Source organism: Solanum stenotomum, chromosome 5 (genome assembly GCF_019186545.1).
Source record: "Solanum stenotomum isolate F172 chromosome 5, ASM1918654v1, whole genome shotgun sequence".
In the NCBI taxonomy this organism is placed as follows: Eukaryota; Viridiplantae; Streptophyta; class Magnoliopsida; order Solanales; family Solanaceae; genus Solanum; species Solanum stenotomum.
In genome coordinates, this window is record NC_064286.1 from 63,289,092 (window position 1) to 63,416,254 (window position 127,163).

The 127,163-nt window shown below is 34.2% G+C and overlaps 9 protein-coding genes, 1 long non-coding RNA gene and 3 pseudogenes across 15 annotated transcripts in view; 5 read left to right on the forward strand and 8 right to left on the reverse strand.

Moving 5' to 3' along the window:
- Positions 1-36,298, reverse strand: part of LOC125863612 (DELLA protein GAI-like) — a 46,035-nt gene extending 9,737 nt beyond the window's left edge. The window contains exon 1 of one of the 3 annotated variants that reach the window (XR_007446207.1): positions 34,709-36,298. Coding sequence is in view for 1 of the 3 variants with exons in the window: in XM_049543661.1 (XP_049399618.1) it covers positions 34,764-36,290 (1,527 nt within the window). In the remaining 2 variants the exon portion in view is untranslated. Of the gene's footprint in view, positions 1-34,638 lie in introns of all 3 variants that reach the window. The other 2 variants (XR_007446208.1, XM_049543661.1) reach the window with 2 other exon arrangements.
- LOC125863616 (uncharacterized) overlaps positions 1-37,370 on the forward strand; it is a 44,757-nt gene extending 7,387 nt beyond the window's left edge. Inside the window, exon 2 of the long non-coding RNA XR_007446209.1 lies at positions 37,267-37,370. This is a non-coding gene — a long non-coding RNA (uncharacterized LOC125863616). The remainder of the gene's footprint in view (positions 1-37,266) is intronic.
- On the reverse strand, positions 10,710-12,430 carry LOC125863614 (DELLA protein GAI-like; annotated as a pseudogene).
- Positions 14,403-16,041, reverse strand: LOC125863613 (DELLA protein GAI-like; annotated as a pseudogene).
- Positions 37,232-45,893, reverse strand: LOC125863615 (uncharacterized). Of its 2 annotated transcripts, XM_049543663.1 has the most exons (4): positions 45,388-45,892; positions 39,671-39,737; positions 39,296-39,556; positions 37,232-37,825 (listed from the first exon to the last, which is right to left on the reverse strand). In XM_049543663.1, the coding sequence occupies exons 2-4, from the start codon at positions 39,710-39,712 to the stop codon at positions 37,394-37,396; spliced, it is 735 nt and encodes a 244-aa protein (XP_049399620.1). In that variant the 5' UTR covers positions 39,713-39,737; positions 45,388-45,892; the 3' UTR covers positions 37,232-37,393. The 2 variants fall into 2 exon arrangements, with proteins under 2 accessions (XP_049399620.1, XP_049399619.1); XM_049543662.1 differs by having other exon boundaries at positions 39,296-39,737; positions 45,388-45,893.
- Positions 45,894-48,025: 2,132 nt separating this feature from the next.
- Positions 48,026-52,808, forward strand: LOC125865682 (ras-related protein RABE1c-like). Of its 2 annotated transcripts, XM_049545887.1 has the most exons (9): positions 48,026-48,198; positions 48,271-48,390; positions 49,675-49,747; positions 50,110-50,210; positions 51,530-51,595; positions 51,921-52,018; positions 52,128-52,190; positions 52,270-52,362; positions 52,596-52,808. In XM_049545887.1, the coding sequence occupies exons 2-9, from the start codon at positions 48,318-48,320 to the stop codon at positions 52,677-52,679; spliced, it is 651 nt and encodes a 216-aa protein (XP_049401844.1). In that variant the 5' UTR covers positions 48,026-48,198; positions 48,271-48,317; the 3' UTR covers positions 52,680-52,808. The 2 variants fall into 2 exon arrangements, with proteins under 2 accessions (XP_049401844.1, XP_049401845.1); XM_049545888.1 differs by lacking the exon at positions 48,026-48,198 and having other exon boundaries at positions 48,270-48,390.
- A 595-nt stretch (positions 52,809-53,403) lies between these two features.
- Positions 53,404-61,005, reverse strand: LOC125863617 (kinesin-like protein KIN-5B). Its single transcript, XM_049543664.1, has 24 exons — positions 60,889-61,005; positions 60,536-60,739; positions 59,464-59,593; positions 59,198-59,353; positions 58,771-59,108; positions 58,559-58,697; positions 58,033-58,130; positions 57,801-57,957; positions 57,645-57,714; positions 57,465-57,541; positions 57,046-57,099; positions 56,869-56,949; positions 56,675-56,786; positions 56,494-56,580; positions 56,007-56,182; positions 55,748-55,909; positions 55,566-55,673; positions 55,300-55,458; positions 55,127-55,210; positions 54,847-55,052; positions 54,390-54,491; positions 54,201-54,310; positions 53,962-54,113; positions 53,404-53,825 (listed from the first exon to the last, which is right to left on the reverse strand). The coding sequence occupies exons 2-24, from the start codon at positions 60,712-60,714 to the stop codon at positions 53,619-53,621; spliced, it is 3,144 nt and encodes a 1,047-aa protein (XP_049399621.1). The 5' UTR covers positions 60,715-60,739; positions 60,889-61,005; the 3' UTR covers positions 53,404-53,618.
- Positions 61,006-63,631: 2,626 nt separating this feature from the next.
- Positions 63,632-66,215, reverse strand: LOC125863623 (60S ribosomal protein L23a-like). The gene is made up of 3 exons (XM_049543671.1): positions 66,121-66,215; positions 64,353-64,716; positions 63,632-63,830 (listed from the first exon to the last, which is right to left on the reverse strand). The coding sequence occupies exons 1-3, from the start codon at positions 66,134-66,136 to the stop codon at positions 63,746-63,748; spliced, it is 465 nt and encodes a 154-aa protein (XP_049399628.1). The 5' UTR covers positions 66,137-66,215; the 3' UTR covers positions 63,632-63,745.
- A 4,393-nt stretch (positions 66,216-70,608) lies between these two features.
- On the forward strand, positions 70,609-83,932 carry LOC125863620 (phosphatidylinositol 4-phosphate 5-kinase 9-like). The gene is made up of 15 exons (XM_049543666.1): positions 70,609-70,766; positions 71,718-73,077; positions 75,057-75,224; positions 75,661-75,826; positions 76,354-76,464; positions 77,447-77,634; positions 78,996-79,153; positions 80,326-80,488; positions 81,180-81,238; positions 82,195-82,407; positions 82,758-82,826; positions 82,985-83,050; positions 83,187-83,308; positions 83,581-83,709; positions 83,798-83,932. The coding sequence occupies exons 2-15, from the start codon at positions 71,831-71,833 to the stop codon at positions 83,909-83,911; spliced, it is 2,973 nt and encodes a 990-aa protein (XP_049399623.1). The 5' UTR covers positions 70,609-70,766; positions 71,718-71,830; the 3' UTR covers positions 83,912-83,932.
- Positions 83,933-84,120: 188 nt separating this feature from the next.
- Positions 84,121-86,415, reverse strand: LOC125863622 (transcription factor MYB1-like). Of its 2 annotated transcripts, none has more exons than XM_049543670.1 (4): positions 86,299-86,415; positions 85,452-85,594; positions 85,141-85,270; positions 84,121-84,649 (listed from the first exon to the last, which is right to left on the reverse strand). In XM_049543670.1, the coding sequence occupies exons 2-4, from the start codon at positions 85,579-85,581 to the stop codon at positions 84,163-84,165; spliced, it is 747 nt and encodes a 248-aa protein (XP_049399627.1). In that variant the 5' UTR covers positions 85,582-85,594; positions 86,299-86,415; the 3' UTR covers positions 84,121-84,162. The 2 variants fall into 2 exon arrangements, with proteins under 2 accessions (XP_049399627.1, XP_049399625.1); XM_049543668.1 differs by lacking the exon at positions 86,299-86,415 and adding an exon at positions 85,757-85,866.
- Positions 86,416-91,843: 5,428 nt separating this feature from the next.
- Positions 91,844-93,702, reverse strand: LOC125863621 (transcription factor MYB1-like). The gene is made up of 4 exons (XM_049543667.1): positions 93,647-93,702; positions 93,169-93,312; positions 92,625-92,754; positions 91,844-92,476 (listed from the first exon to the last, which is right to left on the reverse strand). The coding sequence occupies exons 2-4, from the start codon at positions 93,290-93,292 to the stop codon at positions 91,933-91,935; spliced, it is 798 nt and encodes a 265-aa protein (XP_049399624.1). The 5' UTR covers positions 93,293-93,312; positions 93,647-93,702; the 3' UTR covers positions 91,844-91,932.
- Positions 93,703-97,854: 4,152 nt separating this feature from the next.
- On the forward strand, positions 97,855-98,382 carry LOC125864257 (uncharacterized). The gene has a single exon (XM_049544162.1). It carries the CDS (start codon positions 97,855-97,857, stop codon positions 98,380-98,382), a length of 528 nt encoding a protein of 175 aa, XP_049400119.1.
- A 149-nt stretch (positions 98,383-98,531) lies between these two features.
- On the forward strand, positions 98,532-101,411 carry LOC125864259 (uncharacterized; annotated as a pseudogene).
- Positions 101,412-127,163: the final 25,752 nt, after the last annotated feature.

Here is a 127,163-nt window from a genome sequence, read left to right on the forward strand (position 1 = left end):
CCCCCCCAAGAATTTCTGCCTTAATTTCATCTACAAATACCTCCCTCTCCCGCATTGCTAAGGGGATTTCCGATTTTTTCGATTGGGAAATTTTGAGTCAAGGAAAGGGATACTATACAGTGAACACATAAGTTTCTTTGAAGCCTAAAAATAGACACCAAAATCAACAGGTATTCTAAAGAGCGTCTCGTTTCCAGCTTCTTCTTCCGAACACTACCCCCGCCGCCCGTTGGAATTCTGTAAGTCGCTGGTGGTGGAACAGAACGCTCCAAGTTCGTCCTGTCCTAGTTCGCTGCCCGGAAAAGGTAATGCCCCCTTTATATAATGTTCTCCTCGTCTCCTCGTATGTTTCTAAGTAGCACTTTGATGTTTGAAAGCCTCTGTATTGTGGCTATTAGTTGTTATTTGTTGTTGGGTTGATGACGTTCTTAGCATGTTGTATGTACTCTCATTCGTTTCCGTAAGTTAGTCCTAATATCGGGTCAAAACTTTAGAGACTCATTGGTGTTTTCTCCGCTACTCTATTCGAGTTTGTTTTTCTTGTTGTGTTCCCTTTCTTGATTGTCATTGAGATTGTGTTATTTCATATATATTGTCATCAAGCCTCTAGTGTGCTGCTTTAGTTCGTTACTGTCAATATTGTTATTCGCATAGGTCTACGGTTTCAAGTCTAGCCTATGTGGTGAATCATATGTGGTGTAAATGGTATTTGACCCGTCAACTTAACTTTCTCCATCTCTCGGTCTTTCTAGTATATGCTGCTTTGAATGAAGTGTTTGAGCTATTGTCATGTTTTCTCTTTGCCCATTATTCTGATATAAGTTTGCAGTAAAATTCATAAAAATGTGAATTTTTGTAGCCTTTTGTTTTGAGTTTTCTTTTGCTCCAGTTCATGCCCTCTTCCAAAATTGATGCTCATGTTAATTTGTTCAAATTTTCAAGTTTTAGTAATGGTTAAGTTTGGAAGTTAGTGTCATCTTCTATAATGGGTGAATCATGTTGGCTTTAGAGGTCCAGTTTGGTAAGATGTTAATTTAGTTTTAGTTTTAAATATGATCAGGATCTAAGTTGAATTAAGCATGAATTATATATTGAGATTCCAATACTTTGCTTATCCTCTTTGTTATTTAAAGATTTGTTTGCCTTTCTCTGTGAAAAATGCTAAAAATATGGATTTTGTGTAAGCATTAATTGTTGACTTAGGATATTGGTGCGGTGGTAATCTTGAGTTTCTTTTTTTTTCTTTTTCCTTTCTCCTTTTTTCTTTTTTCTTCTTTTTCTTGACTAGTATTGGTTCTTATATGTTATCTTTTGGTGCATGTAATCTCTGTGAATGAGTCCTATGGACTTTAGCTTCTATCCCGCATCGCTCTCAGGCCATATCGGCCCAAAAATCATTCTTCGAGTCAGCCAGCCATTGAAAATCGACGCACAGGTCCCGAAGCCTGAAAGAATATGCAGCATATCAAAAAATGTGAAAAGATTGGACCAAAGGCCCACTCTTAATTCCAAAAGTTGTATTTTGTTATTTTTGGGCCTAAGCCCTTGTTTTTTACTTATTATTATCTTGTTAGAATTTAGGACAGGTGGCAAGAATCGGGCCTTTTGGCCCAAAATGAAATTAGGTCCAAGTGCTGGCCCAGGCGGACAGAAAATCAGATTTGGGCTCAAATCTCCCTCTCTCCTTATTATATATTTCATGTTAATTTTATTGTTAGTACATGCTTATTTGCTAATTAATTTTAAGGTTCTTAACTCAAAATTCCCCAAAGAACACCCATTTTGAGTTAGTTAATTTAACATAACTAAGTATGCTTGTCTTTCCAAATTAATTTCTAAAAAAATTAGAAGCTTTTCTCTACTTGGACATTTAGATAATATATTCCCTTTTCCTTTTTAAATGATTTTAAGTTATAAAATTCGTTCATTTGGTAACTAGTCAAGCATGCTTATTGTTAGCCAAATATTTTAATTGTCGGATAACCGCAAGTTAGCGGACATTTCGGGTGCTTTCAAATTCTTCTCGAAATGCTAATATGAACCCTGAACCCCTTTTTAATATTTTCAATCGGTTTGTTGTTTTTAATCTTTTGAAAATTAGTTTTCTTGATTTTTCTTTAAAAATTAAGTGGTGACTCTAAAATCAGTCTAAAGTATTATTTTTTAAATAAAACAATACACGCAAACTTGACTAATTAAGAACTATAAAACATAAGCTTATGAATCAGTTCTTCAATTCTTGTTTCCTTGTGTTGGCTGCACTTCGTAATTAGAAATCACTCAAATATGACCTCCTTTTATTTGATTGTATTCTGATTGTAACTCTCTGTTTAAGTGCACAAGTTTCGTTGGAAGATTCTTGCTCTATTTATAGACTANGTGAATTTTTGTAGCCTTTTGTTTTGAGTTTTCTTTTGCTCCAGTTCATGCCCTCTTCCAAAATTGATGCTCATGTTAATTTGTTCAAATTTTCAAGTTTTAGTAATGGTTAAGTTTGGAAGTTAGTGTCATCTTCTATAATGGGTGAATCATGTTGGCTTTAGAGGTCCAGTTTGGTAAGATGTTAATTTAGTTTTAGTTTTAAATATGATCAGGATCTAAGTTGAATTAAGCATGAATTATATATTGAGATTCCAATACTTTGCTTATCCTCTTTGTTATTTAAAGATTTGTTTGCCTTTCTCTGTGAAAAATGCTAAAAATATGGATTTTGTGTAAGCATTAATTGTTGACTTAGGATATTGGTGCGGTGGTAATCTTGAGTTTCTTTTTTTGTTCTTTTTCTTTTTTTCTTTTTTCTTCTTTTTCTTGACTAGTATTGGTTCTTATATGTTATCTTTTGGTGCATGTAATCTCTCCGAATGAGTCCTATGGACTTTAGCTTCTATCCCGCATCGCTCTCAAGCCATATCAGCCCAAAAATCATTCTTCAAGTCAGCCAGCCATTGAAAATCAACGTACAGCTTCCGGAGCCTGAAATAATATGCAGCATATCAAAAAATGTGAAAAGATTGGGCCAAAGACCCACTCTTAATTCCAAAAGTTGTATTTTGTTATTTTTGGGCCTAAGCCCTTGTTATTTTACTGATTATTGTCTTGTTAGAATTTAGGACAGGTGGCAAAAATCGGGCCTTTTGGCTCAAAATGAAATTAGGTCCAAGTGCTGGCCCAGGCGGACAGAAAACCAGATTTGAGCCCAAATCTCCCTCTCTCCTTATTATATATTTTGTGTTAATTTTATTGTTAGTACATGCTTATTTGCTAATTAATTTTAAGGTTCTTAACTCCTAATTCCCCAAAGAACACCCATTTTGAGTTAGTTCATTTAACATAACTAAGTATACTTGTCTTTCCAAATTAATTTCTAAAAAAATTAGAAGCTTTTCTCTACTTGGACAATAATATATTCCCTTTTCCTTTTTAAATGATTTTAAGTTATAAAATTCGTTCATTCGGTAACTAGTTAAGCATGTTTATTGTTAGCCAAATATTTTAATTGTCGGATAACCGCAAGTTAGCGGACATTTCAGGTGCTTTCAAATTCTTTCCGAAATGCTAATATGAACCCCGAACCCCCTTTTAATATTTTCAATCGATTTGCTGTTTTTAATCTTTTGAAAATTAGTTTTCTTGATTTTTCTTTAAAAATTAAGTGGCGACTCTAAAATCAGTCTAAACTATTATTTTTTAAATAAAACAATACACGCAAACTTGACCAATTAAGAATTATAAAACATAAGCCTATGAATCAGTTCTTCAATTCTTGTTTCCTTGTGTTGGCTGCACTTCGTAATCAGAAATCACTCAAATATGACCTCCTTCTATTTGATTGTATTCTGATTGTAACTCTCTGTTTAAGTGCGCAAGTTTCGTTGGAAGCTTCTTGCTCTATTTATAGACTAAGTAGACCAAGAATCATTTTCCTACTTCAACTATGTTTCTTTATCCGTGTGGAATTTGGAAATTCTTGTAAATTAATTTTATGCACGCTTCCTCTTCCTTGAAGGAATTCTTTTTATGAAAGGAAACTTTTTTGCACTGGTTTCTTGTAGAAAAAGCAACCCTTCCATTGCTTTATAGCTTCTAATTCGCGTGGTTGACGTTCTCCTTATCCTAGTGGATTCAGTTTGAAAGGAACATTTTGGCGCAATCGGTTCCTTTCAGTTGTTCCTTTATTTGTCAATTATCAAAATCTTTCTCGATCTAACAAATTCCCCCTTTTTGATAATGACAAACCATTGCTTCTTGTGTGAATATATCAATTTATGTTATATGTCAGTTTCTTAAAACTCAATACACAAAGCAAACACATTAGATGATCAAGTTAGACCAATTGGGTTATAAATATTACACAAGTATACACTTCCCCCTTTTGACATCATAAAACACTGTGAAGGCATACACCACACTCAGAGAAGCAAATTCGATACTTATGGCCACTGGGCTATCACCTACGCAAACACTTAAAAATCAAGAACTCAGTTAGTTATAGCAAAGCATTTGCACAAACATATGAGATAGACATGAACCTGAAACTCAAATTCAACATAGCATTAATAAAAAAGCATATACACCACAAATGTAATCAAAATTAAAGATAGAATCAAGCACTTGTGATGAGAAAAAAAATTGAGAAGTCAAAGGCTAGAGTGGCTAAGTAATAGCAAAATATTGGGCATGAGAGGGTAAATAAAAGTTCTTTTTCAGCAACACAGAAAACAACTTTTGGATTAACAAAATTAGTAGTCTGCTCAATTTCAAAGGTAGCCTTGGTCTATGCAAGCTCAGCCTTGAGCTTTGTGTTTTATTTTTCTTTAGCAGGCCTACATGTTCAAGATTATAGTTCATATGCAGCTGGTCCATGACATTCTGGTGAGTGACACATATGACTTCAATTTCAACTTATTTTTTCCCATTTTGTATCATTTTTAAGGAACTGGTTCAATCAATCCTGTACCCTCCGGAGAAACAATAGTTCACTCATCTCTAACCCTCAAAATCAGTAATCACCTAGCCTAAGAGTACTGTCCACTTCCCAAAATTCAAAGCTCTAATTTCAATATAGTCATCTTTAATTTCATTTGAGTTAGTAAGAGGAACAAATTTGCCTAAGAGTACTATCTGCTTCCCAAAGTTCACGACTCTAATTTCAATAGAGTCATCTTTAATTTCAATTGAGTCAGTAAGAAGAACAAATTTTGTTCAGCATCATTTGTAGAGGAACATGTTCTCTCAATATGTTCCTTAGACGTGGTACTATCAAGTGCAACACCAACTATAATAATTGTTTTATATCAACCCTAAATCCCAGTTAATATGGATCCCAATAGAAGAACTAAGTTCGATAGAGGGGTCCCCCATTGATTCCCCCTCACTAGATGCACCCGAGTTGAGCCTAACAACTGAACTTTGTTCAACTGTAGGGTCCCCAAAATATTCCCCCTCACATGGTACATCCTTCAAAACTTCCTCAGTAATTTTAGACACACCATATACAGATTCCCCCTAAAAACCAACACTACCTAATTTCTACACTACAACTTCTATTTTATAAGGCACAAAAGTAGAAGTATCATCCACCGAAGTCATCTCAATCATAACATTAGATAGACTATCACACTTAGAATCTCCAAGAATATCATTAAGAACCATAAATTGAAATTAATCAAGCATGAACATGTTTTTTTTTTTAAGAACACTTTATTCCACAACTTTAGAAAAAGAGGATTTCTTGGATAAGATGTTTATGAAAGAGAAGGGTGTGAGTTGTAGACACACACTATGATAAGACTTTAAATGGCCTTTTAATAAGATATTTGTTTAGTGGTATTTAAAGTCCTTTGAGATGAAGAGTTTCCTTTTAGACAACACTGAAAATAGACATGAATATATCTTTTGGGACAAGTGGCAGGAACAGGTTCAAGTGCATTGATTCTATATTTATTCATGAACAATTGTAGTATACATACCTTAGATCGCTGGATAATGCTGAATATTGCTCCAATTTTACTAAGTCTCTCTCCTGTGACAGTTGCAAATACAATGTTATAGTGCATGAGTGACTTGACTTTAAAAGTAGTATAGAGACATACAACTTAATGTACAAGATTGAGCATAAAATTCAAGATTAGAGGGCAGTATGCGCAATGTTCATTAGCCATTGACGGATACTCATGTGATCTTAATCATCGATCCAAGTTTCATATTGTTCCTTTTTAAAGTGTTATCCTAAGTTGATCATCCTTCTAGATTGATGGACTCGTAGTTTACACACTCTGATCTGATCATCTGAGTGCGCCTCATATGGCTTTTCATGTTCCTAATTATTAGATACTACATAGGTTGGACCTGTTTCTTTCACATGTTTCTTCATAATTGATTTAAAGACCATTGATAGCTCATCATGATCCTGCAGGCTTGTTTATCTTATTACAAAGTTGTAATATACTGAATGGATTTTGGTTCATTCCTTCAACATGATGCCTTCTTTCAATTTGTGTTCTTTAATCTTTTTCCCATTTTTTCAATTTTTTTTTATTACTGTCAAAGCTATTATTCCATCCTTTTCTTTTGCAAGTGGGAGAAATTTCTTCTTGTTTCAATCATGCGTCTGGAGCAACATGTGTTCATTGGTGAATGTTGCCTACTTCCTCTCACTTTTCCTAAAAATTCAAAGGTTAGATTTAGGAACCCATACTAGCTTGGGTCCTTTGTATTGATAAAAAGGATGAATGAGATCTCTATTAATCCATATTGGTGAAACACTTTAAGATTTTTTCTTTTGCCCCAACCTGTTCCTTTGATGTGATTCCTTTCCTTTAACAGGGTTGGTTTTTCTATTTGAGATAACTTTGAAGTTCTTATTCATGTGAGTTATAACTATTGGGTAGGTACCCCTTGAGTGACCAATACTACCATAATGTGTGCACAAATAAGAAGTTTTCTTAGGAACTTCTTTAACAAAACCTATTCCAGATTTAGTGTTATGTGTTCTATTATTGAGCTGAGTCACAATCATTGAGGATTGAGTCCATTTGTTTGCCCTCTCAAGCTCATACTTAGTTCTAGCCAGGTCAAGATTTATTCTTCTAGATTTTTCCCTTTCAGAAAATAGTTCATCTTTTAACCTCTTTAGATCTTGGTCACATCTGATTTGGTCACCACTATTTTTTCCTTTCATATTCCCATTAACACTTTGTTTCAAAATTTCAAATTTGAGAGCCTAAGTGCAGGAATCAAGTTGTTGTACTTGTTCCTTTAGGAATTGATTTTCTTTCTTAAGATCAGAGTTAATTTTTTCAAGATCAATATATTCAAATTTTAAACTGGTCAAGGAAGCCAATAACTGATCTTTGTTTTCATCCAACTCCTGAACATTATCTATAAGAGTTAAAATAAGGGAAGATAATTTTTTCTTTGAAAAACATTTTAGTTTATTTTTAAGGACAAGAAGATTTACCTCTCTTTTCTTAGTGTCTGATTCAGAGTCTAGTTCAGAGTCCTCCATGGCCATTAAAGCCATATCTTTTGCATCATCTTCATTTGAGTTGTCTGAACTTGTTCCCCAAGTAGTATACATAGCGTTTCCAGATTCATTTTCTTTGCTTGGGGGCAGTTTTTTCTCATAATTTCCACCTTTCTTGAAGAGTTTTTTGAGGTTTTTGCTGATCATGGTTATTTCCTCATCATCCAGATCAGATTCATCACTCTCAGTTGCTTTGAAAGAGAAAATCACATCTTTGTTTCTTCCATTCATTTTTGTTTCATCAATATTCATCTCGTAAGTCTTTAGATTCCCTACAAGTTCATCTGAACTCATGGTTGTCAAATCCTTTGATTCTCTAATTGCAGTAACATTGATCTCCCATGACTTAGGTAGAGTCCTTAACACTTTATCAACAAGTTCCTCAGTAGTGTATATCTTTCCCAAAGACACCAGTTCATTCATAATAGTAGTGAATCTAGTAATCATATCTTGAAGTGATTCACCATTCTCCATCTTAAATGTTTCATATTCAGTGCATACTCTAGCAATTCTAAATTTTCTTACTTGGGGAGTTCCTTCAAGTGCATTGACTATTGTGTCCCAAATTTGTTTCGTTGTAGTACAACTAGAGATGCAATTGAACTCGTCAGGTCCAAGTCCACATACAAGGATGCACTTAGCTTTAGCTTTCTTTGCGAGCATTTTATAATCTGCTTCTCCATATTGAGCCTTGGGCTTTGGAATGACTTTCCATACATCATCCTTCATCATAGGAATAAGAGGACCATCAGTTACTCTCATCCATAATTCATAGTCATTGGCTTGTAAAAAATCCTTCATTCTCGCCTTCCACCATGCGTAGTAATGTCCATTGAATAATGGCAGTATGTTGATGTGTTGACCTTCACTGTGTCCAAGAGGATGTGCAGAATTCATAGTGATCTTATCTTTGAGTTATTAGACTCTACAAATATAACATGCTTTGATACCAATTATTGGAATACCGACCCACAAATTTGCCTAAGGAACAAGAATATTCTGTTTGTTCCTTTGCAGATTACATCAGTTACGTTATGTAAAACAAATAAAGTAATGACACAATATTTTATCGCGGAAAACCCCGACTCATAAAGGGTAAAAAACCACGACCTACACCTCTGTAGGATTTAACTCTACTTCATTAAATTTTGAGCCTCAACAAAAGATTACAAACCTATGTAACCTAAGGAATTATAAACTCTAATTCCTAGACACCAACAACCAACTAGATCGTCGACCCCCACTTCAAGTTATGAATTCAAATTACAACTCTTGCAATCCTAGGAACTAGCTCTAATTCCTAACCTCCAACACAAACCCCCAAAGGTTTATGTTCCCAAGTCTTTAAGTCTCCCCAACTTGAAGACTTTATTCCTACTCCAGTTTATACTTCACTGGATCTAGAAAGAATTAAAGATACAACTCAATAAAAACTCAATACACGCAAACTTGACTAATTAAGAACTATAAAACATAAGCCTATGAATCAGTTCTTCAATTCTTGTTTTCTTGCGTTGGCTGCACTTCATAATCAGAAATCACTCAAATATGAACTCCCTCTATTTGATTGAATTCTGATTGTAACTCTCTGTTTAAGTGCGCAAGTTTCGTTGGAAGATTCTTGCTCTATTTATAGACTAAGTAGACCAAGAATCCTTCCTACTTCAACTATGTTTCCTTATCCGTGTGGAATTTGGAAATTCTTGTAAACTAATTTTATGCACGCTTCCTCTTCCTTGAAGGAATTCTTTTTATGAAAGGAAACCTTTTTGCACTGGTTTCTTGTCGAAAAAGCAACCCCTCCACCGCTTTATAACTTCTAATTCGCGTGGTTGACGTTCTCCTTATCCTAGCGGATTCGGTCTCAAAGGAACATGTCGGCGCAACCGGTTCCTTTCATCTGTTCCTCTATTTGTCAATTATCAAAATCTTTCTCGATCTAACAGGTATATTTCAAATATTAGTTGATAACAATAGAATTACTAATACAAATGCAATTACTATCCCTGAGAAAATTCACAAACAACTCGAAAATAAGATTTAACTGAAAATGATTAAATGATCAATACAGTACTAAAAGAAGACACAAATAGCTTCAACTTTGTTGATAAAATCAAATCATCATTTGGCTATTCATCATTTGAGATTTTTAGAGATTAATTCAGAGAGATTATTGATAAGTAGAACAGAGTTTTTGGAAATCCTGCAAGTTGTTATTATATCAATTTTGCATTCATATTTTGTGAAACTGTTGTAGAAGGTAGGAGGTTTAAGCTCTACCTTCTTTGTTTAAAGTAACACAACACTTTCAAAGCTGACACACTTGCGAAATAGTATCATATGCTCTTCGTGTGACGTACCGATAGGTTGTATGAAAACAACGTCTCTTGGTTGTTGTGTAAAGAAATCCCAAAATCGATCTTTACATGCACTCAGACACCCACAAACTTTGTCCGAGTGCCAACTGCCAAGGGTGGTTATACTCTCCCATTCGTTTTTACTTGTGGGCATTCCACGTCTCTTAAGAAAACCTTCTTGGTCCTTGAGTTGTTGAGGGATTTAGTCAAATGTGACTAGTGATCCCTGAGACCTTCAGCTTAAATACTCTGGAAAGATAACTATGACTAACATCCAGCTTTTATCTCCTAGTTTTTCCTTTGGGAATAACAATTAGTACTTTTATTTTTGAAGCCTAGAGAAAGTTTTGACAATTAAAAACAGAAAGGTATAGCAGATAACATGAGTAATCTAAGACAAATGTTAAATAGAGAAAATAGCATTGCAGCACGGACAATTATAAGTTCTGATACTATAAAAGGAGGAACATGTAGGTGCTACCCTCAACAACAACAATAAATCTAGTGTGGTCCCATAAGCAGGGTCTGGAGATGGTAGAGTGTATGCAAATCTTACCCCTATCTCGTGGAGGTGGAGAGACTATTGCCAAAAGACTGTGTTTTGCGTTATTAAATTTAATGACTACTGCAGAGATCCTCTTAATAACTCGAAGAAAAAGAACCATCTTATTATTAATTTGGACTGTCTGATACAGTTGATACTATACCCGTGAATAGTAAAAGAAGAGTAACAACAGTACGTACACTCTTGTGTTAGTTAACATATAAAACTAAGTAATGGATGATGCAGGACAGCTGCAAGGCAACCTCAGCCATTGACAGACTCCCTAGACTTGACTACATAGCCGCCAAGCAGAGGTGGCTATGAGAGGGAGACTATGCCAGCTCAATATAAGAGACCCATCTTTCACTTCTACTAATATCCCTCTGCATTTGGGAATGAGGCCAATAACATGGCTGCCTGTTTGTAAGCATTTAAAGTCAGGGGAACCAGGTTGAACCCTGCAGAGTTGATCCTCACTTGCCATTGACCCAGAGTCTCATGTCTCACAATTCTCTTAGTCCCTTCGCAAGCCACCAAATTATAGATCTCTAACACCATTAGATCTAGGCACTGCTTTGCCATGACCATGTCTAGAGTGTTAGGATTAATCGATTCTGACTTCTCCAGAAAATCAAACATTGTTGAATAGTAATGCCATGCTTCGATAATCCTGCTACTAAAGACACTCCCATTGTGATTCACTTCTCGTTCAGTGATGGTCACAATCGTGGGCTCTATCTGTTTTATTAAATCCATCACTTTCTCAATTGCTCCTGGAATGGAAAACAGAGGTTGAAGCTCGAAAACAGAGTTCACAGCCACTGCTTCCTCATTACTGGGTCTAATATTCAACATTGATGCTTCAAGATCAGCTAAAGTATAGGCCAGGAATCCACAGAATTCAAATTCTATACCAATTGACTCTGCAAATTGGGCTATCTTAAAACCAACTTCCTGTAAGGGATCGTTACCATCATCAGACTTAGGTTGGCCACTAATTCCTGAGAACCGAAAAGCTGGTGGACCGCCAGGACGCAAAGCGAGAGCCTGCAGAAGTGCTAGCCATTGCAATCCTTGATTCAAGCTGAAATCAATGACATGTACTCTTTTGGAATCGGAGAAGGCCTCCAAAATGGATTGATTGGCTGTGAAGTGAGCGAGTTTGGTTAAGGGGAAACTCTCGTTGAAGCTCATATGCAAGAGTTGGTCCGTGGAATAGGATGATTCAGCAATATCTTGTGGAATCAATCTGTGAATCTTCAAATAAAAAGCTTCTGCAAAATAAAAAACTTCTTATTTGACTGTTTAGTACATCCGCTAGAGTTAAGTTGTTCTCTTCGATCGCCTCGGCAAAAACCAGCATCGGATTGAGAAGCCTAACGCTAGTCTCTTCGTTCACTATCCGACTAGTATCCGGCGGTAAACCACCACGAGATTCAGATCCACAGCAAGTTTTGTTGCAAAGTGCCCTGAAATCAACATTAAATATCCTAACCCCTTGCTGATCATCAATTTGCTTATAATTATTAAACCAACTGGAAGATGCACTTGATGATACAATCATTGAATCACCGCCACCACCAGTGGATATCTGCTGCTGGCGGTCATCTACACCTGTAGAAGAGGACGAATTAGTAATATTGTTATCTGAGATCAAAATGTGAGTCCACCCTGAAATATCAGAAGAAGCGTAGATGATTGCATTTGTATTAGAAACAAAGGAATCTTCATCTTCCATGGACATCTCTCTTGAACTCATCTTCTTTTTTTTTTTATTGATACATTGATGGAGTTACCTTGCTTCTTTTCTAAAATAAGTGAAGTTTTGAGTCAACTTTATTTTTTTATTTATTTTGGTCATTTCGGAGAGATTTCCCTTTCATTTCATACGCGTAAAGAACAACACTCAACTTTGTACTCACTCCATCCAATTTTTATTGGTTTATTATTTCAAAAATACATCTAAATGTTTATTTTCGCAGATCACTTTTAATATATTAAGAAAAATTCATTTTTATTTAATGTTTTATTCTTAATTAGTACTCCAAATCATTTTTTAACAGCTACTCCCTCCGTTTTAAAAAGATTGGTCTGGTTTGACTTGGCACGAAGTTTAAGAAATTAAAGAAGACTTTTGAATCTTGTGGTCCTAAATTAAAGTTATGTCAAATGTACAAAATTGTCCTTAATCTTGTGGTCTTAAACATGCCACGTGGAAAGCAAAAAGTAAAATGTTACCAAAAAAGAAAAGAGGTCATTTTTTTGAAACTAACTAAAATGGAAAGGAGGTCATTCTTTGTGAAACGGAGGGAGTATAATATAAAATATCAATTAATATAAATATTACAATGAAAATACTTACTGAAGACATGAAAAGTGAACGGAATGAGTATTTATTCATCACCTCTAGTCAGTATAAGCCAAGCAAGCTTGCAGGAGACGAAGTGTTAGCTCGGAATCTTTGAGATTTCAGCAACAATCTGATAAATGCATCTCAAAATATTATTGATAAGTAGAAGAGAGTCATTGGAAATCCAGCAAGTTGTTATTACTACAATTTTGCATTTATATGTTGTGATTAACTGTTGTAGAAACTAGAGGTTTAAGCAGTTACGAAATAGTATCATATGCTCTTCGTTTGACATATACCGATATGTTGTATGAAAACAACATTACTTGGTTGTTGTGTAAAGAAATCCCAAAATCGATCTTGACATGCACTCAGACACACACAAACTTTGTTTGGGTACCAAGGCAGTTATACTCTCTCATTCGCTTTTACTCGTCATTTTACTTTCCATATTTATTAAGAAACAAAAATAAAAATTAATATGAGTATTTGGGAACTACTTATGTTTTGTTATTGGAATAATTCAAAGTTGGAGTAAAAAACTAAATTTGTTTAAATTTTGATATTTATTTTTAGTCTAAATAATATAGGAATAAGTTTTCTAATCCTACTTAAATCAAGTCTGAGAGATACTATGAGCTATTTGAAAAGGATACCTTAAGTTTGGTAATAGGAGCCAGGAGTATGTGCTACTTCACGAGAATTCAGCAGGATGAAAGTCTCACTAAAATGCTTGACATAGCCACATAGGTGTCATTTGCATTGACAATATTATTTGCTAATATTCATACTAATTTATGAGAACGTGTGTTGCATGTTTATCTCAAAATACTTAATATAATGTTTGTTTGTAAATGATAAATTTTAAATTGGTTATATATTAGTTGACTTTCTTTGTGCTATAAAAAAAAATCAGAACATACAAAAGAAAAAGTAACGTACAGCTTGTAAGTTGAGGTTAAAACATACTCGAACTTATATAAATATATATGTATATAATAAAGTATTGATCTCATAAAATTAACTATTTATGCATGAAAAATAAAACTTAAAATGATACATATATTGAATACCGTTGTGATCAACCCAAATGTCTAAAGTGATCCTATGAATTTTATTTCGATTCAAACATGAATATTTAAAAATAAAAAAGTAAAAAAATAATTTGTGAAAAGTTGAGGGGTATATCAGACCCTTTTCCCAATTTTTTATAACAACAAGATTGTAAGTTTTGGAAATTCTCTCAATGAATCAATGTTTCAATAATTACAGTTGTACACAGAAAACTTCCGTCATGTTTGCCTATCAATTGCCTACACTATGGCCTCAGCTAGAACTGTGACAGGAACTTATACGCAACTCAATTATTCCACTAAATATCTAAAAGATAGCGGTAGACAAGAGTTAACCCTTCAATGCCAAGTTATACGCGCAATTGACATATCAAATTTGCAAATGTAACTTCAAACTAAGGAGCTTTCATCTTGGAAAAGCAGTAGCATGACTCTTGAATAAGCACCAAGAGTCATGAAACTAAAGGGTCTTTCACTCCAAAATATGTGGATTACATTCTTATTGACAAGTGACAACATTGCTAGGTGTTAGCAAAAAGAAGATTTTTTAACATTAGTCAAAGAAAGAAAATTGTTTTCTCTGAAATTTATCCAATGAGTTCTCTCATTGACCGACTCTCTAGACTTGGCTACATAGCCGCCAAACAGAGGTGGTGATGAGCGGCCGATTATGCCAATTCATCTTAAAACAATCAACTTCAACGTGCAATCTATATCCCTCTAAATTTAAGAACATGCCCAGTAACGTGCATAACTATGTTAACGTAAATGAACGCAGGGGAACCAGATTAAACCCTGCAGAGTTAAGCCTCACTCGCCATTGACGCAGCGTCTCATGTCTCACAACTCGCTTAGTCCCTTCGCAAGCCACCAAATTATAGATCTCCCGCCAAAGGTACTGCTCCATCATCTCCAAGTTTAAAAAATCGTTGGTCGGAGTCGACTTTGAGTTCTCCAGCGCGTCGAACATTGTTGAATAAAAAAGCAATGCTTCCTTAATCCTGTTCATAAAGTCACTCCCATTGTGATTCGCTACTTGTTCGGCGATGGTCACAATCTTCGGTTGTATTTGTTTTATTAAATCCAACACTTTCTCAATTTCTCCTGGAGTGGAAAACAGAGGGTGAAGCTCATAAACAGAGTTAACAGCCACTGCTTCCACATTACTGGGTCTAATATTCAACATTGATGCTTCAAGATCAGCTAAAGTATGGACCATGAATCCACGAAATTCAAATTCTACACCAATTGATTCTGCAAATTGGGCGAGCTTAAAACCAATTTCTTGTAAGGGATCGGTACTGTCATTAGGCTGTGGTTTGCCACTAATTCCCGAGAGTCGAAAAGTTGGTGAACCGCCTGGACGCAAAGCGAGAGCCTGCAAAAGTGCTGGCCATTGCCAACCTTGATTCAAGCTGAAATCAATGACATGTACTCTCTTGGAATCAGCGAAGGCGTTCAAAATGGATTGATTGGCTGAGAAGTAAGAAAATTCGAGTAAGGGGAAATTCTCGTAGGAGCTCATATGCAAGAGTTGGTCCATGGAATGGGATAATTCAGCAATATCTTGTGGAATAAATCTGTGAATCTTATGATGCAAAGCCTCTGCAAAATAAGTCGCCACTTTCTTCATTGCTCCTCCAATTTGTGAAACTGTAAGTCTTCTTATGTCACTGATTAGTACATCCGCTAGACTTAGGTTATCCTCTTGGATCGCCTCGGCACAAGCCATCAACGTATTGACAAGCCTAACACTAGTCTCTTCGTTCACTGTCCGACCAGTATCCGGCAATAAACCACAAGTGTTGTTGCAAAGTGCTCTGAAATCAACATTAAATATCCTAATCTCGTGCTGATCATCAATTTGCTTATTATTATTAAACCAGCTGGAAGATGCACCTGATGATACAATCATCGAATCATCACCACCACCACCACCACCAGCCGTCGATATCTGCTGCTGGCGATCGTCTACACTGGTAGAAGATGACGAATTGGGAATATTGTTATCTGAGATCAAACTCTGAGTCCAGCCTGAAATATCAGAAGAAGCGTAGATGATTGCATTTGTATTAGAAACAAAGGAATCTTCATCTTCCATAATTGTATCCATGGACATCTCTCCTGAACTCATCTTTCTTCTTCTTCTTTTTTGTTGATAAATTGCTGGAGTTATTACCTTCCAGCTTCCCTATAATGAGTGAAGTCGTGAAATAGTCAACCATTTTTTTTATCTATTCTTTTCTTTTTGGGCGTTCGGAGAGATTTCGCTTTCATTTCATACGCGTAAAGAACAACACTCAACTTGCAAATGGAGCCCGGAACTAGATGCTGCTTGTGAGGTATGAAAAGAGATCGTATTTAATTTTGCAGCCGTGGTCGTTTTGAATAAGTAAAAAGGGGACCGTAATCCAGGTAATGGACAGGTCCCATTTGGACATGAATATTCCTTTATTTAAAAGAAGGTTTGGTCATATATATTGAATTGTTTTTAAAATAGTACTTAATAGTTGAAGAAGAGTTATAAATTTCAAAAAGTGATTTTAACTAGTTTTCAAGTGAAATTTTTTCCTTCCACCCACAAAAATATCTACTCTATTTATTTTCAGATTAAATGCATATTTATACACAATTTTATTTTTTTAAAACTTCTTTTCAAATATTATATTCTACTTTCAATCTGAAACCGCCAACTAAAATTGTGAGGAAATTTCGATTGAATTTCCAGAGACATTTCTGACAACATAGATGAAGACTTGATTCGAGAAATGTTGGACATTAATTCTACACCGCGTCATTTTCTTGGCAATTACCCATTGAGTCAACTCTTTTTTTTTTCTACCAATCAAGCCTTGATTTGATGGTTACTAAAATAAAAGATAAATTCCACTGGTGGTTATTCAATTTTTTCTTTATAATATAAAATTAACTAAGTAAAATTATTCGCGCTTCGTGCGGAAATTTAACATCATGGAATTTATAAAATAATATTTAAAACCTATCAGTCACTAAAACTAAAATACTATATTATCTTACATACAAGATTACGTAGCAATAAATATCAATAATGTAAAGGAAATTGAAAATTATTACATCTTATCATTTATCCTTAATAACATAAACATAAATTAATGACTGTAAAAATACATACTAGGATCTGTAAATAAGCAATAGTGTCAGTGAGCCACTCAACAGGAGCAAAGTACATAAATATTTAATTGTGAAGAAGAAGAAGAAGGGGTTCAGAATTTTCGTGTTTTAAAATGAGTGGAATTCCCTCTATTTATAGACAACAAGGGGTAGTGTGAACAAATGTGTATTGTGTCTTATCGGAAATGTTACAACTATTTGGAAAAGTTGCAATCCTTCGGAAAAGTCATAACCTTTCATAAAAGTCCCAACTTTTCATAAAAGTCACAACTTTTCATAGAAGTCACAACTTTTCATAAAAGTCACAATTCTTCATTAAAGTCACAACTTTTTATTAAAGTCGCAACTCTTCATTAAATGTCACAATCTTCGGTTGTATTTGTTTTATTAAATCCAACACCTCCTCAAATGCTCCTAGAATGGAAAACAAACGGTGAAGCTCAAAAATAGAGTTCACGGCCACTGCTTCCACATTACTGGGTCTAATATTCAACCTTGGTGCTTCAAGATCAACTAAAACACTGACCACGAATCCACGGAATTCAAATTCTACACCAATTGACTCCGCAAGTTGGACGAGCTTCTAACCAACTTCCTGTAAGGCATCGGTACTGTCATCAGGCTGAGAGTTGCCACCAATTCCTGTGAGCCGAAAAGCTGGTAAACCGCCAGGACAGAAAGTGAGAGCCTGCAAAAGTGCCGGTCATTTGTCACGATCCGATTTCTCAAGTCATGATGGCACCTACTATAACCCACCAGTAGGTAAGTCAACCCGTAACCCGGAACAACAAGTAATGGGTCTGAGGGTAGAAACTAAACAAGAGTAGGCAAATAACAATATAAACAGGCGGAAGCAAACCAAAAACATATATACAAATAAAGATCCCTCCCAGAACCTGGAAGTCACTAGTACAGAGCTACTAACAAAATGAGTACAAGTCCCAAAAGTGGACAACAGAGACTGGACTGTCTCAAAAGGAAAAAGACAAGTCTATATATACAGATGGAGACTGAAATAGTACAAAACGTCGTGTGCTCACCCCAGTCTCCGGATCAGACTGCTCCAAGCTCGATCAACGTTGGCTACTAGTGCCCGGACCTGCATCATGAAACAGATGCAGAGCGTAGCATGAGTACCAAAACAACAGGTGCCCAGTAGGCATCATAGGCCGACTGAACTTGAAAAGTAAAGGCACTATGAAAAGAAGGAATACGCAAATCGAGGTCAAGAACAAAAATCTAACTAACAAAGAAATGCACACGAGTGTACAAAGAACTAACCAAAGTAATCTATAAGCTAACTACACCTAACTGGGCCCCCATAAGCCCAGAAGGTACACTTGTGCGCAAGTTAAATAAAAACCCGAACGGACCCCCACAAGCCCGACGAGTACACAAAATAACTATAACTAAAGAGAATTGCATATACGAACCCAAGAACGAAGAACATCGAACCAGAACCTCAACCCTAATTAGTAGAATCTGACAGTACGGAGGCCAGACCTCGAACCGGATGCTCACAAGAAATACCCAAGTAACCAATCACAAGTAACAAGTATAAGAGGCCGGAACTCTAACCGGATGCTCTATATAAGTATTTGGGCAATAGAGGCCGGAACTCTAACCGGATGCTCTATAAAGGTGTCACTGTAGCTGCTGAAAGAGTCCCAATCGATCTATTCTCATAAATGTCTGTGGATTCGTCCACACCTAGCCGATCAATGAAAGTCCGTGGAACCGAATCGAAAATCAAATTCAAATCGCGAAGCAGAACTAGTGTCGCCGACGTAACTCTTGAAGATGTAACATCGGGGAAATAAGGATAACTATCATCGGAGAAAACGTATCGCCTAGCTAAGGCCCAAACTATCAGGCTCAAGTCTGCTACACCAGTCTACAGGGATCTAAGTCGGCCGAGCGGCGTCGAGGTAAAACTAAGGCCTAATGGATCCGAATCATGTATTTCTAAGGCAAGCCCTAGTCAAACCTAAACTAAGGCCCAAATGCTTCAACAAATAGTCATCGAGCATACAAGTACTCCACATAGTAAAGAGGGACAATTAATAACACAAAGCATGCTCACAGTTACCCGATAATTCCCGAAATAGGCCGAAAACATGATTTCTAAACACCTATGCATGATTCAATCACTACCAACCCAAATCCCAACTAATCAACATGCATTCACACTCTCAAGCTCAATCTAAGAGAGGAAACCGTAGCCTACCTGTAAGCTGATCACACGCGTTCCAAAATCACTTCTCCGGAGCTTTCTCTTTCCGGACGTCCTTGAAACGCTGCCCTGCAGAAACTGGAGGTCTACAGTGAAATGCGACAACACCATGACGTTCTCCTCGAAAAACCACTCAAGATAGCCTCAAAAATCACTGAAATCGGACCTAGAATGGCTGAGAAAACAAGTCTCAAAATCTTCCAAAATCAAGCTCACAAAAAGGTCGTGGCAGCAGGTGTTTTACGAAAATTACCTCAAACGGAGACTCCAAATCACTATCCGAGATCACCAACGCGTTTTCCTCAAAAAATCTCACAAAATTGCCTTTTGAATCGCCCAAATCGGTTGAGAGATGAGAGAGTTATGAGGGTTTGAAGTTTGGAAATATGTTGCTGTTTTTCTGCATTTATTGCAGAAAATCTGCAATAATTTCCAAAACTTAAAACTCCGATGGGGTGCTCCGATCTCGTTCGGAACCCCGTGCATGCAAACAAGACATGCAACCATACCAAATTCGACATTTCAGACTCAACGGCGCAGTCAAAATTTCCATCAGAGGTCATCTCGATAAAAAGTGGGTCCCACTTCCAAAAGTCATTTTAAGTCAAAACTCACAAAAGGGCTCGGAAAGATATCGAAAACCTCTAGACACAAAAGAAGGGTCAATCTAGACCAAAATCGACATTCTGGAGCTAACCACACTGACGGAATTCTCATCCGAGCGCGTTTACTCAGAATGTTGACCAAAGTCAAACTTAGGCTTAAACTTAAAGTTAAAACGCCTAATCGCACCGACTTACACTGAAAACCTCGAGAGTCATGTCGACCATGCTACTAGCCTAAAATGACCCTTTTGGAGCTGATGAAATCGTCAGAATTGGGTTCCGATGTCATCTTATTGAACTTTTGATCGAAAATGATCGATCAAGGTTCATAAGCTCCAAAACTCAAAAACTCGCACCAAGACCAAACGAATGACCAGGTGACCAAACTGTCAATCCCAACAAGTCATAAATGACTTGGGGTCGCTATAGGAACGCTCTAANAAGGCCTTCAAAATGGATTGATTGGCATTTGGCAGTGAAGTGAGCGAATTTGAGTAAGGGGCAACTCTCGTAGAATCTCATTTGCAAGAGTTGGTCCATGGAATAGGATGATTCAACAATATCTTGTGGAATCAATCTGTGAATCTTATGATACAAAGCTCCTGCAAAATAAGCGGCCACTTCTTTCATTGCTCCTCCAATTTGTGAAACGGTAAGTCTTCCTATTTGACTGATAAGTACATCCACCAGACTTAAGCTGTTCTTTTGGATCGGCCCAGCACAAGCCATCAAGGTATTGACAAGCCGAACGCTAGTCTCTTCATTCAGTATCGGGCAATAAACCACCATATAATTCAGATCCACCGCAAGTGTTATCGCAAAGTGCTCTGAAATCAACATTAAATATCCCAATCTATTGGTGATCATCAATTTGTTTATTATTATTAAACCAGCTGGAAGATGCACTTGATGATACAATCATCGAATCATCACCACCACCACCAGCAGTGGATATCTGCTGCTGGCGGTCGTCTACACTGGTAGAAGAGGACAAATTAGGAATATTGTTATCTGAGATCAAACTGTGAGTCCAGCTTGAGATATCTGAAGCAGCGTGCGTAGATGATTGCATCTGTATTAGAAACAAAGGATTCTTCTGTAAGAATTATTATTAATTATTTCTTATTTATGGTCCAAGTTTATTTGTAACCTAAGTAATACCATGAATAATATTTAATAAGGAATAGATCTATAAATTGGTTACTTGATGGGCGTACCAAATTAAGTCATAATCTCTGTAAATTGGTCCTCCTTCCACCCGGTTATCACATAAAGTTAGGGCAAGGAAGTAGAAACCAATTTACGACTAATGCTTTCGCTTTTCTCTGATGTGTTCCGCATTAGGTATGTGCACCTAACGATCTCTATGTAAGATTATCGTGTTCAAGATGTTGTGCCGTAATTTAACTAACCTTTAGAAAAATCACTTTTTTGAAATGTTCCAAGTATAAAATAATTTGAGAAAAATACTTAGAAAAGAGTCGCCACTTAATTTTTTAAAGAAATTAAGAAAACTTATAATTTTCAGAGATTTAAACAGAAAAAATCATTTGAAAATACCAAAGAGGGTTCGGGGTTCAATTTACACTTCGACAAGGGTTTAAGCATTCCAAGTGTCCACTAACATGCGGTTGACCTACGACTTGAATATATTTGACTATTTTTTAGAAAAAATAATGATTTAACATAAAAAAATAATAACTTATAATATATTTGATTAAGAAAATAATTAAATAAATGATGCATTTTATTTCGTTTTATTTTTTAGAGAAAGGGATCCAAAATGATACATTTGACTCGAAATACAAGTGATTAAAATTTTAATAAAATTAGATTAATTAGAATTTATTTGACTTATTTTTTTTATTTTTTTTTAATAATAGTTTAAACCAAATTGGTTTGAACATTGAAACTATTTAAAATTAATTGAGGAATAAAAGTTTTGACTAACCTTTTGAGAAAATGACCAAGTATGTATTTTTTTTTTAATTGATTGAAAAAGTTGACTAACATTTTCCAAGTTTATTTGAGAAAAATACCTTAACTTGAAAACAATTTTAAAAATGAGTAAATGTGATTAAGTTAAAAGCACTAGAGAACATATTTGATTTATTTTTTTTTAAGAACAAAAGGTTTAACTTAATTAAAGATAAAAAATTTGATCGGCTACTTGATAAATAAAATAGATGAATAAAATAAAATAAAAAGATGTATTAAAAACAAACCAACACAAAGAAGTAACTCATCTTTTGGGGAATCTAATTAAGTTAATTAATAATTTTAAGGTTAGAGTTAACAAGCAACAACAATCAATAATCACAATTATATATAATTTAAGAGATCAAGAAAAAAAAAGGATTTGGGCCTGCTGCAACTGATTTGGGCTTCAACCCTATTTTTTACCCTTGAAATCCTGTGTATACACCATGTGTATACTGCTGTATACGGGCCTCCTCTTTAGCGCCTCCAACCTATGTTTTCGTTTCTGGCCACATGTTTGCTGCACCGAACTGGTATATCAGTGTATACTGTTGTATACAACATGTATACAGACCATTTTCAGCTTTTCGATAACCTATTTCAGCTGCTCTTTTATTGCAAATATAAGGATACCTCGAATGACTCAAGGATATGCAAGGGGGGAGTCCCAAAGAACTCATTGTGTGAGTTATAACCCAACAAAAAAAAAAGATGAATCAGTATTTGAATAATGTGGAAATGTGTTGAATGAACATTCATTTAAGCTTATACTACTTTAATAAGTATAATAAACCAAGTTTATAATGTAACAACACGTACCAATGCTCTTAGTAAAGAAAGATACAAAATATGGGAACTTTAAGGCATGGAATGAGAAAAATAATAATAATAATAATAATAATAATAATAATATCCATGCTGCTCTCTTAACAGGGACGTAACTATTAGCATACATGTATGAGAAATCTAGACTTTGATATCTTCCAAATCAAAGAAAACAAAACAAACAAAAAAGAAGGGAGGGAAAAGGGACCAAGTTCAAACTAACAAAGAAGATAAACCTAAGTGGGGATTAAAAATACTCCTAACTGTCACTTGCAGGTAGTAATAAACATATGATACATACGCTAATAATCACGACTAAAATTCACACATTTACAATGACTCTTCATACAAATCAGTAACAACAAACAAATTGCTAAAATTGGGAGTAGGTCCATGAATATAGCACGTAGACACAGTCATATTGTCAAATCCAAAGTAAACTTAGACGCATAGTATTCGGTACTAATGACTCACATAAATCCTATAGTCCGCGCAATGATTATCTCGCTTTCAAGTAAAATATATTAAAAGAAGTGGAACTTGTTACATTCTTTTACAACCAATGACACAAACTATAGAGATAAACATGATGTGATTTAAACATGAGTTGATGAATCAAAACTTTTATCAAAATCTAATTAAAACAGCCCACTTTTTAGCCGAAGTAAACCGTTGCCGCATAAGAAACTAGCGTCATTACGCAAGGAATCATACACCCAATACTCATGAGAAGTTGTGGCCTTATATTCTATCAAAGCAAGCGACTAATGACAGAAAAATAAATTACATATGAAGAGTAGCGAAATAGTGATTGAGACCATGATATTTAGGAGTCCTCTTAATAATTTTAGCAGCCAAACAAGACAGAAAATAGATACTAAGCTTGACACATTTCAAGAGCTCAAATTTTACCCACAAGAAGAGATTTCAGAACACTTAGAGAGATTGGAGATCTGAACAAGTCAATATGCTGAGGCAGTTTGAAAAGAGGAAATAGACAGCAAACTGGGAAGAGAACAAGAACAAGATAGGTTGAAATGTGAAAACAAGATAAAATCCTACACTTTACATTAACTCGGCTTCCAATAATTAACAGTTTTTTTAAAAAAATAATTAAAAAAAAACTTCAAGCAGAGTATCAATACGAAAATAGATACAAAAGGGGCTCAAACGACCTGTAAACAAGATGAAGGAAGCAAAACATGACTCGCATCATTCAAAAAGGAAGACGAGAAATAATGATGGGGTGTTACTTTGAAAAGCTTAAACCAAAACTAGAGCACATGAAACTTATGTAAGAATTTAAGATTTGAACGAATACGAGCAGCGTTGAGTAGATTAGCAAGAACATCACTACACTACTGATAAGAACCCTATTAAAACTAGCTAGGCCATTGGTTGGCATAAAAACAAATTCCTCATCCGAACAGCGGCAGCCAAACAGAAATAAAGATTTCACTATCTCGCAGATATTAAGTAGGGATAAACGAGATGAAGAAGTTACCTTTCCGTGAGCAGCGAGACTACGACAAACGAGCTGAGAACAACGACTCTTCTACTATGAAATCTAAATACGAACACTAAGCTAAGAAAATCCTAGCGTCGATCTTCTCGGAACTTAGAATCAGAAAGCAAGATGTAAGATTCTTAAGTTTAAAATGTCTATTGCTCAAACCAAGCTCAAAACCGTCGTCCTCATCCTTGGAGCATGGAGAACTATTTATAGGGAAAAATTGAGCGATTTAGGGGGGAAATCCGTTGGGAAATTCAAACAAAAATTTCAATTTCTTCTGCTATTTTCGAAGCAAGCAAAGGGGATGGGAAAAAGCTGAATTCCACAAAAAAGGGGAAAAAGGGGACGTGAGGGCGGCTGATGTCGACGCCTTCACAGTGGCGTCTTTTCCCGGGTTTGCCGGACTGATGCGTATGGAGGAAGAAGATGTACGGGGATCGTTTGGGTCGGGTCGGGTCGGGTCGGGTCGGGTCGGGTCGCGTGAAGAAGACGAGTATAGGGTCGTAGGGTATGACTCTTGGTGTTGTTGTGTATTATTATTGAAGTGAACTGGTATTTGGATGGGTCTTTTGGAATTGCCGAGTTGGTGGGCTGGGAATTTACGAATTGGGTTGAAAAGTGACCCAATTTTTGGTCTTTTGAATGGATTGAAGAAAAGGGTGGGATTTGGCTAAAAATGTAATAGAAATTAATTAACAATTTGGCCAATCAAATTAAAGAGGTAACTCAAAAGAATTAATTTTAGAATATTCGGCTAGAAATCAAATAGGACGACTTAATATAATTAATTTACAAACTTCTTAATCTTAATAAAATAAAATGATTAACTTAATTATAAACTAACTACTTCAATTACAAAACTAATTAACTCGAAATTATAACCTATAACTTAAAGTAAATTAATAAAATATTTAACTAAATGTAAAATCTTTTGTGATGATTTTCAAATATTTATAAAATAACGTCATTGCAAAAATTTACATATTTATTATTAAAAAATAATAAAATTACTTTAAAAATAACTTGAAAGTGTTTTGAATTTCATAAAACTCATTAATTCAAAATTATAACCATTCCTAATATTAAAAATATAAAATCTTTTTTGAGATGATTTTCGAATAATCATAAAATATACTAATTATATACATAATTATGTAAAACACATGTATCATCAAAAAATTATGAAACGTGACCAAACTATTTAAAAATCTTGCAAACTATATTATTATTTTTTGGAGATTTTATAAAACTAATTATTTTAAATCATTTGAAATTGGAGAAACTCAAAATGATTAATTTATATTGTGGATGGTCAAAATTAGGTGTCAACACAAGATTTTGATATTATATATTAAAGTATTTAATCTTACATGTGGCATCCGAGCCTGGATTGTTTGAACTGATAATCTTAATGAATATGTTAGTTAGTGACAATTTATGACACATGACAGGCAAAGGATAGAGAGAGTTGATTCTGTCTCTTAATCTATGAAATAGATTTTGTGTGACCTCTTCTTTTCACGATTGAAAATTACTTATGTTAGTATACCCCTCAAAATCCTCTGTTTCAACTGGTTGAAGGTTTACTTTAACATAGAATGCGAGTCCTAATAAGGTTGTTCATTGGGGTGTCTGTTACCTAGTTTGCTTAGTAAATTGCAACTCAAGTGTCAATAACTTCTAACTAATGATTGTGGTGCTTAAGATTAACTGTCCATCAATTATTGGTTGATGATTAAATTTTTTTAAAAAGCTTAAAGAATTTATTTTTTTTGTAACGATTCGCATCAGCTATTTGCAGTATTGTTACAAGCTAATATTTTATTCATCGCACGGAAAACACTTTAAGTTTAATGAAAAAATAAATAAATAAATAAATTCTTGTAAGTTTAATTTGTCCAGTCAAATTATGTTTAAACTTATAATTGGATTTAGTTTTTTTAGTAGAGTAATTTTGTGCTTGACCATTTAAAGTGTTTGGACTCTTAAGTTAACAAATTCTGAAAAATCTTAATCATCTCATAATGTAATAATTATGTTTTGTTTTAGATTGTGCAATAAATTAAAGTGGTCGTTATACTAAGCAATAAATAATATGTGTATATTTAGTGCAATATAGTTTGTTAGTCACCAAAGTGGCCAAACTAGAGAAATTAACGTCTACACATATAATATTTATGATCACTTGACATATATGGATTAGTACAATTCATAATTTATTGGCATATTCAGTATTCCAAGAGAGACTGAGTCTGCTTTTTCAACGTGATATATGTATTATGTTTCTATAGTTTATTAGTCACCAAAGTGGCCAAACTAAAATGTATAAAATTATTCACATGCACAAATTTTTATGATATTATGTATGCATTTGTATTTCTATAGTTTGTTAGTCACCAAAGTGGTCAAACTAGATAAATTAACGTCTACACATATCATATTTATGATCACTTGATGTATGTATTATGTTTCTATAGTTTGTTAGTCACAAAGTGGCCAAACTAAAATGTATAAAATTATTCACATGCACAAAATTTTATGATATTATGTGTACATTTGTATTTATATAGTTTGTTAGTTACCAAAGTGGCCAAACTAGTATGGTTAAGAGAAATATGCATTCATAAAATTGCCATTTATCTATGAAAATTAATTAAATGCCTATATTAAAAAATAAATAGATAAATTGACTTTCACTATTGCTAGAAATTAAGAATTTACCCAAAGGTGAATCTATCATTCTACGAATATTAAAAATTATGAGGTAAATTAATCTTTTTAGTCAAACATATATTGTATATCCAAAGATGTCGTATATATTTGATTAAAAATATTAAATTACCTATTAAAGATAAAAATTAGCATTTAAATTATGATAATGCGTCGTATTATCTACCCAAAGGAGAATTACGATATATTTTTATCGCTTTACTGAATTCATATTATTTTCTAATTTGTGAGCATGTATATATTTATTTGCAGTTATTCCTCTTCATTCACATGCTTTGTCAGTTACTGTGTTCAATGGATTGAACTTCTCTGAAAGGCATGAACAAGTCTAGTTCCACTTAGGTGTGATGGATCTTAACTTGGCTCTACTGAATGACAAACCTACTGTCATTACTTATAAGAGCAGTGAGAATGAGAAGTTTTTCCATAAATCATGGGAGCGCTCTAACAGATTCAGTCTTATGTTCATGCGAATGATTGTTGCTAACAACATTAAGAGTATTATTCCACAAACAGAAAATGTCAGGAAATACCTGAAGTTTGTGGAATAATGCTTTCGTTTTCCTGATAAGTCTCTCGCTGGTACACTAATGGTTGAACTCACGACCATAAAGTTTGATGGGTCGCGCAGTATGCAAAATCATATCATCGAGATGTATGCAAAATCATATCATCGAGATGACCAACATTGGAGCAAGACTTTTGACTTTGGGGATGAAAGTGGATGACATATTCTTGGTTCAGTTTATTCTGAACTCATTGCCTCTTGAGTATGGATCATTCCAAATTAACTATAACACTATTAAGGATAAATGAGATGTTAGTGAATTGTCCAATATGCTTACTTAAGAGGAGTCAAGACTTAAGAAATAAGGAGGTCATTCCATTAACCTCATGGGTCAAGGAGCTGGTAAAAGACTTAACATGAAGGCCAACAAGTTTAAGAAAAAGAAAGCACCTACTAAAGTTCCACAGGATGCTCATAAGGAACTCAAGACCGATGTGTGTCGTTTCTGTAGAAAGGAAGGACACTTTCACTAAATGAAAGTTCTGCTTATTTGTGGCATAAACGTTTGGGTCATATATCCAAAGAAGATTAAAAAGATTAGTAAAGAATGAGATTCTTCTGAATCTGATTTTATTGATCTTGATATATGTTTGGATTGCATTAAAGGAAAGCAAACCAAGCATACCAAGAAAGGTGCCACAAGGAGCACTCAACTTCTTGAAATTATACACACTGATATTTGCGGACCGTTTGATGTTTCATCTTTGGAAGGAGAAAAATATTTTATCACCTTTATCGATGATTTTTCACATTATGGATTTATCTATTTGTTGAAAGAAAAGTCTCAAGCAACGGACGCTCTCTAAGTGTAAGTTAAAGAGGTTGAAAGACAATAGATAAGAAAGTGAAAATCATTAGGTCAGATAGAGGTGGTGAATATTATGGAAAATATAACGAATCAGGACAATGTCCAGGTCCATTTGTAAAAATCCTTGAAGGAGTATTCGAACATTTATGTATATGGTTAGGAGTATGATGAGTAATTCTTCATTACCCAACTCATTGTGGATGTATGCTCTTAAAACCGTTGTATATTTATTGAACATGATTCCTAGTAAGGCAGTTTCAAAGACCTATTTTGAACTGTGGACGGGAAGGAAGCCTAGTTTAAGACACCTGCATGTTTGGGGTTGTCAAGCGGAAGCTAGAATTTATAATCCAAATGAAAAGAAATTAGATACTCGAACGGTAAGTGGTTACTTTATTGGTTATCCAGAGAAATCTAAAGGGGATAGGTTTTACTGTTCAAATCATAGTTCGAATTGTTGAAACTAGTAATGCAAAAATTCATTGAGAATAGTGAAGTTAGTAGGAGTGTTGAACGACAAATTGTGGAAATTAATGAGGTAAGGATAAATATTCCATTGCCTTTGAATGTACCTATTTCCACACCAATAACAAATGTTGAAGAACATTTTAATAATGTTGAACAACATTTGGGTGAAACATTTCAAAAAAGAACTAACTCACAAGTATCAGACGCAAATAAACCACAAACAGTGCCATTAAGAATATCTCAAAGAGAAGCAAACAAAAATTGGCCATTTCAGATGATTATGTGATTTATTTACAAGAGTCAGATTTTGACATTGGAATTAATAAAGATCCGATTTCATTTTCACAAGCCATAGAAAGCACTGAGTTTGATAAATGGATTGATGTCATGAATGAAGAGTTAAAATCCATGAAATACAACAAAGTCTGGGATCTTATTCAATTACCAGAAAGTTCTAAAAAAAGATAGGTCTTCTAGAACAAATGTGATTCTAATGGTAATATTGAACGATATAAAGCCAGAATTGTTGCCAAAGGATACACTCATCAAAAAAGAGGCATTGATTATAAAGATACCTTTTCACCGGTCTCAAAGAAAAACTCATTAAGAATTGTTTTGACTTTGGTAGCTCATTGTGATTTAGAGTTACATCAAATGGATGTGAAAACTGTCTTTCTTAATGGAGACCTCGAGGACGATGTTTATATGGACCAACCAAAGGGTTTCGAAATTAAAGGAAAAGATCAAATGGTGTGTAAGCTAAATAAGTCAATATATGAACTCAAACAAGCTTCACAACAATGGTATATAAAATTTAATGATACCATAACATCTTTTGGATTTAAGGAGATTACCGTTGATCGGTGTATATACCAAAAGATAAGTGGGAGTAAGTTTCTAATTTTAATCCTATATATTGATGACATTTTACTTACTGCTAATGATTTAGGCACATTGCGTGAGACGAAAGACTTTCTCTCTATGAACTTTGAGATGAAAGATATGGGTGAGACATCCTATGTGATAGAAATATTATGTGATAGATCACAAAGATTATTGGTACTGTCTCAAAAGGCTATATCGAAAGAGTTCTAGAGAGATTTAACATGAACAATTGTTCAGCAAGAATAGTTCCTATTCAAAAAAATTGGATAAATTTAATCTCATGCAATACCCAAAGAATGATGTAGAACGAAAAGAAATGAAATCAATTCCTTCATCTTCTATTGTTGGAAGTTTGATGTATGTTCAAACTTGCACAAGACCGAATATTAGTTTTGCAGTCGGAATGCTAAGAAGATATCAAAGTAATCCTGGAATTGATTAATGAAAAAATTGCAAAGAAAGTTTGTGGCATGTTATGAAGCCACAATTCATGCATTATGGTTGCATAACTTTATTTCAGGACTTGGGGTTGTCGACATCATTACCAACCCGCTAAAAATTTATTGTGATAATACTGCAGCAGTATTCTTCTCCAAGAATGATAAGTACTCCAAATGTGCCAAACATATGGAATTAAAGTACTTTACTGTCAAGGAAGAAGTTCAGAAACAAAGAGTGTTACTTGAGAATATTAGAACTGATCTCATGATTGCAGATCCGTTAACAAAAGGCTTACAACTAAAGACATTAAAGAATATGTTTACTGAATGGATTTTGGTTGTACTTATGATTGATACAGTTATGATGTTTTTACACTCTGAGCTCAATTATGTGTTTCCGATATACATTAATGAATATCTTGTTTCTCATAATGGTGTACACATTATTTTTTTGAGATATTACAACATAAGTCTCTATGAGACATTATTGTGGACCGTAATGTTATATGTTTTTATAGCTTATGGACCTAGTATGATAAGTTGCTAATGTAGTAGTATATGGAAGGAAGTATGTAACTTAAAATTATGTACAACCGCCATAACTCGCACTAGTAGTTTATTATATTGTGGTGTGTATGATGGACATTATAGAAGAGATTTATTCTATGCGCAACTAATGTTTATGAAATATTAATGTTATATGGTCATTGGGCCAAGTGGGAGAATGTAAGAATTATTGTTAATTAGTATTAATTATTTCTTACTTATAGCCCAAGTTTACTTGTAACCCAAGTAATACCATGAATAATATTTAATAAGGAATAAATCTCGTCTGTACATTAGTTACTTGATGGACGTACCAAATTAAGTCATAACCTCTATAAATTAGTCCTCCCTCCACCCATTAGGGTTATCACATATTATGTACAATAACTCCATCGCTGACGATTGTAGTAACATAAAGTTAGGACAAGGAGGTAGAAATCAATTTACAACTAACGCATCCGCTTTTCTCTCTATGATGATGTGTTCCACATCAGGTATGTGCCCCTAACGATCTCTATGTAAGATTATCATGTTCAAGATCCTGACATTATGTATTAAAGTATTTAATCTTACATCTTCATCTTCCATAATTGTGTCCATGGGGATCTCTTGTGAACTCATCTTTTTCTTCTCTTTTTTTTGGGTAAATTGCCGGAGTTTCGTTCCTGCTTCCCTAAAATAATTGAGGTCATGACATAGTCATCTTTTTTAATCTTTTCTTTCTCTTTTTGGTCATTTCGGAGAGATTTTGCTGCCATGCTTGTCACATTAATTTCAGCAGTGTTGGCTGCCAAACTTGCCACAGCAACCTGTTGGCTTTCATCCTGATGATCATAGCATAAGCCTGACCAAGCGTTAGTGCAGTGGACTTCATGAGGAATTGCCTTCTCGCTTGATCATACGACTCATTAAGACCACTAAGGAAGTGAAGCAACCTCTGTTGGTTTAGGTGCTCAATATAGTCCTTCGATTTCTCACATCCACAATTTGGAGATGGCACTAACACATCATATTCATGCCATAATTCTTTCAATTTCGAAAAGTATGCAGAAATAGAGTTAGTACCTTGCCTCAATGTCGTAATTTCCTTGTGTAATTGCCAGATTCGTACACGATTAACCTTGTCAAATCTCTCCTTCAGATTCTCCCAAACGAGATATGCGTTTGAGGCATAGACAATTCCAGTAAGAATATCTTCGGACACCGTGTTCATGATCCATGAAAGGACGATTGCATTACATGATTCCCATTGCTCATGCAATTCAGCTTCGTAGGATTCCTTTGTGCACTTTCCAGTCACAAATCCAAGTTTCCTTTTGCCAAGTAAAGCAATTTGCATCGACCTGCTCCATAAACCGTAGTTTTCAAATCCAGTAAGCTTCACTTGAACTAGAACTGATCCAGGTGCATCTGATGGACCTAGATGAAGAGGATGATTGGAATCAATTTTCTCTCCTGCCATTGTTGTGCTTGAAATAGAGCTATACAAAGGTTTCAATTGAGCTGAAATGATGTGAAACTTATTGCTCTGATACCATGCTGATATCTAGACTATGATCTTAGCTCCAACAGTTTGTTAATTGCTATTTGATTCAGAGTAAGAATATGGAGAAGATACAATTCGGGAATTTATGATTTATTGATCTGAACATTCATCGCCATAAATCGTACAATATATATAGATTAGGAAATGCTAATTACCTACTCTTCCAGCTATCTTAACAGACTATAACAGCTGTGTACATAACCACTATGCTAACAACCATTAGTCTAACTAACTAACTGATTATTCCACGTGATGACACTAACTCTAATAGCATAGAAGATATTAAAGAGTCAACCGACATAACAAAGGTTGAAAAGTTTACCATTAACATGCCACGACTAACTAAGATTCTCGTTACACTGCTCAACAAATCCCTCACATCGCGATGGTGCTATCATTCACAGGATGGTAACTTATCTGAGAACCCCCTCCATCTTTACAAGCTTGCTAGTTGCTTCTTCTTGTATCTACCATTGCTCCCTCATGAGGATTTGCCATTGTTTTTCTGCTTATTATTCCCATTCTTATTCTTGCCACTCTTTTGGCTTTGTCCCTTGTTTGGCACATGTGACACTGATGTTGGAATAGGATCATACACATCTGGAGCCTATGTTACAGTCAGCTCCCTCGGTAGACTGCCTTGTGTTGTTGTCTACGTCATTAACTTCATTTGAGACAAATTAAAGAACGACATTTGTATAAATAAGATTACAGAAATGAAATTCTGTCGTGAAATTCAGGACGAGGGAGCAAATATCACAGTCAATTCATTTCATCCAGGTTAATTTGATAATGACGAATCTCATGGGACATTCAGCCTTTCTGATGATCGTACAAAATATTAGCTCGAGGAATTACTGAGCTTTAATTGGAGCACTTTTCTTCTAATTGGCAGGAGTACGTCTTAAGGGCTTTCACATGTTTACTGTGTAAGAATGTCCCTCATGTGACAACTATATTGCTCGATGGGACCCTCCAAAAATGATTTTTCACCATGCCAGATCCTCCAAAAATACATAGCCTTTGGAAGATCCTAGACAAAAGATTAGCTAGAGGAATTTCCGAGTTTTAATTGGAATATTTTTCTTCTGATTGGCAGGAATCTTAAGGGCTTTCACTTGTTTACTGTGGAAGAATGTCCCACAGGTAACAACTATATTGCTTGGACCTTCCAAATATATAGCCTTTGGAGGATCCTACACAAACCCAAGAGTACATTTCTGAAAGAGCTTGAGCAACATAGGTTGACAGTTTCTCATTATATTTGAAAGCTGAAAAATGCTGATTAATTTCAAAACTGATTTATTTCCGGAGGGCAGCTACAACTTGCTACGTCGCCCTCCATCCAAGTTTAAAGGGAGTGACTGGAAAGTACTTTTCTAGTTGCAACGAGTATAAGCCAAGCAAGCTTGCACGAGACAGAGTTTTGGCTCGGAATCTTTGGGTTTTCAGCAACAATCTGATAAATGCATTTCAAAAAGATTATTGATAAATAGAAAAGAGTCATTGGAAATCCTGAAAAATTGTTATTACTACACTTTGCATTCATTTGTTGTGAAACTGTTGTAGAAGGTAGTAGCTTTAAGCTTATCTGGTTCTGTTCCCAACTTATAGTCTATCTGTGTATGTTTCTTTATGTTAACTTACTTATGTTTTAAATCTATCTAGAATTTTAGTTTTTTGCTCTCTTTTCGTTTCTCAATTGACCTGACTGTGAAAATGCCTCTTAAATTTTAGTTGAACCTTTCCATGTGTAACAAGTAAGCTAGTTTAACATTTCACTTATGGTAGTAGTCGACAATCTTAGTCCCAAGCCTATGAATGAGGGAAGCAGATTAATGTTCTTCGTTTCGTTTCTCAATTATGGATTTATGTGTAAGAAGTCTCTTGTGCTCCTCTTTCTCTAGTACCACTGCTATATGTGAGGGGGCATCCCTTCTTCGCAAGGGATAGATATCATTGTCCTTGCGTTGTTAAGGGATTCAGCCAAATGTGACAAGTGATCCTGTAGAGAATTAATAGAAGAAAAGTATAATTGGAAAACCTTCTACTAGCCCAAGATTGTTAACTAGAATTGGAAGATTCAACTAAAGAAACAAAAGCTAAAAAGGAGAACAAGAATTTTGGTGGAAAACTTTGTTAGGAAAGAAGACTCTTGAATTGGAGAGTTTGTATTCCCCAATATATTGCAGATAACATGAGTGATCTAAGACAACTTTTATACAGAAAATAGTGTTACAAGACAGAATTATATTACGAGTTCTGAATATGACATTAAGGAGGAACATCCAGGTGCTACCCTCAACAGCAACAACAACAAATCTAGTGTAATCCCATAAGCAGGGTCTGGGGAGGGTTGAGTGTACGCAAACCTTCCTCCTATCTCGTGGAGGTAAAGAGACTGTTTTCAAAAGATTGTACCCTTCGCATTATCAAATCTAATGGATACAAATGTTATCAATTTGGACCGTCTGATACATCTAAGACGGTACCTGTAAACTGTAAAAGAAGAGCAACATATAAAACTACGTATTGGATGAAGCAGGACAACTACAAAGAAACCTCGTCAGAGTAGCAGGATTTTCCAGGACAGCTGCAGAGCAACCTCACCCATTGACTAATCCCTAGACTTGGCGACATAGCCGCACCAAGCAGATGTGGTGATGAGCGGGCGACTATGCCAACTCAACATAAGACACCCATCTTTCTCTTCTACTCTATATCCTTCTTCATTTGTGAACAAGGCCAATAACATGTTTGCGTTTCTGTACATATTTGAACCCAGGGGAACCAGGTTGAACCCTGCAGAGTTAAACCTCACTCGCCATTGACTCAACGTCTCGTGTCGCACAATTCGCTTAGTTCCTTCGCAAGCCACCAAATTATAGATCTCCCGCCCTAGGTACTGCTCCTCCATATCCAAGTCTCGATTGTTGGTCTGAGTTGACTCTGAGTTCTCCAGCACGTTGAACATTGTTGAATAGTAAAGCCATGCTTCCTTAATCCTGTTCATATAGCAACTCCCATTGTGATTCGCTTCTTGTTCGGCGATGGTCACAATCTTCGGTTGTATTTGTTTTATTAAATCCAACACTTCCTCAAATGCTCCTGGAATGGAAAACAAACGGTGAAGCTCAAAAACAGAGTTCACAGCCACTGTTTCCACATTACTGGGTCTAATATTCAACATTGGTGCTTCAAGATCAGCTAAAGTATGGACCATGAATCCACAGAATTCAAATTCTACACCAATTGATTCTGCAAATTGGGCGAGTTTAAAACCAACTTCCCGTAAGGGATCGCTACCATCATGAGACTTAGGTTGGCCACTAATTCCTGAGAGCCGAAAAGCTGGTGGACCGCCAGGACGCAAAGCGAGAGCCTGCAAAAGTGCCGGCCATTGCAAACCTTGATTCAAGCTGAAATCAATTACATGTACTCTCTTGGAATCAGCGAAGGCCTCCAAAATGGATTGATTGGCTGAGAAGTGCGCAAATTTGAGTAAGGGGCAACTCTCGTAGAAGCTCATATGCAAGAGTTGGTCCGTGGAATAGAATGATTCAACAATATCTCGTGGATTCATTCTGTGAATCTTATGATACAAAGCATCTGTAAAATAAGTCGCCACTTTCTTCATTGCTCCTCCAATTGTAAGTCTTCTTAATTGACTGTTTAGTACATCCGCTAGAGTTAAGTTGTTCTCTTGGATCGCCTCGGCACAAGCCATCAACGCATTGACAAGCCTAATGCTAGTCTCTTCGTTCACTGTCCTACCAGTATCTGGCAATAAATGGCCGCGAAATTCGGATCCACCGCTGGTGTTGCAAAGTGCTCTGAAATCAACATTAAATATCCTAATCTCTTGGTGATCATCAATTTGCTTATTATTATTAAACCAGCTGGAAGATGCACTTGATGATACAATCATCGAATCATCACCACCACCACCACCAGCAGTGGATATCTGCTGCTGGCGGTCGTCTACACTGGTAGAAGAGGACGAATTAGGAATATTGTTATCTGAGATCAAACTGTGAGTCCAGCCTGACATATCAGAAGCAGCGTAGATGATTGCATTTGTATTAGAAACAAACGAATCTTCATCTTCCATAATTGTATCCATGGACATCTCTCGTGAACTCATCTTTTTTTTTTTTTGGGTTAAATTGCTGGAGTTACCTTGGTGCTTCCTTAATATAAGTTATATTTCGCTTTCACTTCATACTAAATATCAATTAATATANCACCAGCAGTGGATATCTGCTGCTGGCGGTCGTCTACACTGGTAGAAGAGGACGAATTAGGAATATTGTTATCTGAGATCAAACTGTGAGTCCAGCCTGACATATCAGAAGCAGCGTAGATGATTGCATTTGTATTAGAAACAAAGGATTCTTCATCTTCCATAATTGTATCCATGGATATCTCTCGTGAACTCATTTTTCTTTTTTTTGTGGGCTAAATTGCTGGAATTACCTTCCTCCTTATATTATCTTTTCTTTCTCTTTTTAGTGTTTTCGGAGAGATCTAGCTTTCATTTCATACGCGTAGAGGATCGATCAAGCATTGTACTCTCTCAGCTCACCTTTGATTAGTTAATAATTATTTATTATTTACATGTAAGTGAACGGGGAGACTATTTATTTAACAAAACAATAACTCTAGTCAACAAAGGGATCGTGATCCAAAACAAAAGACAGCTCCCATTTGACATATATTGTTTTTAATTTGAAAATAACAACTGAAGACGTGTTTCAAATTTGAAAAAAAGTTATTTTGATTAGTTAGTTTTCAAGTGAACTATTTCTTCCATCCACAATTTTTTATTTATTTTCAAATATTATATTCTACTTTCTATTAGCAAACACCTACTAAAATTGCGAGGAAATTTTGACTGAATTTCCTAGGACATGTCTAACGACGTAGATAAAGATTTGATTCGAGAAATGTTGGACTTTTTTTTAAAAAAAATTCCAAATCTAACTTAAAAACTAACGAGCTTTCATCTTGAAAAAAGCAGTGGCCTGTCTCTTGAATAAGCACCAAGAGTCTTTTAATTTGTTCGAACAAACATAAAATATAACATAGAAGAAATTCAAGAGTCAACTGACATAACAAAGGTTGAAAAGTTTAGCCACGACTAACTATGATTCTCGTTTCACTGCTCAACAAAGCCCTCACACATTTATTTATTTACACTACACTCTGGTGAAATCATCAAGAGTCACTAAGATCAAAAAAGGGAGTTCAGCTGGCCTTTGCAACAGGGAAGTGCAGTTTTGTGATAGAGTTCTGAAGAAAACTTCTCCCACAAAATGGATCTGGGCTGTCAATATCAAAATCCACAACGCTAGACTGCACCTCGCTCGACGAAGGTGCGATGTTGCTATCATCCAGAGGATGGTTACTTAACTGAGAACTCTCCCCATGTTTACGAGCTTGCTTCTTGTCTCTACCCTTGTTCCCTCGTGAGGATTTGCCATTGTTTTTCTGCTTATTCTTCCCATTCTTCTTCTTGCCACTCTTATGGTTTTGTCCCTTGTTTGGGTTTGGCACATGTGACACTGATGTTGGAATAGGATCATACACATCTGGAGCCCATGTTACAGTCAGCTTCCTTGGTAGACTGCCTTGTTTCTCACGGCCACCTTTTATGGCAGATACAAGCTTCAAAGGAGTCTGTGAATAAATAAAACACAGAAGGAAAGAGAAAAAAACAGGACTGTTAACATCTGCAGTTACTTGATTGCTCAACCGTGAAACAATCGCCATTTAGAGTCGCTCTCTGTATCTGAAACAGCAGTTCTATGCTCCAGTGCTGTTTCCACTATACTGTAACTTCAGTGTATGATACAACTAGCCACATTGCTTGCAATACAAATTAAATCCAAGAAAGCCAAGATATAATGGCTTGTGGGAGTCATACTGCTGACAACCCCAAGGAGAATGCAAAGACCAGAAGCAGCATACCAGGGAAAGGTGGTCAAGAGTATAACCAAAAAAGCAAACCAATATGTGGGTATGAATGAATATTTGTGTGTATTCACTGTATCCTATTCTTTTTTAACAAGGTATATTGTACTCTATCTGTCCCAATTTATGTGGCACTTTGTCAAATAGTTTAAGTTTGACTGAGGATTTGCGCATGGAATCTTCAATTTTTTTGAAATGAAATTTATATATTTGTAAACTACGTAAAAAGTACTATAAGTCACAATAATTGATAATTCAAACTGTTTAAAAGATCTATGAAAAAATCACGGTCAAAAATAGACTTGTTTGAATCTCAAAATTCGAAAAGTGCCACATAAAATGGGATAGAGGGAGTATTTCTTTTACCAATATGTTTTTTTCTTTTCTTGATATAATACATAACCTATTCATGAAAATGGATAGCAAAATGAATCCTACACTGAATCGACCATAACCAACACATATCTCAGAAGAAACTGAAACATGGTACACAAACCATTGAAAAATCCTAACAGTAGTATTCATGATGACCTAGTACTCAATGTCGAAGTATATAAGACCGAGCAACTAAAAACCAAAAGCAAGTCATGGTTACAAACAACTCAAACCAAAAACTTAATCCAAGAAAGACAGGAAATTGTGGCTTGTGGGATTCAAATCAATAATAACCCCAAGAAGAACAGCTAAAAACCGAAAGCAACATACCACAGAAAATTGGTCAAACCAGATCCAAAGAAGGATATAAAAGGAAGGAGAGAGTGAGTTCATTCCTACGTTTCAAACAATCATTCTATATAATAATCATATGTAATACACATCCATCCCTGAAAAAGCAAAGGAAGAACCAATCCACACAGACTAACACAACAAACCTTACCATTAACTTGTTATGGGAAAAATCATACCTTACCATTAATACTTTCTTTTTTAATACTCATGTACTTCACCATCAACACTTCACAAGTAGTATTCAAGATTACCACCAACTCAACTGATAAGTAACATAAAGCAGACAACTGTTGATTGTCTTAATGAAAACAAGATATATGTATGTATTGGCCAATATATTTTCACGGATAACAAATAGGCAAAAAGATCAAGAAGTCCTCTTTCATAATATCAATACACCAAGGATAAGGAACTTGATGAACATTATTGAAGACACAGAAAACTCACTGGCAGAGATATGGAACGTGAGTAAGGCAAATCAGGAGATTTAGCATCAGCACCATGTGTCATTACTTCAGCATTCATGTCACCCTCTAGCTCCTTCCCACCAAATTCTGCAGGAGGCACGCTAATACCAGAGCATGGAAATGTTGCACATTTGATCAAGCATTTTACAGAAGCAATACCAGAGTCACTTCCATGGGAATCTTTAGTTACATCTTCCTTCACAGTCTCAACATTGCACTTATCATTTGAGTCTTCAGCATCCTGAATATTGAGATAATCAGTGAAATGGTGGCCAAGATCATTTACAGAAAGACCACCTATATTTCCAAAAGCACAATATTGCGTCCCCTTTGATGACTTGCAATGAACGCCTACATTTTCAGACGCCGACTTGTAGCTAGCAGGGCAATCGTCCATCAATTACAAAGAAAGCAGCAAAGACCTGCCAAAATATGCAAAGAAAATCTAAGCACAATAGTATCAAGAACAATCATTTGTAGAACTAATGTAGACAGCTAAAGGAACTGCATTAGCAACAAGCTATGATTTTCTCTGCAATCTACGATTAACCTTTGAACCTTTACTATTCCAGCCATCTTGCATGAGCTGAAACAGATCTAGAAAACAAGGAATCATCAAACCAATCAAATGCAGTAATTACTTCTATACAAACTGGTCTATTCAATAAAATCAGATAAGGATCTTACATGCCATTCAGATGCATCAAAAAACCAACAATCTACCCACAAGGTTTATGAAATAAGAATGATCAAACAACTTTTAAACGCACAGGTAAGAATGGGAGGAACCCAACCACCACCAGTAGCAAATCCTGCATATATCATGCGCCAGTTAACTTTTGTACAGACCATGTATATATAATAAGTCATAAGAAATCAACTAAATATCTATAAATATTTTATTGTGAAGCCAGGATGTTCCTGGGTTCAGATGAACTCATAGATTAATTGGATAAGCCCCTGGACATACCAATATACAGAATTTACATTTATGCATATTTTACATGTTTTTACACTTAGATTCGATTACTGTGCATATGGTTATGTGACTAATCTATGAGCCGTATATAATATATGAAATTGAATTCCTACTACATAAATTGCTGTCACATCCTTTAGAGACCTTCTAGATGTATATTACTTACTCCCTTCCCCGTATCTCTTTTTATATAACTTTACGTATTCAATACTAAGCACCAGCGAACCACATGACTGATTGCGATACAGTTGGATGGCTACTTTAGTTGTAAGCCCAACCACTTTAGTTATGTGATTGCTCAGAGTCTTTATTAAATTACCATTTTATTCTTGTTTGTCGGGCTGCGTTTCATTTGGATTCTTAGATGCTCCTGTTGCTCTGTGATTGGGTTTAAATTCTTTTTCATAATGTACTTAAGTATGGATTCAGTTACGGTTTGATTATTAATCTGTGCTTGTTTCGATTAATTATTATTGTTGGATTTTTCTATTTATGTTATTGAATGGTTTGGATGTAATAAATAAGGTTCACTTAATAAGGATAAAATTAAGCATCGGTTACTGATCTTGAGTTTTTGGGTGGTGATTCTTTCTTTTTTAATAACCAAGATGTCCAGGCTAGCTTGCGTGCACCTCGACTAATTTCATGAATACCTATCACATCCCACCAACAACAACTTAATCCACCAAGGCAAAAACAAAGACAAATGGAAAGAAATCACCTAGTGTCTCCTTTCTTAAAAAAAAAAAAAAACTCTTCCTCAAAAAGGAATCACCTAGTGTTTTTGTCTCCGCTAGGATTTGAACCCGAGACCTCATGGTTCTTAACCCATTTCATTGACCACTCTAATATTTCCTTTTTCTACTTTCTTTCCTATAGGTTTGTAAATCCTTTTAGATAATTGCTAATCATAGGACATTATTGTATCATATTTGACTTTCTTCTCCACTGTGTACAAAACATTACAAACGAAAAAGGAACAATTAATGATACATATATCACATTTGACAAGACACAAATAAATGAAAATGAGCAGACGTGGATGCATTTTAACAAAGAAATTCACTTATTTGGGCTAATGTGTTACAACTTCACAATTGCAGATGGATGATTGCTATGATCCAATAGATACACACACATCAAAAGTACAAACGAAAAACAATAACCTGGATACACATAAACATCAAACTATGTATGTGACTTATTTGCAGCATATTATTAATGGTATTAAATTCTCTACTGCATAAACTGCCGCCAGGACCTTTAGGACAGTCTATGAGACTTACTAGATATATATGTACTCACTCTCAGACTCCCTCTCTCGTATCTCTTTTTAAATAGCTTCACACATTCAATTCCACGCACCAGCGAACCACATGACTGATCCAGTTGGATGGCTACTTAAATGGTCAAGCCTAACCACTTAAGTCGTGTGGTGGCTCAGAATCTTTATCTAATTATCGTTTTTATTCTTGTTTGTTGGTCTACATTTCATTCGAATTCTTAGATGCTCCTTTTACTGGGTGTTTTTTTTTCTTTTTTGATGACAAGGGAAACCTGCAATCGATACCCTTTGGGTGTGCACATGGTAAAACTCCCACTCCTATGCAATAGCTCGCAAACCACACAGGAGAGGTAACCCGTACCAGGCAAGCCCAGAGTTATGAGCTCGACCCAGAAGGCAAACCCCTTGCTTTCATTGGCTAGGGATTTTAAACTTGAGACCTCCAACATAGAAGTCCCAAGCCCAAACCACAGGGCCACCCCGAAGGGTACTGTATGATTTGGTTTAACAACAACAACAACCTAATGAATGATTGGGTTTAAATCCCTTTTAATTATGTACTTAAGCACGGATACAGTTAAAGTTTGATTATTAATTTGCCTGTTGGATTAATTATTATTGATGGATGTTTATATTTATGTTACTGGATATATGGTTTGCTCGATAAGGGGAAAATTAAGCGTCAGTTATGATCTTGAGTTTATGGGTGGCAGAGGCGGATCTAGGATTTCGAGTCACTGGGTGCCAAGCAAAGGTGGACCCACATGATTTGATAGGGGTGCACCCGTTAACTTCGAAAAAAATCATATATATATATATATATATATATATATCCTGAGAAACGTATAATCAACAGTGCACCTATAAGAAGCGTAGGGATGCCCTTGTGTAGTTGGTACAAGCAAGAGGAATCACTCGCGAGAATACAATTCAAATCTAGCTAGAGCCTATTTCAGTAATTTTATTTTAAATTTAGCTTAGAGCTCATATTTGAGCCATTAGTGACCAAGCAAATACTACATTATTCGTTAATTGTAGTAAAAGTTTCGCTAACTACCTAAATTAAGATAGTATTGATGCACTGAAATCTTCAAATTTTGGAGTCGCCTCTAATGTCCAGTAGACTCAGATTAAATCAACTTTAGATTCAGAATTATTCGTCTTATGGACGGATGGGTGAGCGGGATTGGACGACGGACTGAAGGTTGAAGCTTTGCTTAATGACAGATTTTTATTGTTGAAAAGTTTAAAGGAACAACCAAGGTTTCAATGGTGAAGAGAAAAAAAAATTCTTTATGCATGTTTAATCAAATAAAAGAAAATTCAAAAATTAAATTAGTTAAAAAATAATTATTGATTAATACTTAATAATAATAATAAGTTAATAAGTAAAAAATATATATAAAAAAACAAAGGAGATTGTGCCTTGTAGTTAAAAAATAAACACTCCCTACAGTTAAAAAAAAAGAAAAAAAAAAGTTGCCTGCAAGGGTTCGATCCCGCGAACTTAGACCTGAAAATATGATCGCTTACCATTGGCACCAAAGAAGACTTTTGTTTACTGGGTGGCACATTTATTATTTATACATATAGTGTGTATAAATNAATTCTCTACTGCATAAACTGCCGCCAGGACCTTTAGGACAGTCTATGAGACTTACTAGATATATATGTACTCACTCTCAGACTCCCTCTCTCGTATCTCTTTTTAAATAGCTTCACACATTCAATTCCACGCACCAGCGAACCACATGACTGATCCAGTTGGATGGCTACTTAAATGGTCAAGCCTAACCACTTAAGTCGTGTGGTGGCTCAGAATCTTTATCTAATTATCGTTTTTATTCTTGTTTGTTGGGCTACATTTCATTTGAATTCTTAGATGCTCCTTTTACTGGGTGATTTTTTTTTTCTTTTGTGATGACAAGGAAACCTGCAATCGCTATCCTTTAGGTGCGCACATGGTAAAACCCCCGCTCCTATGCAATAGCTCGCAAACCACACATGAGAGGTAACCCGTACCAAGCAAGCCCAGAGTTATGAGCTCGACCCAGAAGGCAAATCCCTTGCTTTATTGGCTAGGGGTTTTGAACTTGAGACCTCCAACATGGAAGTCCCAAGCCCAAACCACAGGGCCACCCCGAAGGGAACTGTATGATTTAGTTTAACTACAACAACAACCCAATGAATGATTGGGTTTAAATCCCTTTTAATTATGTACTTAAGCACGGATACAGTTAAAGTTTGATTATTAATTTGCTTGTTGGATCAATTATTATTGATGGATGTTTCTATTTATGTTATTGGATATGTGGTTTGCTCGATAAGGAGAAAATTGAGCGTCAGTTATGATCTTGAGTTTATGGGTGGTGATTCTATAACCCATAATATATAATCTCTTTGTTTCAATTTGTTTGTCTTATTTTTCTTTTTAGTTTGTTTCAAAAAGAATGTCTTGAAAATTCTTTAATTCCAACTTTCCACGTAACATGTTTAAAACCACAAGATTAAAGGACACTTTGATACATTCTAAATTATCTTTAGTTTAAGACCACAACATTAAAAAGTCTTCTTTACTTAAACTTCAGGTCAAGTCAAAAGCAGACAATCAAATTGAAGCGGAGGGAGTACAATATTTTCTTTTTCTTCAATCTTTTCTATAGGTTTCTATAGGGAGTACAAGAGAACACTCACATTCAGAAACTAAAAGTGACGAAAATAAGAATGCTACGATGGATGTGTGGATATACTAGAAGAAATAAGATTAAAATGAGAATATACTAGACAAGGTGGGAGTGACTTCAGTGGAAGACAAAATGCATGAAGCGGAGTTAAGATAGTGCAGACATGTGATGAGGAGAGACACAAATACCCTAGTGCGGAGGTGTGAGAGGTTCTCTATGGATGGATTCAAGAGAGGTAGAGGTAGACCAAAGAAGTATTGGGATGAGGTGATGCAGCTCACTGAGGACATGCTCTTATATAGAAAGGTGTGGAGGTCACTGATTTGGGTAGAAGGGTAGTAGCTAGAAGTGTTTTGACTTGTTATTCATACTAGTAGTCGTAGTATTACTCTTGTTTCTTGTTCTTCGATTTTTGTTATTATATGTTGTTTCATGTAGTTTGATCATAATATTATTTTGTTGTCGTATTGTTCTGCTACTATCGGTTGTTTTTATCACTTTATGTTCTTTCCATTATTTCTATTACTTCTTTTCCTAGACTGCTTTTATCTTGAGCAGAGGATCTATTGGAAACAACCGTTCTACCTCTAAGGTAGAGGTCAGGTCTGCGTAAACTCTACACTCCCCAGACACCACTTTGTGGGACTATACTGGACATGTTGTTATTGTTTTCTATAGCTTTGTAAATCCTTTTAGATATTTGCTTATCATATAAGACATTCCAATATCACATGTCTTTCTTCTCCGCTACATACAAAACATTACAAATGAAAAAAAACAATTAACAATACATATATCGCTTTAGACAAGACAAAAATAAATGAAAATGAGGAAGACAAGGACCCTCTTTAACAAAGAAAGCCACTAATCCAGTCTATAGTGTTACAACTTCCCAACTGAAGATGGACGATTGCTATCGTCCAATAGATACACACATTCAAAATACAAACGAAAAACAATAACCAGCATACACATAAACTTCAAATCCTGGAACCACCTGTAAGCCGCCACCATAACAACAATTGAAGTGAATAGAAGATTATTCCAAACAACACTAGCCAAATTCCATGCTTTATAATAAATTAACAAATAAAAATCAAACAAAACCAATTTCAGAATATTACCTCTGCGTTTGACGATTGAAATGAACCTTGTCAGATCCTCCAAACAAAGACGCACCAAAGATCTCGAACTATACCAACAGATTTGGGTACAAATATCAGGAAATGAAACCGCAATGAGCAATTGGAAAACCGGTGATTAAAAAAAAAGAAGTAAACGTTAACTAAGACTATTAGCCCAATCAAATTTTTCCATGTTTTTCAGACGATGAAAGCACAAAAAACCATAGAAAGATGCAGCATGCGGTGGAGTGAATAGATCAAATACAGAAGGCACCGAATGCATTGCTCGATGCTCTTCAACAATAAAATCCCTAATTCAAAACCCTAGCTCAGGGATCAGCTTAGAGAAGATGAAAACCAATAATATTTTTTTTTGCGATTAGGAAAGATAAAATCAAATGATTATATCTTGGAGATTGGCATCGAAAAAGAGTGAAGAAAGTAGAAGAGCATAAATCGGACAGAAACGCCTTATCCGGCAAATAAAAAATGAGGAACCGTGCAAACAAACGCATACGGTTTGTAGATATATATATTGATATTTTTGGAAAAAGAAAATTCAGTAGAATATGGATTATTTTTTTTATAATTATGATATTTGAATCAGTTTACACGCACCTTAATGGATCGACATTCAAGATAGATGACTGATAATTATTTTGGTCTTGCCATAGAAAAATGGTATGATTTATTTAGATAATTAATGAAGATGAGCAATAGTGGGTAATATATTTATGACTACACAATCATTTGTAATGTTCCAATTTTGGTCGGAAGATGGATTTAGAAAATCCATCAATAGATATTTACTTATAAAATGATACTCCCTTCGTTTAATAATAATTGTCCATTACATTATTTTGAGATGTCTAATTAGGAATGAAAATGGGACAGGCAGTGCAGGTTGAGTTTAACCCGCTAAATTTTTAATGAGCCCCACTTCACACCGCATAACAATCTTTTTTCATTTTCAACCTGCCTCGCATAATTTTTTAAATATTTTTTTTTCTAGTTAAGTTTCATACTAAAAATATAATTCATAAAAATAAATTCATTTTTCATTAAGTTGTATTAATTTNTGGTATGATTTATTTAGATAATTAATGAAGATGAGCAATAGTGGGTAATATATTTATGACTACACAATCATTTGTAATGTTCCAATTTTGGTCGGAAGATGGATTTAGAAAATCCATCAATATGTATTTTCTTATAAAATGATACTCCTTCCCTTTAATAATAAGTGTCCACTATATTATTTTGAAATGTCTAATTAGGGATGATAATGGGGCGGTGCGGGTTGAGCTTAATCCGCTAAATTTTTAATTCGCTCCGTCTCGCATAACAATATTTTTCATTTTCAACCCGCTCCGCATAGACCCCCGCATAATTTTGTTAATATTTTCTTTTTCTAGTTAGTTTGATACTAAAAATAAAATTCATAAAAATAAATTCATTTTTCATTAAGTTGTATTAATTTAATAGGATAGTGACTTAAATTTTTATTTTTTAGAGGTCAATTGAAAAACTTGTAAGAAATGGTATTATTTTTTATTGAACCATTTCATTTACTGTCTTGAATATTTTAGTAGGTTTAAAGATATTATCTTAATAAATAATATTCTATCACTCTTATAACATGTAAAAAGTTAATACTAATAAGTTTGAATCCACATACAATCACATATACCCGCAACCCACCCATCCCGCATTAGTTTTGAAAAAAACCACTTCATGGTGGAGTGATGTTTTTATTATACTACTAGTAAGTTGTATAGTATGATAGAAATATTTTTTTAGATATAATGGTTCTTTTATTATTAGAAAGTTAAGATGTTAGATTATTTATACTTGTATAATCATGTTAGAAGTTACATTTTCTATGAGTTTATTTAATCATGTTTGTAGTTATTTCAAACTATTGATGTATTTTTATAATTTTATGTTATTATACTATATTGTAAATTAAAAATTTAAAGATCCATAGGACTTGCGCCCCACGACTCAAGGCTTACGCCTCGCCCTATACTAAGTAAAACGTCTCGCCTCACGCCCCCACACTTTGTTTGGATGATTGTTACGTGTTGTTTCATAATATATCGAATTGTATTCTATTGTGTTGTATTGTATCGTACTGTATTGTTTTAATGAATACAATGTTTGGATATGTTGTATCGTTCTCCGCCGTTACATAATGTCACACATATCATGAATGATAAACCTACAAGTAAAGAAGGTACATGATAGAGATACTATGAAAAGATAGGGTAAAAGATGAAATACAATTATTAAATAATAAATAAAGATAAAATGAGAAGAAAATATTAAGGTAACGACACGAACACACCAAATCGGTCGTTTTATAAAATGAGTCTTTTCATTGTTACCTAACGATGAATTTAAAAGATACAATACAATATAATTTAAGTAACAATTAAAACAAAAATAATATTTAAACTAATAATACTATCAATACAACATATAACAACCATCCAAATAAGGGTAAAACACTGTGTGGTTGTTTAGTTGGAATAAATTTTAGTATAACAATAAGGATTTCTATTTTTATATAATATGTATTTTTATTTAATGTTGATTGGATTATGGATATAAAATACAAGGATGGTGATTAAAATTAAGTCGTGAAAAGTCAAAGGGAAAATAAGAAAATAAGGTAAACGAAACTCAATAATGGACCAGTGCCGTGCTAGTTGCTACTGCTTAGTGCTGAGAGACTAAAATTTGATTTTTGTTTCCCCTTAAACTGTTAGATCTCCCTTGTATTTTCAACTTGTTCTCCGATCCGATCCGGTACGTATTTGTATTTATATAAATCTCTCTCTATAAATTTGATTTTTGTTCAAATTTTCAAACTTTATCTAGGGTTTGTAATTCATCATTATCCTGGATTGGTGAGAAATCAAAGCGAAATGGCTGCTCCACCTGCTAGAGCTCGTGCCGATTACGATCATCTTATCAAATTACTCTTGATCGGCGATAGCGGTAACTTTTTGTTCTCATTTTCCTTGATTAATTCAATTTTTTTGGTGGTTTTTGCATTTTAGTTGTTTTGTTAAAATGATTGATTCTACTTTCTATGAGAATTTATGCCCAGTTGCTCGCTTGCTTGCTACATCATAATTGAAATATTGTAAACTGCTAGTACAAAAATCTTTGTGATGGAAGCTAATCTAGGGAAGAAGAATTTGTGAACTTTTAAATTACTTAGTTATTGAGAGTTTATTCAAATTTTATTGATTGTCTTGCATTTGAGATGGAATGAATTGGTGTGTGGCGCGTTAGTTCATTAATTCTACTATCTATGACTTAAATACTGAGAAAAAGGTTAGTCCAAATTGTATCTGATGGAAAGCCTATCTATCGAGAAATGTAAGTAAGGACAGGGAAGAAGGGCTTCTGAACTTCAAGTTTAAAGGTAGTACAACTTTAACAACTAGGTGTATTGATATCCTTGAATTTATTGGAGATATTTAGCGAAAAATACTTCTATACTGCAGTTCTCTATGTTACATTAACTATTTACAATGTGCACACCATATTATGCCATGTGTGTGTTGTTTGTATACGAGGCACATAAGGTGTGGACTTACAAACTGATCTATGTTATTTCTTGATCCTTTCATCCATTAGTGCTCCCCTTCATGAATCAGCAACTTTTTCCTCAAGTCAAAACTCTTAAAAATAATAAGGACTCTGTCCCAAACTAAAAGATAAAAGATTACCACAAATCGATAGATAACCAGAAGATAATAGAAGTAAAGATAATCATAGTGCTATCTTTTTTTTTCCCCTTGAGCTATCATTAGCACTAGAGAGTTTTCGAATTGAAGGTGTTGGAAAATTGTTAGCATGTCAAGAATAGCTTCTTCTGTAATTCCCACTCCCTATAGCTCTTTTCTCATTTCACCAAGTAGATGACTTAGTCGACAAGAATATTGGAAAAATCTCCTCAAGCACGATAGTGCTCATTGGAACAAGTCAAGGAACCACACTGCCAGTGAACTCTAGAATACTACTGATAACTTGATAGTATATGCCCAGCAAATGAATAGCTCAATATTTCTCACCAAGCTCAATCTTCGACATCTGTTAATGCACATGGTCTTCCATTTGAAGGTTGACTGCTGAGGGTAAAGTGAGAATAGCTCAATAACTATTCTCAAATTGGTCGATTAATTGGTCTGTTGATATGATGAACATGATGTGTTTATTACTTACTTGGTCTTTCTGAATTTTATCATGTACAACATATGTTTGAATTCTCAGGTGTGGGTAAAAGTTGCCTTCTTTTACGTTTCTCGGATGGCTCCTTCACCACCAGTTTTATTACCACTATTGGGTAGTTATCCTCTCATTTCTTGACTTTCTACTGTTTTTCATTTTCATTTTTTTTGGTATTTTTCATAAACTGCTTGTATTTCAAACATAAAGAAAAATTTGGGAATGTAATAGAAGTGAAACCCCCCCCGACCCCACTTTGTGGGACTACATTGGGTATGTTGTTGTAAACTTGTAATAGAAGTGAAACTTCACAATGATATAGGATTTCTTATTGAATAGCATGAGAGAACCTCTTAAAATTAAATGTAAACTATAAAAAAGTTCAGTGGCGTGGTCTCCAGCAAGATTGAGAATCCTTAAAGGTTCTCTATTTTTTATTTTTCTGCAAGTGGTTCTAATGCAAGTAATTTTTTTTCACAGCATTGATTTCAAGATAAGGACCGTAGAACTTGACGGCAAGCGAATCAAACTGCAAATTTGGGATACTGCTGGCCAGGAGCGGTTCCGAACAATTACAACAGGTATGCATGTATGTGTTTGCTATTAATCTTTTGCCTGAAACATAGAACAAGTCAGGTATCTGTTAAGTTACTTAGACTCGGGTGCGGATCCAAAAGTCAGTTTCTTCATCACATAAATTTTAGGATTCAGGCGTATGGATTCAAGTGTGGACACGGGTGCTGAGATACGGCCAATAAATGTATATTACGATATATAAAGTATATGTCTTGATTCATGTTACCAGTTATTCTTAAAAAAAGTATGTATCTTGATTAAATAAAGGTATTGAACTAAAACTAATACATTTTAATTTCTTATAAATACCTAATATTTTGTTCATATGATATATCGTGTAATTGAAAAACATTCTCATACTTTATATAGCTCTCTTTCTCTCCCTCTCTCTCTCTTTCTCTCTCTCTCTCTATATATATATATATGACATAAACCCAAAGATCAAACCAAATTCTCAATCAATCTATACCTCTCGGTCAAAGATGTAGTCAAAGCACCCAAGGTAAGTTACCAAATCCGTTGTGGATCCCACACCCATGTCGTGTTGACATGGGCGCGACAAGGATTTTGAAGAGTTCGAGCAACATAGGTCATCTGTATGCTGCCTTTAACCTGAGCATATAACCTTACATGAATACTCAGTCTTCTCTTCTGGTAATGTAGGTTTCTGTGGTCAACTGAGAGAAACATATACCTTTTTATGACTGACATAATGCTAAAGTTGTAAAAGACAACTATCACTTATCTTGAAGTCAACTGCATTTTGCATCAAGAAGAGACCATACCTTACTACTATTCAAGAGTTGTGTTCTGATAAATATACAGAAATTCCATAAAATAATGTTTTACTTTCTGACACTTTGGTTTATCCATCATTTAGAAACTAAGCTAGAGAGAATACCAAAACGACAACAATAATTGGGGGTGTTTGCTCCACGTCTTGCAACACGACTTCGACTGTTGTGGTTGCTCCAACTCCATGGAATAGCTTGCTTATGATACTTTGAACTTTTGCAATTTCCTTTGTTTGAGTATTAAGAATGTAGGAACATAGATGAGAATTCATGAGATTCGGGGACAGGCATACTGGAATGAATATTGACCTGTTGAATTGTTCATTATTATTTATAATTATGCTAAGATTAGTGACTTGAAAGGTTATGGAGCTACTGATGCTCTTATTAGGAGATTGTTCTTAACAATGTTTGCCGGAATGCTATGCTGTCTTCTTTTGTTAATTATCTTTCCTTTCAGTCACCTATCAATTTGCTTCTTTTTAGAATTTCAACCTGTTAATATCTTTAGTACTTTGCTTCTCGTGCAGCTTACTACCGCGGAGCCATGGGTATCTTGCTGGTATATGATGTGACTGATGAGTCATCTTTTAACAGTAAGTTCCACTAGTTTATAGAGATGCTTGGAGTAGGACTTTTCAATCTGGATTTGGTGTGGTTTTTCTTGCTTTTTAGATGAATGTTTTGTCCTGTAAACCCAGGGTAGAATTAATGGTGAGGGTCTAGTCATATACTTAGATATATTTGAGCTTAGAAAGATCCTCCAACCTCTAAGTAGGCTTACCATTCTCTGAAATATATTTGTTTGTCTTGTATGATTTGTGGTATGCCTCTCTTCTTCATATTATGTGAACTTCCTTGAGACAAATTAGATTGTATTTGCATTGGTTCAACTCAAGAGTAACATTTGCTATTGTTTAGACATCAGGAATTGGATCCGAAACATTGAACAACATGCTTCTGATAATGTCAACAAAATACTTGTGGGAAACAAGGCTGATATGGATGAAAGCAAACGGGTGTTCTCTCTATCTTTCTCTATCCGTTTGTCCACCATTTATTTGCTCATATCCGTATATATCGCCTTGCTTTGCTATTGTTGTCTCACTTGGTGTAAGCCTTCTCTAGGCTGTTCCTACATCCAAAGGTCAAGCACTAGCTGATGAATATGGCATTAAATTCTTTGAGACTGTAAGTTTAACTGATTTTGAGCATTGGAGTTATTTCCCAATAGCACTCATACTTAGGTTCTAGTGATATTTTTGTGCAGAGTGCCAAAACAAATATGAATGTTGAGGAGGTTTTCTTTTCAATAGCCCGGGATATAAAGCAAAGAATTGCTGAATCTGACTCAAAGGCTGAGGTATTAGTTTCTAATTTCTAGAGTCAATCCCCTTTCCCTTTCTGGTTATTGATTAGGAAGAACATCTTTTGTAACTCACTACTGAGATTGGTGATTATAGTTAATCTGTTGTGATCTGCAAGGGCAAAATCTTTGCCCGAAGATTTTAACTCTTCTACTATTTCTCCTATCCTCTTTCTTGCCTTACACTTGTTGACTGTACGTACTGATTCATGCTTTCCTGAACGTTGCAGCCTCAGACCATCAAGATTAATCAACCCGACCAGACAGCAGGAGGTGCTCAGTCTGCCCAAAAATCAGCTTGCTGTGGTTCTTAATAGATTGGTGGAATTAAAGATAGGATTATGGAGAATACATTAAACTCTTAAGTTACCGTTGGGTGGGAGGACAAATTAATCTTTGCCATGACATACTTTGTGGAAGCTATATTATATTTCTTGCTTACTTATTTCTGACTTACAAGAGAACTGGAAGAGCTGTTTGTTGTCCTTTTTATCCAGCCTTCTCTGTTTGCTTATGCTCGAGTGTTCTTGGACTGGATAACACTGTTGTTAGAGGAAAGGGGAAACAGGGGAATAAGGTGATCGAGATGGAAGATAGGGATTGAAAATTGAAATCAAGTAAACGTTTGACCATCAGAAAACAATTAAGTTAATTCTAAAATGATAAAGGTTAATATATACTGTTTACATATTTTTGTCTCTGTATTCAGCAACAAACCGCATAAAGAAAAGGATTGATGTTAGGTGACCCGGTGTCCCTATTTTGTGGTGGTGTTTACGATTTGCCTTTCAAAATTCAAAGTAACAAATAAGCGGGCTGAAACTAACTACCTTCGATAATGAAATAACAAACATTTTTTTTATTGACATAAGCTTATATTTCACAGCATAAAGACCAGCATATATACCATCCCACATTATCTACCCTCCCCCCTCCTAAAAATGATCAAGAACATATGCCCAAAAAGGCATGCCTTTCATTTCTGAACAACACCAAATTCTGAAAAATACTACATAACTTATTTTACAAAGCATGACAAGCAAATTAGGTTTACAAATTTTCATTAAATGAACGGAGACAAAAACTAAAGAACAATAGGAGGATTCAACAACAGCACCACAACTTACAACACAAGACCTTAAGCTATTTAGCAGTTACAGTTGGGGAAAATCTCTATTCACCACTCATCAGTAGATGAGTGCACATAAGAATGACTCACAGAGATGGCAATTTTTCTAAGCTAATAATGTCAATCAATTGACATCTGCAAATGGAGTTCTATTGGGAGATACTCCATTACATTGTTGTAATTGCCTCTGATTCTTGCCCTCAGCACTACTCCACTTCGATTCATTCTCCGGACTAACTTTAGATATCACTGTTCTCATATCTTCAATGGATGAAAGGCTCGGAATTTGTATCGGTCTCTTCATTGGTGTCTTATCAGTGCACATATCAACCTGTTCACAAAATTATTGCTCAATAAACTAGAATGCAGCAAAACAGGGAATAGAACTTCAAAATCATACAAACAAACTCAAAGGAAGCTTAGGAAGTACACTGAAAAATATAATAGAGTAGTAAATGTAGATATACCATGTAATCTTTTTGGAGGCATTGTTCTGCTGTACATTGTATATCTGATATACATTCACCATGGTTCTGTTGAGTAGAGCTCAGCTGATTCAGACAGATGCTACTCGTTGACTCGATTCTTTTCTTGTGTTCCATGTCCAATGTCAAAGAATCTGCAAATGCATGATAACTTTGTTTAGTGAAAAAATCTCAGTTTGAGGGGGAGAAGGTCAAAATCTGTATCCAGAAGATTCAGATACCATTGAAAGAAGTCTGCAAATCACGACTATGGGCTTCAACTTTCCCGTCCACACATGAGGAAGTAGAGAGAAATTTGTCATATGCACAGCCAATTCTGGTGGAGCTTTCCCTGTCGAGGGGAGATTAAAAGAAATAGAATTCAGATAACAAATAACAGAACCTGAAAAAGGTTGCAAGTGAGAACTTACCGTGAAATGTGTTCTATATCTGCAAGATTGTTTGTAAGAATTTGATGGACTCCTAATTGAGTTTCTCCCAATTGTTCATTCAAGTTATCCACCTTGTTTGTGCTAAATGAGAAGAAACAAAAAACAATGAGTAGAATTATCCAAGAACTTCTTGCGAGTTTTTCCAACCAAATCAGCTAACTATCCTCTCATCCTTTTCTTCTTTTGGAGAGGATTTCAGTCTTTCAAGACCATAAATTCTTCACAGTAACTTGTCTATGCATTCAAACACTTTATTATGGATAATTCAATCTTTGGAGCTGTTATTTTGACCAAATTCAAGTGTTTCTGTTGGTTTGTTCATATATAGCAGTGCTATAGCATCACTCTGATGTCAACACCTCTCTCTTTCTTCTAAATAACCTTACTTGCCCGAAATGTCTTCCTTCTAAATGAAAAGTTGCCATAAAAAGCTTACCATTCTTGAAGGCAATTTTCCAAAGTCAGACTATTTTCTGCATACGTGAATGTGTCTTCCAAGAAATTTTGTTTCACCTCATTAATGTATCCATTTAATTTTTGCTTTGCACTAGCTGAAACATGCTGGACACCTGATATTTCTTCGAACAGCTGCTTATTTTCTTTTGCACTAGAATCCTGGAAGTTTCTTGACGCCTCTGACACCTGACATTAAATATTTCGTGATGAATAAATCTTTTATTGAGTGTCATGCATGATAAGAGATGCGACAAACTCACCATAGCTGCTTTCTTAGTTGTTAGGGTTGCCAGTATTGCAGCAATTTTCTCAAGAGCTGAATTTTCTTCTTTAAGTGACTCTTCCTGCAACAAGGAGAAAAAGAGAGATTTTAGCCTCCTGGAGGCACTTAAATATTGGTTGAACATAGTTGAGTCACTTCTGTCTCCTTAACCTTGAATTCCTTCTCAAACTTTTGTAGTTGGTCAGCTGTACTAATATTGCTCTTATCTAGAAGTTTCATCACTTCAGAAGCACGTTGATGGAGATCATCAAAGAAGTTTACAGTTGCCTGAGAAATTAATTCTGCTGAAACAAGACTTCGATGAAGACCCTGTGGCATTCATGATATGTTCAGTTCTATGTTTCAGTAAATAGAATACATAAAAAGGCCGTACACATGGTTCTTGTGAAAACATACAAGGGGAAAATTTGACCAACCTCTTCTTGTTGTTTAGCAGACCAATCTAGTATTTGTCTTTGTTCGTCCAGAGAATTCTTAATATCACAAACAAAATCTTTCGCCTCCAACGATGCAGCTGTAAGGAACTGCGTTGCAAAGATTCTCGCTTAGTTTATAGTAGCCTAATATCAACAGTACATCAGAAAATGACACTTCTTACCTTCTCGACTGTGGTAGCTTGAGATGATACTTTAGACTTGATCTGGTCCAAATCAGAAGAAGCTTCCAACTGCAACACATCAACAAGTTCCTTCAAGCTTGTCATGCCAGAAGTGTATGTCTGAGTCATTTTATTGATCTTTGATTCCATGACCTTAGTAACCTGGTTGGTGGTATGTATTAAAAGGGTATTCAGTTCCTCAACCAATGACCTTAGAAGGGCTAAAGGTCAGTAGAAAGCTCAGAATTTAATATCTTACATCACATTTGCTGGCAAGAAATGAGTTGACATGCTCCTCCATGCCTCTTAATTGCTGCTGTTGCTGGGATATCAACCCGTGAATAACCTTATGCAGGTCATTTAAACTATCATCAAGCCGTGAACCAAATGTACGTAGCAGATTTTGATTATCTGCTTCCAGCTTGTCTTTGTGATCTGTGTTAAATAGAACCTTTAGAAGAGTGCGCACACCTTGCTTATACTAAAAATTGACATGTTCAGTTTACATCAAAACATGAAAAAAGGGTTGCAATCCTGGAAGTCCCAGTATATTGATGCTAATAATAGGGAGGAGTAAAAAAATAGGGAGATCATTCTACTTCTTTAGCACAGCCTTAAACATTAAAAGGGTTCAAAAGGCTGCTAAATTTTTTATTCCTGAAGAGTTGATAGTTTACCATCAGTAGAATATAGATACAAAATATAATGCCAGCAAGAAATGTAAACGAACAAAAATCCAAGAGTACCTATTCGTGCAAAAAGTGAAGTTATATCTTCTGATGCATTCTGCAAATTTTTCTGCAAGTCCTTTGCACAATCGATCAGACAATTTTCTGTTTTCAAGTCACGGAATAATCAGATAATGATGATAGGTAAAGGTCATATGAACGAAAAATTCACTTGTAAAAGGCTTATTGCTTCAGATACCTGAATGTATTTGTTTAGAAATAATTAACTCCTTTTCCTTCAGTGTTGAAATAGCAATCCTGTAATTCTCTTGAAGCTCATGTAATGCCTTTTTACTATTTTCCAGATTCGCCTGGGCAATATTTGGAAGATACGAATTAGTATCCAAAAAAGAAGCAATATGCATGATTCATAAGCTTCTTCTTTAGGATTACCTGGCATTCTTTGAGTTCAGCTTTGAGGTTCAATTTTTCTTCTTGCTCACTAAGATAAAGCTCACGGAATTTATCAACTTGCTGTTGAGTGAAGGGGAAGCATCCAGTAAGTGCATATATCAAGTAAGTTTGGGTCATAACAAATAAAGTAAAAGCAAACACAATGCCAAAATTTACCTTTTCACTAATGTTTAGATCAATCTCCAGCTGCTCTATTTTCTCATTCTTTGCCTATAAGATACAACAATGACATTTAAAAATTTTAATAAATCAGAAAGGGCCAGGAAAGTCCTTGAGGCCCAGAGAATTGTCCAATCTTGCACGATTTAATTCCAAATATATTGAGGTCTGTAGTCCAGAACAAAGTAATTTAAAGTCCTTGAGACCCAGAGAACTGTCCAATCTTGCACGATTTAATTCCAAATATATTGAGGTCTGTAGTCCAGAACAAAGTAATTTAAGACTACACTATAATCTCTGGTTGAAGGCCAATTTTCTACAGAAGGGGAAATCGTACTGCGGTCAGATAAACTCACAGATGATCCCATCTGAGTAAATTATTATTAGAAGTTGCTAGCTAATCTGAGAACGTATACCTTCTTTTCCGCTTCATCCTGCAAAAATCTTTCATGTGGAACATAAACTCCATTCTTTTCTCTTGCAGCTCGGACATCTGATTTGATAATAAGGCAAATGATGCAACTGGTGAAACCGTATCCTAGTAGAAAAACAAAGAAAGCAGGAAAAAAAATGAAAAACAAAGTGCACTAACATACCTTGTTTCATCCTTTCTAGTTCCAAATATAGATCTTTGAGCAGCACTGCCTTGGACATTCTCTGGTTAGCCTGAAATACAGAGTTTTTTTCTGCTCAATTTACATATATAAGACTTCAAATAGAAAAGACTTTAAGCAAAAGAATCACAGTATAACCTCCGGTTTGTTTTTGATGTTTTTAGCACGGTGTGCATAATCTAGAGTGCTTAAAGTTTCTTCGAGACAGTGGGCAGAGGGCGAAATTGTTGCAATGATACAAGTTTTTGTTTTTCCCCCTAGTGAATCTCGCAGTAGTCTTGTGAGCTTACTATCCCTGTGTAATATAAAATAAGAAGATTTAAGAGGGAGAAAAGGGAGAATACCAAAAGAAGTGTTTCTTGACACAAACCTGTAAGGTACATGAATGGAGTGCTCAACCAAAGCTGTTATGACACGACCAAGAGTAAGCAAACTCTTGTTGATTTCTCCGGCTTCTCTTGCACGGCCCTGAGTTCAAGCAGATATATATGTAGTGAGTTGGATTCCCTTCATCAAGGTTAATGCAGTTAATGCGGTCCAGGACTTGTTACCACCACTCCAGAAGAAAGACAAAATTATTTCGAAGCGTTTCTCAGAGCTAATTTGTCATTCAGTTTAACAGTTACTTGGATAGCTTGAGAGAGAGTAAATTTAAAAAAGCTTCCCCGTATTGCTTTTATGTCACACCTAAGCGTAAATTTTCCCGGTGCTAATTTGACATCTGCTACTCCTTTTGTAAGTCATGGGAGTATAATTTCCTCTCCCCAACTAAAGATAGGTTCTGCTTATGGATATTGACACTTCAGGTAGATATTTTGCATTCCTACAGCACTGAACTGTTGTATAACAACAGCAAGGGATCATTAAAGTGCAAAATCTGTGATACATTATCATACCTCTCGGGCGCCTGATCGAGAAATATTTTCTGATCCTGCTAAATCAACAAGATTGAGCTTGCCACACTTAATGAGCTCCTCATCTCCAACAGTCATTTCTTTGACATGAATAGTTATGCTAAATACAGAGTGAGAGCGACTGCAGAAGAAGAGCATCTTTAAATATTTGCTCGCATTTACTTTTCGAATCAATGAATGCTAATATGTCCTACCTGCTTCGCTTGTTTAATAGAGTGTCTGCTGTGCGCCTCCTAGCTGCTCCTCGTTCCAGGAGGTTATAAATGTCATTTGCACTGTACACAGCTTCTTCCTCAAGGCCCCTCACTACAACTAAACCTTTTCCATCCTCCATGAGGGATATGGGCTTCCTTTGTCTCTCTTCTGAAAACTTTGAGGGCTCTTCTGAAGCTAGCAAGTCAATGATTTCCTCATTGTATAGTTCCCAAAAGGTTACTTTCATGCTATAGTCTGCATGTTGCGCTTCAAGTGTATCAAAAATTTGTCGAACTGCCCTTGGAATTATACCTGCTTCAGCTGGTAATTCACCAGCCTATGACATAACGAAAGAACAAGATTTAAGGACCAGGATAGATCGAAGTGAAAGATGCTATGGTGTAGAGTGAGTGAACCACTTAATACCTTATTCCTCATCCCTCCTTCCATTGTATATGTTTTTCCTGTACCAGTCTGCCCGTATGCAAATACAGTGCAATTAAATCCATCTAGAACTTCCTTAACAATGGGCGAAATGGCTTGATCATATATTGATCTTTGCTGTGCTTTTGGGCCAAAAACCTGGTAAATAGCATTTATTTTAAGCCAATTGTAATTCTAACATGTAGAGCATGTCAACCATCAATTTAATGACCAAAAAGCAAGCTACTATAAAAACAAGGGAACTGTACCTTGTCAAACGTGAAGACTTTGTCTACTTGCTTATTAGCTACATTTTGCACAATAGAAATTTCTCTTTTGCTTTCATTACATGTTATGGCCTTTGGAACATTTATCCTTTGCTCATCATCATTCAACGGCCTAAAACAACAATTAAGATTAGTCAAATGAAAATTGAAGCATTTCTTTTGCTTGAAACTAATGTGTTACAACATGACCGAGCATGCACGACAATACATCAATCACAAGCCACTGATGTCCATGATGAGCTATGTTTTCCACATTCAATTTTATAAGCACAATTTTTTGAACAGGAAACCGCCTACACCTAATGTCTTAAGCAAGCTGTTGTTCCCATTTCCTCAGCTGACTCATCATGCAAAAGGTGATTCAAATCATGCCAAGGACCAATTTTCCTTCATCTGTTTTTAGAGTTTGTGATTAGGAAATGTTTCATCTTGGTTAAATTTCAGGTACTGAAGGATATACTCATCATAAAACCGACACTATTGATTAGAGCTCACACTTGTTTTAGCAAATCCATGTAAGCACAGAAAAACAGAAGCATCATATTTAAAATTAAAACTTCTTGATTTTGATCCCATAGAAAAGGAACAACACTAACTGTTAGCTATAATAAGCTGTCAAAAGTCCCAATTCTCCCAGCATTATTGCGAAAAGGAGCAAAAAGCAAACTGTGACAGATTAAAACTAAGGGAAACAGAAACACATAATGATACTTACTTCATTTCTTTCCACATTTCTAGGTGGGGAAAATGAGTAAGAACCAAATTAAATAGTGCAGGAACTTTTATAGCTCAGTTGGCTGGCTATCTGAACTTTCACCTAGCTAGCCGTTTCCCCTTCCCCTTCCCCTTCCCTTTCCCCTACCCCTTCCCCTACCCCCAATTTTTTTTTAAAGAAACAGTAATCAATCAGACATATCCAAATGCAAATTACGCGAAGGCACAAAAGTATGAATTAACACACTACACAGCATAAATTGATACAGAATCAGTATATAATCGCGTCTTCCACTGTTCCACACACACACACACTAAAAGTGAGTAGATGAACTCGCACCTGCATCTAACCAGAACTTGGACATTGACCTCTTTATCTTTATCCAGACGATTGGATCCGTAATCAATCCCCCTAGGATCCGGTCCTCTCCTCCGCTCCGGTCTAGGTGTAAAAAACGGCAACGGAGATGGAGCTACTCCCACTCCCACTTTCCGATTTATATCCGGTGTTAACGACATGATATCTGCAATCGCCCCAAATCTACTGCTGAGAAACAAATCAAACAACACATATAAGCTATCAAATTCAAATTATCAATCATACAACTATGTTTCAATCTCAAATGAGTTTGAGTCCGATAAATGAACCAAAATTAACAAAAACACAAGCAAAAAAATTATGGTTTCTCACACCAGGCAACTGTGCAAGAACGAAAAAAATCAAATCGAAAGCTCCGCTTGAATTACGCTATAATTTGATTTGAGTATTATTGGATTTTGGAAAATGTAGTAGTATATGATTTTTCAAACGGCTACTACTTTTTGAATAAAATGGGTACAGGTGGGCCCCGTTTACGTAAAATTCAAAATGGAGATTAATTTTTTTTCCTTTTTCACTTTTACGGATCACTGGAAAGGAAAGTACTTAAATGGAAAAGAATAAACAGTTCATAGCACTATTGTCGATTGATTTGGCATCGAAATACCGTATGCTTTTTTAATCGACAGGAATGGGCTGATTTCATCAAGATTTTTTTTATTTTCATGATTCACAAGATCTTGAGTCAAGAATGGAGAAATTTCTCAAATATTTCACCACAATTCATATTAATACACTAAACTTTATTATTTATGTCCCGACATAACTAAATTCTACATGTTTAGTAATTATTTGAGCTTAATACTCAAATATCATGACAAAGTTTGATTTGAATTAACCATTTATTTATTAAGGTGGAAAATACTTATTTTATTTTATTTAAAAAAAAAGATAATAATCTCTTGACAATATTTTGTATTATTAATTAATGATTAAAAAAATAGGAACTCTCCTGTTGAAAATATTGATTTTACTTGAATTATTGATAAGAGGTTGTAAATTCTCTTTCGGCTGCGTGATCGATTTTATATTTACGGATGAAGAAACGAAAATTCGAAGTTCAACTAACCCAAAATCCAACGAAAACTGAACTAATTTAAAGCAGGACTTATCAAACCAACCGAATACATACCTCCTCTTTGACTTCATAGTCTTGTATTACAACAATAGTGCCACCAACTGTCTTCAAATTCTGTATCAGCCTCTATATACTATATATATCCAAAATCGGAAAGGGAAAGAAGCAATTTAATTTCCTAGGAGAATAAAAGAGATCGGAAGTACACTAAATAATCATTTCTTGCTTTCTTTCTTGTTCACATAATCAGACAGACACTAATTTTTAAAAGAAAAAAATGTTTTAGCCGTTACCAATTTAAAGGGCGTAACTAATGCAGTTTAAGGATTGTGTTGTGATATCTTTCACAAACTTATATTTAGCTTCAAATACTCCTTTTCTTAATCTCATATAATATATTATCCTAACACCTACATAATTTTGATGAAATCATTTTCAGAATATTAACTAGTTTCTCTCCATCTTAACTATATTTTGAAGGTTGAGATTAGTTTAAACAAATAGCTAATAAATAAAGCAAAAGCGATATAACTTAGTTTCTCTTCATCTTAACAATGGCACCATCCAAGAGACTCCATTAAAACATCTATAATGCTTACTAACACTAATGCCAACACACACAAAAAAGGCCTCATGTATAGAGCTGTCAATATGGGATAGGCCCGTTGGGCCGGCCTGGCCTACCGGGATTTAATAGGGCTGGGATAAGATTTTTGAAGTTCATTTAAGAAAATGGCTTTTTAGCCCGGCCTGAATAAACATGTTGATTTTTATGGCCTCAAGCAGGCCTCAAGGCAGTGGAATTTCAAACTTACAGAAGCATTATTGCAATCTGGATATAGTCAAAGTCATTTGGATTATTCCTTATTCACTAAGGGGTCGTTTGGTGTGAAGGATAGGTACATATAGTCCTGGGATAAAGCCTTAGTGGTACTTAATTGAGTGTTTGGTTGGGAAGTTTGGGATAACTTATCCTGGGATTAATAAATAGTACCAGGATAAGTTATCCCTTCAAAAGGGTGGTATAGTAATCCCATCACAATTTGTGATGGGATAAATTTATTAAATGACAAAATGTAACGACCCTAAAAATGAACTAGTGAAACTAGAGCCTCACATGTGAGTTTGGAGTTGAGAACTTGATGAAATGATGAGAAATGACCTTGACGTCCGGAAACTAGTCATTTGAACTAGTGAGCTGTAAGGGTCAACTTTAAACGGTCATATCTTTTAGCTCAAAATGAATTAGGTGGGCCATCACCTATCCTATGAAAGGTCTTTGAGTCCTCTTTCCAACGCCACCGAGTTTGCCCAATTCCGACCTTGGAGTAAAAAGTTATGCCTGAAATAGTGAAGCACTGTCCAAAGGACGAGTTTAGACGGGAATGGGCACAATTTTTAAGTCAAGAATTTATGGGTCCTTGGTTCTTTTCCAAAATTGACCCTATGCTATTTTATTCTTTTCCTAGCAACTATAAGACCTTTTTATGACTTAATTCCTTTCATTTAATAAGAATTTCCAAAATCATTCCCTCTCACAAATATTTCTCTCAAGTTCATGGAAGAAGAAGGGTGAAGAACTAGGGTTTCAAATTGGAGGCTTCTTTCTTCAATTTTCGTGGGTTTTCAACTTGGAGGTATGGGGATCCTTTATCCTTGATTATTCTTTCTTTCAAGGAGCCCAATCAAAAAGTTTTCAAGGTTTTTCAAATACACAAAAATCCTATTNCACATTTCATCAAACCAAACATGGGCTGTGGTTGACGTGACAACTACATTGTTAGGAGTTAGAACTTGGTAGCTTGGCAGTTACAACAACACACCCAGTGGGAGGGTAGAACGTACATAGACCTTACCCTACATTGTGGAGGTAGAGAGGTTGTTTCCGAAAGACCCTACTTGTAAGCTTGTTAGTCAAAACGCTTAAAATAAAAATGTGAACAGAAGCTAGCCCAACTATATGGAAGCAGAGTACATAGAGCTGAAACTCAATATTCAAAATGAATAAACCAAGGAACTTCCGTTCAAAAGTTTCCATAGAACTCATATAAAGACTTAAGGCTGACAGAAATATTCAAAACTAGGTAATCGATTTAGATAATTCCAATTTTGTTGGCCACATCCAAAGCATCATAGTCGGGTGTCAACCTCACATAAGCCTTCTTTGTCCCATCGGGCCTGTACAAGGACGAAGGGAAGTAGATTAGCAAAGACAGGCAGAAGTTACCAAGTATGAAAAGCATACACACAGGATACAAGAAGAATCAGGCAAACTTAAAATTTCACAAGAAATGCAGCTAAACTTTCTGTTACAGTATAATCAAAATACAGCTTCTGAAAGAAGATATTTTGACCTGCAAATTTAGCAAATAATCTAACTGGCCAATTGCCCAAAACACATAACAATATTCTACAGTAAAAACAGGGAATTGTTAGCATGCAAATTTGATTCCTATGGCATGTCAAATGCCAGTTATTTTACCTGATTTGGATTAATATAGAGACATTAGTAAATAACAATTATACAGCTGAATTGAAACAAGGGTGCGGTTTCATGCAACAGGATCAAGATTTGGTATAAATCAAGCAAAACGATCTAAAAACAGATATATGATGATCTTTAAAAAAGAAGAGTCAGTCACAGAACCAGTGCTAAACGAGCAAAGCATAAAACATATGAGAAAAAATGCAGGGCATTACCTGATCAAGGTATTGACTTTCTTTATCTGGATGTCATACATTTTCTTCACTGCATCTTTTATCTTCTTCTTGTCAGCATGAATGTCAACAATGAAAACAAGGGTATTGTTGTCCTCAATCTTCTTCATTGCAGACTCGGTTGTAAGAGGACATTTTAGAACCTGGTACTGATCAAGTCTGTTCCTTCCAGGTGCACTAATGCGAGGGTACTTGGGATTCCTATCTTTCTTCAATGTCTTAGGTCGATGGAAAGTAACTTTTGTCCTTATCTTACTTGACTTCTTCTTAAAGGTTGATCCCGACTTAACAGCCTTGGCAGCCTTGACAGCCTGGGCTTTGGGGTCTTTCTTTTTTGTTAAGTCCGCTGCAAATGAAATTTCAGAATTACATTAACAGAGTCAAGTTGCAGGATCTATGCCAGTACAGTAACAACACACAACAAATCCAGTATCCAACATCCAATTTTCAAACTAAAAAGTCATAGAGAAGTTCTTCCTCATGGTGTAATTAGGAGCATGTCCAAGATGCAACTAAGTCCAAATAATCTCTCAAAAACAAGCAAATCCTCGACGCTGCAACATTTCTGGTTATCTATTCAATTATGCTTCTTAAGACTATTAAAGCTCCACACTCTGATATATACAATTAGCAAGACTACTACTCTGTTGAAATAAACAGCAAAGCCTTAATGACAGGATCCTCCATTCCCAAAAACCATTCCGGGAAACCACTTCTGTCTAAGTCCTATCACCTTCCCAATTTATAAAGTTTCTCAAAGTTCTCAAGTTCTAGGTAAAAACTTTTTTCAAAAAAATAAAAGAAAAGTGATAGCTACTGGCAGTCTATTTGTTTCAGGAAATGCCGCCAAACATCAATAATACCAGCCTCTATTCAACAAAATCAACCTTCATACCTCGACCTCAAGCAGCCACTGCACTCTCCCCAGTAACTTGAGCCACTATTCCCTAAAACAACTTCAGTCTACACCCCACCCCCTTCCCAATTTATAAAAATTCATGGTTATTAAGTCCCAGGTAATCAATTATTTTCAAAAAAAATGAAGATGATCACTAATGGCAGTCTATTGGTATAAAAAAAAATGCAGTAAAAACTCAATAACACCAGCCTCTATTCAACAAAATCAAACATGCATGCCCCAGGTAATCAATTCTTTTCCAAAAAAAAAACAAAGGGAAGATGATCACTAATGGCAGTCAATTGGTTTCAAGAAAGGCAGCAAAAACTCAATAACACCAGCCTCTATTCAATAAAATCAAACATGCATGCCCCAACCTCCACCAAGCCACAGCACACTCCCACCCTATATCCCCCTTCAATAACAGAAAAGAGAATTTTTAACCAGCATAAATCTAGCCATAAAATAATGTACCATAACAGCAGCAAGTTCATCAATGCCTAAATCACAAACTAATCGGGATCATTGTTATAAGAAAATCAATTCTTATTATGCTCTACCGGGATCTGATTTCCAATATCACTAATTTTTTTTCCTTTTAAGTCAAATTAGGACTACCTATCTCTACGTAATCAAAGAATTCATACTCATTAACACAGATTAGAATACAAAAACAAAGAGTTAAATACCTTCTGTCCTGCCAAAAAGCTAAGAGAAACACTATTTTTCACATTTCTAACAACACAAGCAGATTCATACCGCATGCTCCCTAAATCTATCGATAATTGGAGTAAAATATAGCGAATAACAGAAAATTGACAGTATGAGCTAAAAGCAGCGCAAAAAATATACCTTTAGCTGGGGCCATAGCTGAATATGGTGCGAAAAATCCAACACGAACTGAGAGAAGCTGGTTTAGGGTTTTGGAGATGAAGATGACATATATTTGTATTGAGGCTGAGTTTTGCATGACTTGTTAACATAGGCCCGTTATTTTGAGGCCCAATATTAAATCAGTGGAAGCCCAATTACAGTAAATTTTGGGCTTAAAGATGGTTTGTGTAAGAGTTAGATGGAATGACCCGTTTTCGAGTCTGCTATGAGTTTTTAGTCACTGTTTAAAAAATAATAGGAAATAGCCATATTATAATGCGAATTTAAAATTTGAACATAAAATACCCTTTCTTAAAACATGACCAAAAAAATTAAAAATAGTTGAATCACATGAATTATTCCTTGATATTTTTAATGTAAAGTTTGATTTATATGAAATCATTCAGCAGTTTTGAAACATTAGGTTTGAATCTCATAAGTCATTCCTTGGCTCTGAAACTTTAATATGTTTTTGAATATTATATTGTTACTTGGTTTCGAACTTATAAACATTTGAACCTCACGGATCGTTTCTCATTTTTTCACTCTATCAAATTTTTGAATCACATGAATCATTCCTTAGATATCGCTGGTTGATCCTTCGAATTCCAACTCCATTTTCTAGAGGTGTCGTGTGTTTTAGTTAGAGATACGTTTATCTAAAAAAGATTGTTTTATATATCAAATAATTAACACTAATTTCGTAAGACTTTTTAATCTTCCAATTTAGTAGCCCCACAAAAAAATTCTCACATAATTAGTGTCGTGTGGAACTCAAAATAATTATTTTTTTGGATCAATCCAATTTTTTTTGTAATGATCCTAGTTAGCGATATATAATATTATTCTTGTTTTGGATTAAAAGAAAAAAATGTCTAATAGATAGATACAAGCAGACGCTAAATTCCACATAATATTTTTTAGAATTATTTTCAACCTATGACATAAACAGACGAATAACATCAAGAAACTCCATAATATATTCCCTTTTTTTGGTAAGACCTTATATATATATTAGTAATTGAAGAGAAAAAAAAAAGATATTGAAAAGAAATGCATGAGAGAGAACAAAAAGAAGTAACATCAACACAAAGACATATGTAACTTTTTGTGGGTTTATCTGAATTCATAATTTTTAAATATGCAAAAATTTGCACGAATTATATAAACGTGTAAATTATACAAACTCAAAACTCTAGCCCACGTAATTATTACTGAATGAATGTAGGTCGCTAGTGATAATTAACTAAGACTATACCTATGATGACTAATTAACTAGTACTATATATTTACTTGACCGTGTAATTTTCCTATTAAAAATGTAATTTTCCTATTAAAAATGTAATTTTCGTACAAATATCTCATTGATAAAGTACAAAACAAAAAATAATACAACATTTAAAACTTTTTGGAAAGGGGAAATTTTTTAGTTCACAAGGGGAGGCATTGACTGCTATAGAGCAAGCAAAGTCAAATTGGAACACCACAACTATTTTTAAAAAAAAGGAAAATATATTCTTATTATTATCTTTTAGGTTTCTAATATAGTTTTTAGTACTTATAAACCGACATTTTGTTATTTATGAAAAGCCGTCTTTTTCATTCCAGTTATAAGATTAAAATACTAATAATTTTATTTTAAAAAAAACAAGTAACTTCCTTGACCTAGGAACTTCAATTTTATTTTTATTTTTTAAATAGTAGGTTTGTTCAATATATAGTGGAAATGATGGTACAAATTGAGTAGTCATTTTCAGAATATACCGACCAAAATTATTTTATAGCAATGTTGTGGTGCACATGTTATGGGAATTCCATTATGATGAGAAGATTGATGCATTGTGACAGCATTTGGATTGATAATGATATCTTAAAACAATCATTTAATCGACAAAGGTTAATGGTAAAATAATTTTATTGGGAGCGTTGATTTAAAAATGGATCATGCAATGTATGAAATCGGATTTAATTGAATTTTAATGTGAATATTAAATATTAAATAATATTTTTTTTAAATGACAGCAAAGAATATAGTTAAAACAATGCTTAAGCAATATTATAAGCTCTAAAGAAATTAATACAACAAAAAATTAAGTTATATATGTATACGGTAAATAAAGTCATTTGTTTACCAAAACAAGACAACAAATCATTAGCTAACAAATATCTCCTACAAAATACTTCTTCGGTTTTCTTATACTAGTTTCTTATATTAAATATATAACAATTTCTTTTTTACTTATTCATTACAACAAATCAAAATAAAATAATTCTTTTTTCCAATATTATCTTTACCACTAAATAAATAACTATAAAAAGATTTAGTAAAATAAACGCTTAATAAATAATTACTTAAAGGAGAATATGAAGTTAATAAAGGACTAGGAAAAACGAACGAAAGAAATAGTGGGCTAACCTATAAAACTAATTATGAGCTAAATAAACACATTGGTAAAGAAAGAATTATTTAGGGCTTAAATATCAATTTTTATGAGTTTAATTACCAAAGCTTGCTAATTAAATATTTGAATTCCACATTCAATTCATAATGATTTGTGCACGTTGATGACAACATTCCGTTTTTTAATTAAAAAAATAAGTAGTTGATGAAGCACTAATTAAAAATAGGAAAAATCCTTTTGGGCCAGAAAATTTGGCCAGAATGGTATTTTACCTAGGTTATTTTACCTTTTAAAACATTTTTACCCTTTTAATTTTAATACCTTTTAACTAAAAAATGGAAAAAAAGATCAGTTTATTTTAAAATGAAAAAGATATTATAGTTTTTTTAAATTTTTGACCAAATTTTCTAGCCATTTAGCATTTGTTGACAAATTAACCAAAGTCAGCGTATGTGCAATGAGGCATTCCTTACTTGATGAAAACTCTTTGCTTCAATTTATTTAATACAACTCTATTTGACTTATTATATATTATAGACAAATTAAGTTAGATTAATTTTTAATCAACTTTCCTTGTAATTAAGAAAGAAATCGTCTCTTTAAAGTAAAGGAAAGAGTTTCGTTGGATACTTGCAGAAAGCAACAAAGTTTGAATTCTGTGTACCATCAAAAGTTGTGGTGAGTGGTAAGTATTTTATTATTCTTAATCAGAGTTTTTGGGTTTGAGTTTTGAATATAAAATCGACTTTGATAGTGAGTACTTTTCCCCCCAAATAGGACTTCAGTGCGAAGGTAGATTATAGTTGTACATCAAAAATGATAACCGAGCACAAAATGAAAAAAAATAATTCTATATTTAGTTAGATAAATTGGGTTGGGTTCGAGTTAAAAAGATGAAATCAGGTAATTTCAGTTGAAATTTTGTAATTTTGATCGATTTGGGGAAGAGTATATCTATTAAAGTTTGTAAACGAGGGCAGCATAGGGTCGTTTGGTTGGGATAACTAACAAGTTATCCCAGGATTAAATATTCATGGGATATAAATGGTGGAATAAGTTATCTCAAACATGACAACCAAACAAGATAATAAAATTTTATCTCAAGACTATTTATTATGGGAAAGTTGTTTGAAATAACAAACTATTAATTCAAATTAAATGTTATAGTCATAGTTTATTTTATTTGTAATTTGCAGCAAACATCCCATTTTTTTCCATCTGATTCGGCATACAATTAGTCATTTCATACATTTCGGTATAAAATGTATAAAATGCATTTGTGTTTGTATAAAGCGAGAGAAAAATGTATATACAAATACAAATACATATATTTCCATCCTATACACTTATAATTATACAAATACATATCTTATTATACAAATTACAATGTATAAATGAATTTATACAAAATTGAACAATTTGTATAAAATTGGATGTATCTAGTGAATTATGCAAATCAAAGTGAATTATGCAAACTATAGTTATAACATACAAATATAATTTTTATGTTTGCTATACGTAAAATTTGTTCTTTTTTTATTTCAAGACAATTTATTCTTATTTCTTATACCAAACGAATCTATATCTCCTTCTAATTAATACTACTACACCATTCATAAAAATAATTGAATAAAAAAAAAGTATTTGCACGGGCAAAGTTGTCTTTTTGATATTTCTTTTCTCGTCTGCTAAAGAGCGAAATTCATATATCACGAAGAAAGCGAAACTTAAACTGAAACTGATAGGCACTTTTTACTTCTTCCAACTTTCCGCTTTCTTTCTCTCTCTACATTGCTCGTCCTTCGCGGTATCTTTCTCTCTCTATAATACATATTTTATTCAAATAGTAAATGATTATTATGTTTGTGTATAATTTTTANTTTTTTTTTTTTTTTTTTTTTTTGTTCACTGATTGATTTTATTTTTGTTTATCGTGAAAATTTTGAATTCAACACGCTTAAAGCGTGATAAAAGAAATATTGGCAGCGAAATCTCTATGAAATTTTGAATTATTAATGTGTAACTGTTTACAAGCTGCCTTTTTGATCATTTGTTGGAGGTTAGTTTGCTTTAAGCAATACAAGGCAAGTGATCGATGAGGTGGTTGAGAACTTCGGTGTCTCATGTTATACTTGTTGCTGGCGGGAAGTGATAGGTATCATGTAAAATTGGTCGAGGTGGGTGCAAGTTATCCCTAACAGAATTTAAGAGGATGGTGGGAAGGTGAATTCTAATTCTTCAATTCTCTCTATCACAAAACATGATAATGTTGTATTACTAAATTCTGAACAAGAACAAACATGTTAGGATTGGTTATGTGAATATTCACTATTCCATTAGTATTATGAGGATTCACCGTAAATTGCAAGTTTTACGCTGGGTGCCAGCCTACCGCAACCCTTCTCCTTTATCTGGGTTTGGGACCAGTTGTGTGATCTTGTTCTGAAAAGACAAGTTTTTTTTTTGTTCTTTTGGTATGGAGGAGAATAAAGTATTTGATAGTACTGTGACTTGAGTTGTTAGGCATTTGTTTGATGCACCCTTTAAATGGTATTTTTGGGGGCATCATCACTCGTGTGTGTGTTTCTTTATGGTTTCACTTATCTTCTGCAAATTCTACAGCAGTTTAGGGCTACCAGTAGATATGAAATGTTAATTGACATCATCTTTTTGGGTAATGACTTGAGTATAAGGACATCATCTTTTTGGGTAATGACTTGAGTATAAGGATTCCAAGTGAGCTGATTAATAGTTTCATGCTGAACCTATAAAAAGATAAAACATTTGTGTTGATTCTTGGCCGTTAAGATAGTGTTAGCTCATCATTTGGGAATACAAATTTCCTGGAAGTTAGGATGCTGTACTAGGCATACTCTACTTGTTCATATTATTGAGGTCAATATGATCTGATATACGGTATACCCATCTGTTCATGAATATTCATTTCATAGACCTTTTGTGGTATATATGGTGTTGAATATGACCTTCATGGTTATTATTTCTTGAATGTGTCAACAAACTGCAAGAACTATTGGAATAGAGGTCTAGCTTCCTATTCTTATTTGTGGACTGAGAAAGAATTGATTTTTCCCCCTTATTTTACTTTGTTGTTTTGTGCCATAGGTCGAATATGTCTATCGATGGGTTCAACTACTCTGCTTTTCTGCCTTTCAGGTCAAAGCAGGGGAAATTCATCAAATCATTTTATATTGGGGTTGTGCTTTAGCTAGTGAGGGAATCTTGTCCTCTTCCATCCAATATAAAACTGAAACTTCTTGGAATTTTGCATGTCTGGCTCTGTGGCTATTGTTGATAGCATTGGAAAAACACTTTCTTTGTCAGATAGGACAAAGTCTCTCGACGCTGTGTTAATTAATGAAAATAACCGCTCTAGTAAATGGACAAATAGAGAAGTCAATCATACTTCTGAAAGCACCAGCTTTAGAATTAGGGATCTCTTCTTACCAAATGGGGACTCGTATTCTGGATCTCTGCTGGGAAACATACCTGAGGGTTCAGGAAAGTATGTCTGGTCTGATGGTAGTCGGTATGAGGGTGAGTGGAGACATGGAATGAGGCACGGGCATGGGAAACTAGAGTGGCCTACTGGTGCTGTATATGATGGTGAATTTTCAGGTGGCTATATGCATGGTGACGGAATGCATATTGCTCCTGATAAAGTGACTTATAGGGGACGCTGGCGGTTCAATCTCAAACATGGTTTAGGGTATCAATTGTATCCCAATGGAGATTTTTTCAAAGGGTCATGGATTAGAGGAACCCCTGAAGGACGTGGTAAGTATAAATGGGCGAATGGGAATGTCTACGTGGGTAATATGAAGGGAGGGACATTATCTGGAAAAGGATCTCTCACTTGGATCAATGGAGATTCATATGAAGGAAGATGGTTAAATGGTATGATGCACGGTCTTGGTGCATATACTTGGAGAGATGGTGGCTGTTATATTGGAACATGGACACATGGACTAAAAGATGGAAAGGGAACATTTTATCCTAGCGGTAGCAGACTTACGGCTGGTCAGGAATTTTACCTCAATGCTTTGAGAAAACAAGGATTATTGCCAGATTTGAGAAAACAAAAACGAGTCTCGCATATTTATCATTCCTCTTCAGTAGATACAGAAAATGTCAAAGTAAGTGGAAACAAAGGATCCTCAAGACATTCATATGATAGGCTTTCAAAGGGGAACATATCAAATCTTGAACAGTCACACCCCACTAATGTTACTCTGGAAAGACGATGGAGTCTTGAAGTAGCTATTGAGAAGGTAATTGGAAATGATATAGATGGTGTTGATACTGGGAACGATATGAATACTCCAATTTTAGAAAGAGAATACATGCAAGGTGTACTAATCAGTGAGGTTGTCCTAAATGATCGATTCTCACCAGCTAGAAGAGCAGCAAAAAGGAGACAAAGGACACTTGCGAGGGAATCGAAGAGGCCAGGTGAAGCAATTATTAAGGGTCATAGGCATTACAATGTAATGCTTAGTTTGCAGCTTGGTATCAGGTACACTACTTACGTCTGCTCAAAATTTGTTTTCCTCTCATGTTTGCAGCAGATTTACTTTTGCTGGACTTTGTTGGTGCTGTTTTTATTGATTCCTTTTTGTTTGTCGAACTACTTTAGCTAAAGATAAACTGGTAAAATATAAACCTATAATGCTATAATTTAACTAGTCCCTTTCTAAGTTTATTTCCACTATCTTCTTTAGCTATGGTAGTTAACAGAAAAGGAAAAGAAATAGGAAAAAAGAGAGTTGAATTTGATATTCAGTTGGAAATGAAGTAGGTTTTAATGTCTGCATCCCGCCTGCTCCTGTGGGTAATAATCATGGTTTCATCTTGCGATTTACTTGAATACATGGAAGGACCATTAGAATTGCTTGCTATGATTCGTATTTTTCTGTAAATCACTATGAATTGGAGGAAGGATGGAAGTCCTTGATATCAAGGAAACTCAAAGGAAGTTTGCATCTTTGCAAAGTTATGTCTTTGCAAGTCAATGGACGTTTTGCATCTTCCACAAAGTTCTATCTACTGGAAATTCTGTGTTAGATGTTGAAAGTTGTTAAATTGTGTATATAATCATGGCAAAATGAAGGAATACCATTCAGGAAAAAAGTGTAGTCTCTTTTGATAACTAATTCATGTTAGACTTAAGAAAAGGTAAAATACATCATAGGCTAAAAACAGAATAACAAGTTCCTATACTCATAGGGTCAGAAGAATTATGTTAACGAGGTTAATCATGGTTAGTATCTTGGTTTTTTGGTCACATCCATTTAAGTGGCATTTGTTTGTGGTAATCTTTATGAGATCTCGTAACATTCTTTTTTCCAGAAACACATATTTGTTGAAGTTTCTTCAAGACGTTTTGCAAAAGATATTTCTTTCATAAAGTTGTTTTTTGAAGAAGTGATTTTGTTGTGTTTTCGAAAGAGAAGTTTTTCTTTCATCCACCAAACACTCAAAAATCTTCAGAAAAACTACATAAATCCATATATGTTTTCTTTTTGCACAATTCTTTTTCCTAAGAAATGTTTACATAAACTTTTCTGGAAAAATGTCTGTTGGCAGAAGGAGCACACTACTTAGTTGATCAGATAATAATGAATTGAACAAAGGGAAAGTCTTGGAGAAAACTAGAATGTAAATTGATGATAGGAACTTCTTGTGTCAGAGGAGTTGCTAAAAGCCTTTTTATCCCATACAACCCCGTCTATGATTTCTTTGTGTTACTCCTGAAGTGCGAATAGTATTGAATGTGAAGACTTGTTTATTAGTAGGATCCATTTGCTATATGGAGAGGTTAACCATGTAAACACTTTTATTTGCTTCTGCCTTTGCTTTCTCCTAAAATGCTGTGCAAACAAATGAAGTTGAGTCTCATCTACCACTAAATTCTTCACTGCAATTCAGCACATGTTTTAGTCATGCACTGCTAATGTTGCTTATGAAATTCTTTTGATTTAATCATGCCAAGTGTGCTACCATTGTACCTCTCAATTTCATTATAAATGTACCAGGCTGATTATTAAAATACATACAAACATGTTTTGTGGCTCAGCACCATCATATAACAAGTCATCCCATCTATTTATACAAGCAGGGATTCTCTCTTTACACAAAAGTATAAATGAAACAAAAAGGATCCTTTAATACTCTCACTATATTGAAAAGTTCTCTGTTTCTTTCAATCTATATAAGCCAAAAGAGACATAGTGCAGTGATGTTCTTTCAGTTACGTTCTTCTCTTTTTCTATCTTTGTAATTTCCAGCTTGAAATTGGTTCACTCATAGTTTTTGGTAACTCCCATCAAATATTGAACATAACAGACACCTGGTCCATATATGTGACTGTGAGGTTCAAAGAAAGGCAATCGTACTGGACAAAGAGTTACTGTCCTCCTGTTTATCGTATATGAACCTTGATGACCAGTTAAGGTTCTAGTTTACTCATGTTGAAAAGTTTTGAAATATGACCAGATACAGTGTGGGGAAAATTACACCGGGACAAAGGCGAGAAGTGGGAGCTTCTGATTTTTGTGCCTGTGCGTGCTCTCGGATGTATTTTCCGAAAAAAGGATCTCAACTGACACCTTCTCATCAATCAGAAGATTTCAAATGGAAAGATTATTGTCCAGTGGTTTTCAGGTTTGTCATTTACCATCTTCTACCTTCAAAGTCAATTGCAATTTGTGATTCCATTGTTTTTTGGTCTTGAAGGCATGTCAACTGTGAGGAAATAGCTTGATCTATTTGAGCGGAATCCGGATCAGCGAATGTACATCTAACTGACTTTAGTATACAGATATGTGTAAATCACAGCTTCATATCTTTTATGACTTCTCTCAGATGTACTTCGCCTTTGCTAATCAGTTAAGAAAGAGGATCTTCTGATAATAAAAGAAGTGTGACCAACATTTTTATTTGAATAACTGATCAACTGAGCCAAATACTTGTATCTCTTCATATATTCATTTTCTAGGTGCAACAGATGGTCTCATAGAAGTCGAGCTAATTATTAGTATTTTGTTTGTTCATTTATATGCATGTGTAGAATAAGTGGAATGAATTTACCTTCTTGTAGGAATCTGAGGGAATTGTTCAAGATTGATACTGCTGACTACATGATGTCCATCTGTGGAAATGATGCACTTAGAGAACTTTCTTCTCCTGGGAAAAGTGGCAGTGTGTTTTTCCTGTCTCAAGATGGTCGTTTCATGATTAAGACATTACGGAAGTCAGAAGTTAAGGTATGCTATCTTAGCTTAAATGATTAAATCTCATGTGTTGATGTATCACAGTCCGCCTCTTAAACTATTTTACCAGGGTGGTAGTCATAATTGTTCAGTTCAGGGAACGCATCTACAGGTTGTTGGAAAAGATTATTTAAGAAATAGAGATAAGGCTAATCGAAGTACTTCCTCATTCTGAAGTTCAACTTATCTCGTTAGATTGCCTTGGCAATATCTAATCTGGAATTTCTGTTTTCTTCTCTTTCAACATGCTTCTTGAAGACCTATCCTTCCTGGCTAATGCTTGGCATATTTTCTTGTTCCTGTTATAGCTATAAAGTCTTTGTTTTGATACGTAATTTTATTGCATAGCAGCACTAAGATAGTGCTTACAATGTAGTTAACATCTCAAAACAACTCTTTTTTAAATCTCTGACTAATTTATCAGCATTCCTCTGATACTTTTAAGTTAGGTATATGGAAAAGAGAATTTTTCCAATTAGTGGGTTGGTAATCATTCTTATTAACGTGCATTTTACATGTAGGTTCTGCTGCGAATGCTTCCAAATTATCATCGTCATGTCAAGGCATATGAGAATACTCTCATCACTAAATTCTTTGGTCTTCACATGATAAAGCCCTCAAGAGGACAAATGGTATAAATTTAGACATTCAAATTATTTCATCATTCCTTTCTTTTACTTGTGAGTTTCTACAAACTGAGCAAAACAAAGTTAAGACAACTTAAGAAGTTATATTACATCAAATATGTTTAGTGTTTAATAATGAAAACAAAATTTCATAAACTTCTGTTACAAATTTAAGTAAGAAGTTAATTTATCATAGAAACAAAAAATGACTAATCATGAAATATCATATAACACATCTGAAAAACTTTAAATTGATATGTACATACTTACATGTTGAGATATTTAATTATAACTAAGTCATATGTTTATCTGAGTAAAATAAAATTTGTGACAAGTATATGTTTTATACTTATCAAAAGGAAGAACTAAACCATCTAAGTTATTATGCTAAATGTATAAACCAAATTAAAGTGAACGCAGAATGAGTTTTTTGCTTTTTCTTTTTATTGTTTCTTTCTTTCATTATTTTATCTTTTTATGATTGATCATTTATCTTAATATATAATGATTTGTTCACTTTCTTTTTTTGTATTTTGATCATACATCTTGTAGAACACTAACACCTGCATGAGAACCAAAACCTGGGTGGAGGGACTCATTTACATTGTTAGTCAGAAAATCCTCCATCCCAATTTATAGAATTCTCCTTCCATTTTGGATGTCCTGAAATGTTTGGCACCATTCCGTTTCTATACAACTTTCACAATATAAACTACTCAAATTTTAAACTTTGATGTGCAAATGTTATTTTACCATATGCTTCAGCTTCATTATCATTACTATAATCCACAAGTCAAATTAATATTTTGAACACAAATACAACCATGTAAATGAGATGGAGGAGTATCACTTTCCTCCATGTCCTCTTCATTTGGTGGTTTGGTTCCAGAACATTTTTTTCATGTGCATGATCTCATTTAAAGAAAGAATGTATAGACTCTTGCATATAAAAAGCTTAACTGTTTTTCTTTTTCAATTACATTTGCAGTTACGCTTTGTAGTAATGGGAAATATGTTCTGCACAGAGTTAAGAATCCACCGAAGATTTGATCTTAAAGGTTCCTCACTTGGACGATCTGCAAATAAGGTTGAAATTGACGAAAACACAATTCTCAAGGATCTAGATTTGAACTACTGCTTTTATCTAGAGCCTTCTTGGCGGGAAGCTTTACTAAAGTGAGTCTTGGTAAAATATTCCATATTTTGCATGTATTTCCTCTGATGTTTATGCACTTAACCTTTTCTTTTCTTCTTATTCGTACATAGATCTTCCATAGGGCTTCTTGTTTAATTAGTGAATGTTCATATGCTAGGACTTCTTCCTTCCTTAATTTTTTTTTTTTTAAAACTGGTAAATTTAAGTGAAAAGGACTTCTTTGTTTCTTAAAATCTTTTGTCTAGCTTTAACAAAATTTCATTCTTAAGTTTGATCTAGTCCTTTAGTTATTTGGCATTTAAAATAGGAAGTACTTTGTGCAGTTAGATATCCAAGGATTTGAACAGCACAAGTCATGCTTTTCTGGTAATATTGCTGTACTGCACAAAGCGACTCAGTTAGCCCTTTGGTTAATGCCCGTCAGTAGCATGATACTTTTGAGGCCTTTTGATAGTTGAAACAATTCTTTTGTAACAGAGAGAAACTAATGAATTCCAGTTAGTTGAATAATTCCATGAGTTGCTAGTTTTGACATTTTCTATTTCCTTGCATTAGGCTATTAGCATTTCTCAGCCACTATAGTAGCCGTATGCTTTAGTAACAGTTATTTGAAATAGGTCGTATTCTTTAGTAACAGTTTCTCATCATTCATCTGATCAAATATGGTGGAAAGTTCCGGCTTCACTCATACCAAATATTTGCAAAGAATGAATGTTTTTCTTGCTGTTTTCTCCATTCTTTTAAGATGGAGGTGGCTAGTTATTGTATTTCTGCATGTTTAATAAGATAAGAGTATGGTTTAGAGAGCATGGATCTATTAGTATTTTCCCTGTAATCAGTTACCACTTGCATTCAAAAACTGTTCGAGAGTATTTCTCTTTATGTTTGATGATCCCTGACTTCTCTAGAACCTCTATGTTAATAAGGATGACAATGGGGGTGGGGTGGGGGTTGGCTTAACCTACAAAAATCTCAACCCACCCTGCCCCGTGAAGCGATTCTTTAAATTTTCAACCCCCGCTTATTTATGCATTCTTGCAAATTTCTGCAAGTATTTCTGCAAGTTTTTAGAAGACACAGTAAGTTTCGAGTGCATTCATACATCTGGTACTTTAACCTGGAATAAAAAAAATTAGTGGCATCCAGAGATCATCTGACAGTTTTCTCTTTTATATGGTCACATACTTCACACTAGAATGATAGAATCTTTATGAATTCATTCAAGTTCCTATGGTGATAAGTATACAATGAATGTGTTAAACAGTATACTAAGTTGAAATAGCTGGATAAGTGATTTGAAATAATGTTTGCTTTTTTTCATTTCAATGAAAATCCTTTTAAATGCTCTCGTTTTGCTGTTGACATCCATGTACTTGTACAGGCAGATTGAGATTGACAGCAAATTTTTGGAGCAGCAGCACATAATGGATTACAGCCTCTTGTTAGGTGTTCATTATAGAGCACCCCAGCATCTACGATCTCCCATCTCGTGCAGTGGATGTACAGCAACAGAAGGATTGGGAATTGTTGCAGATGATGGTAGGTTTGTTTCTGAAAGATTATAAGTAATTATGTGGTTGAACAACTCTGAGGCTTATCACCATGAAACCGGGTAAATTCAGTATCTGGTGTCTATAAATTTAACTGGTCCAGAAGATCTGAACAGCAGTAAAGTCTAGATAATACTTATTTACGAGAGCCCTGAACACCAATCTAATCTCAAAGAATAAATTCCAGAGTACAAAATAGACAAACTTTCTGATTTGGTTGTGTGCTGAGTATGGACGAGTTAGAAATATTGAAAGACTATGGAACAGCCAGCGGACTAGAGGACATTTCTTTCAACATTTAGGCAAGGTGAGTGCCCTTTAATTTTCACTAATAAATAGGCTGAGTTGTTATTCTATTGTTATGCTATCGATCACTTTTGGGACCTTTGTAACCAAAAATGTGAGATAACTAGCAATGGAATCCCATGGTAGAACCTTACTTTTATTGACTCTGATTTTCGATGAAGTTTAGTGGTTTCATGTTTTTGAACTTTTCTCTCTAGCTCATGCCATTTCTATAGAAGTTGGGCACACAAATCTTAACTGCAGGCCACCGTGGGACACATTATAAATGAAAAGTTATCAAATTATTTAGAAATAGATGTGAAATTCCTCTCCCGTTCTTTAAAAAAAAAAAAACCCATCTAAACAAGTATGTGACATAGGCATCAGAACAATAAAAGATTTCACATTGTACAGTGAATTTGCCATCGACTTCAGAGTTCTAGTAATAGATCAGAGGTTTAGGACTCTTTTGTGTGTTAAATGTAGCTTGTGCATACTTTGTATACACCAATACTAGATGTATTTATACAATATAGAAGTTTCGTATCAATACTGGGAGTTCTTTGTTATTTTTTTTATGGGGCAGAAAGCATAATAGTTTCTTTAAAGTATATTACTGATCTCCCTTTCTAATCAGTGAGGGCGCACAATCACCAGGGGTGGAGCCACCTTAATACTTACGGGTTCGATAGAACTCAATATCTTTGGCTCTAGCTTTGTTTTTGTATAAACATTCATTTACTATGTATGAATAATTTATCCAGAACCCAGTAAACAAAAAAGGATTATGGTCCAGAGCACATAAACTAAAAATCATGGATTTGCCTCTAGAACTAATCACTATTTCTGAACTTTTTCTTCTTTTGTTAATTACAGAGTCTCCGGAGGATGAAATATCACCCCAAGGCCTTGTTTTAGTCCCTCGTGGTGCAGATGATAATTGTGTAGTAGTGGGTTCTCATGTCAGAGGCAGACGATTGCGAGCATCATCTGCCACTGGTGACAAGGAAGTGGATCTCCTCCTCCCTGGGACAGCAAGGTATTTTCAAAAAGCTTGAACGTGCTACTTTCCTTTTGTCAGTGCATTTTAAGCACGCTTAGAAAACCATGCTAGGACAATGTACTGCAGGACTCAGTAGGTTACTTGAACCACAGTGCCGAGTAAGTTTAAGTATGAATACTTCTGTTTATTAGAAGTTCCCACGACACGTAAAACACTGTAATTAAGCAAGACTTAGCAGTTGAGCCGGTCAGTGGCGAAACCAAGATTTTCACTAAGGGGGTTCAATAGATGAAGAAGTAAACACACGAAGAAGTCGAAGGGGGTTCAACATCTACTATATTAACTAAGTTGCATGGACTCTTCACTTTTGATGCCGCACCCATGTCGGATTCTCCAAAAATACACTATTTTTGGAGAATCCGACACACACCCGTTGACATTTTTGAAGAGTTTGAGCAACAAACTATATATACATAAAAAATAATTTTAACCATGTATAAACTATGCAATTTTCCGCCGAAGGGGGTTTGGATGACCCCCCTCGGCCCTACCTGTCTCCATCCCTAGAGCCAGAATGAAAGTTCATGAATCTTATACATTCACCTTAAGGGAGGCAGATTTTTGGCTATTTCGCGTGTAAACTATACTATTGATTAGTTTGTACCTTTTTAGTTTTCTGTTTTTGTTGATATATTCTAAAAGTCACTTCTTTCATGTCCCTAAGCAGGCTCCAGATTCAGCTTGGAGTGAATATGCCAGCAAGGGCAGATAATATACCCGGGAAAGGTGATACACAAATGTTTCTTGAAGTATACGATGTTGTATTGTATGTCGGCATCATTGACATATTGCAAGAATACAACCTACGTAAGAAAATAGAACATGCATACAAATCAGTTCTGTTTGATTCTATGTCCATATCTGCTGTGGAACCAACATTTTATTCACAGCGTTTCTTACAGTTCATCCGAAAGGTGTTTCCTGCACGTTCAATAGTAAATTAGAAGAGTTTGTACATTGTTGTTTACACCTCATACTTATCCTCAAATGTTTTGTAGTTGGCAGATATTTATCTACTGTTTGCGTTAATTGAGAATACGCAAGACGGATTATGTATATAGCGGTTTTCATTATTTTGGAAGAAAATAAATTTGAACTCTTCTGGCTACAGTACTTTTCTATACTGCCATAACATTTCTGCATTTTGTACTTTCATTTTCTATTATGAAGATGCCACCAACACAATATTTTTTGGATTCCCTGTGTTATTAGTATTTAGATAAGAATCCTCGTAATCATAAATTGGACTATTACTAGTATTAATATTGTTATAGCTACTAGAATTTCAATTCAGTATAGAGGAACTTTAATTTGAAATGGAGGTCTGCCATCAGGTGCTTTAATCCAAGAGTATATCGTTCAGATGATATTTTCATATTAAAAAAAATACTCTATAGTTAAAGTTCAAATCAATTTTAAAATATTGCTTAAAGTTTGTTTAGCAGTTTAAAAAGTGGTTATATTTGTTGGTGGAGCCTGACCCCTTAATACACTATATATTTACTTCAATGCCACTCCAGGAATAGATAGAAAGAAGAAGAAAGGGAAAAGAATAAGCATAACTTGCAATGACATTGTCCTTACTCTTCAGCCACCCATTTTTCTTTCTTTCTCTAAAACCTATACGCTATACAATCACTTTCTCTCTCTCTATATATAAAAGGGTGAATGATATGTAATAGGATTTTATTGCATATTTCTCGGTGGAGCTAGAGAGAGTAAGTTTTTCATTGATCGAGGGAGAGAGAGAATGGGATCATCAACGGCCACGCAGAGCAGCAGCAGCTATGATCTGTCGTTTAAAATCTTATTGATCGGTGACTCAGGAGTGGGGAAGAGCAGCTTGCTCCTCAGTTTCATTTCTAATGCTGTTGACGATATTACCCCTACCATTGGTATTCATTTTCATCCAACAACAATTATATTACTAGATATATGTTTTAGTTAATTAAGCTAAGTTGGAGTTAGTTATATGAATCCTACAGAAGATGAGCATTGCTCATTTAAACTTATCTTAATCCAATTGTCAATAATTTAGGCTCTCTAGCTCTTTCTATTATTTAGCAGGAGCTTAGTGCACCGGGCTGCCCTTTTTCTTAGCTACATGATTTGTTCTTTCTTGAAAAAAATAATTCTTATCGAAAAACTAATTACTCTGCATCCTATGGTTGCATTATTGTGGATTTTACTGGATTAGTAGCAGTTATTTTTAAGCATCTAATTGAACTTTTCAATGATCGACTAGGTGTCGATTTTAAAATCAAGACGCTCACTGTTGGTGGGAAAAGATTGAAGCTTACCATTTGGGACACAGGTAAGATTTTTCTGTATTCTCTAACAGCTAAGACTAGCTGTGAAGTATGTCCTAATACATTTCTGTGATCATTCAATAGTAAGGCGCTTAGTTTTTTTCCCAGTTGTATCGAAGAGTTAATGCCAGGTTGTAATCTTTCTTTAACATATCTTCTACAGCTGGACAGGAGAAGTTCAGGACATTGACAAGCTCCTACTTCAGAGGTGCTCAGGGGATCATTCTTGGTATGTCATATGAATGATAAGAGTGTCATTTTCTGGATTCATTTGTTGTGCTATTACTATGTTTCGTCTGAATTTGTTATAATTGTGTTTCGTATCTGTGTTTATAATATCTGATAAACATTACTGTAAATCACAGTTTATGATGTGACAAGGAGAGACACATTCACTAACCTGTATGATGTGTGGGCAAAAGAAGTGGAGCTTTATTGTACTAATGAGGATTGTGTTAAGATGTTGGTCGGAAACAAAGTTGACAGAGTAAGTTTTCTGCTTGTGTATATTCATTGTATGCTTGGAGATACACTTTATCCTGTCACTCGCCTTTTGGCAATTGTATTCAAACACTTGGTCTAATCACCTTCGAGGTGTGTGTTTTGATAAATAGTTAGTGATAATACCTGATAAGTCAGGTATGAAACTTGTAAGAAAATGTGATACTTCAGATATATTTGTGTACACTATTTCTTAAATTTACATTAACATTATATTCATTAGAGTCGCTATGGAGATTAATTGATATGGAATTTCAGGAATCTGAGAGAGATGTTAGCAGGGAGGAAGGTGTTGCTCTAGCAAAAGAGCTTGGAAGTTTATTTCTCGAATGTAGTGCTAAAACTCGCGCAAATGTAGAGCAATGCTTTGAAGAGCTCACATTAAAGGTAGGAGCTGTATTCCCTTTACTCACTGTAGAATTCAACAGAGATGTTACACTCAATGTTTGATCTTCTTAATGGACAACTTAACTAGATAATGGAGGTGCCTAGTCTTCTGGAAGAAGGATCTACTTCAGGGAAGAAAAATATATTGATACAGAAACAACAACAACAAACAACAGAGTCACAGAGTAGTTGCTGCTCATGAAACTCTCCGAACTATAGGACCAAACGCCGACAGATATATCAAAGGAATGCTTATATGTTTACTCATTAACACTTGATCAAACATGTAAATATTCCATTCTATATAATTATAAAATGACGCAACTTCAAGTTACTGAGTATACAAAATTACCGTTACAGAGCAAATGAGGGACAAAAACAGGACTCATCAGACAGTACACAATATCATTAATTATAATAGGTTTTAATAGAGATATTGATGACACTAATTAATTAATTAAGTAGATTCCATAATAAGTCAATATCCCAACCATCACTTTCTCCTTGTAGCATGATTGGTGAATTATTTTCCTCATGCAACAAATTTGGTAACAACTTATTTTCTTCCTCAAAGCTCAATAGTACTGCTTCTTCATCCTCAACTTCATTACAATTTTCCAGTAAACTTGTCCACCATTCAACTCCGTCATCGTCTATAGGCGATGACAACGTTGTTGTTTCTCCCATTGGCTTCTCACAAATATTTACTACGAGTTCTTTGTTGCGTTGTTCGTCATCTTTATCTAATGTGTTTGTGATCATACTTTTGTCGTTGCACCAAGAAACATTCTTTGCATTTGATGATAAGGTCCGAGGTTGAGGTTTTATTATTTCATTCTTAGTAATATTAGTATTTAACTTCCTTAGAAGGCGAGTATTCCAGTAGTTTTTCACATCGTTTGCTGTCCTTCCTGGAAGTCTACCAGCAATAAGTGACCACCTACACAAAATAACGTAATTTTTAGATGAGATGATTACACATTTTACAACATCCTGCCTACTACCGCATAAGTGGACATGTTATATAATACATAGTAATATAATTTACGTAATAAATTTTTTGTTGTAAATATCTAATGTCATAAACTTTTAAATGAAATGGTTGCTCAAATTATGAGTGAGTGTAATTAATATGAGATTTAAAGTATTAAACATTATAAAGTACTCCCTCCGTCCCATTTTATATGTCACCTTTTTACTTTGCACTTGCATTAAGAAATGATGTAACTTTACCCTTCTATTCCTATTTAATGTTTTCTTAAGTCAGCTTTATTAATAAATGACAAGATTAATTAACTATTCTATCAAGGGTATAATAGGCAAAATATGGTAATTTATGCATAAATTTTATAAAATGACAAGTATTGTGATCTAGCTATTTATTAAAAAGGATGACATATAAAATGGGATGGAGGGAGTACTAATTATTGCCTGTTGCCTAAGAGTTTATGAAGCCTCAAAATGAGATCCACTTCATCTGGTTCAAAGTCACCTCTCTTGATATGTGGTCTTAGATAATTTAGCCATCTCAGTCTACAGCTTTTCCGACATCTATTTAGACCTGCATGTATTAACATGAAATTTAGATTTTCCGACATCAATTTAGATCTGCATGTATTAACATGAAATTTAGATTTTCCGACATCTATTTAGACTTGCATGTATTAACATAAAATTTAAGAAAGAAAGAAAGAAAGAACGATGAATCGGAAAATAGTAGTAGTATTATAACGTTTATTTACCAGCTCTAGAAGGAACAAGATGCCACTTTCCTTCACCATATTTTTGAATGCATTTTCTCAAGTGAAAATCTTCTTCTTCAGTCCATGAACCTTTCCTAACTCCCAACGACGTACACATAGGAGTGTTCATGATATGTGTCACACTGCATATGATCAAAGGAAGTACAAGAATCAATAGATAATAACAATATGAACTACGAGAAATAATAGATAGAAATAGAAATCGAAGAATAAGAAATTACAGGAGTAATATTACGACTATTAATATGAACGAACAACAAAACAATACACTGCAACCTACTAACCTTCTATCTAATCTATATATGTCCTCCACACCCTCCTATATCTAAGATCCTGTCCTTGATAAGCTGAAAGCGGTCTTATATCTTGTCTAATCATCTCTCTCCCATTATTTCTCGCACTAATAATTCTTCCTCAACAATTTTTAAAAAGTAACAATTTGTATTTGACAAAGTAAAACGTGACTTGAGAGGTAAATCTAAACAAGTATTTTAACGAAAATGGTATATTTGAGATTAAAATAATCAATTGGAGTTTACTTATCATAGTTCAGTGGCAAATTTGAGTCAGCCCATCTGACAACAAGAGAATATTTAAGATCAAATAAATGACAAATTTATTCTATTTCTCATTAGTTGAAAAAAATTGCAAGACCTTTTTTACCCTTTTCCTATTTTGAAAATGTCATTTGATTATTAATGATCTCATACAAAAAGGATAAAATATTGAAATCAAAAGATTATAAAATATAAAAAGCAAGATGTATATACATACATAAAATAAATTGAAACAATAACAATAGTAAAACATGACAACTAGAGAGGACCTTTTACAAGCTGTTGGCCTGCTGGTAATTATATAACTTGTTCTTTAATTTCCACAATATTTTGTAAGTCATATTTGAGGCTCTCTATATAGGGCAGGCACAACTTATTGGGGATACACTAATCACGAGAGCCTTTAATGCAAAATGTCATATGTAATAAATTGCATTGTACCTCACCACCCCCCCACCCCCTCTACTAGCTAGGTTCTTGGAATTTTTTTCATATAACTGTCCGACATCGACTGATCCCAATCATGAAAATGATAATCTCCAAACTCTTTTGTCCTATTTACATAGTGTTGTCAGACGAACGGACCCCGGGGGGCTTGTTTGACATTGAAAATATCTAAAAGGGAAAAATTTATAGTTATTACAATCTCTAAAATTAAAAAAATTACAAAATTGATATCACAATCTCTAAAAAATTATAGATATCACAATCTCTCGAATATATTCATCCCCTCTTGGATATATTCCTACAATTAAGTAATGTATCATTTACAATGTAATGAACATTCAAGGAATGTATCCGAGAGCAATGAAAAATTTAATATTTTTGTAATTAAAAAAACTTTCGAAATAGGATGTAATTGGCCTCCAATTATATGAGATTTCTGTACTTTATACAAAAATCAATATATGGTTCTGTAATGTGCCTTAGAAAGCATTATGGTGGAGAAATGATTTTGAGCTTTATGAGTTTTGAATTTTAATTTTTTTGTTTATTCTATTCTCAATAGTATTTTTTATACATATTACTTAAAATTTTTGTTGATGTATATTGCATTTTAATGCTAAAATAATAATATTAATTTGAATAAATTAGTGGTGAAAGAAGACATAATTTCTTGGTGTAACTTATATAACTACTAAAATATGTTTCACCACTTAATTATTTACCCCACTAAAGTTTAAATATTGTAACCATACTATACATGATTTACTTCACTTAATATCGCACTACTCTCTCATTTACTAGATGAAAGAAATGCTTCCTATATAAAGGATGTTTTTTTCCTTGTGTTGAGTGTTTGAATGATTATATTCATTGGGTGGAGTTTGGACTCTTCAACTAATTCAAAATTATTTGAGTACTTATACAACGTTGTTGGACTGTTGTATTCTTGAGTAGACAAGTTAAGAATTATACTACTAGTACTAGAGTGAAGATTATGTCGTACTAAACGTGAATCTCTTTAAAGATAGTGAAATATCCGCGCCTTAATCATGAATATATTTTTATTCATTTTTCTTCAATTTATTTTCAACTATAATTTATTGTATATATTCACCAATATTTTGAAATACATTGTTATATATTATTAAAATTACTTTTTAGGTATATACCGTAGATGGAACCTTTTTTGTCCATGAAACCACCACGTGCACACATATTCCACCATAATAAGATCCACAGTAATTGGTGGTCGTTGAACTTGCATTTCTCGATCATGTGACCGAGAAGATGAACCAATATTGTTACTTTGAGCCATTTGTTGGTCAATATCCTCCGCAACTATATCTTCATGTTCATAGACCATAAATATTTCATCACTACTTTGGTATTCTCGCAAATAATTATGTAACATTGCGCAAGCTATGACAATTTTCACTTGTGTATCAATATCATAATGGTTCATGCCTTGTTTCAATATTCTAAATCTATTTTTCCAAGCTCCAAAAGTCCGTTCAATCACATTGTGCAGAGGTGAATGCCTATAATTAAATAGTTCTTTGGCATTTTGAGGCTCTCTTTCACTTCCTCGGTAATCTTGCAAATGATAGCGTAGTCCTTTGTATGGAGCTAAAAATCCTTTTGTGTTTCGGAAATCAGCATCAACAACATAATATTTATCTACCAAAAAACATTTTATAAAGAATTACTAAAAGCATATGTGACATAAATAAGACAGCTTTGTGAAAATAAATAATATTTATTCTAAGGATGTAATTTAAAGTTACCATGTGGCGGAAATGGAAATTGTGACGTTGGTTCAACAAGTGCATTCTCAAGTACTTTACTATCATGTGCAGTACCTTCCCAACCAACATCAACAAAGGTAAATCACATATCAAAATCACAAGCACATAAGACATTTTGTGATGTTCTTCCTTTGCGATTACGATATGCTTGTTGCACCGCTTTAGGAACCTCCCCTTCTATATATGTTCCATCAATCGCACCAACACAATCCTACCAAATAAAAAATACATCAATATTAGTTTAGTGAACATAAAATAAATTGGAAGCATTATAGAATGCACTTCATAAAAATAATGTTTGTAAGAGTAATAAAAATAGTGCTTCCAAGACAATGCAAAGTCATAAAATAAATATTATCTCTTTAAACAAAGTTGATAGGAAATATGTAACTAAATACTAATAACTTACACATAAAATATAAATGTTCACTTATTAAGGCCATAAAATAAATTTATTAATGTGATTGAAATTTTACCTTAAACCAAGGCCAAAATCGAGTATTATGTTGAATTTTGGAATGTACACCAGTCATATTTTTTGGTTGTATAAGTGTTGGTGCTATCTTGCTAATTGCCTCGGCAACTATTTTAACATGCCGATTAATTGTTTCAAGTGAATGTTGAAAAGTTTCACAATTGTGAGGTGTGAGTTAAATTGACTATATGTTGGTGAGAATAATAAATTTTATGTCGATGAGAATAATAAATTTTAAAAAGTAATGATGTGATTATAAATTTTATTTACATATGAAACAAATGGTTAGTAGATATAAATGTGGGGTTGTTTTAACAAAATAAATACTCATGGATCAATTATTGTATTAAAATATCTCAAATCATGATATGGAATCACCATATAATTCCATATCATGGTTTTTGGAGAATATGGTATCACCTCTCATGATATGGAATCATGAGATGGAATCGGCGTAAAATCGCATGTCCAAACGTTGATTCCATCTCACGATACCATATCGTGATATGACAACGCATGGCCAAACGCCTACTTAATATCGCACTACTCTCTCATTTACTAGATGAAAGAAATGCTTCACCTATATAAAGGATGCTTTTTTTCCTTGTGTTGAGTGTTTGAATGATTATATTCATTGGGTGGAGTTTGGACTCTTCAACTAATTCAAAATTATTTGAGTACTTATACAACGTTGTTGGACTGTTGTATTCTTGAGTAGACAAGTCAAGAGTTATACTACTAGTACTAGAGTGAAGATTATGTCGTACTAAACGTGAATCTCTTTAAAGATAGTGAAATATCCGCGCCTTAATCATGAATATATTTTTATTCATTTTTCTTCAATTTATTTTCAACTATAATTTATTGTATATATTCATCAATAATTTGAAATACATTGTTAATATATTATTAAAATTACTTTTTAGGGATATACCGTGGAACCTTTTCTGTCCATGAAACCACCACGTGCACCTTTATTCCACCATAATAAGATCCACAGTAATTGGTGGTCCTGAACAGAGTGGTAGTAAAAATTATCCGTACAAAATTTCTCTTAATGATATTAAAATTTTATTCAAGATTTTAATAATCAAGATCTATTCAAATCAAATAAGTAGTTAAATCTTAATATAAATAAATATATTTAATAACTTAAAATCTAAACCATTCAAATTCAGATTTTATTAAGAATAAACAAATAAATCACATATATCACTAAAAGATACTTGTTAAAATAACATACACTTACCATCATCTCATCTTTGAATGGTAAGTAGGGATGATTGAACAGCACAGAAAGCAAAACAACACACGCTTCTCACTAAGTACATAAAAAAAAAAGGCACATTTTCTCCAAATGCCTAATGTACACTTGATTGATTTAGTTTTCTAAGTATAATAATTGTCAAAATCATTTTATAAAAAAACATAAACATTTATATAAACGATAACTTTCGTAAATTAGAAGGAAAGAACTACTTAATTAGGGTCGTCTCGATTATAATATCACTAAAGCAATGACAATTTTTAGAGGGCCCTCACTTTTTCATGTAGAGGGAGAGAGTGATAATGTAGGAATTATTTTATTTTAATGATTGAGAAATGGAATAGTTTTCAGCTAATTGTATTTTCCTTTATTACGTGGCTATTTATTTTGTTTCTTCATTTATATCGTGACGATTAAAATACACCCACATTATTATTTTTATATTTACATATATCATTCCCTTTCACTATTTCTATTATATTATTATTCAATATTCTAAAGTCTCTCAAACAGTCAAACCTTAAAAATATGCAAAAATCTATTGTTGTTTGTTTACAAAAAGATAAATTTGTCTTTTGGAGTCTCTTCAATTTCAAGCAGTGAAACAAGCTAAGTCAACACTATTTAAATATCATTATATCAAGTTATCAAATTTAACACAATATTATTTCGATATCATTATATCAACTTTTTAAATTCTTGATTTATATTTTATTATTCTAACTTTATATTACATTTTCTCATTGAAAATTTGTGTTGTTTACATATTCTTACTTCATAAGGTTTGCGTACGTACTCCTTATCCTCTCTTGATCTCACTAGTAAAATTACGCTAAATATGCTATTACTATTCAATTTATATCTATCCACTAGAAACAAAATTAAAAACCTATTTATAAAGTTTGACTTTAGATCACATGCATAGAGAAATCATGTACTAACTTATGATTGCATTTGCTATAGGTGTAGATAAATACTCTCACACAAAATTTATATTTAATAACTTAAAACTCTAATATGAATAGGTGTAGGTAGATAGATACTCTCACACAAAATTTATATTTAATAACTTAAAAACTCTAATATGAAAACAGTGATATATAGACCCTACTTGTACTTAGATAACAGCTAGACACATGTGTCTGTGCCTGTACGGACCTAATATTTTAGTATTTTTTTTAATTTTAATTTATGTGATATAGGTAGAATTTAGAAAGTTGATTAAATTTTATTATAATTTTGAGATATTTAAGTTGTTAATTGCTTTTTGTTTGCGCAAATTTATTGTGAAGAGGTCCATTAAGATGTCCATAATTAAAATATTTTTCGTCATCAATTATTGATTTTTTACTCAAAGTAGTTACAAGATATAAACAAATATTACCGACATTCAAAATAATAAAGCAATAACTAAAGAATATGAATTTAAAACTAAAAGTCATAGCTAAAACGGATTCCATAATTTCGAAAAAATTGTACACTAATTAAATTAAAGTAGAACAAAAGAAGTAATTTTTAATTTTTTTTTCTGAAATACGCTGAAGCTAGCAGTTACGTCGACGGAGACATGTCTGCTTTAACGTGAAGTCTTGAATTTAAAACTAAAAATCATAGCTAAAGTGGATTCCATAATTTCGAAAATAATTATATATTAATTAAACTAAAGTAGAACAAAAGAAATAACTTTTAAATTTTTTCTTATAATTTCAAAAAATAATTAAACACTAATTAAATTAAAGTAAAATTAAAAAAAATAATAATTTCCAAAACATGCTGAAGCTGACACTAACTCTCCCTTATATAATAAAATAATAATAACAATAATAATAATAACAATAGAAAATATAAGGTATCCCTAGTACAAGTAGTAGTACAATACTATTAATTATATGTCTTTAATTTTATAAAACTAATTAAATAGATTCCATAGGTCAATATCAACTGAAAAGTCATCCCAACCAACATCTTCTCCATGTTGCATGGTTGTTGAATTATGTTCCTCATACAACAAATTTGGTAACAACTTATTTTCTTCCTCAAAACTCAATACTGCTGCTGCTTCTTCCTCAAATTCTTTCCAATTTTCCAATAAGTCTGTCCACCATTTAACTCCGTCTCCGTCGTCGTCTATAGACGATGACGTTGTTTCTCTTGTTGGCTTCTCACAAATATTTACTACGATTTCTTTGTTGCGTTGTTCGTCATCTTTGTCTAATGTGTTTGTGATCATACTATTGTTGTTGCACCAAGAAATATTATTTGCACTTGAGAAGGTTCGAGGTCGAGGTCGTGGTCGTAGTATAGTGCTTTCGGTGATCTTGAGGGTATTATTGTACTTATTCTCTTGTATCTGAGGAGGAGGAGTTATTAACTTCTTGTGTAGGTGTGTGTTCCAATAGTTTTTCACATCGTTTGCTGTTCTTCCTGGAAGTCTCCCAACAATAAGTGACCATCTAAACCAAAAAAATATGGCATCAAAAACAAATTACTATAATATTCGGGAGAGTAATATGTATGTAGATTTACATGTCAAAAAATTACTTTTTGTCAATATATATTTATAATTATTCTTCAATATTTTTAACGAAATTTCTGACTTGCCTGTTGCCTAGAAGCTTATGAAGTCTCAAAATGAGATCTATTTCATCCGGAGCAAAGTCACCTCTCTTGATATGTGGCCTTAGATAATTCAACCACCTCAGTCTACAACTCTTTCGACATCTGTTTAGACCTGCATATATTTGTATGAAATAGTAAGTGGGAATTCCTGGGTTCGAATGAACCCAATAGTTTTTCCATAGATACTGTATATGGACTAAAAAATTAAGTAAATATATATGTATATTAACTTGTAAACTCTAATAAAATTGATTGATGACTCAGTGAAAAGAAAGGAGGCATGAAAATGCTATTCATGCTAGAGTTGTAGGTTCAGACGTCACTATCACAACAAAATGTTAAGTTTCTCTTTTCTTAAAAAGTAAATTTAGTACAATCTAATAGATTTTGTCTAAATAGTACTTTTGCATTAATAAATTATTAAATATCTACATAAATTTAAAACTCATTTATTAATATTTAATCATCATTATAAAATTTAAAATTATAAAATTGAAATCCTAATTTCGCTCGACCGTTGGTTTACCAGCTCTAGAAGGAACAAGATGCCACTTTCCTTCTCCATACTTGTCAATACATTTCCTCAAAAGAATATCTTCTTCTTTAGTCCATGAACCTTTTCTCACTCCCAATGACTTGGCAATATTCATGATATATGTTGTCACAACTACTGCAAATAATTCCAAAACCAATGATTGAGTTTAAGGGTCCGCTCGAGATTATGATAATTATGAATTTTATAATAACGATTTTAAGCAATAGTAATTTAATATTTATACATATTAACAAATTTATTAACATAAAATATTGCATATGTGCTAATAATTCTGCCCCTAAATTCAAAACACTTTAAAATTTTATAATCATAAATATTAAATTATGGTCTTAAAAATATGACGTGAAATATTACAATGAAAGAATTACCTAACTAGAATAAAAAGAGGAAATAAATGAAAGTTAAAACAAGGGAAATAATACTAAAACACAACTATATAGAAAAAGACCTTTTCGAAGCTCTTTGGTTTGGTGGTGCTTTTTTTTTGCTCTTTCCACAATTTTGTTATACAAAATGAGTGTGTATCTATCGATCTATATAGAGATTAGGAATAATAGTAAAGTATAGAAGGGACGTGGATGGATTGTAACCAATCACTAATGAGCCATAATGTTTCTTAATGGTTCCTCTGATTTCGCAAAATAGATAATAATATAATGTCATAAATTAGATCGTAGCTATGAGCTATTATATGTTATTTTAATATATTTATTTTAAAAAAATAATTAAAGTTGAAGATGGAGTGTGTGTGATTATAATTTTAACGAATAATATTTAATTGTTTGAATATACTTTTTCTAAAAATGATGAATCATATTTAAACATTAAATATAATATAAATGAAATTATTTTTATGTAAAAAAAATAAGATAAAAATGAAAAAGAAAAAGAAGAGTTTTTAGATGTTTTTCAGATTTCAAAACAAGTTCAAGTTGCATTTGAATTTGGGCGAAATAATGATTTTAAAATGAAGTGAAAAATAAGAAAACTTGAAAACTCACATGATAAGATGGCCCCTTAATGTATCACGTAATTTTAGTTTATAATTATATGTTTTAAAAGTTTTTTTATTTCTTTAAATTTCATGTTTAATCAAACTACAACACTTAAATTGAAATGGGAATACTTGGTAACTTTTTTATTATTATTTTTGCATTAAACTAAATGAAGGAATTAAAAACCAATACAAAAAAGTATTCTTTCTTTTTGAATTTATATTTGATAAATATTTTTTTAATTCTCACAACATTTTATATGACTTGAAAAATATAATTTTAAAAATATTACATATATCTTTAATTTAAAGTGTCAGTCTAATCAACAAAGACAGCTTCTAGGAAGAGAGTTCCTTCACCACGTGGTGAAAGGCAGCGCGACAAGGAGGTTCCAATTAAGTAGGCGTTTGGCCATGCAATACCATTTCACGATATGGTATCGTGAGATAGAATCAACGTTTGAACATGCGATTTTACGCTGCCATCTCATGATTCCATATCACGAGAGGTGATACCATATTCTCCAAAAACCATGATATGGAATTACATGGTGATTCCATATCATGATTTGAGATATTTTAATACAATAATTGATCCATTAGTTTATATTTTGTTAAAACAATCCCACATTTATATCTACTAACCATTTGTTTCATATGTAAATAAAATTTATAATCACATCATTACTTTTAAAAATTTATAATTCTCACCGATATAAAATTTATTATTCTCACCAACATATAGTCACTTTAACTCACACCTCACGATTGTGAAACTTTTCAACATTCACTTGAAACAATTAACCGGCATGTTAAAATAGTTGCCGAGGCAATTAGTAAGCTAGCACAAACATTTATACAACCAAAAAATATGACTGGTGTACATTCCAAAATTCGACATAATACTCGATTTTGGCCTTGGTTTAAGGTAATATTTCAATCACATTAATAAATTTATTTTATGACCTTAATAAGTGCACATTTATATTTTATGTGTAAGTTATTAGTATTTAGTTACATATTTCCGCCACATGGTAACTTTAAATTACATCCTTAGAATAAATATTATTTATTTACACAAAACTGTCTCATTTACGTCACATATGCTTTTAGTAATTCTTTATAAAATATTTTTTGGTAGATAAATATTGTGTTGTTGATGCTGGTTTCCGAAACACAAAAGGATTTTTAGTTCCATACAAAGGATTACGCTATCATTTGCAAGATTATCGAGGAAGTGAAAGAGAGCCTCAAAATGCCAAAGAACTATTTAATTATAGGCATTCATCTCTGCGCAATGTGATTGAACGGACTTTTGGAGCTTGGAAAAATAGATTTAGAATACTGAAACAAGGCATGAACCATTATGATATTGATATACAAGTGAAAATTGTCATAGCTTGTGCAGTGTTACATAATTATTTGCGAAAATATCAAAATAGTGATGAAATATTTATGGTCTATGAACATGAAGATATAGTTGCGGAGGATATTGACCAACAAATGGCTCAAAGTAACAATGTTGGTTCGTCTTCTCGGTCACATAATCGAGAAATGCAAGTTCAACGTGAGAAAATTGTTTGTACTATGTGGGAGGATTATATTAAAGACTAGTACACTACAATTTATGTTCAATTTTTTTTTAAGTTAGATAAAACAATCACTTAAGTGGAGAACAAATAACTTTGTAATAGTTTATTATGCGATTTTATAATTTTTTATTTATTTGATAGGAGTTTGTGATAAATGACTAATGATCTGGAAGTTCGTTTTCTCGAGTTTGTATTGAAATTTAACTTTTAATAACATTGGTGTGTATATATATATATATATATATATATATATAGTTACATTAAGTAAGGGTTGTATTGTATTGTATAAATATTATTAGATTGATGACACTTTGGGAAATTGAGACTTAACCTATGCTTAAGAATTTGAGACTTGACATGTATAGATAACACTCAGAATTCATGAACGTGATTTTATATTTTGGTGAGTTTTGAGTTAGGATAGACATATAGCATATGTGTGTCTACGGGTTTTGGTTACTTATAAATATTGCATAATTGGTAGATTGGGAACGTGCTGAAGCTTTACGAAAGGAAAAGGCGAAATATTGAGGATTTGTGACACGTGTTCGACATTCAAGGTATGTTAAGACTTTTAGACTTCGTGGGAGGACGTTTTCCTAATTTAAAGATTAAAAATCGAATGGACAATGGGTAAGGGCGAAAGATGGGGGTCTCGTACCAATGGTGTGACGGGCATTGGTACAAGTACCGGGGTTATAAAGGGAAAGTTTATTACTATAGAATGCGGATTTTAATCCGAGAATGCCAAAGCATATGGGCATTAGCTGATATATTATTGACTGATTATTTTGTGTGATTGTGTTCTTATTTGAACCCGTATACTTGTGATGGTTGAAGTGGTTATGTATTATGCTGATATTTAATTGATTGAGATGCATAATCATCCCCTTTATTTGAGATTATATTGTGCACATGCATTGACATGAGATTGAGTATAAGTTGGGCACGTGGAGATCGTCCGTGCTGGGATGGTGAGATGTTAAGATTTTATTTTGGGCACGTGGAGACCGTCCGTGCGGAAATTGTTTGTTTTATGATAGTGCGTTGAGATTGTCCGCACAGACACGTGGAGATCGTTCGTGTCGGTATATGGACCTCGCGAGTCCCCCATGGGTCATGAACTCTCGATGTATTTCCGAGGAGTATCATGTATATACGGTTGAGAGAGTACTTAGCATTCTGAGACATATCATTTCATGGTGTCACATTGCACTGCATCTCATTACATCATTTATTATTGTTGATTGCGTGCTTTATTTGTGGTTGTACATTATGTAAAGTTTGTTTATCCTTATTTTGATGAAACTCGACTGGTAAGCGTACTATAGACTTGTATAAGTAAAAGACTTATTTTTATTATTTAAACTCCTGTCACTACTTCTTAGTTATCGGTCGATGAGATATACTAGGTACACGTGGTTTCGTACTCATACTACACTTGTTGCACTCTTTTGTGGTGCAGATTCGATTCCGAGTACGAGCACATCTCGTGAAGCTTTTTGAGTCCGAGCTTGGAGTATCTTGGAGTTGTGGTGAGCTGCTTGACTGTTCCGTGGCTCACACCTCCTTCTACCTTTTATTTATTTTGTTATTTTAGTATTCAGACAGAATACCCCTTATGATTGGAGTTGTCATTTAGTTTCAGACTTGCATCATATTTAGAGGCTCTTGTACTTATGACACCAATTCTTGGGTAGTATTTTAGCTTTCCGCATTTCATATTTATACAGAACTTAGTGTTGGAAATTTTACTCGTTGTTTACCTTTTTACCTCATTAGTTAATCATACTTGGTAAATATGTTGGGTTGGCTTACCTATTGGTTGGGAACATAGGTGACATCACGACTTGTGAATTTGGGTCGTGACAATTTGGTATCAGAGCCCTAGGTTCACCGATCTTACGAGTACAAGAGCAATGTCTAGTAGAGTCTTGTGGATCGGTATGAAGATGTCCATACCTATCTTCGAGAGGCTATAGGACATTTAGGAAAAATTCTATTCTTTCATTCATTATTGTGCATACTTTACCTTGTTGAAATTCTAATCTTGATATCTCATTCTCTCAGATGGTTAGGACTCGTACATCTGCAAGTGGTGATCATGAGCTTATTCTTGCGCCTGCTTCTGGGAGCACTATCCGAGGTAGAGGCAGGGGACGAGGTCGAGGTCGAGGTCGGGGTAGGGGTCGTATTGCAACATCCGTGGAAGGACAAGTACCAATAGCTACCCAGGGCCGTGATAGGACAGTACCTCATGATGCAGATGTTATTCATGGGGATGTGCAGGATCTTGTCGAGGGGGATGGACCAACTCAGGCTCCACCCAGTATTATTGCCACCCCAGTACTTCAAGATACCTTGGCTCGTATGTTAGGACTTCTAGAGGGAATGGCTCAGGCGGGAACTTTGCCTGTCACCTCTGATGCTTCACAGACCCGTGTTGGAGGTCAAACTCCAGATCCGATGGTTGCTCCAGATTCTCAGACTCCCAGGACTCTGCCAGCTGCTGCTGTAGCTTTCCGTTTAAATAGTATGGAATTTCCAGGTATTGCATCATACTTGACGAACAGACCTTCCATGACCATTGATGAATAAAAGATGTTTGGGAGGTTCAGACTAATGAATCCTCCGACTTATACTGGTGACTTAACTGAGGATGCATATGAATTTATAGTTAGTTGTCATGGGTGGTTGCATAATCTTGGATTAGTGGAGTTCATGGAGTTGACTACACAGTGTTTCAGATGACTGGCTCAGCTAAGCAGTGGTGGAGGGATTATATTACTAGTAGGCCAGTTGGATCCCCTCCACTATCATGGACTCAGTTTACTCAGGTATTTCTAGCCAAGTTTGTTCCACGCAGTGGGAGGGAGCGTAAGAGGGCAGAGTTCGAGGGTTTGCAACAAGATGGTATGTCAGTTGCAGAGTATGAGGGGAAATTCCATGCCTTGGCTAGGCATGCTTCGATGATACTTCCCACAGAGGCTGAGAGAGTGAGAAGGTTTGTTAATGGCTTGATTATTCTGATTCGTCTGGGAGTTTGTCAGGTTGCTACTTCTGGTGTTCCGTTCCAGAAGGTGGTAGATGCTGCTAAGGAGTTGGAGATGATTCGACGTGAGGGATTTGAACGGCGTGAGGGCAAGAGGACCCGTCACTCAAGTGATTATGGTGGGGCTCTACTTAGGAGTCGAGGTTACTTAGGGAGATGTTATCACTCTCAGTCTAGCAGACCCATTCATGCTGCTATACCAACATCTGAGGATGGTTACACTGGGCATAGTTTTTAGAGTTCGGTGTTTATTTCACATGGTTCATCTTCTAGACCTGTAGGTCATGAAGGACATTCTGGTCATTCAGGCTCCTCTCATCAGCCTACGTCTCGTAGGGGTTGTTTTGAGTGTGGTGATATGGGACACTTTGTGAGAGATTGCCCTAGGGCCAGACGTGGTGGATTGCATCAGGGTTCTCAGGCTTTGACTTCCAGGGCCGCACAACCTCCAACTTGGGGAGGTGTACAGAGTGGCAGAGGTTGTTCTCATTCAGGTAGAGGTGGTTCTTCTTCTGGTCGAGGTGGTGGTCGTAGAGGTTCACAATACGAGAGCGGTCGTTCTCACTGTTATGCTTTTCCAGGTAGGCCAGAGGCTGAGGCTTTAGATGTTGTTATCACAGGTATTATTCCGGTTTGTCATCGACCAGCTGCTGTATTATTTGATCCAGGCTCTACTTATTCTTATGTGTCCACATATTTTGTTTCGAGTCTGGATATAGTATGTGAGTCTCTTGATTTGCCGGTATATGTTTCTACTCCTGTCGGGTCTGTAGTGGTAGATCGGGTGTATCGATTATGTATAGTTACCTTGATGGGATATGATACTCATGTAAATTTAAAGGTCTTAGATATGATAGATTTTGATGTGATTCTTGGTATGGATTGGTTTATCTCCTTATCACGCAATTTTAAATTGTCATGCCAAGACAGTTACATTAGCTATTCTTGGAATTCCTATAGAAGAATGGTGAGGTTCACTTAGTCACCCTCCTAAAGGGGTGATATCATTTCTTAAGGCTCGTCACTTGGTAAAGAGGGGATGCTTGGCTTACTTGGCACACATTCGAGATACTAATGTTGAGACTCCTATGCTTGAGTCTATTTCGGTAGTGAGTGAATTTTCAGAGGTATTTCCGACAGACTTACCAGGCTTTCCACCTGATCGTGATATTGATTTTTGTATTGACATAGAGCCAGGCACTCAGCCTATTTTCATTCCTCCTTATCGTATGGCGCCGACTGAATTAAAAGAGTTGAAAGAGCAGTTGCAGGATTTGTTGAGCAAGGGTTTTATTAGACCGAGTGTATCTCCTTGGGGTGCTCCAGTGTTATTTGTGAAGAAGAAGATGGATATATGCGTATGTGTATTGACTATCGGCAGTTGAACAAGCTAACCATTAGAAATAATTACCCGATACCTCGTATTGATGATTTATTTGATCAGTTGCAGGGTGCTTCTGTTTTCTCCAAGATTGACTTGAGATCCGGCTACCATCAGTTGAAGGTTAGGGCTGAGGATATCCCTAAGACAACCTTTCTAACACGTTATGGCCATTACAAATTTTTGGTAATGTCTTTCGGACTATCCAATGCCCCAGCAACTTTTATGGACTTGATGAACGGAGTGTTCAGACCGTACTTGGATTCCTTTGTTATTGTCTTCATAGATGATATATTGATATACTCCCGTAGTAAGGAGGAACACGAGCATCATTTGAAGATTGTGCTTGGGATTCTGAAGGAGAAGAAACTCTATGCAACATTTTCAAAGTGTGTGTTTTGGCTTAGTTCGGTTGCATTCTTGGGACATGTAGTGTCCAAGGAAGGTATTATGGTGGATCCTAAGAAGATTGAGGCAGTTCGAGATTGGGTCAGACTTGCTTCAGTTAATGAGATTCGGAGTTTCTTAGGCCTTGCAGGTTATTATCGACGGTTTGTAGAAGGGTTCTCATCCATTGCATCCCCATTAACTAGATTGACCCAAAAAGAAGTGGTTTTCCAGTGGTCTGATGAATGTGAGGTGAGTTTTCAAAAGCTTAAGACTTTATTGACTACTGCTCCGATTTTGACCCTACCCGTAGAGGGAGAGGGTTTTGTTGTATATTATGATGCTTCTCGAATCGGTCTTGGTTGTGTATTGATGCATAAGGGGAAGGTGATAGCTTATGCTTCGAGGCAGTTGAAGGTTCATGAGAAGAACTATCCTATTTATGATTTGGAGTTGGCGGTTGTTATGTTTGCATTGAAAATTTGGAGGCATTATCTTTATGGTGTGCATTGTGAGGTGTTCACAGATCATCGTAGTCTCCAGTATATATTCGATCAGAGGGATCTCAATTTGAGGCAGCGGAGATGGTTGGAGTTGCTCAAAGACTACGACATGACTATTCTTTATCATCCAGGCAAGGCAAATATGGTAGCAGATGCCTTGAGTCAAAAGGCGGTAAGTATGGGTAGTCTAGCCATGTTACAGGTTGGCGAGCGTCCTTTAGCTAGGGATGTCCAATCCTTGGCCAATAGCTTTGTGAGGCTTGATATTTCAGAATCTGGTAAGGTTTTGGGTAATAGGTATTAGGAGTTTGTGATAAATGACTAATGATCTGGAAGTTCGTTTTCTCGAGTTTGTATTGAAATTTAACTTTTAATAACATTGGTGTATATATATATATATATATATATATATATAGTTACATTAAGTAAGGGTTGTATTGTATTGTATAAATATTATTAGATTGATGACACTTTGGGAAATTGAGACTTAACCTATGCTTAAGAATTTGAGACTTGACATGTATAGATAACACTCAGAATTCATGAACGTGATTTTATATTTTGGTGAGTTTTGAGTTAGGATAGACATATAGCATATGTGTGTCTACGGGTTTTGGTTACTTATAAATATTGCATAATTGGTAGATTGGGAACGTGCTGAAGCTTTACGAAAGGAAAAGGCGAAATATTGAGGATTTGTGACACGTGTTCGACATTCAAGGTATGTTAAGACTTTTAGACTTCGTGGGAGGACGTTTTCCTAATTTAAAGATTAAAAATCGAATGGACAATGGGTAAGGGCGAAAGATGGGGGTCTCGTACCAATGGTGTGACGGGCATTGGTACAAGTACCGGGGTTATAAAGGGAAAGTTTATTACTATAGAATGCGGATTTTAATCCGAGAATGCCAAAGCATATGGGCATTAGCTGATATATTATTGACTGATTATTTTGTGTGATTGTGTTCTTATTTGAACCCGTATACTTGTGATGGTTGAAGTGGTTATGTATTATGCTGATATTTAATTGATTGAGATGCATAATCATCCCCTTTATTTGAGATTATATTGTGCACATGCATTGACATGAGATTGAGTATAAGTTGGGCACGTGGAGATCGTCCGTGCTGGGATGGTGAGATGTTAAGATTTTATTTTGGGCACGTGGAGACCGTCCGTGCGGAAATTGTTTGTTTTATGATAGTGCATTGAGATTGTCCGCACAGACACGTGGAGATCGTTCGTGTCGGTATATGGACCTCGCGAGTCCCCCATGGGTCATGAACTCTCGATGTATTTCCGAGGAGTATCATGTATATACGGTTGAGAGAGTACTTAGCATTCTGAGACATATCATTTCATGGTGTCACATTGCACTGCATCTCATTACATCATTTATTATTGTTGATTGCGTGCTTTATTTGTGGTTGTACATTATGTAAAGTTTGTTTATCCTTATTTTGATGAAACTCGACTGGTAAGCGTACTATAGACTTGTATAAGTAAAAGACTTATTTTTATTATTTAAACTCCTGTCACTACTTCTTAGTTATCGGTCGATGAGATATACTAGGTACACGTGGTTTCGTACTCATACTACACTTGTTGCACTCTTTTGTGGTGCAGATTCGATTCCGAGTACGAGCACATCTCGTGAAGCTTTTTGAGTCCGAGCTTGGAGTATCTTGGAGTTGTGGTGAGCTGCTTGACTGTTCCGTGGCTCACACCTCCTTCTACCTTTTATTTATTTTGTTATTTTAGTATTCAGACAGAATACCCCTTATGATTGGAGTTGTCATTTAGTTTCAGACTTGCATCATATTTAGAGGCTCTTGTACTTATGACACCAATTCTTGGGTAGTAGTTTAGCTTTCCGCATTTCATATTTATATAGAACCTAGTGTTGGAAATTTTACTCGTTGTTTACCTTTTTACCTCATTAGTTAATCATACTTGGTAAATATGTTGGGTTGGCTTATCTATTGGTTGGGAACATAGGTGCCATCACGACTTGTGAATTTGGGTCGTGACAGATACCGTATAGCATGGCCAAACGGGCCCTAAGTTATTTACATTGATAGTAAAACAAATATTTAAAAAAAATATAAATTAATATTCTAATTTAAAAATAATAATAAATAAATCATTACATTACTATTATATAAAAGTGTCTTAGAAATAAATCTCTCTCTGCGTCATTATAGAAGTAGCTAGAAGCAGACATTTTTTTATTGACATGTTTATTTCTAGCTTTAGAGTATTTATGAAATTTTTGTATTTTTTTTATTTTATCTTATTTATCTTTTTTTTAGTTGATATATATTTAAATATTACGTAAATAATATTATAAGTAAGTCACAATAATTAGCAACATAAAGTATTTAATTATTAAAAAATTCAGTTGACTCTCGAGTTTTTATCGGTGACACATAAAATGAGATTGAGGAAATAAAAAATATTATTTAAAATTGACGTAAAATGTAGTATAATTTCTAATAATTGATAACTCAAAATATTTGAAAAGATATATAAAAAATTCTATTGATTCTTGAATTTTTGTCGGTGCCACATAAAATGAAACTGAGAAAAATAACTTATATTATTTAAAAAATAACATAAAAAATAGTATCAATATGAAAAGAAAAATTAAGATCACTCATAAGTTACACTTACTACTAATTAAATAGGTGCAAAAACTTTATTTCTTTGATTGCATTTTTCTATATAAGCAACTAGTTGTATGCATTTATGAGATCTTTATTTGTCAAAAAAATCAACATTTTTATTTGTCTCTCTTTAAATATGTATAATTCACGTTGTTGACTTTCAACGATAACTTTAATAAGATTTCCTATTAATATAAGAGATATAGAGGGAAAAGAAGAAAGATTCACACAATTATATCGAGGAGAGAGAGGGCGAGAAGAGTGTGGAAAGCGAGAGGGAGGAGAGTGATTAGTGAGAGAGGAGAATTGAAATGTTAAGTATAGTTATGCTAGATAATTTTTTAAAAAGTATTGCTCGATTATGTATATATGGTAGTTATATTTTTGTTTAGTTATATAAGTTTATGCATTAAAACAATATTTAAAAGATATAAATTTTCAAAAAAGTTCTGTCTATTTTGGAGGTTATTTTTGTTGTTGATTTTTTTTAGTAGTACTAGATTCTTAAGGCCCGTGATACGGGCCCAATATAATCAATTATTAATCATTATTTGACAAATATTAAAAGGTATTTCTATAGCATTCTGATCAACATTAATTAATATTGATCCTAGTAAAAAATTTAGTATTAAAAAATATCAAAAAATAACCATCAAAGAATATAGTGCATTGAATGGTGTTTCTCCTTCCTTAATTAAATATCTTAATTTTGAGTTTTGGATATGAAAATTTTTTTTAATAGAGAGCTCTATATCCGATGGGCAACTCCAATATAAATATTGAATACTGAATAAAAATATTAAATTAAATTAACCCAATAATATTTTAAAGTATAATTGATATTAGCGATGGGTAGATTCATTTTTTAAGTCGTAAAACTTTGAAGTATAATATTCAATTTATTTATTTATTACTATAAGACACAAATTTAGTAGGATTCAGAGTTAATTTGTCTGTTAGATTGGATTATATCTTATATAAAAATCATGAATCATTATGTATTATCATCTTGAAATCTATCCTATTCATTTCAATTAATTTGTCGAATTTTTCTTTATAATCTATTAAAAAGTAATGTCTCTTTTCTTTTCTTAGTTCCAACTCCACATAACGTATTTAAGATCACAAGATTAAAAGACATTTACTATATTTCACATATTTAAAATTTAAAATCATAAGATTCAAAAATCTTCCTTAATTTCTTAAACTTCATGCCAAGTCAATATAGAACAAACACATTGAAACAGAGAGATTAATATTTTTTATTTATCACTCATACATAAAAATTAGAACTAAGAAGCATGTTTCACTATTACATGAAGTTCTATATATGCATAATTTGTCTTAATGAACATAATTTTTTTAGCATGATACAAATGTGTTTTTGGTTCTCTTTTTTCATGCACAATAACTTATAGGAACAAGTATTTTTGTTATTTTTATCAGTTTAGTGAAAATATTTCAAACAATCTGAAAACATAAATGCATTTTCTCTGTTTTAAAAAAATCTATTTAGAATTAAATGCTAAATTAGCATGATATTTTAATACATAGATCATTACATATCGTATTGATTTCCTCATCCAGATATTTTATCTTATTCCAAAATTTATTCATAATTTTTAAAATTAATATTAATCATTTGCTATTTTTGTCATCTCTTTCTAAATATTAATCTACTTAAATTTATTTTACTTCTCTAATTAATATATTGATTTTTCATGTGTTCCGATTCTTAACTTCTTATTTCAACCAAAAGAATAGCAATATTAAGTAAAGAAAGTAAACAATCTGATTACTCTTAAAATTTAAAATATTCTATTATCAAAATATTCTTATCATTAATGTACGTAAATTGAACACGAAAAATACTTATTATTTCTCTTTAATATTTGATTCGCAAAATTTTAAAACTATTTATTTAAAAATTTAGTTAGTTTCTTAGTTTACTTTAATTTCATTTAATTTATCTATCCATTTTATTTATTAATTTTTATTTTTATGTAAACATTTTTATTTTTTAATACATTTTAAATCATGTTTGTTTCTTTTTATATTTATTTTAGTGCAAAAAGTAAATGTGTTAATGAAATATAAATTGATTTAATAAAAGGGTCCCACCATTTTCAGATAGTACAGCTACTTATTTTTATTTTTTAATACATTTTAAATCATGTTTGTTTCTTTTTATATTTATTTTTGTGCAAAAAGTAAAGGTGTTAATGAAATATAAATTGATTTAATAAATGGGTCCCACCATTTTTAGATAGTACGACTACTTATGATATTTTTATGCTTTTCATGATAGAAAGTACACGTGGTCATAATAATAATAGCAACTTGGTTGGGTAATCTGGGAAATTCAATAATTTTGCAGCAGAAAGTACAATTGTTTTAAGCTGATAATTTTGGTAAAATGACAAAAGTGCCCCTGGTCGTCCTGGTCGTCTTCACTCTTCTATATAATAGAAAAATAGATAAAAATATAAAGTTGAACAAGTAGACAAACGTGTCCTACGAGACATAATTCACGTAAGACGCCACGTAGAATGTCACATAGGACATGAATTATATCGCCACAAAAGTGCCCCTGGTCGTCCTGGTCGTCTTCACTCTTCTATATAATAGATAGAAAAATAGATATAGAAATATAAAGTTGAACAAGTAGACAAACGTGTCCTACGAGACATAATTCACGTAAGACGCCACATAGAATGTCGCATAGGACATGAATTATATCGCCGCGTAGGATGTCAAGTAGGACACATGTGTCTACTTGTTCATTTCTATACAAATTTTTGTGTCTACTATGCACATCCAAAATTGGAGAACACTGATGTCAAATGAAACCAAATTAAATGACATATTTATGTTTTATGCATTTTAGAAAAATATATTTATATTTTTATATAAAATTTAACCAAACACGACTTTAATTATACATTTTTTTAATAAAATAAAAACTATATTTTCATGACCGAACCAGATTAAGAAAGAAAATGATTAAAAGGCCTCGAATTTAAATTTTGAATATGAAAAAAAATCTCATTAAAAATAGTAAGTACATTCAAAAATAAATATAAACTCAAATTAATTATTTTATTTTTTTTTAAAAAAATGTGTGGTCTTAAATGCACAGACCTTTGAAGTGAGTCAAAAATGGGGTCCATGAGAGAGGAGAACTGAAGAGTGAGCAGTGATGGGAAGAGAGGAGGTCTCTTTATTTGTGTCTAAAGTGTAATTCTAGAAAATTCCTTTTTATAGCTAGATATTATTTAGTAGTAAAAGACTCATTTACCCTTGGTTGTCCTTGGGCTTATCTTTCTAGAAAATTCCTCTTTAGTGTGTGGATTATGGATAGGTAGATATTATTTAGTAGTAAAAGACTCTTTTACCCTTGGTCGTCCGGTCGTCATCACCTTTCTATATAATAAAAATTAAGTGTTTAATCTTCTCCGGGTGGATTTTTTTTTCATATATTAGTCTATATTCTATTGTTGTGAGTAGGGGTGTGCATTCAATTTTTCGGTTTGGTTTTATACTATTTGATTTGGATTTTTTGAATTTTGGTTTTGAAGAAGTGTAACCCAATCTGAACCAAAATAAATTTGGTTTGGGTTTTTTTGGTTTAGTTAATCGGTTATGTCAATAATTAGAAACATAACAAAGTTATATTTGCATTTAAAATTTATATATATATATATATATATTGAATTTCTTAAATATACTTTTTAATATAAATCACAAACAAAACGTAAAACACAATACTTAAAAGTATATCAATTATAGATATCCAAACATAAAAAAAAAGAAGCTAAATCATAATAAAAATAACTAAAAAGGGTCAAAAGTGGTTAACTCCAACTTAATTCTAAACATATAATATATATATATATATATATATAATATAATTCGGTTTTTTCGATTTTCATTTTTTTAAATTTGAAACCAAACCAAAAAATCAAACAAAGTAAATTATAAATTTAAAACAAAATCAAAAATCCAAAAAATCAATCTGAATTAGAATTAAATTGGTTTTTCGGTTTAATCCAAATAGTGCACACCCTTAATTGTGAGTGATAGTGTCATCACATACAATCTCATAAGTTGATTTGATCCTAAATTTAGCATTAGCAGTATCAATTTATGTTCTGCATCAATAAAGACAATATGAACATAAAAAATTAAAGGAGAGATAAAATAGTAATTTTGACAGGTGGGTAAAAAATTGACAGAAGAAAGATCTTGAGTTCTATCCGATAAAATATGGAAGACTTTAATAGATTGTTTGGTTAACATCAAATATAACAACACCATCAATCAGAGCAAAAGTTAATCAATCTTTTGTGATTCAAATTTTATTATATATTATTTGAGTTCATTATCTATCCGTCTAAATCAAATTTTGTCAATAACTAATTTAATTTAGTCTTAAACTTACTACAAAGTTATTGTGTCAATCATTGCCGGCTCTAATGTGTGTCAATCATTGCCGGCTCTAATGTGTGAACAAAGATAATTATAGGTATCTTTAGGTTTTCAAATTTGAGGTGGTCTTATTTTATTTTTATTACCAATAATAGGTTAGATGTTTGAGAAAATAATGAACACTATCGGTAAAAATCAATCTTTTCATATAAAAGAAGAGAATTATTAGAAGAATTCTGACACATTTAAAGTATTATGTCTTAATAAAAATTAAGTGTATTGATTATATTATCAATTAAAAAAATTATCAGAAAAAATTAATTATAATTATTAACAATATTAATCTTAAATTTTTTGTAAAATAGTATATTTTGGGAGGAGATTATGGATTTATGCTTTTTTTCTCCCTAAGAGGTTTCATAATCTGACAAGACAAGTGTCACAGACTTAGAGTCTTACTAACGTTTCGTGCGGCACTTGACAACTTACTCAATACTCTTTCAAGATCTTGTAAGCTCAAGTAAAGTCTTTAAGACTAAGATCGCTAAGAGAATGCAAAGAAAGACTTAGAAAGATTTAGAGAGCTTTTGGGAATAAGACTTTTGTATTGCTTGGAAGAATGTTTTACAACTTGAGTAATGCCTAGCAAGTGAATGCCCCCTCTATTTATACTACAACCTAGGGGCTAAAGTGCAACTAATAATTACTTTACAAGTCCCTAAAGTATTTATACTTTGGTCCCTCTCTAGAATTCTCTTTACATTCTAGGATAATCCAAAGCCTTCTTGAAATATCTAAGGGATTTTAGAGTTCTCTATAAGCCTCTCCATAACTCTAGATTCTTCCGCCCCTGTCCGAATGCAAAATTTGACNGGTTTCATAATCTGACAAGACAAGACAAGTGTCACGGACTTAGAGTCTCACTTGACAACTTACTCACTACTCTTTCAAGATCTTGTAAGCTCAAGTAAAGTCTTTAAGACTAAGATCGCTAAGAGAATGCAAAGAAAGACTTAGAAATATTTAGAGAGCTTTTGGGAATAAGACTTTTGTATTGCTTGGAAGAATGCTTTACAACTTGAGTGATGCCTAGCAAGTGAATGCCGGCCCCCTCTATTTATACTACAATCTAGGGGCTAAAGTGCAACTAATAATTACTTTACAAGTCCCTAAAGTATTTACACTTTGGTTCCTCTCTAGAATTCTCTATACATTCTAGGATAATCCAAATCCTTCTTGAAATATCTAAGGGATTCTAGAGTTCTCCATAAGCCTCTCCATAACTCTAGATTCTTCCGCCCCTGTCCGAATGCAAAATTTGATTGACAAAGTTGGGGGACATGTCACAAGGGTGCCTAGTCTTCAAACGTATAGTAAAAAACTAATCATCAAATTCATGTGTCAATTTTTATTTTATTGACAATGATATTTTCATGTTTTTTTGAAATATTTTATTACTGAAGTCTATAGTATTTTTATATAATTTTGTAAATTTTATATCTGAATTTATAATTAATATTTTTAAAAATAAATCTTAAAATTTGAAACGTATGATATAAAGACAATCATCAACACCCATTAAAGATTTTATGAGTAAAACCTTGTTTTGTTTAAATTTTCTAACAAAAGCTATTTTCTATAGTAGATAATTAGCAAGTGAAAAAGGTAAAAAGGAGTCGAAATTTATTAGGACTTTATTTAGCACAAAGTAAAAATAAAATGCAGATTTTAATGATTTTATATAGGACCTTATTATATTGTCCATCTTCCTTTGTTACTGTAATCATGTTACTCGTTATAATAGTATTTTACTATAATGACTATTTTTCTTTGGAATTGATTATTTTAATATTTTATCTATAATAATAATGGTGTTTATTATCGAAGAACACTCTTTATGAAATTACCTCTTTGTAAGAGATTTTTATTTTTATATATATCTAAGAGATGCAAAAATAACATACAAATTAGATTTTTGCAAAATCATTTTTTTTTATTCAAGTTGTAAGAAATTACGTCCATATATTTCTTCATCTAATAATTTGCACCTAATTTCAAAGTTAGGCACATCTTAATGATAACAGTACAAAACCCCTCCATCTTTTGAAAATGAAGGTTATATTTCCTAATAGGTATATAATAACTTTTTCATTAAATTGAAATTTAGTTGATGGATAAATTAGTTTGAATTGTCCACACATTTTGGCTCACATTATCACAAATAGAGGTTTTTCACTCTGAATTGTATGTTATAAAAAATGATTTTTTTTTCCACTTTATTTTCATCAAATCAATGGACTTGAATTGTCCACACATTTTAGCTCACCTTATCGGAAATAAAGGTTTTTCACCGTGACTTAATGAAAAATTATGTTATAAAAATGATTTTTAATTTCACTTTATTTTCATCAAATTAGTTCAATCAACATTTTTTTATTGATTCAATTAAAATATTTATGAAAATAATTACTAAATATTTTTCAACGCGAAATTTTAATAGAAAAATAGTAGTATTTAGTAGTGTCACATACTTTCTATTAAGTCCCAAAATTCGAGTTGGATATCCCCACTTCTTAAATAAATTAACGACAAAACAATTAGACTTATCAAGAAAAAGGATTTGGTCACTTCGGAATGTCACTATGCCAAAGTAACTTGATTTTCAGAAACTCAATTATATATATATATATATATATTTTTATTTTTTTTTTTATTATTATTATTATTTTATTTTTTATCATTTTTTAAAAAAAAAATACATTAATTTTTACTTTTTTTTTCTTCATGTTTGGTAAGTATATAAAAAATATTCACTATAGTCTATAGTGGTGACAAGTAGGGGTATTCACGGTTTGGATAAAAACCGATCCAAACCGAAAAACCAAACCAAACCGATAAAATAAAACCGAATTTATTTGGGTTTGGTTTTGTTTCAGATTTTTGAAAACCGATAGTATTTGGTTGGGTTATGGTTTTATTCGAAAAAACCGAAGAAATAACCGAACCGAATCGATGAATTATATACATATATTTTATTAATATACATACTTAATATATTATTTTTATAAACAGTTGTAAAGATCTTATACATATTTTCATTAAAATTTCTTTATAATTTACTTATTGAAAGTAAAAATGCCCAAGATGAAACATTTATCTTATTGATTTCATGTATATTAGTGTCTATGACAATTCTTTGTGGGACTGGAAATGTTATTGTCTCTTCCCTCTAGGCCAATATAGTGAATTTTAAAGCTTTATTGAAACTAAATTTAGTGATCGAAAGTTCAGTAATTTAAGTCATTCTAACTATTTTTCGTTTGGAATGGATTGTTGTCACTTTTTTCACATTTTGAATGAATTGTTTCTTTTATTTTTGTGTATGGTTAATAACCGAATAATCGAACCAAACCAAACCGAAACCGATAACCACCAAACCGATAAATGTATATTATATTTGGTTTAGTTTGGTTTTGATAGTTTTAAAACCGATTAAGTTGGTTTAGTTTTGATTTTGACCAATAACCGATCCAAATCGACCAGTGAACACCCCTAGTGACAAGAGAAGGAATTCAGGGGCAACGAAGGGTGTGAGGAGCTAATAATGAACTTAAAATATTATTCATTGAACTTGATTTTCTTACTTTCATTAGGGATTTTTTTTTCCTCACTTTTAAGAAACTTATTTTTTTGGGGATTTTTTTTTTTACAAAAATAAGAAAATGAAAAAAAATATTTTTCTCCGTACCAAACACACCATCTATTAAATCGTAACCCGTAGCAAACAATTGTCATTCACCTCTCTCCCTAGGTTTCTCGCTCACCACTCTCTCCCTCTCCTCTCTCATTTTTATACAAACACAAATGTATAAAATGCGTTTGTGTTTGTATAAAGCGAGAGAAAACTGTATATACAAATATGAATACATATATTTTCGTCCTATACACTTATAATTATACAAATACAGATCTTTCCCTGCCCAGTTCTCTTTTGCATTTCTCTCTTTCTCGCTTTATATAAACACATATTATACAAATTACAATGTATAATTTGTGTTATATAAAGAGAGAGAGAGAGAGAGAGAGAGAGATTTGATATACAAATGTTTTATTTCAATTCAATTGTATACAAATTCAATTTTTATGAAGATATACAAACAGATAAAATTAAATTGAGAGGCTGCCAGCGATTTATACAAACGAGAGGCTCCCATCGATTTATGCAAATGGCCTGCCAGCGAAATTATACAAATCTGAAGCTCCTGCCAGCGAGTAATACAATCTGATGCTCCATAGCAAATATAAAGTTTGCTGTGGAACATAATTATACAAACTATAACTATAACATACACATATGATTTTTATGTTTGCTATACGTGAAAGTTGCTTTTTTGAAATGGGTAACTTTTAGTAGGCAATTATTACACTCTTGAATCGCTTATGAGGGCAAAAAGCCAAAAAAAAAAGAGGAAAAATGTTTAAGCGGACCAATCGTTAAAGCTTTTGGGCCACGGAAAAATGAAGAGACGTAATAAGGGAAAATTATCAAACTAGTCACAATCTCTAACATAATTATTAAATACATCTATACTTTAAACTAATTATTAAAAATGTCAAAATATCAATATTTTAGAAAATAATTAGTATCCTAATATAATTAATTTTCTTTCCTTTAATTTCTCAAATCAGTCCCACATTAGAGTAATTTCTACACCACTCTCCGGTAAAAAAGACACATTCACCCACTACATACTTACCCATCTTTCTAGGGTTTCCCCCCATATTCATATATCAGACACAATTGTATTAGATTTTTTTTTTCCAGAATGTACTACTATAACAATTTATGTATTTTCCCTCCTTAGTTAAAACATAAAATTGTATTCAGTACTCAATTGTATCCACTACTCACTACAAATCAACAATAAATTATTATAACACATAAATTTCAACGATTGTATCCCAAATTAGTTATTCATTACTTAATTATATTGGACTACAATATATTTGTTGTATTAAAAAACACCAGCTACAAAAATCAAAATTGTATCCTATACTCAATTGTATCCAGTATTTCAGTACAAATCAGCAATAAAATTTTATAGCACATACATTTTGTCGATTGTATCCCAAATTAGTTACTCATTACATAATTGTATTAGACTATAATATATTTGTTGTATTCAAAAACACCAGCTACAAAACATAAAAAAAAAATGCACTTTCTGTCACGCCCCAAGCCTACACTCTGGACGTGGCCGGCACTCGAAGACTATTGCTGGACTCAAGCGAACCCTTGGCCTGACTTACTAACTCAGCAGAAGACTTAACTCATCACATACACATTTATGAAGTAACTAGAATGTTATAAAGGAACATTCAACTGGCCATTAAGGCAAACTCAAGTCTTAAATGGTACAAATGAAATGAATAAGACTAAAGAACTAACATCTGAATGCCTATGAAGCCTCTAATAACAACTGAGATGGATGTTGGGACAGACCCCACAACATCCTAATAAACTAAACTAGAAAGCAATGAAATATTGGATACTTCAGAAAGTAAGGAGGCTCACCAACAGACTCTGAACTGCTCACTGGAACAACGATGCATCGAAATGCCGATCCTAGTTACCTGTGTCTGCATCATAATAAGATGCAGGCCAACTGGCATCAGTACATTGACGAGTATGCGAGTTGGAATGCTAAAACAACATAGGCTTGCGAGGGAAATCTTAAAGAAACACTTACCTTGGCTCTTCTCAACTCATGAATACTTACTGAACTCATTTCAATATAAAGCAGTTTAAACAAGTGCAATATAAAGAAAAGCTGTTTAAAAACATGATGTCAACTCTGTGTATATACAAGGATACAACATAACTCTGAAATGTATATAAAAATACAATAACTTATGTCGGAGTTTCTCTAACCGACAACCATCACATAAGAGCTATATTGATGATACATCGATCTACCTCACGCTGTCAGCGCATCCTATACCTGGCTAAAGGTATAGAACCTGAACTGCCTAATGGATCCACTAGTCTATTGCGAAAAGGATTCATCTAAAATGTATGACTCTTTTCTATCCATGATGGCTATATGGTTCTATGGTGACGTGAGTTATCTAAATTCATGCTCGTCCCCAATTCGGTGCTCAATACTATTCCCAAAATATACTGGCTCTTATGTTTTAAAAATATACTTCTTATGTGATTTGAGATTAGTTCTCAAAAAAACTTAGCTCAAAGGCTATCTTGGAAATCAAAGTTTCCTCTCTTGCTTCATTTATAAAGCGATTACTTTTTCTGAAACTAGCTCGAAGGCTCTTTCGAAATCTCAGTTTCCGTTCTTATTTAAATGTGAAAACATTTTAAATATATTTGGGAATACTTAGTCCCCATATACTTTTGAAGAAATGAACTTCAAACTTTACTCTTCACTCTTTACTCAACTTGAACTTTAGGTCTTAAAACAAAGTTAAAACATTTGGAAAAGACTTTTGGAAAACCCTAGGAACTTATCTTGACTTGACTCTTACTTCTCTTGACTTTGATATTAACTTCCCTTGAATTGGATTATGGATTCAAGGTTCATGATCTCATCTTTATGGATGATTTCATGATGTTTAGATGTACCTTAAAGTGTTGGAATCAACTAGAAAACGTAGGTACATCACTAAGGAACACGTACTAAAAGGTGAGGAACAAATGTGGAGAACTGGCATCCCTAGCGCTCTGAGAGGCGTGGGGAGCCAGCCCTCAAACGTAAGAGAGGCTGCTGGGGCGCGCTGGATGGCGCGTCGCCCCAAGGGGTGGACTTCAGAGTCCCTTTTGGGGGGCGCTGGCTGGCGCGACACCCCACCCCTTTCCCAGGTTTTGACNGACTCTTACTTCTCTTGACTTTGATATTAACTTCCCTTGAATTGGATTATGGATTCAAGGTTCATGATCTCATCTTTATGGATGATTTCATTATGTTTAGATGTACCTTAGAGTGTTGGAATCAACTAGAAAACGTAGGTACATCACTAAGGAACACATACTAAAAGGCGAGGAACAAATGGGGAGAATTGGCGTCCCTAGCGCTCTGAGAGGCGTGGGGCGCCAGCCCTCAAACGTATGAGAGGCTGCTGGGGCGCGCTGGATGGTGCGTCGCCCCAAGGGGTGGACTTCAGAGTCCCTTTTGGGGGGCGCTGGCTGGCGCGACGCCCCACCCCATTCCCCAGGTTTTGACGATTTTTCTTCTCCGTTTTCAACTCTAAACATTCTAATCCTCAATGGTTTTTTCCCCAAACACTTGGAATCATTAGTACCCTCAATACCCAATAGATTTAACTCGAAAAACAACCCCGAAACACGAATCAGATCAACACTGGGCATTCAACAATCAACCAACATGAATTCAACAATGTTCTTCAAGAACCTTAACAAGTAAACAACTCCAAATCGTTGAATTGAAACAAGTTGGTGTGTGGGTGAACTAACCCAACACGAAAAGATCTCACATACCTTAATAGGGATCACCGCCAACGAATTCCACTCCAAACGCTTGACGTTCTTGGCGAAATCTTGGTTTTTCTCCCTTTCTTTCTTCCTTTCTCTTTTCTCCAAGCCCTAAGAGTGAATTAACTTTTCTAATCTGACCAAAATAAATTTTTACCCCAATAAATCCCTAAAAACGAATTAGGAATTAAATTAGAGAAAAGACTACTTTGCCCTTCCCTAAATCCGGATTGAGACTTTCCTATATCCAACAGCACAACTTTCGAAAGGCATATCTCACTCATATGATGTCGAAATCGCGCAAACTTGGCGGCGTTGGAAAGATATCTCCAAGGTCTTTCCAACCATATCAAGATCTTCTACGAACTCATCTTGAGCTAGGAGTTATGACCATTTGAAAATGGCCAAAACTCACTTTCTTAACTTAGACAAAATTTCCAGATTTTTCTTATTCTTTCCAAAAATCAAAATTTTCATATTTTAAACTCTTTATAGTTGTTTCTAGGTGCGAGATGTTACACTTTCATTCATTATAATCCTAGAATGGCTACAATATTTCGTAAAAAGGTTAAAATCTCAGTACATACAAACATTCCACTGCATTCATCCAAAAAAAATAAAAATTCTACCCAATTTTCTAGTCGAGATTTACGAATATAACCTATAAACAAATTAAACAATCGACAATTAAAAACTCTAAACAAATCCGTGGAATTGACTTTGCTATCCAAATGGAATTTTTAAGAACAATGGAGAAATACTCTTCAAAGAACAATGGATAGAGACCCACTTTTGTATTTCTCATTTGAATACATAACTGATGAAAAAATTAAAAGATTTTTACCTTTTTAAAAATATTTTGTCCCATGATTTTCTCCATTCTGTTGTTAAATATTGTATTCTTTCCAATTAAACAATTTTTTTAAAAAAATACATAATTCAACCCTTAACAAACTAAACTATTGACATTTTAAATAAATATTGAAAAAATGGCTACAGAGTCCTATAAGAAGCTAAAATATTGTTGTTTTGAAAACTTTCCCTAATAATAATAATTGATATAAGGCCCATTACAGTTAGAGAACTTTCGCAAATAGCCACAAAAATAATTTTAATTAGTTTTCATAGTTATAGTTTGCTAATTACGATTCGTAGCTACAAGTTAGAGGGAGGAGAGAGGCGAGCGAGAGAGGGCAGAGAGTGGAGAAAGGCGATTTGTATATATATATCTGTCGCATTGTGTATATATCTGTCAAATAATTGTATATATTTTGACCGATATAAATATGTATCTGTAAATCTGGTGAGCGAGATTGGAAGAGGGTGGAAAGAAGCAAACGAGAGAGGAAAGAAAGAGGCGAGCGAGAGAGGGAAGAAAATGGAGAGAGGTAATTGCATTTGTATATATGTCATATAATTGTATATATATGTATATTTTGTATTTGTATATATATAAGAGAGAAGAGAGGCGAGAGAGAGGAAGAGAGGAGAGAGGTGCACATTATTACAACTAAAATAAAGTTGCAAGCGGTAATTAATTCAAACTATAGCTATGTTAGCTAATTAATTAGTATATGTTTGTTTATCCGGATAATTTTCCGTAAAATTAATATGTTACGATTGGTAGTTGACAAATACATAAAATTAAGGGAAAATAGCATTTATACCTAAAAAGGAAACTATTTATAAGCGGATATCTCCTTATTTTCATGCCCCCTATTTTTACTACTAATTCACATTTACTGTTTTATATATATATTACCATTAGAGTATATATATATACCCTAATGACATCAAAGAGTATAATTTATGTTTAACTGTTTTTATGGGCCCAATGCCACATGTCTCTTTTTGATTAGCTATAGTGTGACACACTATCTTTACTTTTAGTTGATTGTCAAAATATGTTCAATAGGTTTTTTTTTTTTTTACTAAAAAGGGTGTTCAATTGAAATAAGCCTAAGATAAGGTGTCGAAATAAAATATGCGAACAACTTTAAGTGGTTAGAGATGACTTAAGCCATAAAAATAAAACCTAACCTAACCTAACATAACATAGTACATCGATCTCCGAACATCACAATTATAACAACAAAAATAAAAACGAAATATAACATAACATAAAATACGTACGTAGAGACATTTAATTTGTGTGTACGTACCATTACTATCACATTGTCACGACCCAAACTGTCGTGAGTGACACCCACACTAACCCTCTGGTGGGAGAACCAAAACTATAGCCCAGACTGAACAACTTAACCAAAAACTATGCATTTAATGATACAGAAATAGGTTTAAATAACTATAAAAATGGAGTCCCCATAAACTCCAAGGTTTTTAACAAACAATTAACCAAACTAATGCGGAAGCACAACCGCTAGAACCTGAAAGTCAATGTACCAAAACTTTACTAGTGACAAGTCTAAGAACAAGGGGTACAACCCCGAAACTAAACAAACACCTTTAACAAATAGTCTGAGTCCGAAAAGAGTGGACTTAAACAAGAAAGATCCATGGCAGCCTGAAAGAACTTGCTCACCCTGAATCCGGTCACGCTCAATAGTCACCTAATTAAGGTCTATCAATAGCCGCCTGAAGATGCCCTGGACTCAAGAAAGAACAAGCAAGTGCAGTATCAGTACACAACCACAGTGTACTGTTAGGATCACACGACTATCCTAATAAGTGAAACACATGCAAGTAACCACAACATTATAAAATATGCATATACCGAACATATACAATATTAGTCATCTTTTCAGGATCAATGTAGCATCCCACGTTCTCAATAATACACATTGGTTATCAATTTAGAGCAATATACAGTCTTCCAATATCAAACATCATTAGATATGAACGTAATCATCACAAGTATATACATAACACAATTCAATGATCCTCTCACAGAACCCAATCCAATGGTCCTCTCATGGAACCCACACCCAAACTGTTAGTATACCGAAACGTGGTACCTGATCCAATGTTTATGCCGGAACGTGGCAATCGATCCCATATTTATTTCGGAATGTGGAACATGTTTATACCAGAACGTGGCAACTGATCCATTCAACAAACCACAATCACAATCATAATGTATATTCTCACAATCATACAACAAGAGTTGATTCATGACATACAATTATTCAATTATCCTTATTTACGATTAGGGTGATCAATAATGCAACATCCGCATACATACATGCATCATAATGAGCAATTACACACATCTATCACACCAACATGAAATCACAACCATTACCTACCTCGAAACAAGCTTGAAACCCTAAGAAACTTGATCCTTCCCTTTCTGGATTCGTTTCGCTTGTTCTTGGTCTACAAACAATCATAATAACACGGGAATCAATAAACAATATAATCACTAATTACCTGAATTGCTAACAATTCTATGAACCCTAGATCATACCCATGATCACAAGTACCCAAAATAGGGTTGTTTCCACCATAGATTCTAGATCAACCCCCCCTTCCTCCATTGATAATTACCAATTAGATTAGGTTCTACAGATCAAAAAATAGATTTGGGGAGTTAAAATCTTACTTTTACCCTCAAGAATGGTGAAAAACTGTCAAGAATCGCTTGGGTTCGTTCCTTAGCTCTAAAAATAAAAAAGTGCAGAACAAAGACGTTTTTGGGGTTTTATTTCTGACTTAAGTCGCATCTGTCCCGCTACGGCAGGACCCATTCCGCTACAGCTGCCCAGCTACAACGGCAGCCATCCTGCTACGGCGTAATGCACAGAGACAGAATGCTGGAATTTGAATTTCAAGCCCCACTTCACAACACACCTTCAACCCTTGACATTTAAAAACCACTCGTTCACGCTAAGATCATTTTCGAGATTCTACTCGCCCGAATTCGATTCTGTAAAGTCGTACGGTTTTTTTATCGTCTTAGCTATCGACTCATGTAATCAAATTTATAATTAGATCTCTCATTCATTACCAGATTTCCCTACACCTTACTGCCTTCGATTTCGTCCAAATCTGGACTAGGTTAGAAATTTCCAAGTTACTACCAAAAAGTATTCTACCCCTAATTCTTTCTCCATTGACTTTTCGACGGAATTAGGTCGTTACCCATATGCATCTCTGAGATTATATAATAGTACGTACATATGCTCGTATTAATATGGAAGGCTTCAATAAATTATATTAATTAAGTACACCCAAAGGTCAACATAATTATAAATAGAAAAGTCATTACTCCAACTATTTTTCGTTCCAATAGTACCATTACCATCCTTAGATATTTCTGGTACTAATATTTTCTCGACGTCCAATAAATTTTGTATGGATGACGTACTGTCCACTGCAAATTCTTCGTTGCAGTTGGCATTTAGAAGTAAACTCGTCCACCATTCAGCGTTGTTATCTTCCTTTTTTGTGGTCGACACTTGTGTAGTAACTTTTGGTAGTTTCCGAGGTTGAGGTCTTATTATTTCATTATTGGTAATTGCAATGGATTTGCACTTATTGTTGATACTTTAGTAAGCGAGTATTCTAATAATTTTTCACATTATATGTTGTTCTTGCTGGAAGTCTCCCAGCAATTAGCGACCACCTACTAATTTTTAAATTAAAAATAAACGAAAATAATATTCAGAAATGAGAAAACCATTCGAATCTGTCAGTTTTTTTTGTTATATCTCAATCAACTCATTAAAAATATCAGTCCAATAAAATCGACCATCATGATTGTTAATTTTTTTTTTACTACTAAAAATCTGTCAAAAAACGACGGCCAAAAGCGACGGACCGTCGCTTTTTTGGTCAAAATTGACGGAAAAGTAATGCAGTCACCTCTGTCGCTCTTTAGATTGATGCAGTCACCTCCGTCTCTTTGTAGCTCGACGCTTTTCAAAAAGCGATGGACTACGTCGCTTTTTGATTTTTTTGTTTTAGAATTTTTTTTAACAAAAGCGACAGACTTCGTCACGTTAGTTTAATTTTATTTTATTTTAAATTTCTAAAAGGCGACGCAATTCGTCGCTTTTCTGTAAATTTTATTTTTGAAAATCGCAGAAAAGCGACGGACAAAAGGACCCTGTCCGTCGTTTTTTTGCATATTTTATTTTTGAAGATCCTAGAAAAGCGACTGACAAAAGGACCCTGTCCATCTCTTTTCTGGAAATTTTATTTTTGAAAATCATTGAAAAGCAACGGACAAAATCATGCTGTCCGTTGCTTTTCTAGGATTTAAAAAAAGTAAAACCCAGAAAAGCGACGGACAAAACCACGTTGTCCGTTGCTTTTCCTGCAATATTTTTGATAGCAGAAACTAGCTCTGCTGCCCCACCTGCAAATGCAATTTAATTCAATTCTACACTATTCAGTCTAATCAAGCACACACAATTATAAACAATCTAAACAAAACATAAAATAACAAACTTAAAATAACATTCAAAAGTATCTAAATCACAAATTAAAGACTTATAAAGTCTTTCGAAATTCGTTTCAAAAAGTTCATAAATGTCAAGAGATCTAAACTAGGGAGTGGGATCTACATAATCATCCTTATCACTCTCGTCATCGGTGTCATCGGGAGCCAAAGTGATAGGTCGACGAGTGAGGTTCATCACTTGTTGTTTGATTTGCTGAACGGTCTCACTCATGTTTTCTTGTTTAGCTACTCTTCTCCGCTCCGACTCTGCTAGTGTCGCTGTAAGTTTAGCTATTTTATCCGACAAAGCAGCAATCTGAAGACCGTCAAGTGCCTCAGCTTGACGTGACGATCCAATACCTTCTAAGCCTGACTGGAGTTGTCTTACATCGTTTTGAGAGCCTAGACCATAGACTCTACCCTAGTGTGTCCTCCCTACCACTTCTTCTTTCCAAATTTGGGTGGAAAGTTCAGGTGTCAATTGGATCGAACTATCTAGATTCTCAGCGACGTACTGATGAATGTGATGGGAGAATAAAATGAGAAAGTTTAGACAAGTTTTAATGTGAATTTTGCAATTTATGGTATACTTTTCATGTATATAAGGTGGTCAATTCAAGTTTTGAACATGATCAGTGAAAAAGGGGTAAATGAAAGAAAAATGAGCAAAAATTGGAGTAGCAGCTTTTTCGCGCGCCCGCGTGAATTTTGAGTTGCATATTGGTTCTCCGCGCGTCCAAGTGCCTGCATAGCGTGCCTGCGTGGAGTTGCGGCGTGAAAACATAAAAGTAAGGGTGTATTTGGAATTTGAAAAAGAAGAAACCCTATGCTATATGATGTGGGAGCTTTCCCCACCAGAGGGGAAAGGGAAGACCAGGAAAGAAAGACGACGAGCGAGAGGAAGGGGAAGACGCGGTACACTACTCGAATCCAAAACGGAAGTTGGGATTCAAAGTTTGATGGCTATGTTTTCTTTTTCTCTTTTGTTCTTAGTAAACTTATTCTCATCCATGGAGTAGATTCTTATAGGGTATTTGACAAACATGTTGTATTGATGAATCTGTTGGGATTTTGATTTTCATTCTTATGCTTGAACTTGTTATGGAAATTGGAATTAAATTGCAACCTGGTTCATTATTTTATTTAATCGAAAGAGGAGTATCTTGGTGAATATTGTTGCATAGTTTGGTTGGATTGAATCAATATATTTTCTCTGAAGTAATCGAAGGAGCTTCTTGATAATTATTGATTAAATCTAAAGGAAAAATAGTCGAAGGACGTTACTTCCTTAAGAACAATCATTAACATGTTTTTGCATATTAGAATTACTTGGGTATAATTGGTTTATTCTTTAACTTGAGATTTACTCGGAAGAAAAATCTAAGGCTTAAAGGATACTCTAATAAGCTATCGAATTCGAGAATCGATAGAACTTTAAATGTGGTAAATGAATGAATCAAATCCTAACTATCATTATGCATTTGTTAGTCTTTTACCCTATCTTTTAGTATTGATATTAATCTTCATAGTTTACCAATTGATTTTAATTATCATTTAGTCTATAAAAGTGGTTCATAACCACAATCAACTCTTTTCTTTTGATCACCTGAATAATAATTAGCAAGATTTGATTGAATTATTATTTGTACCAATCCCTGTGGAAACGATCTTTATACTATACTATCTTTGACTAGCGAAGCATTAAACTTATAGTGTGTTTGTGCTCGTCAAATTTTGGCGCCGCTGCCGGGGATTGGCAACAAGTAGTTTTCATAGAGTTTTGTGTATTAATTCAGGTTTATTTTAATTGTTTGTTTAGTTAATATCTCAAGTTCATATTATTGCAGGCAATAGGGATTAACCACAACTTTGGTGCATGACACGATCTTCCTCAAAAGAAGTTATCAAATACAATCCAGAGTTGGAAAAAACTTTACGCTTGCTTAAGAAGGAACTTGCAGAAAGGGTTTCACAGTAGCCTCAAAGGTTTAATACAATGGGTGATATAAATGCTGGTAATAGAGGTTTGAATGACCCAGTCAATCCGGATAACCTGAATCGACTGGGGATTGAAGATGATGCTGAAAATCCTAGGGTTGTTAACCGACGAACCCACCGCCTTCTGTTGAAGTGGAAGATCAAATGGATCAAAATAATGGAAGGGCGGGGAGATTGCTAGGAGACTATGCTAAGCCAAATTACAATGGGATGCAGTCCAGTGTAAGATGTCCTCCAGTTGCTGCAAATAACTTTGAAATCAAACATAGTGTTCTCCAAGCAATACAAAATAACTGTGTTTCAAGAGGGAAGCAGAATGAGGATCCAACCAGTCATCTGATGGATTTCGATGAAATTATGAACATTTTTCACTACAATGAAGCTTCAGACGATGCTATATACTTAAGGGCATTTCCTTTCTCTTTGAAGGATGATGCTAAGATCTGGCTACGAAGTTTACCTGCAGGATCAATCCGCACTTGGAATGAAATGACGACAAAGTTTCTTGATAAGTATTTTTCACCAGCAAAAACAGCTTGAATGAGGAAAGAGATCGGCAATTTCAGTCAACTAGAGTCAGAAACAGTGTTTGAAGCATGGGAAAGATTTAAAGAATTGTTGAGGAAGTGTCCACATAACGGAATAGCGCCATGGTTGCAGTTGACAAATTTCTGGGAAGGGTTATCGCCTGCGTCACGGAGGATATTAAATAATGCAGTGGGAGGACCAATCATGAAGAAGACAGCTGAAGAAGCAATTGAAATTCTTGATGAACTTGTAGAGGATGTAATCAGTGGGTTGTAGAGAATTCTGAAAGAAAGAAGAGTGTAGGGGTGCATCAAGTAGATACCTACACTACCTTGCAAGCGCAAATTGCATTGATTGCAAAGGATGTGAAGCAGCTGACTCTTGCGCAGGCTCAAATGACACAGTCAATAATCTGTGATTTTTGTGCAGGAGGACATCCTACTCATAAATGTCAACAAGTTCCACTTGCGGAATAAGAGGTTAATGTTGTTGGAAACTATAATAGAGGGAACAATTTCAATGCAATGGGGCAAAAACACCCCGGATTCTCGTAGAGTGCACCGAATGGTAGTTTGAATGCTTGGCAACAGAACAATGCGAGAGGACAGGGACAAGCACCCCAGGGGTATCAGAATTCTTAGCGACCACAATATCAACCTCAGCAGGGACAACAAGGAAACCAATCCAATTTGGAGAAGATGTTTAAAAGTTTCATCACCAAGGTAGATGAGAAGTTTGAAAATCAAAGTGCTTCTATTCGCAATTTGGAGAAGCAAGTGGGACAGATTGCAAATCAAATTTCTGAAAGAACTCCAGGAACTCTACCAAGTGACACAGTGAGGAATCCAAAAGATTTGAAGGCGGTAACATTGCGTTCTGGGAAGATGTTGAGTGAAAAGTGTCAAAGTCCAAAAGAGAAGTCAAGGGAAAGCCAAGTGGAGACAAAAGAATCTCATGAAATCAAGAAAGATAAGGACAAGTCGGAAGTTGATGGGGATACAAAACATATGTCTCCATTGCCTTTTCCTCAGAAAATGAAACGAGAAAAGCTTGATAAATGTTTCGGAAAGTTCCTTGAGATGCTAAAACAACTACATGTGAATATACCATTTACAGAGGTTGTCACGCAAATGCCTGCATATGCAAAGTTCCTAAAGGAAATTCTATCTAGCAAGAGAAAATTGGAGGAAACATCAGTAGTTAAGCTTAATGCTCAGTGTAGTGCCATCCTTCAAAATAAACTACCTCAGAAATGTGGTGATCCGGGTAGTTTCACTATTCCTTGTGCTATAGGAAATGTTAGGTTTGAGAAGTCATTATGCGACTCAGGAGCCTCTATAAACCTCATGCCGCTGTCAATTTTCAAGAAACTCGAACGAGAAATTGGAATAATTAAGTCCATCCTTGTTTCCTTACAGTTGGCAGATCAATCTACAACCATTCCTGAAGGAATAATTGAAGATGTTTTAGTTAGAGTGGACAGGTTTGTGTTCCCGGTGGATTTCATAGTGGTGGACATTGAAGAAAATAAGGAGGTCCCGTTAATTCTTGGGAGACCATTTCTGGCTATTGGTAGAGCAATACTTGATGTATATGAAGGACAATTGATGCTAAGAATTGGAGAAGAAAAAGTAGTTTTCAATATGAAAAAGATGATGAAATTTCCTTAAGAGGAGGAAAATGTCTACTCCTGTTTCAAAGTAGATATATTGACTGATCTGGCTGAAGAATATAAGAATGAAAACTTTATGGAGGAGACATTGGAGGGATGCATCACTGAATCGAATAATGAAGAAGCAAGGGAACGAGAATCCTTTCCAAAAGACACTGAAAATGAACTTTTGAGAGAGAAGCAAAAATCTACTCCAGAGCTCAAAGTGTTGCCCACTCACTTGAAGTATGTATTTCTTGAATTTGACAATTTTCCAGTAATTGTTTCAATCTATCTTATAGAAGAACAGGAAAAAAAGCTGATATATATGTTGAGAAGATACAAGAAGGCTATCGGGTGGTCTATTGCAGATATTCAGGGGATTAGCCCAGCATTATGCATGCACAAAATCCTGTTAGAGGAAAATAGCAAGCCAGTGGTACAACCACAACACAAGCTGAATGAGAAAATGGAAGAAGTAGTACAAAAAGAAGTTCTTAAACTTCTAGATGGGGGAATTATATTCCCAATTTCTGATAGCTCTTAGATCAGCCCAATTCATATGGTACCAAAGAAAGGAAGAATGATTGTAGTGAAAAATGATGATAATGAATTGATCCCGACCAGAACTGTCACTGGGTGGAGAATGTGTGTAGATTATAGAAGGCTGAATAATGCAACTAGGAAAGACCACTTCCTACTTCCTTTCATTGATCAAATGTTAGAGAAGGTAGCTGGCCAAGGATTTTATTGTTTTCTTGATGGGTACTCTGGCTACAATCAAATACCCATTGCACCTGAAGATATAGAAAAGACCATTTTTACATGCCCGTCAGGAATATTTGCATATAGAAGAATGCCTTTTGGTTTGTGCAATGCACCATCAACATTCCAAAGGTGCATGATGTCTATATTTGCTGAATTGAATGGGAAATGCTTACAGGTCTTTATGGATGATTTCACCTTGTTTAGTGAAGATTTAGACAATTGCCTAATGAATCTTGAAGCTGTTTTAAGGCGTTGTGAGGAGACTCACTTGGTTCTAAATTGGGAAAAGTGTCACTTTATGGTTAGAGAAGGAATAGTGTTGGGGCACAAGGTTTCGGCTGATGGCATAGAAGTAGACAAAGCCAAGGTGGAGATTATTTCTAAACTACCACCACCAATATCTGTGAAGAGCATACGAAGTTTTCTGGGTCATGCAGGATTCTATAGGAGATTTATTCAAAACTTCTCTAGTATATCTAAGCCCTTAACTACCTTGCTCACTAAAGATACTAAGTTTTTGTTCACAACTGATTGTCTAAGGGCATTTAACCTAGTAAAGGAGAACCTCACGAGTGCCCCTATAATGGTTACTCCTGATTGGAGTCAGCCATTTGAACTTATGTGTGATACTAGTGATTTTGTTGTGGGTGCAGTGTTGGGACAAAAGAGAGGAAAATTATTTAGACCAATTTTCTATGCCAGTCGAACTCTAAATAATGCACAGGTGAACTATGCAACCACTGAGAAGGAACTGTTTGCTGTGGTTTTTGCTTTCGACAAATTCAGATCATACCTGATAGAAAGCAAGGTGGTCGTTCACACTGATCACTCAGCTTTAAAATACTTGGTGTAAAAGAAGGAAACAAAACCAAGACTTTTGAGATGGGTTCTTTTGCTTCAAGAATTCGACCTCCAGATCATTGATAGAAAAGGTACAGAGAATCAGGTAGCAGATCATTTGTCAAGACTGGAAAATCCTCCTATGGAGGTGGTACCAATTAAGGAAGAGTTTCCAGATGAGCAATTATTTTCAGTCTCTGCATTTTCCGAAAGAGCACATTGGTATGCAGACATAACTAATTACTTGGTTAGTGGATGGGTGCCTC

Bases quoted from the DNA above. Each gene is read 5' to 3' on its own strand.
- LOC125863615 (XM_049543662.1), bottom strand. From the start codon at position 39,712: ATGGACGATTGCCCTGCTAGCTACAAGTCGGCGTCTGAAAATGTAGGC. The intron at 37,826-39,295 runs GTGAGTTTTCTG...ATTTATTCACAG, and splicing joins CACGTTCCATATCTCTGCCA to ACTCCTTTGAAGCTTGTATC.
- LOC125865682 (XM_049545887.1), top strand. From the start codon at position 48,318: ATGGCTGCTCCACCTGCTAGAGCTCGTGCCGATTACGATCATCTTATC. The intron at 51,596-51,920 runs GTAAGTTCCACT...GCTATTGTTTAG, and splicing joins TGATGAGTCATCTTTTAACA to ACATCAGGAATTGGATCCGA. The intron at 52,019-52,127 runs GTGTTCTCTCTA...AGCCTTCTCTAG, and splicing joins ATATGGATGAAAGCAAACGG to GCTGTTCCTACATCCAAAGG.
- LOC125863617 (XM_049543664.1), bottom strand. From the start codon at position 60,714: ATGTCGTTAACACCGGATATAAATCGGAAAGTGGGAGTGGGAGTAGCT. The intron at 57,715-57,800 runs GTTATACTGTGA...TCTGTATTTCAG, and splicing joins ACATCAAAAACAAACCGGAG to GCTAACCAGAGAATGTCCAA. The intron at 56,787-56,868 runs GTAATCCTAAAG...AATATTGCCCAG, and splicing joins CTGAACTCAAAGAATGCCAG to GCGAATCTGGAAAATAGTAA.
- LOC125863623 (XM_049543671.1), bottom strand. The intron at 63,831-64,352 runs GTAATGCCCTGC...GTCCTTGTACAG, and splicing joins AAAGTCAATACCTTGATCAG to GCCCGATGGGACAAAGAAGG.
- LOC125863620 (XM_049543666.1), top strand. From the start codon at position 71,831: ATGTCTGGCTCTGTGGCTATTGTTGATAGCATTGGAAAAACACTTTCT. The intron at 82,827-82,984 runs GTAAGATTTTTC...TATCTTCTACAG, and splicing joins GCTTACCATTTGGGACACAG to CTGGACAGGAGAAGTTCAGG. The intron at 83,309-83,580 runs GTAAGTTTTCTG...ATGGAATTTCAG, and splicing joins TCGGAAACAAAGTTGACAGA to GAATCTGAGAGAGATGTTAG.
- LOC125863622 (XM_049543670.1), bottom strand. From the start codon at position 85,581: ATGAACACTCCTATGTGTACGTCGTTGGGAGTTAGGAAAGGTTCATGG. The intron at 85,271-85,451 runs GTAAATAAACGT...TAATACATGCAG, and splicing joins TCTTGTTCCTTCTAGAGCTG to GTCTAAATAGATGTCGGAAA. The intron at 84,650-85,140 runs GCAATAATTAGT...TATTTTGTGTAG, and splicing joins CATAAACTCTTAGGCAACAG to GTGGTCACTTATTGCTGGTA.
- LOC125863621 (XM_049543667.1), bottom strand. From the start codon at position 93,292: ATGAATATTGCCAAGTCATTGGGAGTGAGAAAAGGTTCATGGACTAAA. The intron at 92,755-93,168 runs GTAAACCAACGG...AAATATATGCAG, and splicing joins TCTTGTTCCTTCTAGAGCTG to GTCTAAACAGATGTCGAAAG. The intron at 92,477-92,624 runs GCAAGTCAGAAA...TTTTTGGTTTAG, and splicing joins CATAAGCTTCTAGGCAACAG to ATGGTCACTTATTGTTGGGA.
- LOC125864257 (XM_049544162.1), top strand. From the start codon at position 97,855: ATGGTTAGGACTCGTACATCTGCAAGTGGTGATCATGAGCTTATTCTT.